The sequence below is a fragment of the Onychostruthus taczanowskii genome, unplaced genomic scaffold (assembly GCF_017590055.1).
Source record: "Onychostruthus taczanowskii isolate IOZ18803 unplaced genomic scaffold, ASM1759005v1 scaffold10, whole genome shotgun sequence".
NCBI lineage: Eukaryota > Metazoa > Chordata > Aves > Passeriformes > Passeridae > Onychostruthus > Onychostruthus taczanowskii.
This window is the reverse complement of record NW_024496526.1, coordinates 4,086,793-4,230,971: the sequence shown is the minus strand read 5'-3', so window position 1 is coordinate 4,230,971 and position 144,179 is coordinate 4,086,793. Positions and strand designations below refer to the sequence as shown.

Here is a 144,179-nt window from a genome sequence, read left to right as displayed (position 1 = left end):
TATAATAGGCCCTAATGAGGATTTTATCATGCTTGTTAAACGGGTCATTTAGTTGTGTGACGGGGCCTCTGAGTGCAATGTAAAAACTGGTTAATAAAAAAAAAAAGTCTTTTAATTGCACACACAGGCAAAGCAGTGTCAAAAGAATCCAGCCAAATGGAGTAGCCTCCAACCAAACATAGGAAAAGCTTTGCAGTTCCTGAAGTGGTGAACATGTACTGTGATTAGGCCACTTAATTTTCCTTGACTGGCATAAAAATTAATGCTTTATGAGTGATTCACACTGGGGAACTTTAATAATCCAGATTTATCAAAATAGAAATTACATTTTTCTTCTTTGTTGTCTTGTTTTGGTTTTTTTTTTTAAACAAAGTGTACAAAAATGAATGTAGATCTGATTGCTGTTGAACCATCTGTACCTGTCCCTTTTGTTAGTGTTTGTAGAAATATCCATAACAGAGTCACTGACTATTCTGACTCCTGCCAGGGATGGGATGAGACAATCTTAGCATTTTGTTTTTAGGCAGCAGACACCACACAGAAAAAATGAGAGTCCTGGAAAATGCACTCCATAGGGAATTCTTCCTTTCCACTTCAATTTTTCATTCAAATACAAAGGTCCTGGATGTCCTGCTTAGTACTGGGCAGAAGAACCCATATATGCCCTGAATTTGCCAAGGGGTGTGAACATACAATAGTCTGTTGGTTTTCTGTTCTCTCGCCCCTGCGACCAACTCGAAAAGATTGACCTTAACCATGCAGACACACTTTGAGGCTATGTTTAATAAACAAGAAGCAAATCTAGACCATCAGCAAAAATGATGAAGGATACCATTTGATCCACCTGCTTGTCAAGGTTCACCAATTCAAAATGAGACTCATGACAGGAGCTTAAAGACCTCCTGTCTCCTGGAAGCCTGTGAATAGCTGCTCACTACAAGCTACTCTCTTGGGTGACATGTGGCTTGCATGTCTTCAGAGGCAGAGTACATCTCATCCCTAGATGGTATTTCAGCCCAAAGCTCATATAAACAATAAGGGAAGATGTTCTAGTCTTTGATTACTCTTCCAATGCTCCCAGAGATGCTCTGATGTGTTCATGACTTCCTTCAGCATTCAGCTCAAGCAGCACAACAACCCCCCAGCTCACTGCCAGCCTGTCGGGGTTGCATCTCTGGCACTTCCTTTCTTGTACTTGAAAAGATCCATTTGTTTTCCCAAATGCAGGAAGGGTTTGATTTATATCAATCTCCATGGCGTGTGGCAGGGACCAGGTGGCGGCTGAGCAGAAGACCATCGTGGCTCCCACCAGTCCCGCGAGTGACAGCCATTACCCTGAGCAGCCCGTGGTGACACGCCAGCTGCTGCGCCTCCAGCACAGCTTGGTGGCACCCCCAGAGGCACCAACACGGGACAGCAGGTCATCCATAAACGCCTCTTCCAGCACCCGGTGCTCTGGTGCCTCAACAACCAAACATCTGCTGGGGAAAATGAAAACAAGAAGTTCAACTCTTCCCTGCTTATTCATTCCGCACTAGCGATTTTTCAGCTTCTTTCGGTTTGCAGGGGTCTAAGCATATTCTAATGGCAGCATGTGAACCCCCCTGCAGTGATTCAAGCCAACTGCTTTATTTTCTTAGTTCCCATTTCAGAAATGTTCTATATGCTCTAGGAGACCCAGAACTAGCTACAGGCAGAATATCGTTGTCCTAATCACTTTCTAATAACATAACAAGTAAAATAAAATTTAAAATACCTGTCCAATAAGACATGACAATACCAGCCCACACATGCTATTGGCATTGTAACTGTACATGTGTCTAAGCTTGTTTAAAATCTAAGTTTTATCTGTGACAAATACAATCCTTATAGATTGTAGATTTGGATTGTATAGATCCTTATACAATCCAGCTACTAGAATTTGCTAAATTTATGGCAGCTGCTTTATCTTCCTTCCTTGAGTCCTTCTTACAACAATCCTGTGCCATAGAAGCTCCCCAAAACTATGTAAACATTAAGTAGCTTTCATTGCTTTGCAAAATATATATCTTCATTGCATTAAGTTCATATTGTCATTACATTATCCTTTCTGTGTGCTTAGTCTGTGATCACTGAATTCCCATCTGTGTTTCTCCAGCACTTGACACAATGGAGCCTGATCTATATCCGGATTTCCTCCCCTCTATGAACATGTGAATGTTAAAATGATGTTATCTTTTAGAAGTAGTTGCATTGCGGGCCAAGCTGGGGTCACAAAGCTCTTACAGATAAAGTGACTCCTGGATAAATAAACTAGCACTGCAGTTTGACTTCCTTGTTTCTTTGAGTTTTCAGGTCTGTGTTCAGCCAGATTACTATGGGCCAATTCTCTGTCCATCAAGACATCTGAACAACCACATCAGTCAACATGTAAAGTGATCCCTGTTTCTCACAGCCAGATTCCAATGTGCAGCCTGTCAGTGATCCTGCAAAAAGCTCCAGCTCCTTCCTGCTCACAGTCGGTTTCCTCAAAGTCACATCAGCAAGCACAGGGATGCTGAAGACCTGGGTGAGATAGCAGGTTAAAATCACACTGGTCTTCAAAGTCACAGCAATGCCAACCAGACAAGTAGGGCAAGGTGCTCTGAAAAGAGACTTGAGAGGCTTATGTTCACCAGGGCCTGCTGAAATGGTTAAAGCCAACCACAGGCTCTGTTGCCATATCAATAACCGTGCTTCATCTGTCATACTACAAGATACAACTGCTTGTAATGGCTGGATACCATTTTGCCTTTAATGTTTCATTGCATTTCACATTGCACAACTCAGTCTGCTACTCCCTGCTTGCAGAATTAAGTTCACTTTACTGAATCATTTTGCCAAGGAAAGACTTCTGGTTTTCTTCATCTACTCATCAAAATTATCTGTCTGTGGGTGCACACACATGTCTATGACAACATCCCTCAGATACACAGCCATGACTAATAACACAGAAAAGACCAGGAAATACAAACTAACAAATGTGACCTGTGAAGAATATTCAAGCAGTGACTGCCAAACTATTTAGAAGACAGAGGAGAAGAATTGATAGTGGTATTCAAATAAGTCACCCAGGGAGAGAAAGCCTCTTGACTTTAGGACTAGCTCTGCTTTGAAAAGGAGGCTGTTCACCCAACAGCTGCCCAACTCTGTGCTATAACATCCCCTTGAACTCATTAGAGCAAAAACAGTGGGTGTAAACTTCAGCAATGGAGATGTAAATTAGATATCAGGAGAATTAAGAACTAGGAAGCTGAGGCAAGTGTGATGACTCTTGCAGAAGGGTTTTATGAACCATATAGAAAAACATCATCCTGGAACAGCCTCTGGGATGGAGGGATGGCATTAGATGATCTATTGACTCTCTGCTATACATCTGATATCTGTGATTTGACACATTTCCTAACAAAAGCTGGACAAGTAGGATGTACATTAAAGGAGTGTATTGCTTCACAGCCGAGCAGACTTCCCTTCCAATCAATGAGGATTCCAGAGTGCAAAGTGCTGAAATAAACTCAAAATATTTTAATTGGCAACTTCCTTTGTTTAAACAATAAAGAAGTCATATGGGTCACTTCTGTTGTGGAGCAGCACAGAATGTCTGTCAGGCACAGGCAAGACTTGTATAAGAACGAGGTGGAAAATGCTGGCTTTATGTTCTCTGCTATTATACTTGTGACCTGGACTTCTCCCTTTTCTTCCTTTTTTTTTCTTTCTCTCTTTCTTTTGTTTTTTTTTTCCTCTTAATGCCAAGCCCTGAAAACATCCCAACCTGCCAAGTTCTCTTCCTACAGACAGCTGAAGCTGCTAATTGCAATCCCATCAGTAAAATGCAGACCTGCCCCTCATCTCTCCTGTACCATTCCTGTCTTTCCCTTGCAGTTAATGAAGTGTCTCACACTGCGGAGGGAGTAGTTTGTAGACCCAGCTTTCACCAAGACACTTACAATGCTATGCTCACAGCAAGGAATTAGAGCCAAAGCTCTCTGAAAATCAAAGGAAGAAAGAACTACCCACTGTTTTATAACCTGGGCAGGTGGGTGGGTTGCAAATAAAAAGTGGCTGGGGATGGCTCTGTTGCATGGATTGCTCTGGACGTTGCTGTCTCCCCTGAGGCTCTTTGTTTGCTCAGTCCCTGATGCAGCACAGCTAGTCCATGCTCCAAGATTCATCTCTTTGCTTTTTGTCAAAAGGTCAAGAACACCCTGTGGATACAGCATGACTTTTTCCTGAGAGGCAGAAGAAATGTGCTTCCTGGGAAAAGCAAAGTGCTTTGGCATGGGAGTGTTGTTGTGCAGGGAGCTGACCTCCCTTTCAGCTCTGTTGCCGGAGGCTGGGGAAGCTACACTTGTGGCACCCAGCAAACTGAGTGAGCTCTCTGATATGGCAGCCTGATGACACTCTTTGCTTCCCCAGACTTCAAGTTCCTGTGGTTTGGGGGTGCAAATGTTATTTTTTCCTCCAGGAAGTCTATTTTTTCCAATAAGAAGTTGTACTGAATTAATCTTAAAACTGTGACCTGAATTAAACTGACTTGGGGTACTCTAAAATTCCCCCCAAAAGTGGTCATCAACATGTAAAGGGAACAACTGCTGTTGGCCTGTCTTGCAAATCCAGTGGTGATGGAGGATGGATGCCTCACAGCAGCATTAGTTTTAGCTACAAGGAACCAGGATTTCTTCCAAAGTCTTTTGCCCACTCAGTCTCACACAGGGAGTCACCTAGGAGAGGAAGAGGAGGAAAAATTCCCAGGAATGCATAAATTTTGGGTATGCCATGACAGCTCCCTATTTTTATGCTTGGTACTGGTTCCCAGGATCCTTGCCTGTCTCTGCTGATCCTGTCTGCCCCTGCATCTTCTGCACAAGTCCAGAGTTTGTACAGTATTTGAGCCCAGGGCACTGCATCTCCTCAATCAGTGTATTTATTTAAATACATAACTGATGAAACTAAAATAAACTAAATACTGAGGCCCCAGGTGCTCTGGAGATTAATACATGGCTATATTTATGTTAGCATCTGATTTCTCCAGAGATGGAAAACTGGCTCTCATCCCTATCACAGCTGCCTCTGCTTTCTGTAGGGAGGATTGAAAGGGCCAAACCTCAAATAGGATTTCTAGATCCAGGCTTGCAAACAAAGCAAAACCAACAAACGTGTGGGATTTGGGGAGAGATCTGGGGGTGTTCAAGCCTGGAGAGGAGGAGGCTCAGGAGAGACATTTTCACTCTCTATTGGGGGGGGGAAGAGAGAGAGGAATACTTCATTGCCATTTGCTTCCTATTGTGAAGGGTTCATTTCTATGTCTTATCTCCAGCTATGAAAGCTGAAAGTTATTCACAGTCATCCCAAGGTTCACAGTTTAGCTACTTCCTAAGCACTGTGAAAGGAGGCAAAGTAAAAGGTCATGTGTGCTGTACAGTAACACACATGCAGAATTTCAAAGCTCCTCTTCAGTCTCCATGGGAAATTCTTGGAAATCAATAAAGTGCAACTGTTTGGAAATGCTTTTTTTTTATACAGCTGTGAGGACTAATCCATCCTTGTGTTCTCACATCCATCTATGTGCATGTTTCTGGCAAACTCTTCTCAGTTTGAAAGTTTTAAAATCTAACTGGTTGAATGCAACAGAACTTTGTGCTGAAAGTGGTCCCAGCCATGGAGAGAAAGAGGCAGAATCCTTAGATGCACCCAGGTTGGTGGGGAAAGTATGAATCTTTGCCTTGTGATCACCAGGTGCTAAATACAGTATAAGAAAAGTGCTCCCAGCCCAAAAAAAGATTTTAATTCTCACTTCTTTCTGTTGGTGTGAATGAGATGTATGTCTCACCTGCCTTAGGCAGACCCTCAGTGCTAAATGTGGGCAGCTATTTCCCCACAAACATTTCTGCCACCATATCTCAGCCAGGGCTCATCTGCTGTCCCAGGTTCAGGGCTGTCCATGTTGCTCAGCTGCATCTGCTGCTTCACACAGCTCCACTCTCCAGAGGTGAACAACTGTTAATATATCCCATTGCTGCAAAAAACATTAATAAGAACACACACATACAGAGAACCCAAGGAATTCATCAAATTAATGGACAGCCCCTGAAGCACTGTAAATTCAAGCATATGAATTTCAACATCTTCAGGGGTTTTAATGGCATTTTTCCCTTCTGGTATCTAAGTGTTATAAAACTCAGGGCAAGTCAGTGGACCAGGGACTGAAACTGATTTGAAATAAAAGCAAAATGACTCAGGGGTTTAATTGTCCAGGCTGGGCAAAGTGAAAAAAAGTAAATAAGCACTTTGTTATACATGATGGAAAACAAATTGGAGCAAGTCCAATGCTGCAAACTTTCTTCGGGCAAAATTTTCATCAGTTTCACTGACAGGGGCAGGTATGAGTTCCCAGAGTGGGACTCAGTGACTGGAAATCATCAAAAGCTTCCAGAGCCACAGGGCATTTCTGAACATCAAACTGGAAACAGCCAGAAGGTGGGTGATTTTCAGAGCATTTCACCTATATAAATCTGGGGTTTTTAGAATATCTCCACCAGGGCAATAAAAAGTCTGATGTTGAAGTTGTGCTCCCTCAAATAACATGTAGAGTGGTGTGTGATGTGAAGAATACTGTATTTAGCACCTACAGTGTGTTGAATTATTTTCATAAAGTACTTCCTTCATGAAAGAAAAGTCTGCCTTTTTTCTTTTAATTACAGGTGATATTTTTCACAGGCAAACTTTGTTTCCACTTGATGATCTATTTTTTTTTAGTCAAGAAGAGTCAAATAAGAGGATTTTAGCTTTGCGCTGACATTTCAAAAATGCCAAGAACATCAACATTTGTTTAGATCATAGGTGTCACTATTCATCAATCTGATAGTTCAGAATTTGGATTTTCCAGAGCAAAAGCATTCAACAAAAATCTGATTTTTATCACAGCCCAAAAACATATTTTTCAAAAACTTCTCCCATTCTCCAGATGAAATGACTGCATCCACCAGTGTCTCTGTGTCTCACAAGTCCCCAGAGTGCCTGGCAGGGGGGCACACTCCTGCCACAGCCCCCTTCTAGGCACTTGCACAGTGCACCTGATCCACCATGTCTGGGAACAACACAACACCCTCTCAAGCGCTCACCTCTCATCTGAGCTGAAGAGCTCTACATCTGCTGAGATAAGAGACTCACTTTGAGGATTCAGAGGCGATGTGCAACATGCCCTGCATTTTATTAGTGTAGATGGAAGAGGCAGCACAGCCCTAGCCATGAGGCTACCCAGCTATCTGCAGCCTTGGCTGCTCCCTGATGCCACCACGCTGCCACCTCTGCTTGCTCCTCCATTCAGCTGAGCACTTCTCCATTCAGCTGCCCATCCACACAAAGGGATGGAGTCAGGAGAAGGCCCCTCCCAGTCTGGCAGGGTTCACCCACCTCTCCAAGGTGTGGGTGTGACAGCAGAGCAGAGACACTACACAACAGCCCATAGCGGTCAAGGAGGGGGTGCCTGGCATAAAGTTCTCCAAAACCACAGGGAAACTGAACAAAGAGCAAGGAAGCAATTCCCAGTGTTAAACTGGGCAGGTAGAGGAGCTGGAAATTCATCTGCTTTTCCCACCCAGCAGCTTCTCTCCCTTCTCCAAGTGGTGACACTAAGGACGAGGGACATGATTTCCCCCAGGCCCCTTCACGTGGTGAGGCTGAAAGCTTCTCTGGAATTGGCAGCACTGCTAAAATCTAATCAGGTGCTTCTGTGCAACAGACCCAGAAGCAATTGTAATCAAGCCAATTGCTGCATCTGATTACACATGAAAACCCTAGTGCCACTAAGTGTTTTGCAGTGCTTAATAAAATGTGCTGGTCTTGTCTCAAATTGCATCAGGCAGGGCTGGCTTGGGGTTTTTTTAATATTAAGGATTATGTGAATAGAAAGAAAGAGGAAGAATAGGGTGGAATTTGAAAAAGCTACCAGTGAAAGCAAGGTAAAAGAGGCCGAAAATACACTCATTCCCTCATATGCCTTCATCATAGTGAAATGAGATCTGCAGGATGAACTTCATAGAAACCCCAGCAATCCCAGGAAAGAATTTGGCCAGGTGCCCATAGCTCCTTTGTTGGCCTCATGAGAGACAGTCACACTGGTTAATCAAAGGCAGTGGTCTAATTCCCCAGAGAGCAGTAGATTTTGGGTTTGACACACAATGGGTTTGGGGGTACACACACAAACACCCCCAAACAAAGGCACTGCACAAGCCAAAACAAACAAAACCCACAGTATTTGTACCCCTTCTGGCTGACTTTCTGCTTTTCCCAATTTTCTAGCAATCTTTACAAAGACGGGATGAAAAATATTAACTCTGAATTTTCCTTGTTAACCCATCACTTAAAAGTCATGGATTTTGGTACATCAGCATAGCCCACACTATATTCCCTAAAGTCTTGATTTAAAGTGGGCCAACTGGAGAACAGAAACTGCAAGCCTGTGATAACTCTGGAGAAGTCTTGCCTGCACTGTGCTTAGTCTAAGTGGAAATTCACCATTTCTCAGGCCCTGTAAGTCACACATCTCCTCCTCCAGCCGGTCCCACCATGTCCCCATCTCCCACACATGCAGTGCAGCACCACCATCATCCCAGTCAGTCTTCTCAGACCTGTTGTGACCTTCAAAGTGCCATCCCTTGGCTCTCTGGGCACCCACTTCCACATCTGTGCAGCTCAGACTTGCTGCCTGGGCCAAGCACCTCCAGCAGTATATGGTTTCTCCCGAGCTCAAAGGAATGTATCTGCCAGACACACACAGCTTCAGCCATCTCCAGAAAGTCCCAGAGTGAGGGAAGCCTCAAAGAGCCTGTTTGAACATTTGAGAGAAACAAAGAGTGATGGAGAAGAGGGATTAATGAGCAAAATGACAACCACATGCATTTTCTTTTATAACATAAATTGTCCCACTGTCAATTATGGTCTAGTCATGGCAGAGGAATTTATATTTCTGCAATAATGAGTAAAAGCTTGAAGCTGCCACAAATCCTGGAGCAAGAGGCCACTCATCCCTGCTGCAGTAATTTTCAGCTATGAAATCCAAGATTTTATAAAGAAGGGATACTCCCCCCTACCACTCCGGCAAAGGCAAAAAGGGAGCAAGGAGTTGCAGTGGGAGAAGAAAGCACCAAGTCAACAGTGATTCCCACTCACACACAGCCTCTGCCAGTTGCAGCAGAGACTTGGCTCTGCTTCCTGGTTTTCAGCAAGGGGGCCATTGGAGCTGATGAGTTAATAACCTCTGAAAGTCAAACCCATTTCTTGCAATCACTGGCCAGGGTTTGGCAGAAATCTCTGGCTTGAAAGGGAACTGCAGCTGCAGGCTGGGACTTACAGACACCAGTGCACATCTTCTTCCCTTGAGGAAAGACAGCTCAGCAGCCAAATTCCAGGGCAGAAAGTTGTATCCTAGCGCAATTGAAGAAATTAAAGTCATAAAATGTTTCATGATACAATAAAGAATACTGACAACAGGGAATCATTAAAAACATTATTATTTTAACATAAGGCCAAGATAACCAATAGTTAGAAGCACTATCTTCCTCTTACAAGGACAGCCTCCAGGAGTGAGAGAAAATCTGAATGCTGTGCTCTTCCATGCAGTTCCATAGGTTCACCATATCCAACTTGTCCCTTTGGATTCCTTGCAAAGGCCCCTGTGCCCTCACTCAAAGTTCACCAAGATACTGAAGGGCAATTCAGTGGTTTTGGAGTCACTGTTGAAGTCCATTCAGAAGCCCAAAGCAAAAGCACCAGGAGGGCTAATGCATCCTGAGTGCTGGAAAAAGCACTGCTTAAAATATTCAGCAGAAGGATGAGGCTGTGCATGCCTGCTCAGAGTCTCACGTCAGGAATTAAGCCAGCAGTGCTCATTAATAATAATGGGAACTAAATGCTGTATTGCATGTGTCGTGATGGGAACCGACTCCTTCTGGTACAGCATGGGGCTGTCCTAAACAGATGATTTAATTAGTATGTTACAAGTATTGATTTTGGGAATAAATATGAATTCAACAAATATTGCTAATGAGCTTCTCAACCCAGCAGTATGTCCTCCACACAAACCAGAAGCAGTTGCTAATTTAATAAATGCCATGTCCCAATACTGACAGGAAATCTTAAAACCACTCTTAATGGCAAGACCAAAAATAATCTCTGCTTCCCTCAAATCTCTGTTTCAAGTCAGCATTTATGACTGGCCTTTCCATATTCTCATTTTACTGTGTAGGTTTCTCTTTTAAAAGATGTTACTTTTTTTAGCAAGCAGAATCTCCATGTGAGGACTGGGAACAGGCTTCCTGAGCGGGTTCCAGGAGGTAGGTCTCTACTAATCATTGGACTAAAACCAAATATCTACATAAAATTCTTTTTGCTCTGGTCTTTTCCTGCATAGAGTTGCTGTGAGCCTGCACAGACCCGTCTCCTAGATATGAGGACCAGTTCAGACCCTACATTAAAATAATGTGTTCAGAGAAGTCCTTCTGCAACTCCTACATTCCATGCTTGCAATTTCTTTCTGTGCTTATTCTCATTCTGCTCCTCATTAAAGTCTTTGGGGGCTGAACTCTCCTGGCTGCTGACTTCTGCTAGTGCAGTGCTAGAGGGATCAGCAGGATTTTAGCCATCATTCTCCAAAATCTGGCAATGAGCCTAGGTGCCCAATAGGACTCCTCGCTGTTCCACAGAATACAAGCAGTACCCAGTCCAACTGCAAGTCATCCCTTGCTGTCCATCAGCAAGCCAGACCTGTCCCAGATAACCCTACATCTCTTGATTCAGATTTCTTCCTCCTGATGACTCATTGCACCACCAGATTATTGCATCCATCATGACTCAGCTGTTTGAGTAGCTCCAAATTGGGAAGAAGGGAAGGATTCTCTCCAATGAATTTGACCTTCACTTAATAGTTACTATTAAGTAGTTAATATACATATATAAGTATATATATGAACAAAAATTTTCACCTGAATTGTCTTCATTTTTGCAAAAGAGAGATACCCAAGCTTTTATATGTGGTCATTAACTGATGCTTTCCCATCTGCTCTTTGCAGGGAATATGCAGGTTTGTTGATAATATTAGCTGTGGTAGTCAAGGGAAAAATCTCTGACTGTTGTGCATTAGCTCAGCTTTTCTCTGTTCTGGCAAGTTTGACTTATCATTAAACATCCCAGAAATGCCAGCTCTAAAAATCATTTCTACTTTGATGTTATTTTCCACCTCTGAGAAATTGCTGCTCTCTTTTGGGGATTTGATTTTTATTAGAAACTTTTTTAAAGGCCAAAAAGCAAGAAATGCATCAACAAAATCAAATGACTCCATCTCCAAATCAAGAAGAGAGCCAAAACCCTTCCACATTTTGGCCACTTTTTTTGATGCACATTTTCCAATCCATCTCGCTCTCTCCCTTCTTTATTACCTAAATGTATGAAAGGAAAATATTTTTTTTTTCCTAGTCAAAATTATTATCTGCTATATTATATGAGAACTTAAGAACAGTCTGTCTGGTTTTAAAAAATTGTCCAGCCTGGTATGCTTCCACAGCACAGGAGGTCAAGTTTACACAAAACTTTCCCCCAGGCACTGCTTTCCTCCATGAGTCATTAGCAGTCATTAGCATTTCCTTTGTGTTCATTAACACTTGCATGTAATATCTAATTACATGTAGTTCATGAAGCTCAAATTCAGTGTTAGTTTATGATAACTAGTTGGTGCTAATCTATACTGGTGTTGAAAGAGCCAAGTGCCCTCTTCCCTGTTCCCATTTAACAAAATGCCGATCCATATGCACTTACACAGAGATCCTGAGCAGATAACATTACTCGCCATTTCCAACCTCCCCAGAGAAGTGTTTTCACTGCAAATGTTCCCAGCCTCGTGTAACACTGAGTTGTTCTTGTCCAGTCATGTCTCCAGAGTGAGCAGCTCACTATCAGCTGTGTGCATCTGTAGGCCAGAATCACTCTCATGAATAAATAAGAAGGCATGATCAGTTATCAGGAGCATCAACATACTGGAGAACAAAGCTCACTAGGAGAGGAAAAAGGCTTTTGTTACTTTTAGATGCCCTTTTGGTCTTATTAGAATGGAAACTGTGGGGCTAGAAGGTGAAGGGAGATAAAGAAGGTCTGGCAACTGTGAATTTTATTGGGAAAAAGAATTATCTATACACATTGTCAAGTTCCTGTTCCCACCTGGAAATCCTGTGTGGCCTTCAAGCGCTGCCCACAGAGCACGGCAGCACCAGTTCCAGAAGGGGCTGTTGGCACAGGAATGTCTTCCCAGCTTGGTTTGTTGAGGGCCTGGAGTACCACCAAGCCTGGGTTTGGGTTCCAGGACTGCAGTCAGTTTGTTTCCTTTTAGCCAGTCCATTACAGAGCTGCTTCTGTCCCTCCTGCCTGCACAGTGCCTGGTTCCACTGCATTTGTCTGGACTCCAGACAGAGAACCTGCTAAATAAGAAGCTGCAAAGGATGTAGAGTCTGGCTTTGCATGTATTTGATATTCCTACCCATAGGCTGGAACAAACCTTCAAATTTCCCTATCGATTCAGATATTCCAATGCAAGGACTTCAGGCTTGATTGTTCTCTGCAAGTCTTTCCCACAGACCTAAATAAAGAATTGAACTATACAACAATTAAGGTGTGGAGACTCTGCAGAGACCAATCCTGGATCATTGCTAAGAGTGCTTAATGATCCTTAAATTCATGAGGAAGGGAGAGGACCTCACTTCTCCCAGGAGCCCATTTTTGCCATTTGGATCAGGTCCAAAGAAAAATATGGCAATTTTCTTTCAGGGAAAGTTCTGCAGGTTTGATACTGCAGAGAAAACACTGAGATGAAAGGCAGTTAAATGTGCTGTTCGGTTGGCTTTGTCTTTGGCTGAATTTTCTGATGTCTAATAGGTTGTGAGTTCTGAAGCCTTTTCCCAAGTCTGGACAATAATAGCAGTGTAGCCTTATGTAGACTCTACTGTCTGTCAAAAGCTGTGGTTATGCACTAACACAGATAATTCTCCTTAATCTCTTTCAAGTCTCTTCTTTTTACAAAATACATAGAACCTATTTGAGATCTCTACCCTCTACCAAATTTGGGGACAATTCAACCCTCTAAAAAAATTCATGCAGGTAGAAGATGAACACACAGGCCTGCATGGACACAGGAAGCATGGTCACATAAGTCAAGGACAGCACAATAGAGGACGAGTTGATCCAAGATTTTCCTTCAGTGCTGATCAATGCCGGCTATTTGAGGAAACACATTAGAACAAGACAAGCATTCAACGATATTTCAAGTATTTTTTCAGCCTCCAGGAAATCCTATTAAAGGTTTTCCCAAACCAAAGGGGATACCTTTTAAAGGATTTTTTTCCCTGATAAATTTGTTCACTTATATTTTACATGCATGGAAACTTCTAGCATCTACAGCGGCTGCAGCAAGGAACTCCACAGCCTAAGGATACGTTTTGTGAAGATAACTTCCTTTTATTTTCTCTGAGACTGCACCATGACAGTTTCATGCCCCCATATTGAAAAAGGCATGGTGTTGTATTTCATTGGATTTAGAAAAAAAATCAAACAAATAACCCCAGTCTGTACAAGAAAGTACTTGGCCTGCAGGCTGCTCCAGAGACCAACATCAGAATCTCACTAGTCTCGTTAGATGTTCAAACACACACAAATCTGAAGGCTGCTAATACTTGGTTTACCCATCCCTCGTGTCAAGACTTCTGAAAAAAAAAAAAAAAAAAAAAAAAACAACAAAAAAACCCTGAAACCCAAAAAGGAAAAAGCATAAGAATAAAAGTTCTCAGTCCAAACTCTCTTTCTACAAGCTATCCATCATACTGTGAAACATCAAAGATATTTGATTCTGGCTTTGGAGACTTTTATAAGCTCTTTTCCTATATAAGTAGCTGGACCATCTTCTCTATGTACAATATATTAATATTATCCAGTGACTACTGCAATCAATGGATGCCCTCCAGTTCAGCTCAAAATAGTTAATCAGGCTCCAAAAGCTGATCTTTGTTAATCTGCTTTGAAAACCTAAAAATCAAGGCTTATTTTCTCTTTTGAGGCCTCTCAACATCTTGAAAAACTACTCAATCAGATGCTCAGATTACATTATTTATTAATCTTCTCTGCAAACCTAAAATAGAGAAAAAAATAAGATTATCAATGTCTCAAAGAATGATGAATGTAATTTTCACTGATCCTCTATGTAGGAAAACTTAGGGCTGCTAATACTGAATATAGGTCAATAAATCATCCTAGTAAGAGTGACCTAATTAACACTCAAGCACTGATTTGAATGCATGAAGCTCATTATCTTTGCTCGAGGTTCACTCTCATAGAAAAGAAAAAAAAAATTAAAACTAAAAAACTCATGGAAAACTTTGTGGAAGCAAAGTTTCTGGACAAGATTAAAGGCAAATATTCCTTCTGGTTCCCAGTCTAAGATTCCTCCAGAACAAGAGGAGACAATAAGAAACACTTTTAATTAGTCTGGTGCAGCACCACCAGTGATGACTCTGTTTGTAAAAGCACTCATTGCCTGTTTGAAAGGATCCCCAGAGCTCAAAGGATATAAAAGCACAGAGTCTGTTGCAGTACCCAAATAGCACCCCTGCAGTGTCCTACCCCCATGGAATACACAAGCCCAGCCTGGCAGGCAGTATTCCAGCCCTCAAGGTCTTTGTCTGGAGGAATCAAAACCATTGCTCTGCCTCCTCAAGGAGAATGAAGGCCAAAGAAATTTGTATGATCCCCATGTACCCAAACCCAAAAATCCTTCCTTAAATAATTGTAATGTCCCAAGACTAAACCTATATAATTTCCTTATACAACCCATTCCTCCCCAGCTCCAATGGAATAAGAATTTTCTCAATGCTTTTGTACTAAGAGTTGAACAGTGAACAAGGGAATATACTATGGCAGATGAACAGTGTAATATTGATTCTGAGTATCACATGTCAATTGAGAAAGATTTGGACCAGAAAGTGACCAAAGCCTGCTCTTTGACAGACAAGGTGGATTCTCTCTGTGGTACGAATGCCCACCAATGTATCCCCAGCTATGCATCAGACACAATAACCCAAGCACAGACACTCAACTTTTGGAAAGAACTGAGTAATTTGGAATAAAAAGTGCAAGGTAGTTTAGACACATTTTGAAAACTAGGAATTATTTCTAGTAGATGAAGGAGACAATTTCTAGATAGATGAACAAGACAAATAGAGATTACTGGTTTTGAAGCTGAATGTTGATGTATGACAGGGATTATATAGTGCAAAAACTTAAGCTTCTGCAGTGGACCAGAGATCTTCTGTGGCCTGCAGTCCTGCCTTCACAATGTACAGCTGTGTATAAACTCATGTACTTGTATTCAGTCTTTGGGAAAGGTGCATGAAATTGGGAAATTGAATCCATTTATCTCATTAACTGGAAAAAAAACCTGAAGTGGAATCCTGTTCCATACAGCTCACTTGACTTAATTAACTAAAGCCTGAATCAGTGGTTGTTTGCAAACACTGTCATTCTAAATCAGGAGCCAGAACCAGCAATTGTTCCTTTTCTATTAGAGTCATTGAGGAGGGTACCATTTGATTAGCCCATACCTTTATTGATTAATTTATCATTTCTTTGTTTGGTATAGATTTTGATTGATTTTCTATGCTCTTTGCAAATGAGTAGGTTGTTATGAATGCAAAAGCACAGTCACTCACCAGTCTGTTGATCTCCTGATTCTCTAGTCACTGAAATTGCCTCTTTTTGATGTCCACCAGTTCTCACCCACAACTGCTGCCTGAATTAATGACTGCACCTGGGCTGCAGATTCCAAAAAAGTATAGTGCCCTTACCAGAGACACAAGAGGACAGAAGAGCAGGTGGTCACAGTGCCCCTTCAGTGTGAAATTAAGGTCTATTTAGACACAGGTCTCATTGTAGCATGACACCAGATTGCTGCAGAGCTATGACATTTTTATAAATTGCTGCTGATAAGCAATAGTTAATATTTTAGGAATAAAGCAGAGATATGATGGCATTATAGGGCAAGACCATACCCATGTGGTCACACCAGCTTGTCCTGTTTGATTTTGGAATGTTAGAAACTCACATTGGTTCTGCAAAGGGGGCCTTGCCTCCTGAGTGGATAACCTGAGATTGTGTTACAGCCCCTCTGTAGGAAATGGATTTGTAGAGAGTTTTTAGGGTTTGATAGAAGGTTTACACCTTCTTAAGATCAAAATATGCTACTCCAAAATCATAGCCAGTAGTATCAGATGGACACACAAAGAGAAATGAGAGGACCTGTTAAGTCTGAATATAGAATTCATGAGGTATTGAAAAGAATTTGATCTTTTTGATAAAGGTTCAACAGCTAAGGGACCTAGGTTTAGTTTGTGACTCTTCCTCCTGTGTCTCTAGGAAGTCAATTAATCGTTTGGGGCATACATTCATCCTCAGCAAAGACAGGTATTGCACTCTCACCTCCTGGAAATCATTGTCTTGAAGACAAGTACCTTGATGCTCTGTTCAGGCCCTGCATGGATCCATTGTCCTGGTACTTTGTGTTTAGTTTTCTGAACCAGCAAGTGTTGTTAAATTACTGTTCTGCCAACAACATTGCAAGAAATCAAATCCCAACTGAGAATAGCTAGTCTTTTGTTATCTCCTGCTGCACTATTGGAAAAATTAGAGGGGCTGTGCTAAGAAAAAATGAAACTGACTGTTGACAAGAAAAAAACTGGAACTACTAAGACCAATTAGAAAAAAAAAAAGAACAAAAAAAAACTGGGGAGAGGAGGGAAAACTGCAGAAATAACCACTGTGCTTTTAGCTGTGTGGCAGAAGCAGTGTTCATTAGAGCAGTACAATTAGGAACTGAAAATGGGAATTCTGATTTTGTATATATGTGCCTATATGTGTATATATGTGCCTACTTACCTATATGTATTCACATTTGTACATTAGTGTCTCTTCAACTGACAGTCAGGAGTTCTTTATCTGTCTCTGAAACATAGTTCACTGAAACAGAATGTACTATAAGATAATTTCTTCCTACCAATGGTTTGAAAATATAGAACAACAGACAGCTTGAAGTGTACCCAATTCATCTGTGATGAAAAGCAGAACAAAGACAGTATTTCCAGGGTACAGAAAGAGAAACCATAAATGTGATGCAGATCAAGTGTCTGAACCTTTTTCCATTTACCCCCATAAAAGTTCAGTATTAAATTGAAAGGGTTACACTGAATTTTAACAGCATGGCATAGCCCTGTTCTATTGTTACTTCACTCAAACCAAATAGTAAGCAAACCACAGAGAAACAGAGAGGAACAACTCAGGGTTTCATCCCTGATTAAAAGACTTTGGAGTGTGATAGAAAGCACAAAAGCTGCTGGGAAGCTGGGTATCCAGATACCATCTTTTAGCATTTGTCGCTTGGCGGGTTTCTGATGTACCCAGGATGATACTTAGAAGCCAGGTGAATCACCCTTCTAGCCCTTTTCAATAAAAGACTGCACAGCAATGAATGTAAGGTACTGGAGAAACAGAGAAAGTGGGATACTCCCCTTTTCACCTCATTAAATAAACTATAATGTTGACAATCCTGAAACATCGATCTGTGCTGCCTTGAATTATAGAAACCCCATCAAAAACTAATTAAGAGTCAAATACCATGCTATCTACTTCAAGATATGTTTCTAAAAGCATTTCATGCTCCTCTTGAGCTAATTCTGTGATCTCATGAAAATAAAGCGTACATCATTGCTCCCATACACACAAAGACAGAGGTAGGACCTAGGCAGCCATTTTTGCCTGACTACTAAAATAGCACTTTGCTTCCAGGTTTAGAACTGATTCACAACAGAAAAAGTCAGAAGGTCAACAAACACAATTAGATTCAAAGCACAGACAAGCAAATCTTCACTTCAGGCCACATCTCCAAACAGCAGCCAGTTGGCAGAGAGAAGCTCAGCAGGTTAGCCTTGTCCTCTCTGCCCATTTGCCAGAACAAATGGTGCTATTTCAGTCTGCCGTGGCTGCAGGCAAGTGATTAACTCTCAGGCTGATGAATTGAGAGCAGGACTAAATGGAGCAACCCAATTTTTCAGTGGGGTTCTCTAATCACAATTCACCACCTAGTAGGAAGAAGTGTAATCTTAGATTTTTGCAGCCTTTCTGCTGGGTAACATGATTATATTGTAAAACCATAATGCAGTATAATGCTGTATACCTTTATGGAGCCTGAGATGCAGCATTTTAGCAGTATTGTAATACAAAACCCAACCCACATTACACACAGAATATATTTAGCCCCTGTTACAGTGAAGTTGAGAAGATAAGGCTAAGCTGATCAATAAAGAGTCTACAAAGCCTCCCTGCAATGAAGCAATATAGGAAAGATGAACTCAGGATTTGACAGAATCCAAAAGTGCAGGAGAGAAATCCTAAAATTAAAGAGAAATAAGGAGGAGTCATCATCTGTGAGGGGAAGAAAATTATATAGGCAGGCTTAAGGTTGACCAGGATATGGGCAAAGTGAAAGAGGATTTCCAACAGACTGAACTGAAGCTAGAAAAAAACAAGTTGTGGGGATGAGAGGAGAAGGCAGGTATTCAAAGACAGGGACAAGAATGGTTGACGTGTAGAGTCAGTAGAGAAAGCCTAAGAAAGCCAATAGAAGAGCAAGAGAAGAAGGATTGAAAAATCTGAAAAGAGACAGAGGAAGTTAATTCCAGTAGAAAGACAGAGAAAGGCTGAAAGAAACAAAGAAATGGGTGCAAAGAAAAGAAATTCATTACATCCCAGGAGATGTGATCCTTTGGGAAAGCCAAGGGAGCATGCTGGGGCATTCACACCTTAGTTCCTTTTTGGTTCTGGATTTTGACAAGAGGTTCTGCCTTGGTTTCATCCATAACCCTAGAGAAAATAAAGTAGAAACAGGCATTAAGATGTTAGACATTTTCCCAGTTCATTTTCTCTGGGACAGAACTGGGACAGGACCATTGCTCCTTGGGAGGAGCATCTGACCATCCAAGTCCTCTGACTCAGAGGTACCTCCTCCTCCTTTCAAGAGCCCCACAGCCCAGGCAGTGCCCTATGATGGGATGCACAGAGCTGGGTAAACCCATGACTCCTCAGACCTGCCTGGTTTGCCTTCTCTGTGATTATATCACTTTGCCTGGCTCAGAGAGGCTGGCAGGAACAAGCCTGGTGGATATGTTCATATTGCTTACCTTTCACCTCACCCCAAACCAAGCTGCTCACACCCATCCATCAACATCCCCCAGCCTGGAGAGAGGGCACAGATTCTTCTGTCTGGCTGTTAATAGCAAACAGCACTGGATGGGAAGCCTGCAGACTCTCTGGTGTTCAAAGGAAAGAATTCTCTCTGGCCTATCTGACCACCTTTCTGCAGGTTGGTTTTCAGTCAGTGTTTTGGCTGCCCTGCTGCACAGAGCTCACAGAATGAATAAGCCTGTTCTTACACACGGGTCTTTCATCTCTATCCAGGCAAGCTGGAAATGAAAGACTGGGCCACAGCATTCAACTAAGGTTTCCAAAGCAATTGGCTTCCCATTCCCCATGGATAGACTGAGTTTACACCTAGAAATGGTAATTGCCACAAGTTTGCTAAGATCAAGCCAAGGGACTACTGAAATATATTCTCCAGCCTCTGCAGTATGTGCAGACTGTGTCTGGAGGCAAACTGCTACCAAATTTAAACCAAGGTCCCCAGACCACACAGCTAAAAGCCTTGTGGTTTTATCATTTGTATTTCATACAGAAGCTCCTGAGGGAACAGAGCTGGTTTAATCCCTCCCACCAGCAGCACTCCCTAAATCATGAATGACCCCCTTGGAAGTACCTCTCACCATCTCACTGCTAAGGGAGGACAAATAAACAGGCTGATGTAGATGTCTGCAGTCTGGGTGGGTAAATGAGCTCCAGCAACTGCAAAATGAACAAAGGAAGCAAACAAACAAAACAAAACACCAGCAACGAAACCAAACAAATACCACAAACAAACTAATAAAATCTCACACAAAACTCTTTGGAATTAACTCTTACGATCATTATAGTGCTGATTCCACTGATCTTCACTGCAAGATTTTATCACAAGCCATTTTATAAAGAGGGGGTGGGAGTACAAGGATTATTTTTGCTTTAATTTCCTTTCCCAAGAAAGGGATCTTTGAGATGATCTAGAGTAAATGTTGAGGGGAGGGAACGTATATACACAGCAGGGAATCTTCCACCTTGAGAACTAATCAAACCTCTGTAGAAGTTCAGAAACTTTCCAAAAGATTCCAGTTTTTTGATCACTCCAGAAATCTTGTTTGCAGAAATACACTGCAAGTCTGATCTTTAAATTGGATTGTTACACAAGCTTTTCACTGCCTCTAAACAAAGAAAAATACAATCCTGTGGCAGTCTGCAATGTACTCAATGTGAAATATCTGAGCATTAGCAGAACTTGCTCTGCAAAGGCAGATCTTTTGGGAGCTCATGGGACCACCTGAACTGTCAGTAACCTGGAGCAGCCTGGCAAAACACAGATTCACAGTTGCTACTAAGATGGTTTATCACAGCTTTCTATTGAAAGTCTTACAAGCTCAACACACCCATTAGTATGAAAATTGGACTCACTCACATCTGCTCAAAAGCAGGCTGGGGCCAAGTTGAAAAAGCATCCTGTGCATTGCACCTCTGCTTAGAAACCAAGGCTTATTGGTAAAGTTCATTTTGCAATAGGAAAGAAATAAAAAGATAAAAATTCCCTCCTCAAAGTCTCTACATGGCCTCTGACAATTACACACACAGCAACTCCTTCAAAGAACAAAGTTCATACCTTCTCATAAGCCAATGCTCAAGAAATGTAGGCTTTAGTTCATATTTGCTTTTCTCTCCTGCATCTTTTTCTACAGTTAACATATTAAAATCAGAACTGGAAATGTAACAAACATCTCTTCTCAAACAGAGCAGAGATTAGAGAATATTGTCAAAGTCAGTTCATAAATTCAAACAAGTCCCTTAAATTTCAGTAGGATTATTTGGGTCTTGTGTGTGCATGTATATCATCACTCTTGAGACACAGGGCCTCACACTTGATCGTAACACTTTTAACATTATTTGTCATGTGACCTGGCAGCAAAAAATTCCTTGTCATGGTAATTTAAACACCCTTTCCTTTGTTCTTATTCCTGTAACAGCTTTATTTCTTACTTCCTACTAAACAGACAACATAGCCCAGAGATGTTATTTTTACGCCAGGACACGGGATTTTCCAATGCCTCTGAAGTGGCCATGGCTGTGGGAAATTGGGAAAGGACTTGAGAGAAAGAGAGACTCATTCTTCTCTTTCAAAAGTGCAGTCTCAAGGCCTGGCACACAGCATGCTGAGATGCTCTGAGATGGGATGCAGTGCTACCAGGGCTTTAGAGGAAGGGGAGGGCTTTGAAATATCTGGGAAATAAGCCCCCCTGCATTACCAGCGTCAAGCAGAGCACTGTTCTCATCAGGCAGGTAATGAGATCACACCACATTGAAAGTCAATGAAGACTTTGAAGTTCTGATTTTACAAAGACAAACAGATTCTTACATTTTTTGCCTTTCCCAAGTAGCAGTTCTGGCAGACACCTGAAAGGAAATGGTAACGAGACGTAAATATAAACAATTACTGTGTTTTACCCCTGTGTTATCCCAGTGGTACTTGGCATTTTAAGAGTTTAAAGTTTAATTACATTTTTGCTTTTGGTACATTGGATAGCCATTCACCTATGAAGAAAAGCATCTGAGAGGGCTTCAAACTAATTTAAAACACTCAGAAGCAAAAACTGCTGAAGTGTGTGAGGCTGGCTCTGTGTTTTGATGTGCTATAGAATAATGTATGGAATTATTTATACATTCCCTAAGTGGTGCATTTTTCATTGTGCTTTCAGCTAACTTGCAAACTCCACTGGTCCCATCTCAGGAAAACTCTCTCTTCACACTTGTTAATGCTTCAAGTAATGTGCTGAATTTTTCCTTGCCCTATAGCACTATTGTGTGGAAGGAGATATTTGAAAGTCTGCTCAGATTACAGTGTTACAAGAAAGGGGAAAAGAGATGATGGAGAACATTTCAGTCACTTCATTGCTCAGAGAATTTCTTATTTATTCAGATTACCCACTCCCAGCTTCCTCCAATCACCTTGGTTTCTGATGCCTTTCCTGCCATTACCTCAGGAGACAGGAGCTGGGGACCCTTCATCTTGGATGTCTTTGATTCGTTCATCAGCAAGAATCCCCCATTACAACATTGAGCTCCAAAGATCATGCCCAGAAGGTCACAATGTGCTCCTCACAAAAAGCCTGTCAGGGCAGGCTGTTTTGAGGGACAGAAATGACCATGTAGAAGGCAGCTTTTGATCTTCATCAGCTGAGCAAGGAGCCGGGGGAATCACCAGAATCACTGCAGAGGTTTCCTACTTGGCTGGTTACATCCTGAGTTCCACCACCCTCATGTGTTTGCCTCCTCCATCTCTCTCACACTGTCCTGAGCATCCTCCTGCTGCCAGGGGCATGGAGCCCCTGCTGTGCTCAGCTCCACCAGCCTGCGCTCCGGAGCGTGGGAATTGATTTTGCTAACACACGTCTGAAAACACAGCTTCTGCTGCTGTGGTAAATCAACAGAGTGCCACAGGATCGGAGCAATAAAACACTGAGCAGGCTGGGGGTCTATTTCCTCTGCCTGAAGGGTGCTCCATCATGCCAAGCTATGATTACTACAGCCCCACACCAGCAATCTCCTCCATTTCTCAGGTCCAGTTTCAGTAGTTTGGTATAGGAGTGCATAGTTGTTTGTTTTAATCTAATCACTATTTATTTTCAGTTATCCAGGAAAATGAGAAAATCTTTCACAATACACAAAGCCCTGGGTTTCTTTACCTCTGGCTCTGAGTGGGCTGGTTGCAGAAAGACAGGATCTGGCCAAGCAGGCTCTGATTTGGGGAAAAGATAGAAAATGTGTTAGTGGGCAACAAAAACATTAAAAACAGCATAAAGAAGCACAGGGAAATATGATATATGATCAAAAAGAAACTGCTAAATAGAAGGCCTAACATTTCTTATACATACATGTATACATATATGACTCTATTTATATATGTAGCCACTGTGTACTTATGTATAAAAATATGCATGCATGTATAGAAAATGCCTCCCTCATCACATGTGGGCTTCAGTAGAAAACCCATTATTTTCATTCTAATCTGTGAGGGAAGTCCATAGCCTGGTGTGATTTTTCAAAGAAAGAAAGGGGAGCATTTGATGACGCTGACTCCTACACTGCCTCCTGCCTCTTTCAGTGAGGCTTTTTTCCTCCCTCAAAGCTGTCCAAGGGATTCACACATGCACACATACACATATGCTTCTGTCTTTGCTCAGATGCTTGAATGATTGTTCTGGCCAGCAGTTACCCTCTCAGTCACAGGGAAAGCTTGTCTTTCACCAGCAAACTTTGTGAGAAGCCTCTGGACTTCCTCACCATTGTTTCAGGTTTTGTTGGTTTTTCTTATTTAGCTTCAGAAAATTGTTAAAGAGAACAAGTCCAGCTCCCCACGGTGCCTTTCAAAATCATTTCAAATGTACCTTACTGGGCTGAGACAGCTGTTTTTATCTTCTTAGGGGAAGAAAAAAAAAGAGAGAGAGAGAGAGAGAGAAAGAGAGAAAGATTTCTTTTGCTCCTTTTTCTCCCCACTCTACAGACTCTCTTTTAAAAGGCACATGTGTTTCCTCTTCTGACCAAGGTTTCACAGCAGGAAAACAGCATCTCTCCTACCACCAGCAGCCTCCAAGCCTCACGCTGCAGCCTTTCCCTTCCACATGGAAAGGCTGCAGAGCTTAAGGTGTTACCTCTGTTTCCCTCTGCAGCAGCTGGGGACAAACCCCAGGGTAGCATCACACCATGTTGCTCCTTGTCACTGAAGAAGAGAGGTTACAAAGACACTTTCATTTCAGGATCATGAAATCCAGTGCACCATGCACCAGGACCAGTTGTTGTTGACTCTTTGGAAACCTCTCTGGGAAATCATGGTCCCTGTATCCTAATCCATACATCCTAAGCCACACCACGACTCCACGTGCTCCTTCAGAGCTGCTCCAGAGGAACACCCAGGGTTAGGGGAGCACAGTGACCACCTGCACTCCCAAGCTGGACAGTCCTCCCAGGTCCTGCCTCAGGCACCCACTAGGTATCAACACAAAGTTTCTCACAGGTTTGCAGAAGGAGTCAGGCTGTCTGCAAGATGGAGTTGTGTGCAGGTCACTAGACAGGGCTGGATTTGACTGTGGCAGTCTGAAACTGAACACATTTACGGAACCAGGAATCTATCACCTCACACAGGGCTACCAGGTCGATGAGCAAGCTATCTCCCTGCTATCCAGCTTTCTTTTCTGAGCACTCACTTATCACTAGCACAGGATGTCCCCAGCTCACACTAGGGAGAAGAAACTCAATAATTATGGTTTAGTCAATTAACCTTTTGGACTCCAGCTCTAATGGGGCTACTGCTGACATCAAGAAAAGGGATAAGGGGTGTTGTGGGATCAAAGCTTGCTAAACCAAGGGCCAGATTAGCAGAATTTTAAGGCACTGGAAAATTATATCAAGTATTATTTATAATCATAGCTGTTACAGAGCAGATCCAATGAAAAAAAGAACAAGTCCTTTGACAAAAATAAAGGCAGCTACAAAATAACCTTTCTGAGGCACTAGCATTCCCATGTAAGAGTCTGAAACCAAATCTGTACTGCAATGAAATAGTTTTCTGCAAAACCATACTGCAGTCCATTGGCTAGGTCATGCTCATGAGCTGAACTGTGACTCTGGGATCTAAAGGCATCAGTCACTTCTGACAGTGCAGTGTTAGTAGTTGTGAAGCAGGAACCAGGATCTGATCTCTGCAAAGGGACATAGACAAGTTCAGTCAATATATTATTTGCTGTGTCTACACTGACAGCTGGATTGGATCCAAGCCCCCTGGCCACCCTCTGATTTACTGGAGCCTTTCAGTAACTGCATTTCTGCTTTAGCTCAGTGGTGAGCCAGAATTAGCAAGTCCTGCTGAGATCCCCAAAGAAGGGTTGTGGTAGGTCAGAACAGCTGGAGCAATGGGGAGAAAAAGCAGGTTTCTGTCAGTGTCCAGTCAGGGATTGTGGCAGCTCTGTGGGAACATTTTCCTAAGATAAACTAGGTAAACACCTCATTAAGACCCTTTCCTATTGGCCATCAGTGGGTACTCACTTTTTTATCTTCTCAGAGAAACTCCTATACTGGATTGCCATAGGACCAACATCAAGTTCAGCCACGCCATTCCTGCTGAGACCTGTCTTGGTTCATCATGTCAAAGCCAGCGTGACTCTCCTGCAGGCTCTCACATCCTCCAGTTTAGAAAAAGACAGCACAGAGTCAGGGCAGCAAGAAAACAGATATGTCTTAGAAAGTCCTCCCCAAGCTTAAGTAAAATAACAGCGAGCTGTGAACCCACCCAGGGGACACTCAGACTGAATCACACTCAAAGCTCAGGCTCAAAATCAGGCTGGAGCAGAACATCATGTTGATGATCAGTACATTATTACACAGCAGCTGGGCTACAATAATTGTACTCCTCTTTAGCCTTGGTAACATCCCAGATAATACAGCATGGCTGATCCCCAGGAAAAAGAAATGTTACATCATGCTGCTCCAGTCTCAGATTAAAACCATGTAAACAGAGGGGCAGTCAGCAGTGCCCAGATGCCTCCCAGTGGCTGAGCCACTTCCATTTGGAAAATTGTCTAAGCCCCATATTTCATGGTATGCATGCTGGAGGCTGTTTGTCATGTTGGGCTGTGCAGCTAATGGCTGTTTTGTGGTCTGTTATAGAGCACAGTTTGTTAAGGTTCCTGTGCAGATGCTGGGGAAGATCACAAGCATTACCCTCCATGACAGGGACACATGCACCACTCCTCTCAGCCCATCTCACCAGCCTCTCCAATTGTACAGGAGTGATCCCTGTGCTGTTTTATACGTTTTGAAGTCCATTAAGGCTGACACTTATGCAAATGTAAGTGTCTCATCCTTATTAAAAGGGACGTTTAGCTTTGAGCTCCTATAAGAATACCTATGTGCTGTAGCCATCCAGGAGCCTCTCACACCTTCTGCCTACTGAGACAAATGAGGCATTTCAAGCAGCCACCCATCTTCTTCCCTGTGAGACCGTGAGGTGTTGGCACAATGAGGAAAGCCAGAGCCATACTGACACTGACTGACTTGTTCTGTGCCTGCACCAAGGAAGGTCACACAGACTTTTTAATCTTCATTAGCACAAAGCCCTGCATCTAAAAAAAAAAAAAAAACACCAAAAAAAAAAAAAGAAATTCAGGCACAAGGAAAGGGCAGAAGAAGCCTGAAAAATTAACACAGGGCCACCTTCCTACCCCTGTCTTTTCAAATGAGGAAAGGATGTTCTATCAGGACTGTAAATGGAGCCCCCACTTGTGAGAGATGCTGAGATGTGCAATTTTCCTTCATGCTCTGCCTCTCACAGATGCCACTAAATGATAGTCATGGAAAGCTAATCTGTCATCCCTTTCCTGGAGTGATTTCCACTTACTTTGCTGACATGTGGCACTTAGGGACATGGTTGGCAGTGTTAGGATAATGACTGGACTTCCAACCTAAACTGTTCTATAGCTGTATTTGGTCACATTAAGTGATCTCAAAAACCTTTTTGAAAGGTGGCTCCTGGCACTGACATCCTTGCAGAGAGGGAAAATGGAAGTGTATTGTGGTGAGGGACCTTGCCTGTGGTCCTAAGGATTAGGAGTAATTGGAGATGGTTTTGAAGCCTCAGATTAATTCAGGCTGCATAATCCAGGCTGGTACTAGGTAGCTGCTGGCACTGTCAGTTCTTGTTCCTGCAAGGAAATAATTATTTGATCAAGAGATTTCTCATACACGTATATCTGGCATGTACACATGGAATTAGTAATAACTGCCTCAATTCTAAGCCACATGAACTCATTAAAATTCATTCCAATTAATGCCAATGAGCTGAAAACAAACCCAACACCTGCAAGCCAGAGAGAAATCACCAGTTACAGTACTTTACATATGTCACCCTACCTTGGAAGTTTTGCTGGAGCTTTAATGTGCAGGCTGTGAATTGAAAATGAGAATTTCTCTGCTTAGACAAATCTTTACAGCTAAGGAGTCGAGAAGGTTGGGGAAGCCAGTGCACAATTAACCTCATTGTGGCACTCTGCATGCAGCTGGTCCAGAACTACCTGCTTGCACAAGTTTGGAAATCTTTCCCTCATATTACAGCCAAGGAAAGTGAAGCACAGGAGGAAAAGCACAATGGCACTAGAATTGTTCTCTTGTGAGTCCCACCTCAAGGAAGAACATGCACACAGGTGTTGACTTGATCAAGGTTGAAGAGGCAGAGTCTGCAATTCCACTACTCCTTCATCAGGGAGCTGGGACAGGAGTATACTAGAAAATTCTCTGCCAAAAGCAGGAACGTGCTGGTAGTAACAGCCTGACAAGCTGCTGAGTCCAGCTGCAGCTGTCAGCCTCTGCCCGAGACCTCTATCAATCAATTACAGCCCTCGGGGTAGGGAAGAGAGCTTGAAAGCACAAGAGCACACAGGTTATTCTCAACAGCCCAAAACATCACAACCTCTCCCAGCTCTGCCTCTGTACTAGAGGAGACAGAGCTGAGTCCCTTCCACAAAACCATTTCCCTTCCAAGGGTGCTCCACAGCTCTAGAAAGGTTTAGTCACAGGCACCTCACTTTAACCTCATGCACCAGAACATGCAAATTGCAATGACAGCACCATTTCCTTGTGTCACACATAATCTGGGCTGATGGAGGTTCTGGGGCAGGACGCAAGAAAACAAAAAGAAAAGATAGAAATTTCTGAAACTGATGTGAACTATTTCCCATGTTTCTGTAATGCAGCAGCACTTCAGAGATCGTGCCTTGCGTTTGTTCCCTCTCCTATCTGCGGTGTTGATATTTGCTTTAATGACTTTTTTTTCATTTCTTCTCTAGGTGTTCACTGGGAATTGCCAGCATCTCTTTTTTCCCTACCAAGAGTGAATGAACCACAAGTGCATTTTATATTCAACTTAACAGACTGATTGGCTTTAGACTAAGTTTCACTATTTCCCACCTGACTTTCATTACCTAGAGTAAGATGGTAAGTCAACCTGAACTGAAAGTAATTAAGGGAGTTTTGGAAGGGGAGGGTAAAAAAATAAAAGAAGAGAAAAAAATCATTCTCTCTTCAAACACATAATTGTACAAAAATAACAGAAAATGCAAATGACTTATAGATGTGCCAATCTGGCTCATTTGTTGTCACTTTGAAGATAGTAACTACAAAGGGCTAATATTTGTAATCTACTGACACAGTAGTACTGCTAACGTGCGCTATTTAGCATCTTCCAAAAACACCTCCTGGGTTGGTCTAAAAGTATCTGAAGGAAGATTAGAAGTCACTTCTCATTCAGACATTCCCCAGAATATCAAATCAGGCAGGATATGGGATAGGCTCACCTAAGTTAACATTCCAGCTCTTGGATTTCACACAAAGTACAGCCCCTTTGTCAGCATGACTGGCTGCAAGCTCAAGGGTATACGGTTTCAAGAGCTCTGTTCAAGGCCAAAATATTCAAGTGTACCTTGTCCAAACTTGGATCTGCACATGAAAAGCAGGATTTCTTGTGTAGCCATGGCCAACCAGTATTAGGAGCTTTCAGTACTGGAAGATAAAAAAGGTAAAATCCCAGAGAGCTATAAGGGACATCACAGAATCATGTTGGAAATAATCTAAATGCATTCCAGTCTGCTTTGAGAAAAAAAAACAAACAGACTCACAGGGACAACCTAGTGTTGAAAATGACACTTTGTAGCTCTAACTACTTCATCCAATAAAACTTCTCTTTTCAACAAGTGCCATTAAAACTCTGATTTGATGGCAAACCAGGAATTATTTTGGATCAAGATCAGGGAGAGGGCAGACAGCAGGGCATGGTACACTTTGGCCTCTAACACAATATAAATTACACGCCTTCAAAAAAAATCACTTAGTGGTGATTTCAGCCTAGAACTTATGCTGCTTGAACCACAGGAAGAGATAACACAGGTTCTATATATGGCCCATCAGTTCCATGAACAGTGAGAGGAAGTAACAAAGACAAGTGTTAATGACAGCAAATCCCCAGGAATGAGGCAAGGACCAGCAGTGTAGGAGGAGGGATACATGGTACCAGCTTGTTCAAGTCCTTACTCCTAACAGTTGATAAATGCCTGCCATTGAATCATCTTTTGGTCACTCATCTAAATAATGCTTCCCACAGAGCAGAAGTCTTCAGTGAAACAAGAACTAATTTCTGACATGAAATACTTTCTTCATCTCAGCAGCACAACAAATGAATTAAAGATAAAAACTGGGCCAGGGCTTTACTTCAGGGCAGGTCAAAAGCACAAAGCACAGAGGTTTTCCTTTCCCCAAAACTTATAGGGCAAACAACAGTGTGGCTGCTGTGCGAGGTCCATGAAGGCAATAGTTTTCTGGCCACTGTGTTTTACTCATGGTGTATGGACTGGAACGACATTGGATGTGTGTCCATAGCCTCTGGGGACTTCTGGATGAATGACCATGAAAAATATTTTCTCTCTTTTCCAGATAACTGTGCACTGCAGGGATTTATCCTCTAAACAAGACATTTATCCTCCAAATAAGCTTCTCTGTCACATTAAAAATAGTGAAACCTCTTAAAACAAAGAATTCAGCTTTGAGTAGTGTGTTTAAGCATCCATCATCATGAAAGGGGATAATTTATGCATCAAATAAGGAGCTGTCACTTTGTTCTGTGATGGTGAACAGTGTGAAATTCATCACTGATGCTGCCTCCCAGCATCAGAAGCTTTAGGGAGCATGGATGTGAGTAGAGTGCCCTGGGTAGCTGGAGTCTGGGACCAACATCCCCTACCAGTTTTCTGTCAGGCTATGAGACTCCAGCATGTCCCTTGGAAATCTACAAGCAAGAATTTCCACAGATGAGAAACAGGCAGGGGATACAGGTGTAGAGCTGTCTGCTCACCTGGCTTGTTTATAGGCTCTGAGTCTGTGTTTGCTGCTGCTACTCACACGTCTTCCTGCCAGGTGAGAAATGTCTGAGGCCCTCCCATGCTGGATCTTTCATGGATGCCTAAGAAAGAAACTTATCCAATGTCTTGTTTCATCAGGAATGTGTTTTCTTCTGAGTTTTAGCAGAAGAGCAAGGTCTGGTTTATCAAAGCTGCTGCAATATGGTAAGAGCCCTTTATCCTCATAGCACATCTGGCCTCCAGTCATATCAAAACTATTTATTAAAATTGAGTCACTCACAATTAAATGGGGGCCATTATTCAACTCTGAGAAAGTAAACAGTAACAGTCTATCCTAAAGACAGACCCATACATACCAAATGTATCTATTTCTCTACCATCCATCATTAAAACTCCTCCTGTCCTCAGGGTCTTTCTAGGGCACAGCTTAAATTTCAGCTCACATGACAAACAGCCTTTGGACAGCATGCCACAACACTGTGTGTCCTCTGTGCATTGACAGTGGCCAGACAACCCTTTCCCATTACCTGCTAATTTCTAATGATGCCAGGTCCAGCTGAGCCAAAAAGACATCAGCTGCTCATATCAGTACTTCTGGAAGCAGTGGGGGTTGAAATTTTTAGCAAAGACTGTCTTTTCCTTCTACCTCTACAGCTGTCCTGTGACCTAAAGGGGAAAAAAAAAAAGCTTAATTCTTTTTTCATTAATTGTTTTTAATTCACTCAGTTCTCTGACCCTGTTCCAGTGCCTTTGCACAGACAGTGCTGTGTGTGCAGCAAAGGTAAGATCAGGAACAGCAAGAGGAAGGAAAGGTTTGAATGCCTGACTCAGTATCATCATGAATGCTTGACTTGGGAAATCAAACCTGAATGTTCCCACCTGTTGCTGAGATTTTAGCAACCCTTTTCACTCTAATTGTTTCACTGATGACTGTAATTAAATCAAAGTACAACAATTGTCCCCAACATTTATTTACCTGGAAGTTGGCTGCTTGTGATTTAGGCCCAAAGAAAGGCTGTTGCGACCCACCAGTTCCTTCAGTATTTAATTTTTTTCTAGATATGGCTCTTGATCTAATAAGAAAATATATTATCCCTGTCTGCCAATTTTATCTCAAATATTTATGGTGATTATGTTACTAAGGGCTGTGGAGTTACTTATCTGTCAATATATGCTCACTAATTTTTATGTTCATAATTTTTTTTAAATTTACCTGCAAGGCTGATTTTTCCTTTTTCTTTTAAGATCTATTTAGCAATAGGTCTTCTTTTATGACAATGTTTCCAAGCACCAGAAACAAGAAAGAAGGCTCACACCATAAAAGCCTTGGTTTTTGGCTGCCTTTATGATGTAAGGCCAGAAGATGGGGGAGATGTTTCTTTTGCTTTTTCTGGTACAGCATTTTTTGTGTGCCTGTGCCCCACTTTCCCTTGCTTCCCTGTGGTGTTCACTGACTGCTGCAACCACCCCCATCTCTCACTGGCCACTCTCCTATGGAGAAATGTGATTTCCTCAGGATTTCAACTTACAACACTTACCAGAGGCTGGGTTAAACATAACTAAATCTAGAAGCCAGGTTTGGGTGCAGAGGCAGAGATTCCTCCTCCTCACTTTCCCTCTAAATTGTGTAAGTGCAAACACAGAACAGCTGCAGAACTACATTTATACAGCAGGTCCCACACACCACTTGGTGGCTTCTACTTTCAGAGAGCTGACCCAAGGTCCAGTGGTGGGGAGAGACCCACCCCAGATCAGATCCTGCACTTCTGAGCAGGACAGACACGGCTGGCAGCCACAGTGGTCTCCTCACAGAGGGTTATCTCCATAAAGGACAACTTCAGAGTTAAATTCTGGGCTAAATAATTAAAAAAAGAAAAAAAAATCAGACTGGAAGCACAGCTGGGGCTAAAGGCCAAGGCAAAATAAGAATTCTATGAGAAGCTGATAGGGACAAACACAAAGCCCTTGGGATAATAATGGAGGATCTCCTATCAGATCTACCAGGAATCACCTATTTGACATTATGCAAATCTTATAGAGTAAAATCCTGAAATATTAGGTTTATCAAGGTGTAGTCAAAAGGCCTTTGTTTTTTTCTTTTTTTTTGCCTTTACTGCTGTCTCTCACGCAAGACACTCATGAGACCATAGACCCTATGCAGGCTTGAGCAGAACCTCTAGCTGGAGTTTTATAGATTAGAAAATGTGTAAGGGAGGGGGATATCACCCTTTAAGGTTGTCTGCATTGTGCTCATGCAGGGAAACAGCTCTTGGCTGCTGGGAGCTTTATTTTCCATTCAGCTCCTTCATGCTCCTGGGGAGCTGGTCACCCTTTTCCCACTGGTCCTATTTTCACACTCTGATGGCCAGTTTGGTCATTTGGGGAATGTTTCAGCACCCTCTGAGGTTATTCCAGTTGAGATAAAGAGAGAGAGACTTTTAGGGAAAAAACCAGCTCAACAAAAACACCGTCCTCTTTATTTTTGTAAACACAAAAGCTACCCAAACCTTTGATGTGGATTTGCTTTTAGAGGACACTTGCATGTCTGCAAGGCACTGCTGGAACACCAGAGCTGAGCAGAACATACCCACATGCCGGGCAATTACCCAACTGCTAATTCCCACAGCCTCTGATGTGGAATGTGCTGGAAGGACAGGAGCTGCCAACCACTCTGGGCTCACGTGGGAGCTTTGCTCCTTTAACTTCAGAGGAGCCATTTTATCTGGGCACCCCAGCAGCGAGCGAGCAGGGCAGCCCTGTCAAATGCAAAATAGAAATGAGCAATGCCTATAAAAGAGAGATATCATGAGAACCTGCCTCTTGGGAATAATGAGAGGCTGGGGCAGGTTGCGCTGATTGTGCAACCTACCCGGGGCCTGTCAGCTCTGATAACAATGGCAGCCATCAATTCCTGCAGAAACGGCAACAGCGACAATTGGAAATTGTGAAGAACCATTTAGGGTCGAAATGAGATTTTCTTCAGAATGCATTTGTCGGCGTGTTCCCATTCATTTGAAAAGCTCTGGACAGATCAGAACGAAGGAGAAGTAGCCAGGGTTGGGAGGGTTTTGGTTTTTTTGTTATTATTACTCCTCCTCCTTACAAAGCAGTTTTAAATGCCAAGAGCTTTCACAAAAACAACAGTGGTTTCAAAGCTGCCAAAGGGCAATTTGAAAGTGAAAGGTATTCTCTTCAAATTACCTTGGAAAATTATACATGTTATGAAAGGGGTTTACTTTTTGGAGTGTTAAAGAGATACCAAAAATCCAATTTTATTGTCAGAATATGGAGGCAGGCAGTAGGGGACTGTGTAAAATTGCCAGATCTCCTCTTTAGATTCCACAGATGTCTATTTGCCTTTCACTGACACCTACAATGAGGTATCAGACAGAACTGAAAGGGACAAAAGAGTTGTGGTTGTTTGGAAAATCTGTTGTGTTAGAATATTAACAAAAAGAGTCAGAGCTTACACAATTGTTACCTGTTAATAGTGAGGAAAGCACAGCTTGAGAAAATGCTGGTCAAACTCCCTGGAGAGACAGGAGCTACAAGAAATTTTTGTATTGGTTAAAGGAAGGTTGAGCCTGAAGAGGAAAATAAGTCTGTGACCCTCTTTATCAGCTTTAGATAACAGTATTTAGAATGCAGGTTTTTAATAGGGTTTTCCCCCCACACCCTTTGGTGCATGGAAAGGGGTTTTTTCCTTTTTACTTTTCTGAACAGCATGACATCTATTATTCCCCAAGGGAAAGAGCAAATCAAGTCAGCTTCCAAAACGTATGTTTTCTAACTTGTAGAATGGATGGATGGAAAATAACAGCACAAGCCTTTGAAAAAGGAAAATTGAGTCTGAAATCTGAATAGGATGAACATAATTGCTGTGTTCAGTGCAGAGGAGAAGGCAAACCTCAGAATTGAATTTTGCCCCAAGATGAGCAGGGAAATGTAAACCTGAGGATGGGTTCAGTCCTGCTACACAATAGACTCCTTTTGCTTATAAGTCCCAGTTCTATTTTCCCTCTTTCGTGTTCTTGAATTGGTTTTTATCCTTTAGAGAAAGATGGATCAGTAAAAAAAGCTACTTTTTGAAGAGCCTAGCACACTTCGTTTCCAGAGAGTAGATATTCCTTTCTCTGAAATCACAGAAGATTTCTTTTCTCTTCTGGTCCAGGCTGACCAGTGACAGCTTTGTCCCTGTGGGCAGAGATGACACTCATCGACCCAAACCCAAACATGACAGTAATGGATGATGCCCTCCGAGAGTTTCTAGGAGACAAATTCGGACTCAGCTAAGTCAGAGCAGTCAAATCCAGCTCCCACTGGAGTCACGTGGTCCACACTGTGGTTTAAGTCCTTCAACAAGCACCTAGCAGTCTGAGGTAAGACTGGTGAGAACTGGGAAGCCTTTTCCATCTCGGTGTTTCTTGAAAGCAGAAAGTGACAAGTTACCATCTTTCAGTGATTCCTTCCTGCTGGAAGCAAAAGGTTTAACCCTTCCTCCTGCCCTTGCTTCCCCACCTGTCACCTGTGGTGGCACAGTGATAAAGAATGCATTAGAGCCTGGAAGATGCTCACAAGCTAGCAGGATGCAGGAGAAGGCTGGCACATTTTATTTTGGCCAACTGGGAAAGGAAAGCCTTAAAAACAGCCTGGGGCTTAGCATGTGCTTCCAGAACAACAAGAGCATGTGTTGCACTATTCACCCATCTTTGATATTCCACTTCTATCATCATCACAAGGCAGTAATCGATTAAAAATTAATATCCCAGTTCTGAGATAGCAGTATTATTTCCTAATAAGTTTCTTGCCAGCCGCTGCAAAGCAGTAAATCTGACGTGGCATGCTCATAAGAGGAAACATATAATACTTCACCCTCTTTTTAAATATCTACTCAAAATTCATCCCCATGCCTGTAGAAGTTTCCAGGTATAGGGAACCTCGTCTTTCCTTCTTAAGCAATGTAAGGAGCAGTAGTTAACAACAGTTAATTGTAGTATTTGTCTTGATGAAACCTTTTGCAGTGTTTGGCATCATCATCGTCATTAGAAACCTCTCTTCCCCTTGGGGTGTTTAAGCATCACCATCTACTCACTGTCCAACAATTATTTTTGTGTCAACTCCTGGCAGTCTGAGAAAGCTAAAGAGTGAGAAAGGTCTCATACCTTGAGTTACTAGTAGTAGGATCTCCATTCAACCACTTTTCTTTAAAATTTCTTGCCCAGAATATTCATAACCCATAACACAGAATTTTATCCCATTATTTACCCTCTCTAATTCTTCCCACAACAAAAAGATCCTGGGAGCTGATACATTCCTGCCCCAAATCCTCATGCTAAGAGCTAGAGCAGGGGTATTATCTCTTATTAACCCAATACCTCCCCCAAATCTAGCTTCTGCAGTGCTCAGACTGAGTCATGTGCCCCAAGGACTCAATGCTCAGCATTCTCAGGCCATTTGCTAAATACATGCAGACTCTGTTCAAAGCAGGGTATTTCTAGGCAGAGAGGAGATTTAACAATCAAAGGAGGAAACAGCAGCAGTCAAAAGAAAAAATATTGACTTGTCCATTGTGAGCTGAAAAGTCTAATAATAACCAATAAAGTTCCTCTTCTTTCCTCCACTCCCCAGCCTAAAATACATCTGCTTTTCAGATTAACTCATTGCTACTCAGGCTCCCTGCCTTCATTCCTTTAATGTTTAACACAATATATTAAAGCAGAAAACAATGCCCTCAGCTCCATTTCAGGAAGCACTATGAAGTAAAGTATATCATAATCTGCTTCTTTATCTTTTCTCCAAGGGAATCTTTGCTCTCCTTCCCTCATAAACCTTCCTAGTAAACTGGTACTGCTGATTATCTCCTGCTCTCTGTTGGACTGGCTCTGCCACTTGTTTCCATTTAATGTGGGTTTTTTTGCTTTGACCTTTTTGCTCTGAGGTTCGGCCCCCAAAGTCCCAGCACCGATAAAAAAACACCAGGGCACTTGAGGTTTGGACTGGGCACACTGTATGAAATCTCTGAAGACAGGTGCTGGAGACCTTCACTGACCTCCAACTTCTGTACAGAGAATGAGATGAGGAACCACACATGGGGACAGAGCTGTCCCTTGCACATGTGTGTGCATACATCTGGTGAAATCCTTTATCAGATTCCCCCAGGTGCTCCAGGCAGCCGCCGGTGTCTGACAGCCCCATGAGAAACTGGATTCTCTTTTACACTGGAAAGTGGCAAAGCTGAAAGCAAAGGTGACCAAGGGCACAGTGAGGATCCAGCCTCCCAAGTGGCAGCCAGGCTGCAGCACAGCAGCACACAGAGCCCAGACCCCCTGTCTCTGAGCCCTCTGCCTAAACCACAAGGCTATTAAGCTAATAGGCATTAGTGTATGATTTTTCCCACAGGAGCATTTATTTCCTTGTGTGGTTAACTGCTTTGTCTTGTATTTCTCACTGTCATTGCTGTGTTGGCATTCTGCAAACCTCCTTATTTGCTGTTCTTTGCCCTTCTCTCGGGGGGTTCTGTCTGCACTGGGATTGAGGTAGACTGAGGCGTCTTTCATCTCACCTGCTAAAGTAATGATGTTTGCCATGAGAGAGAGGGTTTGATCAGTGAGAAGGAGGGGGAGGATTTAGAAGGAGAAAAACAGTGGAAAGAAGATGAAGGAAAAGTAACTCAGGCTGAGAGAAGAGATTGAAAATGTTGGTTGATTTGACATCTGATGCTTTAGAGAAATTCTCGGCCATATCTCCTAAGCAGGAGCCTTTGTGCTCCCTTTCTAGCAGCAGCAGGAGAGACACAGCAGCAGAGACCTATGCTGTAGACAGTCAACAGAATATCTCATCCTTCAAAAAAGCAGCTGCTGTCCCTGTTCTTAGGGATAAATGCCCTGCCTGAGTTTTGTGGGGTTTGCAAATCCTGGAAAACTGTATTTGGCTCCATTTTTACATATTGATACTTCTCTTAATTTTTTGTGCTTTGCCTTTTCCTAGTTTCAGTCAAAGAGTCTCTATGGCCTCAGTAAAACACCTCTGCTGTTTATGCTTAGGGGAAGCAAACACAGGAACAGAAAGCAAGTCTTCATTCTGATGGAGCTGTTTCCCCTTAGGCAGCTCAGGATTTGATTCCACATAGCCATAGAGACACAGAACCCACATCTGGGGACAAGTGGAGATGTGTCCACCACTGTGACCTGTCCTGCCCAAGCACTGCTGACGCTCTGCTGTATCAGCACAACCAGCTCACGTAGGGCTCAGAGTTGCTTCCTCACTGTACAAGGAGCAGATCCAAGGCACAGCATGGGGAAAGGAGCTGGTGAGAGAAGCCTCCAGCTGGATGAGGAGAAGAAATAATGATTCAAAATCTAGCTACCCACCCTGGGCAGTACCAAAGCTCAGGGGAAGCCCTGATGCTGTCTAGAACAAGTGGAGACACTTTGCTTCCCAAATCACCAAATCTTCAGGCATATTTCAGCCCTTAAACCTGCCACTTCACCAGGATGGGATGTTACCTCTGAGGCTGGGATAACCCTGAGTGAGGTATTACAGAGGAGAAGCATAGAGATATACACATGTATACCTGTACGCTGTGCCACCCAGCAGGGTGCCTGTGACAGGACACCTCCCTGCCAGGGCTCCTGAAATTCTCCCCTGCAAAGCTGACGGAAAGACACTGTGAACAGCAGTGGGTGGATTTATGATTCATATATATACACGTAAATGTACTTCTGAATCTCTTTATACATCATGAGGGCTGCCTTGTTTCTGTCTGAGAGCCCCTGGACACATATACATGCTCTTAAGCACATTGGCCACAGGTTTCACATAAAAAGCACAGAGCATCCACACAGCAGATATGTTGTCAGGGAAAAGGTAACAGTACAGCTTAGGTACCTTATGTCAGACTACACTGGAAATCCAGGAAAAACAGGGAAAATTCTTAACATCAAACCGAACAATGATTTTTGTGTATAAAATGCCTAGGAGAAAATGTAATGTCCCATTTCCTTTATATTTATTTATACAGCTATGTCCAATTAGGTAGGTGTGTAGGTTGTATAGGTTAACTAGATTTGACAGATAACAAACTGCACAGGAAAATAAACCAATTGAGTAGGCAGATTTTACATCATAGATCAGCTGCTTGAAGTTCCTCAAACCCATGAAATTCTGTCAATCATCCCCAGGAGACAGGTCAGTGCTAAGAGCACAAATGAAAGAGCAACCAGCACACCACGAGGCTGTGTCTGTTCCAGATTCGTGTGCCACTGCTCCCTCTCAGCCTGATGATGTCAGGATGAAGAGCTGTCACTCAAAGGTGACACTTTGCTTTGGGACTAGACAGTGCTAACAATCAATGATGTGGCATTTTTTAGTGATCCTTTCCAGTACTTCCCACAGAGGTTACACGCTTTTTCTTTCTACCACGTACAGCAGAAATGTGTGTTTGGCATACATGGTCACTTGAAATGCAAAAAATAGAGAAAATAGAAATACCCTTCTCTTTCTACATGGCAGTGATTTAATATTGCCAGATGTGAGCCCAAACTCAGTCTTGCCATAAAGCCACTTGAATTCCAGCACAGTGTGACTGAAGAAAGAGAGATGTTACCAAACAGGGACTTTTCCAGAGTGCCCTTAATTAAACCCAGCATGGCAGGACACAGACGTCTGCAGTTTGCATCTGTGGACTATTTTGTGTGAAACTTCTGGGGATACAACTCCCTGCGTGTCAGCAAGAAAATGAAGTAAGCAGAGGGAACAGTGCAAATCGCAGGGCAACACTGCCACCCTGAGCTGCTCCTGCGGAGCTGCACGACAGCAAGGCAGCAAGACGTTCAGCTGCCTAAGGCAACAGGACCTTTGTGCAGCCTGGATTAGGCAAGAGCTCCCACTGCCATGAAAAAAGCTCTCAAACTGCTTTTGGCTTCAGCCAGACAAGTTACCAAAGTGGAATGGATGTATCTCATTCCTAAAGCCCAAGTAATGTGTTAACCAGGCATGGCACTCATGGCAGTGCTGTCCTGATAAAAGTCTGTCAGGTGTCAGCTGTGACACCAGTCCATCAGTCCAGATTCCCTGCAACAGAGCCACTGCTGAGCCTCCCAGCCTTCCTCACTGGGAGAAATGCCGCAGTTCAAAAAAACCAACAACGTGGAGTGTTTGAAGTACAGAGACTTTGCTTGGCTTCATGATACAAAGTCCCATACCTGGACATTTATCTGCAAACTGTGGCAGTGTTTCAACCCTGACTGTAGGATCTCCTGTCTCTCCCCACAGTGTATTATTCCTCTTCTGCCAGGGCCACCCTTCAAGCATCCTTCCTTGCTCACAACCTGCCTCCTGCAACTTTCCAATGGCTGGGGGGTCATGCTGCTCCCAGGGGACCTGGCCACCTCACAGGGACTCTTTGGCTTTCTCACAGGAGCTGAGCCACCTTGAAGGAAGAAATGTACCCTTTGCACAAGCATGTCAGTAACACACAGCAGTCCCCTGAAGTGTTCGTGGAGATAGCCTGTCTGCAACACTCTGTGCAACACTCAGCACGCTGACTCTTTAACATTAGGCGGAATTTAGGAGAAAAAGGTATGTGGTTCTTTATACTGTACAGGTCAGTGCTATAAATCTGGCCTTTTTAAGTGCCTGGTGTGATCAGTGCTTTCACAACCTTTCAGTGTGCTATAACCAGTCCTGTAGCTTTCACTCACCACAGGGTGTTGCAAATGAAATACTTTGGTCCAGCAGCCCAGGAACTTTTACATCATGAAAATTTGCTTTGTCACAGAGTCCATTAAGGGGAAATGGTGCTGTGCTGCAAAGCAAGTCTTCTGTACCCCTGTAAAATCATATAAATCAGTCTCACTGCTGGGAAGGACTGCAAACAGACTGAGGGAGTTCTGCAGTGAGCCAGGGCTATTAAGTGCTATTGACTGGAATTTAAAAAACACAGGGAGTTGCTGGTTCTTTTAAAGACCATGTTAATAACTATAACACACACACCCCAGCTCCTCATCAGAGAAGCTGGCCTTGTCTTCTATTTGCTGCTGAAAGATCTGCCCAGCTGCTATTATACTCTGCCCTTCTCCATCTGAGGGCTGGGCCACACTCCTGGTGTGATCCAACCTCAAACAACAGAACTTTTTTTCATCTGAAAAGTGGGGGATAAAACTTGCTCCTGATACTAAGAAAGCAGAAAAGAAATAACTCTCACAGCTGTAGGGCTTTATCCTAATTACAAAGCTCGTTTACCCAGTTCAGATGGGGCCTGTTATCCTTCTTCCATCCAATCCCATGGATAAGGGACACCTGCAAGAATATTTCCATCCAGAGCAGCAGACTACAAGAAAATTGAACAGGATTACATGAGGTGCAGTGCAAAGGGCCAAAAGATTCCCAAACTAACCTCACAGATGGTGTAAAATCAGGAGAAAATTCATGGAGGAAAACAAACCTTTGAGGGGAAGATATGAGGGACATGGCAAGAATACTGAAAATAAAAAAAATCTTTGCCAAACTAAAAATCATCAAAAGGCATGAGATGCCGTCAAGTGCAGAGACATGGACCAAAGATTGCCCAATTGATCCCCATTGAAATCGCAATATTTCATTTCCCTTCCCGAAAGGAAATGAAATTTCCTTTCGGGAAGGGAAACGAAATCTTGCGACCCAATAAAGAAAGACTTACAAATGCTCTGGAAAGGAGATACAATCAATGAAATGTGACTGAAAAAAGCCCAAAAACCAGAAAATTGGTATACTTAGTGATTACAAGAAAATGGTCTGGGAGGAAAGGAGGTGCAGTGCAAAGGATCAAAATATGCCAAAACTAAGCTCGCAGACAGGATGCAAGAAGCATGCTTCCTGCTGGGTCTCCAGAGCCTCCATCCCAACTCCAATTGTTTTCACCCTAAACTTAGAGCCAGGCTGCAACACTGCAGGGCTGAGGTCTTTGTGAGCTATTTCTGCTGAAAGAGCAATGCTTTTCCTCAGCAGAAACAGCTGAGGTGGCAGGATCATCCAAAAGCCCCAGATGCCACAGCTGGAAGTCCTGCAAGAGCTGTAAAGAAATTTTTTGCAAGCAAGGACTCACCTCTGTCAAAGCCAGCTCTTGAGCCAGCCAGGACCCTGGCTGTAGTGGAAAAGCAAGATCTGAATGTCATAAGGAAGAATTGAGTCTGGAAGAAGCCATTAGAGTAGAGCATTACTTGTTCTCACACCAAACAGTTGGTAGCCTGTTGCCATGTAGTCTTGAATTTGAAGAAGCAAAATCATACTGTGCTGTCCCTAGTAACTCTGAAAGACACTTTGTCTCTTCTGCAATGGCTGTTGTAAGAGAGACATGTTCCTTCCAGGCTGTCCCAAAAGGAAAATCAACCCCTAGGAGACATATCATGCTAGCCTACCATGATACTGGACTCTTGGGACAGGTTTCCTGCTAAGAAAACATGAATAATATTACTTCTGGAGATGAGAAGTAGTCCATCTCATTCCATAGGAAGCCCAATATGTCAGTGATTTCTGAGAGAAACTTGATACAGTTCAGGGACTAAACAGGATGTGAGGTGAGAGACCTATAAACCAGCCTCAGCTGCTGTGCTCTTAAGAGCCTGGAACTCTGTGATCTCCTGTGATTATGCAGCAAGTCTGGGGCAGGGCAAGAACCAAAGCCAGCTCTCCTGAAGCCCTTCGCAGCTGAGATTTCTTTCCTGATCCACCTACCCTTATTTAGAGATGATCTTCAATGTTCCAGAGGCAATAGTTTATCAATGGCAAGGACACCAAATTATACATTTATCTTGTTTACTCTACCTTGGCATTGGGTATTTCTGTAGCTGCCAGTTCTCTGTGACATGTGACCAACATTCTTGAAAATGGGATTTCTCAGAAGTGTCTTGGCACCTCTGACAGCAAAACACCCATGATTTCAGTAGGATGTAGGCATGGAGGCTTCTCAGTCAGTCCCCACAAGTATTTATGTGAATCCTCCAGCACCTAAACACTGCAGAAAATCCAGCCCAAACATCACACTGTAGCCTCCCACTAGGAATACTGAATAGTTGCAAAATTGACATGAAAACCCAGCAGCCTCCATGCAATTTCCCAGCTGACAGCTGCTTCCACTACAGCAGTGCCTATGTTCGTGTGAGTGAGTATCAAAGGAGGACAGCTCTTGTACATCATCACATTTGGCCAGAAGATAACTAAGCAGATGACAGATAACAGACAGAGACAGGTGAAGCAGAGGTGCTTTAGGAGTGCTGCTGCTGTGAGACATTCCATGTGTCACAAAGACTTGGCCTGGCTGCCTGTCCTGCAGAGAAGGGCCACTGAAACATTGCTCTCTTTGCTACTGTTGTGCCAATCTGTCCCTTCACCTTTAGCCATGGAAAGCCCAATTTTGTTTTCTGCAGCTCAAGATCTTTCTGCTCAGCAAGTGTGATGGTTGGCACCATCCCTTAGCATAAAACCAATGCCTCAGTTTTAAAAACTAAGCTGGGTCTGGTCCTTCCTGGAAGGCTGTCATGGTTTGTTGAAGCATCCATGTCCCTAAGATGCAAAAACTTGGATGAACATTACTGTGCACAGGGAGGGGAGATGCAGGAATGGCTTCAGTGCTGTGCACACATACTCTGTTACACACACACACACACACACACAGAGGCTGCAGCTCAGTGCTACAGACTCTCCAAAGGATGGTGCAGCCACAACAGCAAACACCTTAGGAGGTTAGGTCTTTTTCAAGCTACATTTAATTCCTTCGCTTATAAACTTATACATTAATAAAAAGGGAGTATTGGAAGAACCATTCATCTCCCAGTGCAAGTGTTTCAAAAGAGCATAAATGAGGCCTTGCAGGAGTTAAAGAGCACCAGAACAGCAGAAAGTTCAAGTGGAAATGAAAAAAAGTCATTACAGATTAAACCGGCTGTGTAAAACCCCCAAAGCTTAGAATTAAAAGCTTTTAAAAAGCTTTGCATGGACTCACTGACTCATCAAAATTTAAAGGCAGAATTATTCCAAAGGAGATGCTAACAGACTTTTAACTCAATGATGGAGAAAAAGTGGAGCAGGAAAGGATTTTTAAAAATAAAGAAAAAAAATACCTTTAAAGCCCTGATAGACTTGAGCTGGTCAAGCTCTGATAGCAGCACTGCTGAGTGGCTGCAAATCACATCTTCATTGCGGAGCATGAGGCAAATGCGCAGCTGGGAACTGCATGGGAAGCTGCTGCAAAAGGCTTGAGCACACTGGATCCCTCACACTGCCTTCTTCCGAGCAGTTCACCTCTCCAGAGCTCACAGCCACAATGCCTGAGGCAGAGGTCCCAGAAGGTCTTTAATCCAAAGGAGCTCATGCTGCATCCTGTGCTGTATCCACAGCTGCATCCAGCAGTCACAGCCCCAGGACTGCTGCTGGTCGTGACTCTGAACATTGGCTCTCAGCAATTTTCCCTGACCTTTCGTGCTCTTTAGCCTAATAACCATAAGGAGTGTTGCACTTCTGGCCTGGATACATATTTCCTGAGATTCAGAAACAGAGCTCAGAGAGAAACAGAGGTACAGACAACCCAACTTTAACACCTGAGAAAGCTCCACAGGAAATTTTCTTTTGGGCATCTCAATTCATATTGAAAAACTTGGGATTAAACTCTTTCTTTTTCAGGATGTGTAAAGAAGATCACAGCAATTTCACTGTCTTTCCCCTTGGGTTTCTTAACACACACTAAGATCTACAGGATTCCCTCCTGCTGCTGGAGATAAAAATAGTGCAAGCCAAGGGCTCTGCTTGGGAGTGCTCCATATCTAAGCTAAGCAAAGCTAGTCAACAGCTGCACCACCTTACATCAAAAAAAACCAAAAAGCTTAATTAACAAAATTGTAAAATTTGTACAATATTTGTAGTATGAATATTATGTTCTAATATTTTGATTTTCTACTTTTCAGTTCCACAATAGCAGTGTGTAATTAAAATCAGGAAATAGATGTCTATAATAAAAATTGAAAAATTGAAACAGAAAAATACAGAAAATAGGAGTTTGGCAGACTGGTATTGCACATCCACTCACTGAAACTCAGATTTAACTTTTAATCTCAGTTTGCTTTTAAGGCAAATTTGAAAATCTCAGGCTAGCCCAGAAATAGAAAATTAAACTTTTGTTTAAATCCAATCCACATTCATTCCTAATCACCTTCATCACCCAGAACTTATTGTATCAGAACAATAATGGCAGAGGAAGACTCCATACCTGGCTTTTGCCCCAGTTTCCAGCACTAATAGACAGGTCTTGAGAAAGCTGCAATTTCTACAAAGGGACTTGGAAAATAGACACAGAGCTCTCTGAGTCTGCTGCTATGGCACCTTCGTGTAGTCCAGGTCCTTTAAATTGCACCTAACCCTGCTGCAGATCCCACTAGAAGCCCACATGAGATAATACTGCTTATAAACAGCTTGAGTATCAAAATTAATCACAATCAAGAAACAGGCCACATTTGGAAGGAGGAAGTCAAAAACATAGTCTAATTTCAGGCAGAGAAGACATTCCTGGCTGCCTCACACACTCATCAGGAAGTCATTTGTTTACTCATGATTATTATTATTGATGATAAATGAAGTGTGCTGTAAACCCAAGGCCGGAAGAAGCTGTGCAGCTGGAATAAGATGCTCCTCAGATGGCTGCTCTGGGGAGACTGAAATGTTTTTGCAGAGCTAATTGCCTCATAAATTGGTTTTATTCTCCTGGCTGAGTCTAATGTCTTCTTTTAAAGTTAATAAAAAGAACTCAATTTGCTGATTGTTCTGGACTGGTACTAGCAAAAAGAGCTGCTCAGGGACTCTGGAAGGGCCCAGACAATTCCTCAAAGCCATTGCAGCTTGGATGCTAAGTGGTGACAAGCAAGGTGTTCCCTGTCTGCTATTTAATGTGCTTTCCAGTGATGCTGTCACAGTGCGTGCCTTGGGTATCCCCAAAAACGTTTGACGGGGAGAGATTATAACTGACAGCCTCCTGTAGCAGACTCCAGGGCTTAGGGATTGAGAGAACAGAGCAGGTGTTTATGCCAAAGCGTATGTTATCAGCAGGCACGATGTGAGCTCAGGTCCCAGCAGTGCTGCAGCGCACAGCAGCCCCGGGCAGCCCGGTGCAGCCTCCTCACAGCACACATCCCATGGGTCAGGGCCACCAGCCCACAAACTCACCACTTCCAAGCGCATCCCTCTGCAGATCAGCGTCTGAGCAGCTCTGCAGAGGTTTGTCAAATGGGGCCTGCAGAGTTACACCTAAAGCTGGTGCACACTGACAAGCCCCATCACAGGCAGCGGCTGTGTCCTGCCCCACCAGAGAGCCGCACTGGTGTGGAACTGCACCAGCAGGAACATTTTGGCCCTGGTCAGGTAAGAAATGAGCTATTCCCAGCTGCTGATCCTTACCTACCCCAAGATCCAGAGTGAAGTGTAAGCCCCTCACTACACAGAGTCCCTGCCTTTCCAGTCAGGAAGTAAAGTCTCTATCCATGACCATGCCACGTGCAGTGCCTGGATGCTGCATGCGATCATTGCAGACGCACCAGCTGCAGCCACCACACCTACAGGACCTCTTTGATAACCTGAGATAACTGAGGAGGTCACAAACCTACAGCTTCTTAAATGGACACAAAGTTTTCAGGAGTTAAGTAGGGACTCACTCTGGAAAACTTCAGCTGAAAACTTCAGCAGATATCCAAGGAGGCTGCTTAAAGCTTGGTGCCCCTCAGCCCCTCACACACTGAAAGGATCAAATCCTTTGCTAGTGCTGAGCACAGGAAATTCAGCTCTGATGCTGAGCTTAATTAAATAGAAATATGAAGTAAGAAAGAAGGGCTAATTAGATAGAAATGCAGAGTTAAAGGATGTGAATGCTGATGAACCTAATAATAGACAATAATGCTGTTAAAGGGAGTTAAATGGATTGCTTAATGGATGGAATGATCTATAGTATATAATATATAAAGTACTTAACAGTAAACATTTAATTACCTCTTCAGTTGCATTTTTCTTTACTGTGTGGTGAAAAAGTGCTTCATAAAAGAGTTATTGGATGGAAGTAATTTACAGTCCTGCAAAAACATCTGTATCGTATGGGAAGAGCAACAATTTGTCAGAGCCACAGCAGAAAGCCTGAGACACAGTGAGCAATGCTGGAGCTGTCAGATAGGGCAGAGCAAGGCAAATTAAATACCTGTCCTCCTGGTATGGTACATCACTGCCTCTGTGGGGCAAGAGGCACAGCCTTCCCTGATGTGCCTCCCAGGAGGGAGGGCTTAGGAAGCAGAAGATGGACACGACACTTCACAAGATGGCTCCAGGTGAAACTTGCTGAGGATGTAGGAAGGTGACCACTTGTCACAGAGGAGCAAAGCCAGCTTCTGCTGTGTGTCATGGGGAAAGTTCTTAGAGGGCTGGAAGCATCCCTGGTTAATGTGACCATCAAGTGCAATGCCAAGGCCCAGCCACTAAAACACTGTGACTTCTCCCAGCACAGATGAGCTTTTTTCAGTTTGAGCTTCTCTCAGATTTCCCCAGGGAAGCCAGCCATAAGTCTGGCACACAGAAGGTGTTTTCAGACGTTTGGGATGTTTTGTACTGGAACAGGGAGCTCATGGATGTCACGAGTGCCTCCGTGTGGCCAGCTCACTCCTAAAGCAGCATCGCCCTCAACAGCAAACACAGCACTTTCTGCAAAATCAATAGTCAGGTCTCTCCTGGAGGCCTCTAATAGAGATGTACAGAGGCAATCCTGAACATTAGAGAGGGGAAGTCACTCCAGGAGGCTCTCACAGGTCTCTGAATTGGGGAGAGGAGAAATTAAAATCTGTGGCACAGGGGTTTCTGTACATTCCTCACTTCTGCTGTAATAGGCATCATTGTGACCATCACAGAATGTGCCCTAAAGGGCCCTATGATCATGTCCCTTTGGGACGCAGGACAAGGCTTGCACTCCTTACTGACAACACAGCAGCAGTCTCAGTCCCATCACATTCATTTCACACCCTGGGCTGTATCATGACGCTCAAATTATGAAAATGTGTGCAACTTAATTTCTATACCTTGCACTCCTGCTAGAGCTTTTTCTTTCTCCTATCTTATTGCTAAGCAGCTGGGACAGAGGAAATCCCTTGCACTCAGCCCTCTCCCTGGCAGGGTCACTACTGGAGTGGATTGCTTCCTCATCACTTGGATTTCAAAAAGCAGCCTTGCTTTCATGTCCTTGTTACAGCACGGCTCTGTCATCTCCAGTGCCTTATGCAGCATAGGTGGCACCTGAATTTCTAAATATTAATTCACGAGGAAGTGCTGAGACAAGCAGAGTACATGTGAAGAAGTCAGCCTCAGCAAGAGGGAGCACAAGCAGGACGTGAGGTAACACCAGCACCAGGAAAAGGAAAGCTGATATTAGGCTGGGGCTGCGCCAGAGTTGCCTACCTAACGTTGATAACTAACAAGTTCCCTTACAGATCCATTCCCCCAGCATCTGAAAAAAACAATCTCACCCAAAACCTCTCAGCAGCACATCAGAACAGCTCACAGACTGCCCATTGCTCCTGGCAGGGGGCTATGCCTCATCCAGTGGGAAGCGATAGCTGTTCCATTGCCTGCACCACAGGGCCAAGGGGAGCAGCCTGGCCATTAACTGCCCATGATGAGCTAATTAATCATGGGCACTTGCTGAATTCCTGTTCCCACACCATTATTAATGGCTCTGTGGATTGGGCTGCACAGCAGAGGCTCCTCCACATGCTGAAGCAGCAGTTCTGCTCTGCAAAGGGCACCAGCTTCACCCAGCCAGCAAACAGGAGAAATTGCTGAGCGCTGCCCCAAACTCCCATCTCCTCCTCCTCACCATTGTGGACTGACTCCTAGCTGCCCACTGGGGCTAAAGCTTCCTGTCAGGGGGTCTTCCCAGGTGGCATGGGCTCCTACAGAAGGACAGCCCTGGTACCAACTTGCCCCTTCATGTGGGCATGTCATGAGGACACCAGTCACTCTCAGTCCATTGCAGCACAGAATGCCCTGGCTTCCACCTTGCCACTCCCAGACACTCCAGCCTCACCTGGTGCCACATGTGTCTCCTACATGTTAGAGGCTTCCTTCTTCAGCTGTGGTGCCAGAGGGAAGCTTCCCTCAGCGTGATGAGATCCACTGAGGTTGGACCAGGGCCCCTTGACCCTGATTCTGCTCCAGATGTGCTGCCAGGGCTTATACGGCCACAGCCTGCACACAATGACACCAACTGCTGCTTGTTTGGAGCAACAAAACATCACTGGGAATTAATTATGCAGGTGAGCAGAGACTCTGACAATGAATTATTCACCTCTCCCACTCGTCCATCTTCTCCCCTCCCATTTCCTTCCTATTTCTAGGCGATGGCAATGAAACTCTGTGAGGCAGGACAAGCAGAAGGCATGAACACAGCCTCTGGGTCATGCTCCTACCTTGTGAACTTCTACCTGCAGAAGAGCTGGCCCAGCTCAGCCTCACAGGAGCCACCACACCAAGGCAGAGCCTGAGTCACCAACTGCAGTGCTAGTTCCAGGGGCACAGCTTGCCTCTTGCTCTCCCTCTGCCACAAGATGTGACTCAGGTCCATCCCAACGCCAGAGGTGAGAGGCTAAAAGGCACTAAACCCTCCAGGCTGGCTGGAAGCAAAGGAATGGTGCAACTCAGCCTAGACAGCTCCCTGATCTGGCTCTGGTGCTTGTGGGGTTGCTTCCCAAAGCAGTGGACTCTGGCAGTCCATCCATCAAAGTGCTAGCTAGCACCAATTTACAGCTGTGCCAAGCCTGTCTGGAATCAGGCAGGGAGAGAGTGGCCCCAAAACCAGTCAGCTATGAACTGTGACTCCCTCTAATCTTGTCCCTCAATCCCTGTGGCTGATGGGCACAAACACCCCATTTCTACCTGCAAAAGAAGTGTCCCATTTAAAGAGTAGAACCCGAAGCCAGCCTGGAAACTGAGCTCACACAGGTGTGGCAGCAGGCCAGAGGGAGCTGAGAAAAGATGGGCCAGGTGGCACAGAGTGCCCTTGCAGTGTCATAGTCCCACCAACAGACCTGCCTTAGATGATGAAGGTCACATCATTTTGGGGCCAGTAGCCAATAAAAAGGAAAGATCTCAAATCCTTCCTTACACTACATTCATTTGGCATCACAATCAACTGGAACAGAGATGGCTGCTACAAGAGCTTACCCTGCTGTTGTAAGGACCAGCATCACCTTCTCCATCCCATGTGATTGTAAGAACTCCCCATGTTAAAGGTGCCTGGACACCAAACATCTATGAAGCTACTCACCTCTGTGGGGAGAAAAATGTCCTGAATTGTTTCAGCTTCTTAATATAAAGGTAGGAAAAAAATAGAGAGAGAAACTGACGCAAGATTTAGGATGACACAAATTATATTTCTGAACATCACCAAGAAACAAGATGGGACAAATTTATCTAGTACTTGTGGAACTGGGTATCACAGCTCTAAATACAATGGGAATTGTTCAGCTTTGATTAAACAAAACAAAAATTAATTAAAAAACCACTCAACCCCCAAACACGTTTCAGGTCATTGTGATTAAACTCAGAGACTGAATTAACAGAAGGAAAAGAGATTGCTAATACACTGCCGAAGTCGTTCCCACTTAATTCAGCTAAAGAGAAGCAATAAGCCCAGGACTGCATCTGGCAAGTTTCAAGTAGGGACCTTCTACATGAAATGCAGACTAGGGTCACAATAGCAGAATAAGCTGCAAAAGGAGGTGAAGGAATTATAGCCATAGGACACATGAAAGTACAAGCTTATACAGACCAGTCTTCACAGCTGTAGTTTCTCCATTTAGTTTCATATGCAAAATTTCCAAAAGAGCCTTTTATTCTTAGCCCCCATGTGTGAGCTAAACCTGATGGTTTGTGAGGGCTGGTGAGACAATCCAGCTCTGGGCACCACCCAGGACTCCTTTCCATCAGGAGTTATGCAAAAAGGTGTGAACCAGAGGCATGTAAGCAGAGAGGTGTCTGCACCAGCACCAGGTGAGACAGTACCTGTGTGGCAAGGAGTTGCTTCCCTTTGGTGGCCCAGAGAAGAAAAGCTGTTGCTTGTTTACCTGATATCAGCACTATCAAGCTGCATTGTGTAGGATTTGCTGATGGACACATTTGTGCATCTTCTAGCTTTGCACTTTTTGGCTGGTGGGACGTGCCCAATGCTGCCATCATCCTCAAAGAGCATGGGAGAGGCTGGGAAGTGAGAGGAGCGGGAGAATGGGGCCAGTGCTGAAATCAGAGGTGACTGTGTTAGATGCACACAGGCCTTGTCTGTGGGAGATCCATAAATCTTCCTAGAAAGGGCTGAGAGACACCTCTGCCTCCTTCAGACAAGGACAGTCACTCTTTTGGGGCACTGACTGCACAGCATCCAAAATATCTGTGGCAGAGCATTGCATCTGTCTGGCACAGAGCAGGAAACGGGATGCTCTGAACCCAGTGCCACTGGCAGGCAAGAAGCACCTGTTGTCAGATTGAACATACACACCTTGGCCATTCCTATTTTGTTCTCAGCCCTAGAGAGTTTCTCCCTGGAACTGTGAGGTGAGGGAGTCAGTGTATCAACCCAAAATGAAAAAGATAACAAATCATCCCTCTATCCTCCTCCATCTCGTTAGCCTTGGACCTTTTCCCTCCAAGAGACTACTGCAAAACCTAATTGAATGACATCCCAGTTCCAGGTAGAATTTGGAGTCCTCACTCCTGCTCCAAGTCCCCTTGGTCTTGGGGCTGTCTGCTTTGGCCACAGACTGAGGAAAGCGGGACAGGAAAGGGTTCTGCAACAGTGAACAATGCTTCAAGGATTGTGGCACAATTCACACAAAGCACTACCAGCTTTGAGCAGCTGGAAATGAACCTGCACAACCCCATTTACTGCATCACCACAACAGCCAAGCAAAACAAAGGTGATAAAAGCAGACAGCTGAGGAATTCCCATAGAAAATAGCATAGCGTATGGGGGAATCCCACCTGGAACACCACACTCTTCTTCCCCCTAGGACCTTTCCTTAATTCTATCAAATAGATATCTTAATGACATTGCTAAGATAGAAAAAGGGGTAAGAAACAATATCTTATTTCTTTCTTATCAGTTGGGTAAATATTAATTCCCACACTTCATACTAGGATTAGGCTCAAACTGGAGTAGTATCACAAATCTGTAACCAAACTGAAGACGACAGAGCAAGAATGTCTAAGTCCAGCTACAAAACCAGTCAATGGCACGGGATGAGAGATGCTTTTATTTTTCACCCAGTAGAACAATCAAGTGGAAGATTATTAAATGGGGAAAACAGCAGCTTTGATGGGCCAGATACCAAGTAATCCCTGAAATGTGTCCAGTGTATCTGTCAGCGGAGCAGAACTGGGCTTCTTTGGGTTCTCTTCAGTGGATAATGTATTTGCAAAAAAATGCAGCTTAGAGTTAACTGAAACCAGTCATCAGATTAAGAAAAAAGGCAAAGGCAAAAATACTATTAACATTAAAACATTTTCTTTCAGCATTTTCAAAACAGAAGGTTTCACATTTTTGCTTCAAAGCAACTTGTTACAGCCCAAGACATAACGTTTGTTAAAATGCAAGCCTAGAAATTACTGTTTCATTTTGGTATGAAAGTATGTTTGTTTGTTTCAATTTTTCCCTTTTTCATTCCACTGAGAAAATGGAAAAAAAATTGTTTCAGGTCACCCCTACATTTTTTCTCAGATTTTTCAGTTCAGCCTGCAAACTGAAAAACCAGAAGGGCACAGCCTTGGGAGTTTACTGTCCCTCTTTCTATTTGAATCAGATCTAAACCAAAGAAAAGGGGAAGTTCATTTCACCAGGTAATACCAACCAGAATCAAGGTATTTAGGAGATGTAAAAACACTGAAAATGGGAGGAGCCATGGCTGTTTACAAGGGGCTGAACAACCCAGGAGACAGATCTCCTGGCTCTGAAGAACACTGCCATCTACAAGTTTCCTGCTCTGCCATCCTACTTTCACATAAGGCAATTTATAAACTGTGGGTCTGATCCTGCATTTTCAGAACCTGACTGAGATGTGCTGACACCACTTATCTGTGAGCAATGCAAGATCCAGGTAACCCACCCTAACCTGCTCTAAGCCAGGGGGCTTGGGGGTTTTGGGGTTGGGGGAAGCAAATGGAGAGAGACACAACACTCTCCCCGCCACCAGCAACACTGGAGCATCGCTCGTGTGACCTGAAAACAACATCCCTTTTTTGCAAAGTGCTACCACTTCTGCAGGGACAATACAGTACTGGATAGTTGCTCTGCAAGCTCAATAAAATCAAAAGGCCTTACAAGGATCTTTGTTGGGACAGTCATCTGGTTCAAGCACAGCAGAGGACAACAACAGCAAAAAAAAACCCCACAATAAATTAGGTATCAGCACAGCTTTCTAAATGGTCTAGAACAGTTACTACAAGACAAAAATCACAGCTCTGGTAACTTAGAATCTTGTCCTTTTTTAAAAAAAAACAAAGCTATTATCCACAGGTTTTGCATAAAAATAAACATTTTAAGCTGACAGCATTATGTTAATTGGATCAACCCGCTTTTTTATATATATATATTTCTATGTATATTTAAATGTGTATTTTTATATGAATAATCTTTAAAGGAGTAATGGGAGTCACAAATGCATAAAAATAGATATTTTGAAAAACAAAAAAGAGTAATAATAAAGACAACCCTGATGAAAAAGGAAAAAAAAGTCAAACAGGGCAGTATTCTAAAGCAACAGCTCACCATACCATAATTTGTGGAGTCCAGTCCTTCTGTATTGTGAGCAGTTACTCCTAAATACTATTGGGGTTTCTAACAGTGATGCAAAATAAATTCCTGCACATTTTTTCTTTTAAAAAGAAAATGGATTTGGGTATATAGGACAGATTTAATGCCTGTTACATTGCTGTAAATAACTAGCATGGATCATCTCCCAAGCTGAAAGCATGAGGAACTCCAACAATGCTTGCATCCATAAGAATATATTTTCTAATCAAAATCAGATCTGTTCCTCCAAACAGAGGAGGAACAAAAAAAAAGCTATTTTTTTTTTTTAACACAATTTCTGCCCTACAATGCTTTTCTGCTGTTCTACATATAATCCAAAGAGACTGGGAAAGGTGAGATTTTCAGTACTCTGTCAGCATTTTGTGCAGCTTTGACAAAAGCCAACTCCTACCAGTTTGGAAGATAATTTCAGAGTGATCCTGAGCATGGCATAACCTCACTGTTAAAAATCCCTTCAGGGCAAAACAATCATGGGGGAGGAGGGGAAGCTGTAAAAAATTAAAATAGCCTGACTTGCTTGCCAGCTGCATCAGTATTCAAGTAAAGTTTATAAAGTACCTTTGTGGGACTTTAGAGTCTTGGAGAGCCAGACCGGCTTATATTAACAAGTGTAATATGCACTTAGAATATGCCTTGTCATCTGCTTGTCTAAACTTAAAAAAAAACAAAACAAAACAACAAAAAAAATTCAAAAACAAACAGAAGCAAAGGAAAGGTAAAGGAAAGGACTCAGCATCAGTATTAGACTGCAGAGTGTCTTCTTGACACTGACAACTTTGATATTCTTGCCTTCCTTTCTGATGCATTACAATAGCATGAAGTCACACAGCCATTTTAAACGAGCATTTCAAGAGTCCAGTTTTCATAGAGGTTAACTTGATCATCAGCACAGCACTGAGAAAGCTGATCTAATGATATTTCACTTACAGAACTCTTACAAGGAAAATAAGAAATGCAATTCCACAAAAAACAATGCCAATGAAAAGCACAGAAAGTAACTTGTTTTTTATCAGTGTTTTCTCTTTGATATTCTTACAGAAAAAAAAAATTCTTCCCTTATCTCTGTCTTTAAAAGCAAATTTTCTAACCAGTAGATTTTACAGCTATTTTCCACCTACATGAATCTAAATTTTCTGAAACCACTAATAGGTTTCGGGTTTTTTGGGGGGTAGGGGATGGGGATGTGTGTACTAGAGGATTTCCTTGCCTAAATTTCAGACATCCAAACGGCATCTGTTTGTTTCGTCTTGTTTTTCCTCTTGAATTTGTCCATTCCCCTTAGGATTTCAAAGGCCAACACTACTGTGAGAATTTAGATCTCTGCATTTGAAAGAACTTTGGACTGAGCACAGCTTCACACATTTCACCTTCTTCATGCCCTTTCCATGTAGTTTCTTCTACCTTTACATGTATAAAATCACAGTTTATGTAACATTGTTTTAAAGGAAGAAAATAAAACACACACACACACACACATACATTGTAGTGGTGAACACTATACACTAAATTTTTTTTTTTCAACAGCATAACAGAAAGTTTGGCCTACTGTAGGTTGAAGATGTAGGGAAGGCTGAATTTTTATGGTTGCCATGCAAGCCACCTTCAAGACAGAACAGATTAACCCACCCAAGAGCAAATGCAGCTTTCTACTTTCAAGCCGTTTGACAAATACTGCCTTTCCAGGAACCAGACTGACATATGACAATTCAGTCAATGCAGTACTTGGAGAACCTCACTGAGTTGCTTCTGCATCAGTCCTTTGAATCCAAATGCTGTTTAAACCAAAGGGGAAGAGGGTATCTGAATTGCCTTATTATTAATAATATGTATATATTTCAATAACACTTGGAATTTCAGTTAACTTCTGAAACCTTGCCCTTAGAGAAGAACACACCCTTTAAATTGACTTTTTTTTCAGGCTTCTATTCCTTCATAATTCTCTCTTCATTTCCTTTTGTTGTTCTTTTTCAGTTATCTACCAGAAAACTTGCTTTCTTCCAGCAGAAACGCAGCTGGTGGGCTTGGACTTTCACTGCACCCGTTCTGTGAAATTCTCAGGGAAAACCCCTCGGCATTGGTCAAGTTCCTTATGCTGGATCCAGTCAGACTCCTTCACACCCATCAGCCATCCTTCGTCCTGGAGGAGAAGACAGAGATCAGATGCTAAGGGACAGATGTGAGCAGGGATTTTTCTTACACAGTGCAGGCCAAGGAGGTGTCAAGACATTACCAAAGCCATGCTCTTATTTGGCTTGGAGACAATCCAGGAGGAGTATCAGGGAGAAGGAAAAAATGCTTTTGTTTCCTTTTAAACAGAGAAAAGGCTACATCCCACCAGAGTTCATACCAAAGCTCCCATCTGACCCAGACTGTGCAGACACAGTAAAAAATAACCAAGCGTAACAGAAACCTGTTATAATTTACAACCACTGAAACAGGAGAAATTCTGCCAAAAGAGACTTCAGAGCTAGAGGATGGGAATCACCTATCTCACCCTTCGCAATGCAAACATGAGGGGTCTAGCATTCTCCATAGCCATAAAAGAGACAGGCACCTCCAGCATGTAATTCACCCCATCTATCTCAGGCACAAGTCTTTGGAAAGGATGAATCAGCCCCAGGAGGTGCTCATCCCTGCTCCAGTCAGGGCACCCAGATGATTGGCATTTTAGAGGTGGTACAGGCAAAATGAGTCTTATTAGCTACAATGAAATCCTAATCTATGGGAATTGGGAGCTGAGGAACCCAACACATCTTCCCAAAACTCAGCAATCTGTTTGGTTTGATGCAAGGTGAGGTTAGCAAAACTCCCGAATTTTGGCTACATGTGATTTAGGTCTCTCAATAAGGTCTTTCCTAGCCTCCAACATCTATAAACACAGGTGAATTTTGACTCAGGCAAAAGGAACCCTGCTTGGTAGAATCTGCTCATGAGCAGAACCAGACTTCCCACTCTGCCTGCAGACTGGCATTGAGATTTCTGCTCCATCCTAGACACATGAGGGAGATATTCAAGATATTCAAGGTGGGAGGGCTGCACTGAGCTTGCAGCTCAGTCTACAACCCTCTACTCTCTGCATGCCTTGGAGCTGCCATAATGGAAGCTCCCTTCCATGCACACACCCCACTCATTTGCAGTGGGGCAGCCCATGGGTTTAGAGTGCAGCATGACCCATGAGAGCTGCACAGCTCCCAGAGCCTGCAGGCTCACTTAGCCCTGGCTGCTGCCTTAGATTGGAATGTTCAGGAGATGTCATGGGAATGACACAAGATGGGAGCCCATCTGCAGCAGCCAGCTGCAGAGGCTGTGGAAGGATGGAAATGCCATAAATCAGGAAGACAAACAATGAGGCAGAAGACACTGGGCCCAAGCGTCTGGGAGGCAACTTCCAGCTCACAGCATGTCAGGCACAAAAGCTCATCCATTTGCACATAGTGCTGTGTCAAAGAGCACACATGCATCACTCCCACCACATCCTGCTATGAAGGGTCTCCTTGGCTGTAGGGATCAGACATGAGGATCCAGATAGGACCTTAACAATTTTAAACCAGATCACTTGAAGTGCCAGATTAGAAGTGTTGCTGCCTTCAACCCTTTCTTCTATTGAGAGAGATGAATCCAGGCCTGGGCATACCCACAAACTGAGACCTAAGCTGCAAGGTAGGGATGGGAATCAGTCTAGTATCCTAAGCTCCCTCCACTCACGTGCACAGTTCATGCACATGTTAACAGCCAGAAAATCCTGGCTGGGTGTGGTTGAGGTTAGGGAAATGAGTTGTAGCATAAGATACACTGTAGAAGGGTTAGAGGGCTTCAGTGCAGCTACAGAGTCATGTTAGCAACACTCAGAGCTCACCCTCTGCAGCTTGGAGAGTCTTGAGTTCATGGCTGTTGCACCCACATCCAGCTAAAGTGCAAACACAGGGCGTTGAAAAACTCTGATCCAAAAACGCCATCTGCTCCACAAATGCCATCTCCTACCACAGAAACTGGGGGAGCTGAAACTCATTTCCCATCCAGAAAGCTTTCTGAGAAAGAAATGTTCACAAACGCTTGTGCAGGGCAGTCCCACCCAGTGGGGACTCTCATCTCCAGAAGGAATCAGTGCCTGTTCCCCAAAAACCTCTCCTCCTGTAGCTGTGTGGGAACTGTTGGCATTTTATAGCTCCATCTCACAAGCATCAGCATGATCTGCCTCCACAATTCACAAAGCCAACAGCTGGGCCACAAAGAGGATCCACATTTTCTGAGTTAGTGAACTGCATCACCTTCCCTTTACCCCTTGTGAAATCCAGATCTTATCTGAACTTGGCCAAACCCAAAGACCCGATGACTGGACAATTTGGAGAATTCTCTTTCTTTTCCAAACAGAAACCTAGAGATGTGAGCATCAATTTTACAAACTCACCACCTCTCTCAGTCAAAGTAGTAAAACTGCTGCAGATTGTCAGCTGGGTGCCCTCAAACACAGAAAGTGGGGAGGACTTACTCAAGGCTTCTAGCTCAAATTAAAGAAAAACATGACCAAGTAAATTCAGGTAGAAGATGAGCAGCAAGACTTGTTCTCTGGAGCTGAGACCTGCTCTAGCCTTTGATTCTGCTGCCATCTCCTGACCAAACACAGTCATTTGGAAACAGCCACTGCTGTGCTGAAGTGCAAGACATCATCCACCACCAGCTGCTTTCTCAGAGCTCCAATATTTCTCAAAAGAGAGGAAAACATCATAAGCTATGAGTCACTTCTTTCAATGCCACAGTCTGCTGTAATGGTCATAGGGAATGCATCAAGTTTAGGGGCAGCAAGGAGGCAAAGCATGGGCCCTGATCAAGAGAGCCACTGTATGGGCTCAAATGTTTTGATGGGGACAAGAACCCATGGCTACTCCACATGCTTTATGCAGGATAATGTCTCCACTTTCCAGTGACAAGCAGAGTCCTCCCCTCTGTTGCAAGAAGCCAATCTCAAGCTCAAGGCCAACCGGCTCTCTTGCCAGCTCCCAGCCACAAACTAAGGGCTCAGCATTCAGCCAGCCAACTGTTAGTGAAGAAAGAAGCAGCTCAGGAAAGCCCCTTGGCTCCACCTGGCCCATGCTCACACCCTGCCTCCCCCACTCACCTGCTCCTCAGGGTTCTCAAATGGAATCACAAGCACCACGTCCCCAGCCTTCAGCTGCAGCTCGTCAGTGTCAGTGGCTGTGTAATCGTGCATGGCCTGGACCTGCAGGGACAGGAGAGCAGCACTTTGAGCACTACAGCCTAAAATGCCACCTGAAACCACACTAAATGTTATGAGCCTCCTGTCATTCTTCAGGGCTTTGCCATTCTTCTGCTTTCAGCAGAACTCACAGAAACAAATGGGAATGACAAAAGCAGAGAAGTGTTCCTATAGTAAGATGCTGTAAATTCTCACTTTCAGGGCATGATACAGCTGTGCTTTCTGGCTACCACACTCCCCTACAGACACTACATTTGTGGCTTATCCTCACCCAAAATCACACCTTCCTCCACACCTTTGCTGCAAGTGATCTTTGGCATATTCAGAATACCCACCCAACTTCCATGTCTAGTCCTATACTCTTCTCTGTTAATTCTGACTTTCTCACTTCCCTGAACAGAGTCCTCTGTTCTTGCTGGTGTTCCCAACTCTTCTCAATTTGTCAACTTGCATCAAAGTTTAACTTTTCCTGTCAGGAGCACATTTTATCCACTATCCAGAGTCTGTGACCAACACCACCACACCACCATGACAGAAACCACTCCAGCAGAGAGAACGGATTTTGCTGCACAGTACAGCAAGACCCTTAGATGCTGATGCTCTTACACAATCCTTTGAAACATCTGGAACTGCATGAAGCTGCACTGCTGGAGAGGAAGGTTTATCTCTCCTTCAACTTCTGTTCTGCTTTTCAATGTGGCCTAGGCCATGGCCATGCTGAGTAAAAGCAGCCAATGCCTTATAGGGGAGAAAAAACCCTCACCAGGAACTCAATGCTGCACAGCCACACACTCACCTTGAACAGAAATCCTGGGGGCATGTCAGCTCTCTCAGATGAAGCCCCTCCTTCCACAGTGCCATTGACGGTTGCAGGGAAAGTTTCCACAACAACAGCAGGCAAAGAGCTCTGACAGGCAGTGGCAGCCAAGGAAGGGAAAAACAGATATTGAGAAAAGAGAACCCAAAACTGAAGCTCCAAGTTCACCCTGGAGCATCCAGAGCCCAACCATCCCATGGCTTCAGTGGGTTTTCCAAGCACACCAGTCAGCAGCAAAACACCCCAAGGGACAGCAGAGGCAGCAGCAAGAAGGCAGGATTGGTGACGGCTGTCTTTCTCTGCTTAAGGCTGCAGAAAGGCAGGGATGAGCTGTAGGTTTTCTGAGACCATAATGCCTGGCATTTCCCAGTTGCTGTGGTCACAATGCAATCTCATAGAGCCCTCCTGGAACAGACAACTCAAATGTGACAGCCTGTAGGAACAAAGCTGCCATGAGTGGGACCTACCCGTCCCCTAAAAGGGCAGTAGTGTCACCAAAAAGAGAGGAGGCCTGGATATCCAGGAGACACAGCCAGAGCCCAGAGGAGAGGGTAGGTAAAGTAAATGGCAAGCAAGGGGAATCCAGCTGACAGCACAGCTTAGGATAGCATGGGCTGTGGGCTGACTTCATAACATGGGTGAAGGAACAATTATTTTACTGACTTTTCCAGCAGAACTTCTCCCTAAGCATTACACAGATAAAATGCAACAACTAAGTTTGGTTCCTGAATAAGAGCATTGTAACTCCTCTGGTGGCAGGGATGTGTTTTTCCAAGAAGCTACACAGCTCTTTTCCCAGTCCAGCCTCCCACATGTGCTGTGTAACAAAGGGATGGAGAAAAGGGATTGCAGTCCCTTGAGTGTTTACCGATCCTGAGTCAGCTTCAGTTTTAGATGCTTCAGCTCCAGCTGCTGCTTCTGATCCAGCTGCTTCAGCTCCTGCACGGGCTGCTTCTGCAGGCTGCAATACAAAAGTCATCCCAATGGGAAGTTACTCTCATTCCAGCCACACAAGTGTGCAGCAAAGTGCAGCCCAGCCTGCCAAGTGCTCTGTGCCACTGCCTGAGCCATCTGCTGACTAACAGGTGAGACACTGCAGGGTCTGGCTGCATTTCTGTCTTCCCCATTCTCTCCAACTCATGGAAATCACAACGAAGTCAGAAACCCTCAACTCCAGCCATGCAGTAGGCAATAATTCAGGGGAAATCAATGAAACACCAAAAATTCTGAGTGCCTCTTTCTCTCCATGATCCAAACTGCAGACCTACATCACACACAAACACAGTATCTATTATTAGATCTAGATTGCCCACTTGTAAGAGAATACAAGTTCTCTTGCATGCCAAAGAACAAGGATCTCTCCTTAGTCTACTTCCAAGAATAACAATCACAGAATATTTAAGTACTCGCCTACTCCCAGAAACAAAAGAGCGCGGTAATAATGTGTCCAGATATGAAATTTAGTCCAGACCCAGCATCAACATGACATTAGGACTGAATCAAACTGAGCTAACTTTCACTCCCTTCAATTTTGGACCAAAGAGTTGTGAATTTGGATTCTTTTGTGAATATTCTATTACTAAGAATTTTCTATGAATATTCCAGATGGGGTGTGTAACACATTTGCATTGATGCAAAGTTTCTACTGCACAAAAGCTGCCACTACCAAGGAGATTCAGTACCACCCACAAATCACTGCCTGACAATGACTGTTCTAAAAAGCCTGGGGACAGGGCTTTCTGTGCACAAAAAAAGACCAACCAAACATCTATGATAGACTTCCAGCGGTTCAAGTTTTTGTTTGCATTTATCTGGAGTCACATTAACTCTTTTTAAGACAAAATTAAAGATATTCATTTGCCCTTCCCAGAAATTGCAATAATGCAGGAAGTACATTGGATCTGGTAGCACCAAGGCTGCAAATCATCCCCTCGGGAGACTGGCCAGGCAGCATCTGGGAAGACTCCCAAGATTTGCCATTTTTAATACATGGGAATACCCAGCTTTAGCACACTACATGCCTCATACATTTGATAAACACATGTTGTCCTGTTTCAGCTGGGATAGTTAATTTTCTTCCTAATAGCTGGTACAGGGCTATGTTTTGGATTTAGGATGAGAATAATGTTGCCAACATTATTGACGATGTAGTTGTTGTTGAGCAGTGCTTACACCAAGTCAAGGACTTTTCAGGTTCTCACGCTGCCCTGCCAGCAAGGAGGCTGGGAAGGCAGAAGGACGGGGGGGGACACAGCCAGGACAGCTGACCCCAACTGACCACAGGGATATTCCAAATGCCATCATGCTCAGTATAAACTATGGGAAAAGCTGATCAGGCACCACTGCTCAGGAATGAGCTGGGCGTCAGTCAGCTGGTGTTGAGCAACTGTTTTTCATTTGCCTCACTTGGGTTTATTTTGGGTTTCATTTATCTCTTATTTTTCTTTTCATTACAATTATTTTGTTTGAATTAAGATGGTCTCATCTCAATCCACAAGCTTTATTACTTTTAACCTTCCAACTTTCTCCTCCATCCCACCAATGGGAGAGAAATGAGTGAGGGGGTGTGTGGTGTTTCACTGCCAGTTGGAGTTAAATCAAGACACGTGCACCCCTGCATACAACCACATTCAAAACAAAGCATTGTCCAGATTCCTTGATGTTGCATTTCTCATAGTTCCAACCTTACAAAACCCCAGAGTAAAACAATCACCATGGTAAACCTTAAATGTACATCCATCTGGCTACTAGCCATGCACTAGCACAATGCCCCAAGCAGCTTTCTAGTAACAGCAGCAATAACAAAGAAATAAATCCTTGATTTAATAAAAATCCATTACTTTACCTTCAGCTGCTCCAGTGGTGCCATTTAACACATGCTTTCCTCCCCTATCACATCCTTCCTCACGTCTCCCAATCACCATGTCCACAGGCCTATACTGCCAGAAGACATTACAGAGAGCAGAGCTGTTCCCATCCTACAGAGGATTCTCTCAGCAGCTTTGGTAGAGCTAAGGTAAATATATGCATATGAAATGCTACAAAGGATTCTTCTGTTTAATTGGATTCACTCCCAGGTTTTCATTTAGGTTCAGTGAAACTGGAACTGGGCCAAATGCCAGGCCAGCTCTATCTGACCAAGCATGCATTTTATATGGACAAGTGAAAAGGACCTCAAGGTGACAGTTTGGGGTTTGTTTTTTTTTAAAGCAGCTAATTTGCAAAAGTAGTATGGAATAATCAGAGAAACTGGATCTAAATTAATCCCCTGGATTTCAACAAAGGGCATTTTCATGTCAACTATTAATTTTTCTATTTATATACCTGTGGGGCATCCTGAGGCCTATAAAAGCATTTACAGTCATGAAAAGATAGTACAGGGAGAGGAAGAATTGCTCACTGCTGTTACCAGGTTCACAGGTTTTGCTTCTTTCAGCAGCAGCATCATGCACACCAAATGCACATTTCCCAGTCTGCAGAACTAAGCCAGCTCTGCTGCACTGAAGTTTCTATGCAGTTGTTAACCTCATGGCCTATGGGACTAAAGAATCCCAAAAAGTCTCCTCTCATCAACAGCTAAGAACATTTATAACAAAAACACCTCAGAAGACTTGAAGAGGAAGATTCCCCAGCTTTAGGAAGTTCTGCTCTTTGTGTATGGTATGCAAGGTGAAACTTGGTACAGTGAGAACACCTTGAATAGTAGCATTTCCTGGTTGAACAGATTCTCTTTTGGATAAAATCAGTTTGCAGGATGAGAGAAGTGGTCAAAAAAACCTTGACCAATCAGATCAGTCATACCTGACCCCTGCCCATTCACCCGAAAGGAATGAGATTTTTTTCCTAGCTAAACCAGTCTCTTCTTCCCTATGACAGATTGACAATGCACATACAGGGCAACAACAGATGTTAAACACTGATGGCTGATAAAACACACAGGGGAAACCTTCTTCCTTGACATCACCCAAGCTCATGTGAAGGAGAGTAGGGCCACAGTGAGTCCTTAGGCCAGGGCTAAGTCGTGTCCTTCCAAGCACACGCATTCTAGGGAAGTACACTCATCTGGCCCTCGGGAATGGGAAAGTTGGCAGGACTCAATTCCTCTGCATGAGCCAAGGCCAGGAGCTCTCTCAGTGAATACAGCCAGTTCCAGCAGTAGGTCTGAGTACCCAAATCAAGCATTTTCTGTCCACACTGCTGGCTGCCAATTCAGAGGGACTCAAAAGTAGTTGTGCTTGCACTATCTCTCAGAGGCTACTGTGCAGCAACCTGAGACCTGCCCAGGCCACGTATGTGGAGAGGGCATAAATGAGGGTCAGGTTTTGGTTCAGATGCAGGGCACGTGCAGGGTCTCCCTGTCAGCAAGCTCCAAAGCTGAGGCTGAGGCAGATGCCAGGCAAGTCTTGGGCCTGCAGTTAACTTCCAGTGGAGACAAAGGGTGAACAAATTCACATCACTGACAACGATGGCTGAGGAACAGCAAACACCACAGACAATTCCAGATGTGTACATATCTATGGGTACAGGCAGTAATGATGATATATTAATGATAGCTGAGATATTTATTCATTGCACAAAAGACCAACAGGACGTAAAGAATTTAGGAAATGCTCGGTTGCAGAGAGTGAGGATGATGCCACAGTAGTATTAAGTATGAGGTGAAAGTCATAGCATTATGCCAAGGGAAGGATGAGTGGGTTAGCAGGGAAAGGCAATGGGCATGTGCACTGGTAGAATTGTAAGTCTCAGAGTGCCAGACTGACTTGCAAACATGTGGTTGGCCCTGGGGCTTCATACAAGGTGCATAAGTGGGTCCAGCAGCACACAGAGCAACTCTGGCCTGGGGTATGCAGGAAGGGGAAGCAGTGAAGGAAAGGAGACAGGCATGTGAACAGTACATGATGAGAGACAAAAGCTGTATGAATTTCTTACCTCCCATAAATCCCAAGGTAAAGACTAAGCATGTCAAAGAGCAACAAAAATAAAACATGTTTATACATGATTATTTCAGCGAGCACAAACATTACAGACACTGATCAGACTGAAGCAGACATACACATTCAACAGCACTTATCTCTGCATGTTTTGAAAATATCTGTTGGTGCATGAATTTATACATCCCTGGGAACAGAAGATCTTTAAGGTCCCTTCCAAGCCCTTAACATTCTAGGATTCTGTGGTGTCTTTGGATCAGTAGTAAAATACCTTAACCACTCTGCCATACTGCCCACCATATAGGAAATAAATCTGACTGTTTTGATACCTAGGTGGTTTTCACTATTTTTGTACTCTGCTTACCAGTAGAAATTATTGATTTTTGACTCTTTTAATGACTTCTGAAGGTACTAATAATTAGATTAGAACACTAAACATGCTATTGCTGAGCACTTTTGAAAAACCCACTTAGTGTAATATTTGTTGCTTGCTGGAAGGATAATTCCATTTTAAATCAAATTTATACTTGTATCCTATGTCAGTATAACCAATTATCTGAGTTCTAGCTGGTAATTCAGAAAAAAAAAAGTTAATTTTTTTTTTGTTTCAAAAGCTTATCCTTATATGCAGCTTGTCCTGGAGGCAAGTAGACACAAAATGCCAATGTACCCACATAAAGTTCCAAAAAAGGATATATTTGCCATATTGGTGTGTATCCAATTATGATAATAACTAGTATCTTGCAGATACAGTATTTTAATTTAGGGGAATCAAATGCCAAATGTTTGATTGCTCTGAAAAAAGAAGTCTTATTCCTACAAAAATCTGTGCCATACAGACCTACTTAACATGATGATACTGGAGATGTACTATAAACAACCCAATTATGTCAATTACAAATTTTAGTGGCATCCACAGGCAAAGAATAGCCAGTTCACACATACAAAATGGAAAATCTCAGTGAGGACAACAACCATATTCAGGATGCACTTCAAAGCCTCCAGTCATGTAGATGTAAAATGAGGCACAGTCCACCTGCCTCTGACAGAGGACAGGACCAGGTACAGGCCAGAACAGAATTAGGCATCTTCCTTTTTGATACCACACTGTGACAGGCAGGAAGCTGCTTCTCAACTATGAGTGCAAGCTGTGTCATACAGATAAAAAAGGGCTTCACATCACTTGAATTATCCATTTACAGCCTTATTCACCTTAAGTAACTGCAGATTATCAAAGTCTCTGTTCATTAAAAACCCTTTTGAGAGCAATTTATAGCAGGAGCACAGAGCTCAGGCTGAATTCCCATCCACAGAGTAACAACTTAAATACATACAGCATACAGAGGATGCTGCTCTAGGGAGGGACATACATTAAGTGGATCATCAGAGCAAAGTCCAAGCACCCCACAAACACCTAGTCTCTGACTGTGGCCAGGCCAGCAGCCACCTGATTCTTCCTGGACTTGCACATCCAGCAGAGAAGACCAAGGTTCCCATTCTGGGCACCCACCCAAGCCCAGCCACCCACAGCTCAGGTCCATGTTATCGTTCAGGTGGGTGCAAGTCAGTTATGAAGGGAGAAGGAACGGCGATATGAACCAACCTGGGAGGCGGGTGTGGGGGTCTTCCCCACAGTGGCATCTGGTTTAATGGGATCAAAATCCAGATCCAACAGGCTGGCTCCCTCCTGGAAGGGCCCAGGGGCATCAAACTTGGCAGCAGTGAGGGAGAAAAGTAGTATGAGCGTTAGACACGCGCGTGTGCACGGTGGAGGGAGAGCGCGTGATATCCCGGAGCTGAGGCTGCAAGCGCAGAAGAAATGGTGGCAGAGCAAACACTGGATGTGAGTCCCGACTGCCTGGTGCCCACAATCCCAGGCAGCTCACATGGGGGCCCTGCAAACCAAACCTGAGCCTTTTCCACAGCACTCATTCGTCTTCCCACCTGGCCAAATGAGCTGACAAGGTGCGAGCACCTGATCTGCTGTGGTCAAAGAGATCACGGCCACTGATGAGTGAGAAAGGTTACTCCTTTGAGTGGATCTGTTCCCCACAGCTCATCCAGCTGCCTTTACACTGACAGACCAACTTCCTCACCTACACATAAAAGAGCTCCCCATCCATACAACCCATCTCAGCAACAAAATCCAGGCAGAATACCACTCAAACTGCTGGAAGGGAAGGCTGAGAGACCTCAGAGCTAACTCCCAAAGCTGCTAATTTCTTCCTGCCTTCTGAGTCAGAAACACAAAATATGGCAGCTCACCCTAGCTAAGGGATCTGAATCCCCCCCACCCCCAACTCAAAAATGCTGCTTTCAATAGTTTTCCTTTCTAGGCATCCCATAAACTTACACATGTAAGCCTTCTAAAAAGCATACATTTGAGAAGCTTTGCTACTTTCTTCAACATCATCAGAATAACTCCTTTTGAGTGAATAATGTTCTACCTAGAGACAACTATCCCACACTTGCTGATTACCATTAATAAGAAATAACTACAAAGGACACAAATCATTAGCATTTAAGACTGGACTATCACTTTGGTGGTTTAGATTTAATCTCACCACAAGATACTGCTTTTACTCAGCTTCAGAGGAAGCTGCTGTCTCTGGCAAGTCAAAAGACTTGCTCCTGTTTCCTATGACCCCCAGCTCACCGGCCCTACTGCTTCAGCTATCTTTTCAATAACACAAAATTTGGCAGGTTGGTCTCCACAGTTATATGAAAATCCCACAATGGAAAAGCTTCTGGAAAGTAGTAAGTGACACCATTTGAGGTGAGTCCTCTGAATACCACTCGACGTCACCATCATTTTCACCTCTTCTAATTTTCTCTTACCCCAATTTTCTTACAGATTTTTCTCTGCCTTATGAACATGACTTTTTGAGATCCACAAGGATGAGGATAAGGAACCAAGCTCTAATCTCACAATAATGAGCCCTGACCAGCATGCAAAAACCCATTAGCATTCTAGTATGCTCTTCCAGCACATCCAAGCCACCCATCAGAGAGGTTACAACCCCAATCTTTAACTTTGTTTAGTAGTGAGACCTCAAAGGCTGCAGCCATGGAATAGTCTTACCTGTCATTCAATACTTGAATGCAAGGGCTAACACTCCTTGCCTTTATCCAAATCTCCCACAAGACAGTTCACTGGAACTAAAACATCTGACAGGAACAGCCCTGGGCAACACACTGAGTGCCAGGGGCTGCTGGGCCCTTGAAGAGAAGATTGTTCTGGAAACCAGAGTCCTCCCTCAGAATTCCCATCTGGTCAAAAGTCACAGCAGATCCCATCCTGGCTCAGAGCACTGATCAGGTGCAGAAGAATATTTCTAAGGGCTGGCATTCATATGGAAATACATGACAGAGACCAAGGGGCAGACAGAGCTGTCCATTACAATACAGGAGAAGGAAACACAGATGATGATAAAGAGTTGCTCAGCTGCCTGCAGTCCCCGCCTTCCAGCAGTGATGTCAAATCATCTCTCGACTCTGCAAGTTTTATCTATTGCAAAGCCAAATTTAACATGAACTTCCTTCCCTCCCCACTTCATCTCTGCCCTCAGCAACTGGGTGGAAGGTGGCAAACCAGAGGCAATGGAGCAGCGTGACGCAAAGAGAAATAAGAGAATGAGTGAGTCACAGATGAGCACTGATAGAGATATGATTTGTGCTTTAACAAGCATTTAGGGAATATATATATGCACATGTGTATATATATATTTAAATAAAGTAGATGCAGGCATCTCATGATACAGCCAGAAATCTGGTCAGGCTCCTGTATACTCCTGTAAGGACTGCCATTCTCCTAGACCCAACAGAGAACTTCCCACCTGGACAGCCTCTCTGGTAGTGACATAAATCAAAGAGAAAGTGAAGAGGAAAATCCATAAAATCCATAATTTGAAAACTTTTTCCTTCTTCAGGGCTTCAGAAGGCCACTTGACAATAGTGACAGACTGTGTCAGCAGACTTAACTACAGGCACAGTCCTGCCCATCTAACTGCATCTGCTACTCTTTGCAAAGAGAACTTTGAAAATTTCAATCTTTTTGGCCTTTCCTGTGCAGACCTGGGCTTTAAGCCCACAGGTGAAGGCACAGAGAGCACAAAACTGTGTTCTCCAAGAACTGGCAGAGATGCCAAGATCAGCAGTTAGGGACGCACATGAGCAGAAAAAAAATGTTTCATCCACACTCAGGATCAGTGGGTTTGGAGAAAGCATAGTACACCACAGGATATGAAGAGGGTCATAACCCATGTGCACTGCTGCTGAACAAATGCAGCGATTACTTTCTGGTAGCTTGACCAGGTGCATTTCTTCTGTTTCTTCTGTGAATGAAAGCTCTCAAAATGCAACCTCTTACTGCCTTTTAGGTACTCTCCCCTTTAAGTCAGCTCTTAAGTAATCCTTTGCCTTCTGAGGTCCAATGCTGAGCTTGCCTTCCTCCTTCACCTGACCAGGTTTCATGGCTTGACACCTCCAAAGAGAAGAATGGTCTGAAGGAAGAGTTCAGAGGCAGAGAAGAATTAGGCAGGGCAGAGCAGCTAACCTGCGAAGGGGTTGTCACACTTATCTCGGGGACAAAATTGTCATCAAACAGACTGATGATGTTCTCCTGCTTGATCTCCTTGGAGGGGGTGACTTTTGGAGGCGGAGGCACCGGAGGCCCTTTCCTCAACTGCATGCAAGTGAGCACATGGCCACAGCACAGACGGCGACACCCAAAAAAACCAAAGACAGGAACCAGGTTAGTCACAAAAACTGAAGGTGAGGAAAATCACAACCACTGGCACAGAGCAGGTTCCAATCAACTCCATCTGAAGAGAGAGGGGAAGGGGTGAAGGGTTGAACTGAAACAAAACAAAATAAATAACCACACGCCTCCAGAGAAGGTTTGGCATCATTAGTTACACTTCAGCCGTGGGCAAGTTTCCCTCTGCAGAGGAGAAGCGTAACACAATTAATATGCATTGACAGGACATGCATACATAATTAAAGCATGTGCAACCTTCAAAAGAACCACTGGGAAGGGAGCAGATCAATTACTGAGAACATGGTCCAACAGAACAGGCCAGCACTGCCTTCCTCTGCCATACTCACCATACCTAAGGGAATGAGAAAACAGACTCCATTTGTCCTACAGTGGGCACAGGGCCATGCAGACTCATCTGCCCTGTACTGGCTCCCTGGGGCACTGGCTTCCAGTGTGCTGTAAGAAAGGTCTGCAGGAGCTCTTGATAGCATCTCAGCTTTAGGCAAGAACAACTCAAACTCCTCAGAAGCCATAACTGCTGTGAGCCCAACTCTGCTCTCAGTTTCACCAGTGAGCATTGACAGTAATGAAGTCATGTCTCCCAAATGGAGATCCCAGTGAATACATAAACCACCTCACTCTGTAACTCTAACCCATTCTATTACCCCTCGTCATGCTAAAGATTCAGCCTGACACTGCATCCACACCCCATGGAAGTTGTGGTAGACCCCACCTAGACCAACCCATCCACAACTTTTCATATTTTGCTGTGCACTAAGCTTAATTATAATTTCTAGATCAAATCAGACTTCGAGGAGCTGCTGCTGTGTTGGAATAAATCTGCCATACAAGTTCCCAGCACCACAGCAATGCTCAGCAATGACAGTGTTTCCCACTTAGAATGAAGCTCTAAAGCTACTTGATCTAGGTACTGCATCCAAGGCAGCAAGACCCACAGACCTGACAATGTGCACACAGTGTATGAGTGTCAAACCCAGATCTGAAACACAGAAATCCCTTACTCCTAGGTCTGTGCTCACACTCCTCCAGCACATAATTGAGTTCTACACAGCCTTTATTCAGATTTTTAAGGACATGCCCAGTTTTCTACTGGATTAACCTACTTTTGAGAGAATGACTGTATATGAAGATACACTTTTTCCCCCAAGAATAGCTAGCTAGGAGAAATAATGGAAGCAAGTGTGTTCACTTCCAACTTTTTGTTTGCAGAAGGTAGTGTGTCCATATTCCCCGAGAACAATTGCTTCCTGAAAATCCCCTATCTTCCAGTTGCAACTGGAGACCAGAAGTTTCAGGGAAATGCTGTTCTCAGAACAGACCCACCCTCTGCAGAAATGGAAGGCTCCAATTACTAACTCTCAAGTCAAAAATATCACAACTCTTCTACTATTTATTCCTCTAATATGAATAGTCAGTCTCCTTCATTCCAATGCAATAGTGTCCTGGAAATCACTACTTCCACACTATCCAGCATAACTTCCAACAGCAGTCTAAAACCACTTTTCAAAGACAAGATGACTGCATATTGATGTTGGTTATACCCATCAATTCATCCTGCACTAACAACTTTGTTGCCTAGAATAGAATAAATCCTCTAAAATCCTTCTGCTGACTTGGATCTCACAGAGCTTTATCTGCACAAATTCCACACAGCTGAACTGATTTCAAAAGTCTCATTACAGAGTTTCAGTGGTGTAACTGAGAGCAGAAGTCTGACCTTTTAAGTTTCAGAGATCCCCTGAAGTCTAGTGTCATCATCAAAATATTCTGCTGAGAGCTGAGAGCATTCACTTCTTCCAAAAGACAGAAATAAACTGGTTTTAAAAATTAAATGGCAATAAAAGAGTTTGAAGTTAATTTGGGTTGTATAGGGAACAGTTCAAAATTTAGTTAGCATTTATTTGATCACTCCTGGTCTTGTCTTTCTCTCCACAGCCTTGCTTACATTCTGCATTGGTATTTCAGACACAAAGAGGCCAGGGAATTGTTCTTGCTTGTTGCTTTGTGCTCCATCCTCCCAAAGACAGTGAGGCCCCTCAGCCTCCCTGAGAGGACCACTGCACAAATCACTTACCCACTGGTCAAAAGTAATGACACCTGTGAAGATTTCAGTGTTAAGGTGAGGCACTGTTGAGAGAGCAGACACTTGTGCTCCCAGCTGCCTGGCAAGCTGACACACACTCGGTTTCTAGATTTTATCCACACAGACACCAGGTTCGGCTCTGAGTGTGAAACTCGTGCCTTTGTCTGCCCTGCCTCTGGAGCCAGCTCCAACTCTTAGCAGCTACCGTGAATACGGAGTGGAGCTCTCCACGACGCCTGGGGGATGAATTAAACACAAACTGGGAAAGGGCTGCCGGGCGGTGGCAGCATTGGCTGCAAATGTCATTTCAGTCTTGCCTGTGGCCCATCCAAGCCAGGGCTGTGCTGGAATATCTCCTGCTTGTTCCTCAAGGGGTGCCTCCGGCCCCATTCCTGCGGGCAGACAGGCAGCAAGTGAAGGAGAAAGCACTTGCAGGCTGGCAAAAACAAGGGTTATGTGTGCTATTTAAAGGAAAGGGAAGAAACCAAACTCAGCAAGCTGAGTCCACAGGCGGGCTGAGTGAAGTCTGTCGTGAACAGCTTAATAATCTCTATATGATTTCTTGTTCCAAATATTAGTCAAGTTCTGGAAATCTCTGGGGGAAAAAGAAAAAAAAAAAGAAACCTGCAACAGAAGGGCAATTTTGGATATCCTGTCTTCTCTCCCCCACACACACAGCCTACTCCAAAGGTCCTAACCAGGTTAGTGGTGAAGTCATGGGTAGGCTCTGCATTGCCAAGCTGTTCAGAGACCCTGGAGAAGTCCTGAAAAGACACTGCCAGGCATCCACACATGCCCTACCTGTCCTTCAATAATCCTAAAAATCAAATATGCAGTGGAGAGAACAATATAGTGAGAGACTATCTAGAAACAGTAGAAAAACTACCCCACAGGCTTGGATTTGGAATCACACTGCTATGCATGGGAACAGCAAGGAAGTTCTGGGGTTTACCCATCTCTTTTCACAGGCAATGGGTTTTCTTACCAGTTTGGCCAGAAACCCTCTTAGCTTTAATTCTTCCTGGAAGACCTCTCCCAGTGTCCCATCTACTGAGATACAAGGATTGGAACCCAATGTAAATTTGGCCTAGCTACTGCTTTTCCCCACTAGGCTTTTCCCCCACTCAGCAACAGAGGGACAAGGAGATGAAGTAAATGTTTTATCTTTCCAAAGTAAAACACACAGATGATATGCTGAGTAGCTGTATCTACTATTTTGAACATGATGCTGGATATTTCCTATGTAAGGAAAGGCCTAATGAAGGCCATATGGAAGGTATCAGACTTCTTACAATGGACTATCTTCTTCCTGGAACTCAACTAATTTCTTCCTAACATAAAAATATAATCTCTTTTTTTTTTTTTTTTAGCATAATATTGTATCTTGATAGTAAGGTGAAACATCATCCAATGTACAGATGTTCTTCTTATAATATTAAGCTTTTTTATTTCAACCTTTCTCAGCTACAGAAGTTCTTAAAAAGAAACTGGACCACTGAATTCCACTGGTTAATTCAAACGTAAAGAACAAAACTCCTCGCCTAATTACAACTCCATCCTCCCTGGATCTTCTTGGCCATCCTACCAGACAGCAAGAAGTATTTCTGGCCTTCTCCCTGTGAAACCATTCAAAGACACTCAGTTCTTATAATACAAAAATGGCAAATAAGCAACTTCAATTCTTAGGAACTTTCTCAGGAACCAGTGGAAGAGAACAACCATCATGTGATACTCTGTGTGCTTAGTGGCAGGATGAGGTCTAAAACAACAACTGATGGATGTCTTTGACTCACAGAGCTTGTGCCATCAGCAGAGATGTGGTCAATGTCATGGGGACACTACCTGAGATGGTGACTTCGGGATGCTTGCCCCAGGTGCTTCCAAAGTGGACGGTTCCAGCTCGTGGTTGACAGTCTTGGTCTCAGGGCTGGTGATGGGAGATCCATCTGGTGGAGGCGAGGGGCTTTTATTTGCTTTCGCTGGGGTGCTGTCACTGAAGGAAGTGGAGAGAGAAAGAGGGACACAGGGGGAGAGAGAGGGGAAGAAAAAGAGAGAGAAGTCTGAGCCAGGCCTAGGAGGAGCTGTGCTAACCAGCACAGATCAGTGGCCTCCATTATCTCTTTGCTTCACTGCCCAGATATGCAATGAGGACATTTGGAGCTCCTGAGAAGCATCTTTGCTGAGTCACTCACAGTCCAACACACTGCAGCAGCACAACTTTGCAGCAAGCTACTCACTAAATGCCTACAGAACTTATATACTTGCCTCAAACACAGAGAAACAAAAACAAAACAACCAGGCATCCTTAAATTTGCTAGATTTTTATACAAATGCCTGACGTTAAATTATAGTCTTTAATACTGGGGAAGCAGAAGGGGAAAGGAGTTCAGTGCTGCTCATTTAGTTTTAAATTCCACAGATTGGAATTTTTCTTCTATGGACCTCTGCATGGGTTATGACTAATATATTCACAACACCTGAACACAGAATATCTTATTCCTTGATGTGGTATGAACTGACTAAGCCAGTAGAGAGGCAAAGTAGCCAGAGGTTTCACATATCATTCCAGACAGCAAAGGAACAGTGAGGTTCTGGCTACTAATAGAGATTTCTCTATTGTGAAAAGTCTTCCTAGCTGGTCTCTATTCCAAGACTGTTTCTGACACACAGGCAAGAGGGATTCTTCAGGAAATTAAGATGCAAGAAGCATATGCCAATGGCATTTGTTGGTTCACAGCTTGGACAGATTTGAGCAGATTTTTCAAAGGAATGGCAAGAGGCACATGCCTTTCCCTACAGGCATGCCCTGGCTGGGTGTCAAGTCTCTGCTTCAAAATATAGAATCATGAGAGATTTAGTAAAAAGTTGGTTACCAGAGAATTTCAACAGGGAAAACTCACTACTGGGGGATATTTTAGCAGAAGTAGTTACAGTTTGGCAAAACCATACACAGATGAAAATATAATATCACAGCATATTATAAAAAGGGCTGTGCAACCTCATCTACAGGGAGTGATATTTGACTCCACTAAAACTCTCAGTTCCTGTGAAATTCAAGGCCTTGAGAAAAGCTGAAAGAAACAGACCCTTTCCTACAACTTCAGACACTAAATCCTGGCATAGAGCCAGCACTAAAGCAAGATCTGATTCTGCAGGGAGATCAAGTAATTTATTACTTTGCTCTGTCCCAAGAGAGCCCAGAGCCTCAGACATGTACATCCACTCACACTTGTATGCCTGAGTTGTGGTGGCCACTGGCCAACATGCATGATGGCCTCATTCCTAAACATTTGTTTGCAAGTGGGGAATAGCAAGAGGAAGAAGGGATAGCAAGGCATTTCAACAAACCTCCTCTTACAAGCAAAGCATCTCACCCCGCTCAGCATTCCAGCTTTCAAGCTCCCCATCCCATTCCCTCTTCATTCACTTTGCCCTCACCCATCCCCATCAACTTTCTCCCCATATCCACACCCCACACACACATTTCCCCACAAAGCACTTTTTCTCAGGTCCACATGCAGGTTGGATACTTCTGATGACACTGATGCCAACAGCACACCAACATGATGCAACAAACCCAATGACATTCTCTGCCAGCAGCTCTCAACCAGGGGCACACACACCAAGGGAGAAAGAGGGACATGAAGAAGGAAAAGGGAGGAGGAGAGACTAAAGAACACATATGCCAACATGTATGGAAACCCCTGCAGCTCTTCAGTCTGTTTGAACAGCATCCTTTCTCAAAAGTTCCCAGAAATCACTTCAATACCTGCGGTTTGTAAAGAATTCTGAAAAAATTGACAACAGTTGTGCTACAGATTAAAAGTAGTAACGGCTGGAGGGTGAAGGTAAAGTCCTGATCTAAACAGGAGCCACCAGTAAATGTCAAAGAACATCCTCTAATGCCAGAGTTGGGGAAAAAACAAGTACATGTACTACCTCCCTTGGAGTTGAAAGCACTTGAGAAAATGGGGGACACAGTGATTTACATCTAGAGTGCCAGGACTTCCCAAATGCCCAGACTACACTGGGAATACTGGGACTATCAGCTGGCCTACCAAGATAAGGGTAGACTTTTCCTTCTACGGACCTCAAAAGGCCAATTCTCCCAGTGAGAAAGGACTTACTTCAGGCTTATTTTCTAAAGGCCATGGAACAATTTTGTAGTGACTTATTTCCAGTGCCTGGCAGTGACTTAATTTGGAGATATATTGGTAAAAGGCTCCCATGTGAGTCAGCCCCTGAAGGATGAGGGGAAGAATTGGGCTGTGAGGGCCCAACACTAAAGCCTTCATTAAGTCACTACTATTTATAGCTTGTTTGATGTGTTGGCCAGTCCCCCTAGGAAAATGCCACTGCTAATTTTGGCTGAGCCTTTTTCAGCCCCCTGAGCGGCACCTTCATTCCTGCACTTGTTGCTCTGTAACTTTGCTGAATTTAGCCAGTGCAACCAGCATCAAGTGAGATGGTCACCAGGATCCTCTGTCCTTCACATGTCCCCAGGGAGCACACACTGCCCACACAGAGCGAAGTCTTGTCTCCAGCTAACTGCTTGCTCCAGAAAACACAGGAAAAAGCAAGAGTGCAGGGACTCTACCTACTGACCAAACATGAGCACCACAGTAAAAGCAAGCCAAAACAACAAGGTCACTGCTCTTTTTCCTTCCCATGAGCAAATGGGAAGTGATGCCAATTCCAGGAATATCAGGCAAGGAAAGGAAAGGGGTGTCAACTTTCTTCTGCAAACAGAGAGCTGGAAAAAGAACTGGGTCTAATACAGCTGAAAGGAAAGTCAAAATCCCCCAGCCTCTTTTAGTGCTGCTGAGCACCCAGACACTCCAAGGTGCTGCCTCATTTGTTCTGGAAGGGAAGAGTGACATCTGCAGATGAATTTCCCTTGCACTTGTAACAATCCTACATCAGAAGATAAAACCTACTTTCCAATATGGTAAAAACAGAGCAGTCATGTCCTGCCAAGTTCTCAAGTTAAAAAAGGAAAAAAGGTTGGCATCTCAGTTAAGGTTCACACTGGGCCTTTTAGCCAAAGGTAATGAATTTTTTACCACCACAGCATGCTGGAGAATTATTTAGAAATAAAATAATAATTTTTTAAAAAATTAAAATGAGTGGGTGGGAGAAAGAAGGAAAAAAGAACCTACATGCCCAAACATATGGTGGCACAAACGTACATTCTTGCTGCAGATCAAAGACTGACCGAGTTCCACATCCTCCCTGTCTGCACTAGGGACTGCACATTTCTCTGTGACCCCAGCAGCTGCAATGACAGCACAAACCCCCAGCAGAGCCCAGGTCAGGCACCTCCATGGCTGGGTCAGCTGGACTTTACCAAGGCAGAGCAGGAGCCCATGGTGAGTAGAGCTCATCAAGGGGAGGTTTACTAGCTCTCCTTCTGTTGTATAATCCATCCACTCTCTGTGACTGGAAATATTAGACCTCCTGCCTGGTACAGATAACAACACCAGTCCAACCAATACTAGAGACAGACATCCAGAGAAGTAGTCCAGTTCCTACAGCAGAAAACCTCAAAACAGTGACAACACAATATATTGCTTTCCTGCTTGCATTTGAAGATCTAAACATCTAAATTTGCCCATCAGCTTCCTTGTGAAATTACCACTCTTCACTCTCCAACCTCCCACTTCACAAAGAATGCACAGCAGACACAAAGAGAAGGGCTGCATGACTTGCCCTAGTCTGTGGGAAGCCAGATCAGGAAAAACAAGGATCCCAATCCACCAGCACTTTCTTTTATTGCTGGCAGGACACCATCTTGATGATTATAATTTTTTTTCCCTCTCTGTAAAGATCCCATGGAGGCAGTACCAACACAAAAAGTAAAAACAAAAAACAGAGGAATTTTCCATGCCATTATGCAGCAGTTCCCACTTTGCTCCAGAGCATGTTCTTGTCAGGGTCCTTGACCTATGGTAACTCCAGGCATTGTAGCAATCCAGATAAGCAATGCCATCACTGTTTTAAAGGCAAGATGCAGACATTTGTTGTTATACAAGACAAGAGACTTCCTTTTCCTCCAGTCCTGCACAAAATTTTAAATGGACGGAGCAAGATAGTGAGGATCCTCAAGAATAGAGCAAGTAAGGAGCAAAGCTGGAAGTATTCTTGTCCCACCTCATCATTCTCCCAATGGCAACAAGTAGATAGGATAGGACTTCTGAGTGTGAAAGACCTGCCTACTGGTCCTCCCTGGCTAGGCAGGGGATGAGAATGCAGCATTTCAGACCTGTTCAAAAGGACAAGCGCACTAGGCAAAACTAGAAGCTGTTAAACACCAAAATTGATTATACTTCCCATGGAAAACCCAGCACTGCATTTTCCATCACACAAAAACAACTGGACAGACAATGCCTGAGTTTTCACACTGCCTTCTTAGATAGGAAAAGAAGCAAGGATTCAAACCAGGCACACAAGCAGTTAATGGGATTATCCAGACACAGAGAGATCTCAGCAGGACCCAGCAGGCCACAAACACATCTTATCATGCAAAGGACCCCTCTCCCACCACAGGGTTAACACGTGCCAGGCTGTTAGAGTCCAGCAACAGCCTCTCCAGTTTTAGGAACTAAATGAAACACGTATCGAAATGCTGCTCTCCATACCGGTACCTGCTCATCTTTTTCCTCAGCCTGGCGAACAGTTTAGTTTTCTTTCTGTTGAGGATGGCACGCAAATCATTTCAGTTACAGGATGGCACAGTCAAACCAGGGAGGAAAAGTTAAGCTTCCAAGTACCCATTTAGTTGGTGCCACAAAACTCGCTGTAATTAAGATGATAGGATCTCCTCTCTCTCTCTCACACACACACACACGAATACATACATACACACTTCCCTTCATTACCAGAAAGCTATGGCCTGGTTTGGAGAAAGTAAAAGAAGGATCTTTATGCCTGTCAAAAACATACATACATATCTATATATATAAGCAAACTAGAACTTTCCCTGCACTTTGGAATATGGGGCCAGGGTGCAAATGGAGAAGAAGAAAAAGGAAACTGTACAGACCACCAGAGTACTGTAAATGTCCTTTCACAGCTCCTCACTCTCTCCTGTAAATATTGCTGCAAAAGAAACAAGCTCCCCATTCTTCTTTTCTTATGTTGTCTGTGCAGTCTTACACATGGAACCTACTCAGCAGCTTTCCTACCATGTCTTTTTCCAGTTTGCCCAATCATACCAGGATAATCCCACAGATCTCCTCAGTCTTCTAGGCATCTGAGCCCTGAACATTCCTAACTCTCTCAGAAGCAAATCCCAAACACAGGTCTGAGGTTCCCAGAAATGCACCAGCTGTTCTGTGCTACTCTGCCAGCTCCAGATACATCAGCCACAATAGTATTTCTGGAGGGCCTCACATGAATGCTATAACGAGGTGTACAGATAACTGCCTCTCTTCTCACACCTCCTCATTCATTTCCTGCCATTGTATCAATCTCCAGTCCTCTTCCCAGTGGAAAAGGCTTAGGGAAGCATCTGCTCCTACTGCAGACCCTATGAGATGAGTGAGGGCCATTTCCTCCTGCACACTCTCACCCCAGCCCTGCACCACAATGAGAGGCCAGATGTGCAGCAGACACAGAAGAGCCTCACAGCATTTTCTGGTCGCTGCAGAGCTACCCTGGCAAATCTTTGCTATATCCTCCTACAACACCCCGCTCCAGTGTGCTCAGGAGGAAGAGATTCACTCTGGGGCAGGTCTGGCACCTCAGCTGAGATGCAGACAGCAGGTGATGAAGCAGCAGCACTCAGACTGCTGCCCACACAGGAAGTCCTGTGCATGCTTTGGGTTTTAGGGCCATGTGGTCTCCTAGCCAGCCAAAGGGCACAGAACTGCATCAGAGACACCTGTTACAGCCCCAGAGCAAGCTAGCAGGCTGGGGGAGGAACAGGGCAGAAGCTGTACAGAGATGGGGCAGGAATTGTAAAACCAGGTAATATGTTCAATGAAAGCTCTTTAAGGACAGAAACTTTCTGCCACAACAGCAATGGACATCTCTGGTCCATGTTGCCACTACTGCCTACAATCAGTTCCTCGAGGAATAGAGAAAGGAGGAAAAAGAAGCTGGGCAAAGCAATAGCTACAGCCTTCATCTGTCCTGTTACCTCGTTCTCCTCCAAGGACCCTGCAGGATGCTGCTAACAGACACAACACAGCCCATGGCAGCAAGAGGATGGGCACCACAACCTCCTGGTGTTGGAAGGGAAGAAGACATTATTTTCACAAGTAGCATTCCAACTAACATCACTGAAATCTGCTGTCAGCAATCCAGAATTCAGGGGCCAAAATTCAACTCAAACCATCTCTTTCTTTAGACTTGGCAACCACCACACTGGAAGAATTGCTGGGAGAAGTCATGCAAGTCATCTATGCATGACTGCAACAGGTTAAACTGGGAGGAGAGACTAGGGAGCACAGAGGTCTCAACAGCTGATCTACCCCTTCTAAACCAATGCACTCAGACCACAACTTGCCCTTACTTCATGCTGACTTCACCACCTCCCTCCATCAACACACCAGTTGAGGACCTGGGCTGTGCTCCTGCTCACCCAGCATGTGGGATTAGCAGCAGCTGGAAGCCAGAGCCCAACACTATTTCATCACTCGTGCACTTGGATGGGAGCCAGTCAGCCCAATCCAGAGCCCAGCCCCTCCCTCCCTTCTCAGTGCTAGGGAATGTGCAGACTTGCACTTAAACATACAGGACAGGAGCCAGCTGAGGAAAGAAAACTGAAGGCCCAGAGGACACTCACTCCTCACACACACACACAGATTGGAAGTGCTCTGAGTTCAGGAGGCCTCATATTAGTGATGCTGCACCTACTCCCACAACACACAGGAAGGAGAAACACTGCAGCTGGGTACACAAGAAGGGCATAAGGCTCTGGCAAAATGGTGATTCCACGTTTGGAGGGCCAAAGAAGGGGCTGTGGAAATGGGCTCATGGTGCTCAAGCTGACAAGCTGCAGGTACATGGTGGGAGCTTTTGAGGGAAAGAACAGGACAGGTGCTGGGCAACTGGACCCAGAAGGAAGGGCAGCTCAGCAGCTGGAATTAGATTTTAAAAGCAGAGCTGAGAGTCAGTTGCCTAAATATCAGGACCTAGTGAACATTCAGGCCTGCAGATGCTATCCTAGAAAGGTAAGAGGTACTGGACTGTATCATGCAGTGCCAAGTGCAATCTTGGACATGGCTCTAGGAAGCCTCAGGAGGGCACTGGCAGGTGGGCAAATCACCTACAACTGACAGCTTGGAGGTTTCAATACCCCTGGGTAGGTAGAGATATCCCTGTCCCACCTCCCCTGCTGAGGGAAAGACACTACCCACAGTTACTGACCTGGGCTGTGCTTTAACAGGGAAGGCATTGCCTGCGTACTGCTTGTCTAGACCCAGCAGGACATCGTGAAGATTTTGGTTCAACTGCAAAATACAAAAACAAAAGACAGAAAAAGAATGAGAAAGGAGCTCAGATGCCAGAAGAGAGCCTGGGCTGACCCAACACAAGCTTGTGGCAGGACATGCACAGTTCCTCAGCTATCACAAGAGAGGACAACCCTAAATGTGTTTCCACTTCTCTGTGGGCTACACAGTGCTACAGCACTTGAGCTGTCAAAGAGCTGCTGGCATCTCTGGGAATGCTCTGTCTTCCTTAGAGATCCTCCTCTTTGCTTCCCCATCACCGGGGCCCACCAGTGTGCTGCCAGGTACCACTGCAGAAGCAGGCTGATTGTTTCCCTAAGATCTGTGTGCTGCAGCTGCAGCTTCACTCAGGATTCGTAGCCAAAAGCTGTTTCTCAGGCCTGCTTACCAAGGCTTGGGACATGGCCGTTTCCACTGTGGAGCCAAAGGCAGCTGGCCTTCAGGTGAACAACCCTCAACTTCACCAGCTGCCTGGGCCATCCAGGCTTGGGCAGAACCTGGATGTCTTTGCAGAAATGTAATATTAGGGGTTAAACTCTCCCTGGCACTGAAGGCTGCAACTCCAGACACTCCTATTCTGAAACAGCCAATCCAGGAATGAGACAAGATGCTGGATTTATCACTGACAGGAGGAGGGATCCTATGAAATCAAGGTTGGAGGCATTGTGCAGGCAACACCAGCAATTAATTGGATGCTGTAGCAGTAATAAGAAACAGATGGTTCTTATGGAGCAAAGCAAAGGCCCTGCCCTCATACAAAATTCCTGAAGAAAGAAAAAATCCTGGCAAGAAAAATCATAGAAGAAGAGAATTCCTGTCTAACAAGCATCTTTCCCATGTTTTGTTGAATGTGAGTTAGCAGCAACAAACTAGTAATTCTAACAATCCTCCTTATTCTTAACACTTAGTTCATCCCTCAGTGGAGAAGAGCAGGCTATTAACTGGAAAAGACCCCATAAAACGTCAGCAGAGCTCAAAATTGATGTGTTGCACCAAGGCAGAGGGCCCCTGGCTGCTGGGAATTGAAGGACTATAATGTTTCCTGTTGCTTAGTGGCTGTTTTGTTGTCAGGATGACATGAGGGAGCACAGGGAATTTAAGGGTTTTCCAGCTGGGCTCTCAGTCCCGCCTCAAGATTAGTGCAATATTTACATTTTCAAGCAGCATACAGACCTAAGGATTCAGGATTTCTCTAGCTCTTAACTGAAAGAACAAGAACATATCTGTAAATGACAGCGGCAATGGGGGACTTTCCCACAGCCTGGTCCTCAGGTCTCCTGTGGGTGCTGCCACACAGCACCAGGATCTGCCTTGCCAACACTGCTTTCTCCTGTGATTCCCAACTCAAGGCACACTGGGAGCCCACATAAAGCCCACACTAAGTACTTAAATGCCTTCTTTTGGGTCACAGGGCAGGAAAGAAGCCAAAGCAGAGAAGATCCTGTGGGGGAGAGCCTTTTTGAGGCACTGGAGTGAGGCTTGTCTCAGTCTTCAGCCAACTTGCAGACTCCCTGCTGGTTTTAACCCCACACCTGGGTACAGTGAGGGTACACAGCAACTGGCTGCCAGGCAGCAGAGGGGGACGAAAACAGATACCATACCATTATCAGGTTATAGGTTACAGATCCATAACGCAGATGAACTAAAAATGGCAGCAAGAGAAAGATCTAAGAGTGGCTTGCCTTTCCTCTGTGGATCTGGAAATAAGTGCTGTCAAGTGACATGAACTCCCCACTGCTGCCCATAGCTCTGTGTTCTCTTCCCTGTGCTCCAACCCTTTACATTACTGTGTCAGACTGCCTTTGTCCCACGTGGCTCAGAAAAATACTAAGGGTTGGTATTATGCTTCAACATAGGCCATTTTCTCCAACTGGTTCTTAGCTTGAGATTTTGGGTTTTTTGGTTGTTGTTGTTTGGTTGGTTTTTTTTCTTTTGTTTTGTTTGAGTTTTGTTTGTTTGCTGGATCTTGGGTTTTGTTATTCTTTCATTAACAGTGAAGAGACAGTAAGTAGGATAAGCTGTTGGTTGCCTTACCTTGCTCATTTCTTTATGGAAGTTCTCTTCTAGGCCAGCTATACTCTGGAATGTGTTGACATAGAAACCAACACGACTGCCAAATGAAAAACAAGACAGAAGAACTTAATGGACACAATGCTCTCTCAAAATCTTTCAATCCTGCCCTTTCTGCTACCTCCCACCCACAATTCCCATGCAAACTCGACTCTGTCAGATATGGTACATGTGAGAAGAGAGGGTGGCAAGGAAATGGAACAATGAGCAAAGGCCAGACATGTCCAGGGGGAAGAAGAGACTGAGTAGAACAGGATCTAAATTTATGCTGGCTAAAGGGAGAGGGAGGTATAGGGTAGGGAGGAACAAAAGAAAAAAATCCAAAAGAAAGGGAGGGGGAAAAAAGCACCAGCAGTAGAAAGAAAAATGGATAGATGCTGTGATGCAGACAGTGCTGGGAGAGCTGAGGGAATTAGCAGGGGGACAGATATTAATTCATCCAGAAGTCCCTTAGCACCATGGAATCAAAAAAAGCATGAACTGTTTGCTTCAGGGGCAGAAAGAGTAAGAAAGCAAAGGATAGCACAGAGAGCAACAGGGAAGCAGAAGGATCAGCTGGAAAGCAGGAGCCCGTGAAAAACCTGTAGCACTTTAAAATGCCAGCAGCAGCCTGTCACCCGCCCGCCAGCTGCCAGCAGGGAGTGCTCTACCAGCACCCAGGCAAAGGAGCAACAGTAAGAGGGAGAGGAGAGGCTGCCCAAGGCCAGCAGCATCAGAGCTCTGCATAGGGAACCACCCAGACGCCTCTGTCCCTCCCAGCTCCTTCCCCAGCCAGGCTGCTGCGAGCAGGGAGTCCTGACTCGGGCTGGTGCAAAGGGGAGTGAAGGCAGACATCAGCACTTGGCTTTGCCACCCCGCTGCTGCCCACTTTCTCAATCCTCACAGACCAGCACTGTCAACCTGGACATGACCACTGCATTTAAAAATAAGAAACTGGGACACTGCTAGAAAGTGTTTGCCAGTTTTCCACTGTGCTGTCCCCATAAATCAGCTTCTGCTGCCCTGCAGTTCATCCCCCAAGCTAAGCGTTGGTCTTTGCTTCACCTCCCTTTTCATCACCACAATCACTGGTATGGCAAACCCATGGTCACTCAAGTCTTTCAAGAAAGTTGAGCAGAGCTGGTGAGGCAAAGGGATTAAGCAGACAAAGCAAACACAGTTTCTCTTTGTAGTAAAATCACGTTTTTCAGGAAAATCATGAAGTAAAGCACAAGAGTGAACCTGTGGCTGGGGGGAATACTAGGACAGACAGAGACAATGCAGAAAAAAAAAAGAGCAGGCACCCAGTCTAGGCTAAGAAGAATTGCGATCCAAGAGCTTGGATATTTGTTTCCTTCCAACCAGCCCTTGGGAAAACTTCCAGCACTCACCTATTCCATAGTGAAGGCAGTTCCTCCTGCAGATCAACATTCATCTCTTCAAACACCTTCTGAGCCTTCACCAACTCTTCTTCAGCCTTAGCAACAGACAAGGGAGATGGTCAGCTCCAGCACAGACAAGTACCCTGCAGGGCTGGAACAACTGTGACTCTTTTGACTTCTTTTGGAGACCAGGCAAAATTCTGGCATGAGGTAACCAGCATCCCAAATGAGTCTCCCAGGAACCAGGGCTGCACCACAGGTGACCCTTTAGGTTGAATGTGCTCCTCTCAAGTTCTCTCAATGGATTTCCCCATTTATACACTCAGCAAGTAATTCAAACAACCACTAATGTGTTTCAAGTTCTTTAAATTTCCCTGACTTCAAAAACTGAAAGGAGTTGGTCAGGCAGTTCAGCCTTCAGCTTGGATACAGATGAAGGTAATAGGGGCCTCTGTCCCTTGCCAGATCTCAGAAAGAGTTGAAATCCATCCCAAATAGCATTAGAGAAGAATCCTCCCTCTTGGGGACTCTCTGCTGAGGTAAGGTCATGCCAAAGCCCCATCTCCTGTGAGGAAGAGAGGAGGCCTGCATCCTTGGCCAATACAGCACTCCCACAAAGCTGACTGGAGAAGCAAGGAAGGGTATGCAAAGCATGAGTTGTGCCAGAGGGAGGCCAGGCTGCAGGGCTTCAGCAGCACATCTTGGTTTCCCCGGTCTCATATAAGCGCAATCCCAGGCTGACCATCGGCCCCAACTCCAGAACTGATCTCCTTCTCCCAGATGACAATTTAAATTTGATCTGTTAATTGAACCTAGACACTGACAGATCCCAACACTGATGGATGGATTCTGTCAGGTTTCAGCAACAAAAAGGATGCTCCTGGTTTCTGTTGCTGACAGCAGAAACCAGCAACAAGCACATGCCCTTTCCTACATCTGTCCTAAGTCACCTCTTTCTCTTTTCAGTGCCCTGACTTAAAGTTCTCTAATTAAAATGTTTGTATCCTGTAATCTATAGCAGCACAGCATTCTGCCACACACTGAGATGTATAATGGAAAAAAACTCTTCATGAGCAATTTGGAAGGTCAGCACAAGTGCTTGTATTTGTGACAACAGCAGGAATTTCACAACACCACAGGCCTCTGCAAAGAGCCCACAAGCTATGGAAGCTGGATCTCCCTACCAGCCTGTAGTCATATTCCTACACCTTCTATGAAATCAAATTTTATCTTCTTTGTGTCAGCTTAATTTAAAAAAATCCAGCTTACTGCTCCTTAGTAGCAGTTATATATGGGAGAAAGGGCTTAAAAATATTTTGCTCTGAATCCTGCTCCTCACAGGAATCACTCTCCATTATAAAGAGTAGGATCCCTTCACTCTCCATTACATAGAGTAGGATCCCTTCACTCTCCATTTCTCTCCTTCACTCTCCATTTCTCTCCTGACTCAAGAGCAAACCACAGGAGCTCCTACTTTGCAGCTAGCTTCACCTGTCAAAGGGTTGCTCATTGCTGCCATAGGCAAGGCTAAGGCTCTCTACTCAAGAGCAGGGGAAAAAGATTCCTCTGTAAAAAGACACATCTGAGAGGTATTCAGAAATTAAGACCTGGTGAGGAACAGGCAAGGGGAGAAGGGGTCATGATGCTTCCACCCAGAAACCCCTGTTTCGCTGCTACACTCACTGAAAAACTCAACATTTCAAGAGGGTTTGCACAAAACAAACAAAAAGTCTTTTAAACAGAGACACAGCTGAATAAGAGACAATGATCACAAAGACTCGTTCTACCGCAAAACACCTTTATGAATGAATGTTTCTAATGCAACCTTTTTAAAGGGAGTAAAAAAATAAAAAACCCAACAAGTCCACCCCTTGGCTTTATCTTATTCTAACTTCTAAACAACTCAAACCAGAATCAACCCAGGAGATGATGTGGCATCATTGAATGCTGTTAGTTTTTCAGATGTGGTGAATATCATGAACATTCTTTCCCTCCCTCATTTACTTGTTTATAAGGTCAAAAAACCTAGAAAGCAATGCGTGAATATTGCAACATCCCGAGGCAAAGGCAAAACTAGTAACAGGCAACGTTCACTCTAAAGCAGTTGTAGGAATCAGGGATCCATGCAGCAGGGCCTGTGACTCAGCTAGTGCTCTCATCCCCAGGTAGAGGATTGAAATAATTCTTCAGTCCTTAGTCTGCCCAGGGATCTTCTCACCAGTGGGATTTATTTTGCTCGGAAGCTGGAATCCTGGCACTTGATAGCCCTGACTGCTTCCATCCAGAGCCAAAGCCAGACATCAACCTGGTCACAAGCCCTTCCAGAGAAAAAGCCAGCTCAGGGAGTGAGGTGGGGACAGGCAGAGACAGATTCCAGGGCAGATCCTACTGCCACATTTGTGCACTTTCTGTTTCAGCTGCCATCCCTGCCACCCTGAGGGGAAATCAAGGCTGAAGGACTTAATGCCCACACCCATGAAATAGGATCTCAGAAAATCTTTCTCTCCTCTCCGTGACTGAAAGGGGGAAGGTTTGAACAGGAGATGGACAACCAATACTTTCCTGACCTTCCACCAGGCCTAAGCTCAGAGCGCCATGCACAACCAGTTCAGCTGTAGCAGGGGACAATTTTTCCACACTGTTTCTGCTAGTACCAATCTCAGCCCCCCTGAGTGCCTGGTTATGTCCAGCCTGGTGCTTTCAGGCAGTCTGGTGACCATTTAACTTCAAAGACCATGTTGTGAATTGCAGTAATTAGGCACTGCTCAGTAAATAGTTTAGCTATCCAAGAGAAAGGGATAAGGAAGAGAGCAGGAAGACTCCCTCCAGACCCAATCCCCACCAGTCCCAGCCAGACTGCCTCTCAGAAGGACTCAACTTGCTCACCTTTTCCTACAGACAGAGATATTGTTCTGTTATCACTGCAGCATCAAGGATGTTGCTTTTTAGTCTGCATTAAACATGTCAGCAGAGCTTAGTCAAAAGACAAGAATTTGCTGTTCTAAGCCATTTTCCTCTTTGTTTCAAAAAGCAGTCACTGACATTTTAACTGGGAGTGTGCAATAGCAACTCCCACAGCAGACGTCACAAAAAATCCCCACTGTGTTGTTTTTGTTTTTATCTGCTAAAGGCCAGAAGTTTGCACACTGGAGGGAAGGACTTTGCTTTACAGTAGAAACACCAGATCTCACTGACCCCATTTTTGCATGGAGACTGTAAAAATATCAGGCAAGAAGAGACAGCAACACAGCTGCTGGTAAAAGGAGACTTTTTTTTAGGCTTAACATTCTGAAGCTTCTCAATAAATCCAGCATCATCAGCCCTCCTGGTTTTATCAAGAGGTTAATGAGATTTAGGGCTGTCATTAACACCTTCAGTCTTGAAATCACACAAATGTAAAAACTGAAGCCTTTTTTTCCTACCTACTAATGCTTGTGAAGCCAAGCTGGAAAACCTACAGGTTGAGAACAAACTGATGTTCTTTGTTAAGGGGGTTTTTTTGTTAGTCTCCAATCTCCAAATCTCCAAAGTAAAATTAAAATAAAGAAAAAAGCAAAGAAAAAAACCCCAAATACTTACACAAACAGAAACAAAAAATTAGGGTCAGCAATAGCATTACTTAACAGAGGAATAAAAGGGAGTGTTTTGAAAATATTTGTGGTCACTGAATATATTAATGCCATGTACTGGGAGATTAACACCCCTGCACCACAGTGGGTGGAAAGATTACACAGTGCTTTGCACATGCTGTAGGGCAAAGTGACCCAGTACAGTGAAATTATGGAGAGACTCTTGGTAGCTTAAGTTCCATGGGCAATGGATGAGGAGGCACTCACAGGTACTGCCTCTCTGGGCAGTCTGTGCATGCTGCTATTATAGCAGTCACCACAGCCAAGCCTGAGAAGAGGAAAAATGCCCAAGAGCTGATAGATTTATACATGTATTTGTGACTTAAGGAACTTCCCATACCTGTTTTCTAGTCCTCCAAAAAAACCACCAGTCAAACAGACCAGTCAAAAACCACAACTGTGCAGGTAGCTCCCAGCTGGGCCAGCAGAGGCGCAGGAAAAGCCCCCAGGAGGCTGCCATGTGTGCTTCTCCCTTCAGTCTAGAATGAATACATATTTCATCCCTTTGCTCTGCATCTTAAGCAGGGCTGCTAACAGCTGTTCTTTCCCCAAGCTCTACTGATGTGGTAATGGAGTCTTTTCCCTGATCCAAAGTCATAAAGTGACTGTGAAAAACGCAGGGGCTTCATAAGGTGAGAGGCATTTCTGAAGTGCAATTCATTACCTGAACAAGGAGTATGAAGACATAGGAGCATTTGAATGAGAACACATGAGCTCACCAGGAACCTGTGAGCAGGTAACTGGTGCTCTCCCAGTATGGGTAAGGATTTATTATCCCTTGCTCATTGAAAGCATTTTCTCCTCACTGACTGTCTTGTGACAACTCCCTCTTATCCCTTAAGGTGCTCCAGCTGAAACACTGACAGAGATTTCATCAGAAAGTCACACTTCTATGCAAGTAGGATTGAAAGTTTTATTCCATGCAGTTCCTCTGAGCTGCTGATGTCTCTCATGATATTATAACCTAAGTTCTCCTGATGATGCCACCTTGATGTCAGCCTGTTCAAATATGTCACACAGGGTACAAATTGCCTGATCTGGGCCCATCTCTTCTCCTTTGCAGATCAAAATTGTATCTAAAATTGGTTCTTGTAAAACACAACAGCCAGGACAGTGCTCATCGGGGAATATCACAGGAGAATGTTGCAAGCTAACTCAGCAGCCACAGAAATCACAATGTTATTTTTTTTGTGGCTTCACTCAATGACACAAATCCATATGCCAATTTTGCAGCATTTCCCTTTCTTCTTTTTTTTTTTTTTTTGAAACAACAATAAAAATTGACTGCTTCTCTTAGAGCAAAATGGAAGCAGTAATTGGAGGAACTGTGTACTACATCACCCTCTGCCTCAGAGTTATTCTATTCCACAGCCTTTCTTCAGCCACATTTCATCTTGGGGGAGAAAACAACAGTATTAACACACCTGACTAGAAATCAGTCGGGCAGGCACAGATTCACTTGCTGGTCAGCAACTTCCACATGCCCACTGTGGCTAAGGAGTGTCAAGGACACACTTATCAGAGAGGACTAGAGTGAACGTTGCCTAGAGATTACTGGCAGGGTACAACCTAGAGCCCAAAATAGCGCATGCAGGGTTAGAGCCAGGTAGATCAGCAGTCACCTGATTTCGGAGCAGATTAGTTTGTGCAACGAGGTGAGCTTGTAGCTTCCCTTGACACCACTGAGGCGCAGCTTTCTCAAGCAGCGAAACAGGCTGGGGGAGGGAGCATGTTTGAGTGGGAAAAAAAAGAAAAACAAATAAACAGAGAACAAGAGAGACACAAACATATATCTTTTAGGATAAAAAAAATTAAAATCACAACAGAGAGTGTATTTAGAGGCTGGGCCAAACCAGTATCACCAAGGCGAGAGAAAAAAAACAAACATCCCGGGACTGATCAGTTATGAATCCTTTGAAGCATGCCAAGTTTAGCAGTAATTAATGTTCCCATGTGGGCTGGATACTGCAGACCAGCCAGGCAGCTGTAAGAGCAACAGATACAGTTGTTAGTGACCTAGCACATAGACAACCCTACTCCAAGGCATGGCTGTGAAGTTGGAGCTCCTTAAAGAGAGGTCAGGATTAATTAACCATCATAATTATTTGCATGCAACAGGTGAAAGTCCACAGTGATTTATTTTAATAGCAGGATGTAAGTTTAGCAATAAGTGGCAGGGGTCCTGGGTGGGAAAAGAACATCAATATATTAGAGAAGAATAAAAGATGTAGTGCCAAAGAGTATTTACACTGCTGTTTCTGTTACTATGCCATGAAACCTTAATCAAGTCAGTTCCCACTTGTATCCTGTGTCAGAAACATGATTTCTCTCTCCTAGGGGTCTGTCATCACATTCCAAAGTAACTTACACTGGAACAACCCTACTTCAAAGGTCACAGGAGCAAAACTCCAGGCACAGAAACAGAGAGGTGAACTACCTCCAGCAGCTGAGTGCACGCTGAGCCCTGGCTGCTGCCCACAGCCCTGCAGAGCTGCGTGACTGAAAATTCCAGATCCCAGGCTGGGCAGGGAGAACTGCCCACTTGGGAAGGCCATACATACATAACTCCCCGGGACTTGCTGCTCCCATCTTGGCAGGATCAGGACAGTGAAATGTGTCACGTATTACCCTGTGTGTGAGCTTATGGCCTGAATTCCAGAGGGTGGAAAGATCCAATCCAGTGCACACTTTGGCTAACAAGAAGAGTTTGATCAGGTCCTGAGAGACCCTTTCACAGGCTAAATCATTAATAGAGCACCATCTCCTAACTCTCAATATTTCACTCTTCAAACTGCACTTTTTTCCATACCTGTTGTATCATCTTGGGGCAACAGTGAGTGCAGCAGTGATAAAGGCAGCCAACCTCTGCTGCAGAGCACCAGGCACCAACCTGGGTAGATCAAGTCCTACAAAACCATTTCCACTGCAGCAAAGATCCTATTGGCATGCACCAATAAAATAACATGCCCCAGGGAAATTCTGCTCCTACCCCACACGCAATGAATTACTGCTTTGAACTGAAGGCACAACCAGCTGGGCCTCATGCCTTGCATACAGAATCAAGACTTGCTTTGCCACACGAGTAATGCAATGACACTTGGGCCAGCAGTCTCTCTCCCCTTTTGTCTGTCAAGGCTAATCACAGTGCATGCAGTGCACTGTGGATGACTGAAGACTTGCAGCTTAACAATAAAAGTAGTGTGGCCACTAAACGCACATCTTTCACTCAGGGTAGGGATGCATATTAATTTCTTTTATGCAGGAAAAACACCAGCATCTCTTACATAGCTCATATTCCCCCCTACCAGAAATAACCCTAAGCAAAGGATGACAACTCTTGTCAACCTGGTTAAAAGATGCAAATCCAGGGTCTTTCTTTCCTGTACTGCTTCTACTCTGAAGAGTCACAATTTGTCATGGCCCACATTGAAGAGAACAAAAGCTGTCTCCCCTGCCCTGGACTATTAAAGTGTCAAGAACTGTCCAGTGAAGGGAAGCACATGGATTCAAATACACTTAGGGTACAAGAGGATTCCATAGCTCATTTTAGGGACAGTATTCGATCCATGCACCTACTCTAGAACAAAATTAGCACTACTACCTTTCTTCTGCTACATTAAAAAAATGCAAACTTCATTTTTAAACAAAATAAATCTCATTAAAAATAAAATTCTTCACTTGACTATTGGGCAAGCCCTGGATCAAGCTATTCAGAGGCAGAAAAGAAACCTGACATAAAAAACTCTTATTTTTCTGCTTTCAGCCATATTTATTATCGGTAATTGTAACCAACAGACAACAGAGTACATTCACCAAGTGTGCACAGAGTGCATTTCCATCAATGCACTCACACTCCTAAGGGTATCTCTTCTAGGACATCAGAAGGCTTCACAAACACAACCAACTTGAAGTAATACTGAAATATTCTTACCACTGCTCTGGGATGTGGAGAAAGTCCCAAGAAGCAGATAAACTAACATTTTTCTGGAGCACTGCAAGATTTTGCTTCCCCAAGGGCACACAGGCTTTTTGCCAGAGGTTACTGATCCTGTGCACATGACAAAACCATGCCCAAGCATTTGGCACCAAGACATGCAGACTGATGATGGTGGGTCTGAACCAACCCAAAAGAGGCCATCCTGCCTTCCAGGAAAACTAAACAAATGAGAAGGAAATACCTAGCAAAACCTCACCAGTTCACAACACCCTGATGATCTTAAACGTCCTTTCCAATATGAATGAATTCTATGAAAACACAGTGAAGAGGTACAGGGGAACTTAAAAGCAGCTCAGTTGGCAAATGCAGAGCTCCCAAAAAGAAAGAAAGGCTGCATATCCTCCTGATTCCTTTACCTTTGCAATTTTGGTTTCATCCTTCTTCTTCGCAGTTTGCAGGGCTTCAAAGTGGTGTCTGGCACTGTCATAATCCACAAGCTTCCTTCCTCGCTTTGCAATACGAGACTAGAAAGATGGAGAAAAGAGTCACACCAATCTTCCCCAGCAGCCAAAACTCCAAACCTCTCAGGAAAAAAACCCTCCCAACTTCCAGAATACCCCACACTCTGCCCACGCAAGGACTCTCCCTGCATCCTCCACACAGGAGGTGGCCCTGGGAGCCACCTGTGGCAAGCACCATTTCAGAGGGAGCACCTCAGGAGGAGAGAGAAGCCATCAAGGGAAGGTGAAGGGATCCAGCCAACAGGCCCCACCTCTGGGTAATGTGTATTTTCAGAACTTTAGCTGCACTGCTTCCTAAGCCCCACAGTGTGCCTGCATCCTACATCCTTCATTATTTTCAGGGCTTCCTGAGGGCTGCAGCCAGTCTCTAACTAACCAGCTCACTAGTTTGTGTGGAAGCCTGAGAGATTAAATTCAACAAAAGAAGGCATTTCTGCTGCCAGCACAGCAAAAGCACTCGTCCACGTGCCGTGGACAGCCTTTTGGACCCTGTGACAGAAGCTGCAGACAGTAGTGACTGCCAAAGGCAGAGGTCTGCTGTCACCAGCATTCAAGCAAGGGAAAACCTGCAGCACTGGGTCACCAACACACAAGACTAAAGCCAAAACAAATACAAGGAGGGAACTGAGTGTGTACCAGACTTGTGGCCTGATCCTGTGTTATCCTTCTTGAACTGAGGAGCCTAAGGCTCTCTCTCTCAGCAGAGTTGCACTTTGTTGAGGCTCTGGCCCACTGGGTTTCCCTGTTTTAGGAACCATCCATCCCCTCTGCCCCCTGCCTCCCACACTGCAAACACCCCAGACTATCTGGGCTGGAGCACACACCTTCCCAGCCTTACCATAACTCTTCCCCCCAGATCAGAGAGCCTGGACCAGCGTCAGTAATCAGCCCAGAGACAGGCTGGGTAACAGAGCAAAAATGCATGGCAAAGAGCCAGGAGGATTGTTAATTAACCACAAAACCCAGGGACATAGTGCAGAATGAGGAATCAGCACTGGGATTTACTTGCAAAAGCAGAATCCCCTTCTCTCCTGCCTTGGAAGGGAGCTGTGGTTTCCTCTCCCCAGGCTCCTGCAGATCCGCTGCAGAACCGCGCTCAGGGCTGATCCCTGCCAGACCAGCTGGAGCAGCTCACACATCTCCCACACATGCTCCTCTGCTCCTCCAGCAAACTCTGCTGCAGCTCTGGGTGAGTCACAGCAGATCTGCAGGATCTCAGCCACATGCACACCCAAACTCTCCTCTAAATGCTCAGCTCCAAGAGAGGAGTCACGAAGAAGCTGAGCCACCCCACAGTCAAGGTCACTAGAAGACACCTCCCCAACTCCACACTGCCAGCCAGGAGACAAGGTATTGGAGGGGGCTTCCAGCAGCACAGCAATCTGAGATGCAACTTAATGCGTCTTACAAACACACTAGAGGAAACACAGCCCCATCTGGGATTGAAGAGATACCACTTTGCCCCCAGGTCAGCCTGGTAAAGACAGCTGGAGTTTCCCCACCTCTGACACGGCCACACAGCCACTACAGTTTTCTGGGCTACCCCACCAGGAAGTTTGATTCAATGTCACCCATCTTTCAAATAAAGTCACTCCTCCACGTTTATGCAGCTCTCAGGTTTCTAATACCCACCCCTGTGTTTCTGCTGGAGTACAGGGAAATGCTGCAAGGTACAGACACCACAGGGTGTGAGCCCTCCTGCAGTAACCACTGCGTGCACTGCTGCTGGTGATGGCGCTAACAGGATTTTTAGGAATGCTCAAGGCTCCCTTGTATGATTCCAGGATAACTGCAGGGATCCACCATCACCCAAATTTAACAGCTGAACTCCAACAGACTTCACTACTTTGCAACAAATCCATCTTAATTTGAGCCTCCTTAAAAAAAAAAAAAAAAAAAAAAAAACAAACAAACCCAAGGCATCACAAATAAACTTCTGCCCTCCACACCCTTCTTTACTGATGTTTGGTTTTACAGCTAGTAGAGCACCAGTTTTAGTGCTAGACAGAAAATCCCCAATTCAATAGCTTTTCAGAACTTGGGCTGTAGTTTACCTTCCCTGGCCTCACTGCAGAGACCTGTACTATTATTGCACATTGAGCAAAACCAACCAAAAACTCACCCAGAAATATCAAAAATTATGCAACAAGAGTCCTACTCCAAGAAGTACAGACACTCACCTGAAAAGAAAGTTAAAAGTACTTTTTGCATTCCCATTTTTCAAGTTAGAGAAGATGGAGAGGCCTTGTTCAGAGGTGAACATCCAACACTGGATAAATAATTTTCTTGAACACATAAAAATTCCTTACTAAAAGCATGCCCTGTTTTCAAATTCCTGCTGTGGATCCCTTTTCAAGTTCAAAAAATCCAAGGGAATTTTTATAGCCCCTCAAGTAAAGATGGATGGAGAACACATTAGAACGTAACAAAAAAATAGCACATGCATGATCTAACTCATTGCACATTTTAATTACTAGGCCATTAATAAAAACAGGCCTTTTCACAAAAAAATTAAAATCATCTTCTCTCCGTAAATCAACTTCTTTTACCAGGGTAGTGCCAGAATTCCAGAAAAAGCAGAAAAATTCATTTTGTGGAAAACAAAAACCAGAAAACTAATACCGCAACAACAAAAACCAACTCGTGTTTGGCCACCACGTGTTTGGCATCAATAGTCCGTAAATGACATAAGTCCGGAGCTTTTTTTTTTTTTTTGCCTGCAAATATCAAGAACTCCAATTCCTTATGTGAGACCTAGCTATACTTCTGTACAGACTTAGCAATGTTTGACAACTGGTAAAATGTGATTCGGACCAAAGCAAAGTGCCAAAGCCTGAGTGTACAGCAAGCCCAAAGTAAGGCATCCTGCTGAGGAAGCAGCACAGGCTGCACTTCTGACTGAGGCCCATGGCATCACACCCAGAGAGACCAGCCCTACAGCCTCCAGAGGGTGGAAAGCCACAGCCCTTCCCCACACCAGACTTCCAGGGGCAGAAGAGGCTGGAAAAATGAAGCAAAAACAGGGAGTCCCAGGAGACAAGGACACTGCTGTTCAGGGCTCATTTCACAAGCCTGTGACCTGCCCCCATCTGACAGAGCATAACCCTCCTGAAGCAATAAATATTGACAAAGGTTTTAAGAGACATGTGTTGGGGAAAGGGCTGCTTTCACTGGAAAGTAGCCAAGCTGATAGTTCCCATATGGTGATATCATTACTAGTGCTTCCATATGGTGAAGACATTTCCTGCATAACCTCAAAATGAATAGAGAGGAGATAACTGTGGGGGAAAGGAAGGTCACAGGCCAGAACTCAAACCCAGGCCCCTGGATACAATCTCTCCCAAAAAAAGACACCTATCCAGCACTCTCCCTTCCCTGAAAAAAGCTGGGCACACACACAGCAGGACTTCAAGGACTCACAGAAATCTGCCTTCCACACCAGCCTCTGCTCATAAAGTAGATTTGCCACTAACTGCTTCCTCAATGCCTTCTACTTACAAGGAAGTTATAAGACAAAAGGACCAAAAAGAGATCAAGGCCTTCTGAGCTATTGCTGACACTGCCCCCCTGCACTCTGATGCAATAGGGAACTTCATGGATCCTCCTGTTTCACACATATTTTATCCTCAGCGTCTTTCCCCTGGATTCTTCACTCTTGTTTTAAGCCCAGAAACAGAACAAGACATTTTCAAATTAACCCAGAGCTGCAGAGATCTTGGCTGCTTTTAAGGAAGACCTTGGAGAAGCAGAGCACACATTCTCCTAAAGCAGATGGGGATATAAGAAATTGATCTTCAGAGCTGTTATCTGCTGTGACTTTCTAGATCAAATAGTTCCAAGAGAATCTTACTTTAATATCTGGAAATTGGCCAAGGTATGTATCCATGGTCAGAAGTGCTTGATCCACCAACTTCTGATGGAAATCTGTCCATAGGAGATCATTGTTCTGAAAAACAAAAGTCATGAGTTAACTATTAAGAACACAGGGCTCCACATTTCTGTTATCCTCTGTGAATGCTACAGCAAACAATCCTGGGCATTCAGAGCTCTTAAGAAACAGTAAATTCTTTGGAAAACTAATGATAAAGGATCTTGGCAGAAATGAGAAAGCCTGATGCTGCTAATTCAGGTGACCTCTCCAAGGACAAAATGCCTTTGAAACTCTTTCCCCTGCAATGTTAAACTCAAGTCTGTACAGCGGAAGGTGATTGTCAGGCTGGTTTTGCCTCCTTCTCCCAGCAGCTACAAAAGAGGGACACCTGACACCACAAGGCACCATTTTCTAGTTTTTGTTACAGTACAGCTTCCTGGAGAATCATGAACAACAGAAAGCCACACTAGCAGTGTTCAGCCCTCACACCACCTGCCTCCACAGCCCAGTGCAGGACAAGGCATGCACCATGAGCTGTGCCCACTTTATCCTTGACCTTAGCTCAGGCACAGCAATTTCCTATCAACACCTTGGATTAGGTGAAAATTACCCCTCTCTCCTGTTTTTCCACTTGAACAAAGGGTTTTGGCTAAAACATCCAGGAAAAATTCCCACTTCACGCTTTTTATTTGGCAGGAATAACACTTCTCTCTCACCTGTCCTTTCACAAGCAAAATATGAACAAGGAATTAAAGGGGAAGGTGGAAAGCTGGAAATATTCTTGTAGACCCAAAGGGTAGCTACAGTTAGTTCTCAGGATTCATGTCCCCTTTGATCATTCTGACTCAAATTTTCTAAAGGCTCAATCTCTCAAGGGGCACCACAGTGGCTCAGGAAAAAAACAAGGCCAACAGAGACTGTCAAGTCAAACCAGCTGAAATACAACTCCATTATTTACTGCAACAGCACTTCCTAATGCAAAGTTTCCATGTTAATGAAAAAATTGACCTGGAAATGTTCAGATTTTGTTTGAATTATCTGCTTTGAAGTCATTATTTCCTGGGCAAGATACAGATGTTATTTCAGGTGAGATTTTCTGCAGGGGAATGGAGGAGAAGGAAAGAATCCTCCTTCTGCTCTCCTGTCTATTCCTTCACCGCTTCTCCAATGGCACAGACAGCTGCAGATAAGCCCAGTCCTGCAGCCTCATAGCAAATGAACGCAGAGAGCTGAACTGCCACAGCTGCTGCTCAGCAGAACAGCTGAGCAAGAGAGCAGAGGGTGCTGCCTCCAGCTGGACCCACCCCAGGCACAGGGATCCACACTGCCAAATGACAGGCTGTGCCCTGAGCTCACAGAAAACACCTGGGCAAGCTGCACAGACATCACCTCGCCAGGGATGACAACACCAGCAGTTTGGGGTGACACATGGCTCAGCCAAACATGGGAACAACTGGAACAAGGCAGCTGGTGGCACTGCCATGAGGGGTTGTGGCAGCTACACAAATGTCTGCTCTGACTGCTTTAGCCATAGTTTTATCTGCCTCTTTCTCTTATATAGAACATAAGCAGTACACCCAGCTGGCCCTACTGAGTTTCTGTTGGAATCTTCTGTCCCCATTTAGCCACTCAGGGGAAACAAACAGCCTCTGGGCATAAGTTCTGTGTAATGTACAAGCACCTGGCAACAATCTCCTACAAAAATACTGGCCACATCCTTCCAGTCTTCCTTTCTTCATAGTGCTGAGTTTGTCTCCAATTCTTCTGCAAAGTCATATGCCTGAAGAAATGTGGTGCACAGACATAGCTTCCAAAGCTCATCTCTGCTGACAGAGCAAGTGTGGACATCTCCACATCCTGGACAAAGTCTTACCTCTGCTATTTTATTTGTGTCATCTCTCCCAGGCCAATCTGGCTCATAAACTTCCTGCAAACACTCTGTCAGCTTCTTGGAGGCCTCGTGCATAGCTAGGAAAGAAGAGGGAACTGTTCAGACAAAGAAGAAAATAATGTGTTCCTCACAATTTAACCTTTATCCTGAGGAATGGAGGCACAGGAGCATTAAAACAGATGCTGAGCTCTTCCTTACTAAATGTCTGACCCTTGATGACACAGAGATGGAAGGAGGGAGAAAGGAAGTAAGGGTGCAATTGCATCAAGCCTTTTGTGTTCATCCTCCCCTAGAAGAACAGTGAAGGTCCACCTGCTAAGACACCACCACGTGCTTGGCATCAAAGCACAGCTCCATTCCCAGCTGGTCCCAAGGGATTCTGAAAGCTTCCCCACCTGACAAAGCTGCAACTCTGGGGAAACACCAGGGAGGGGAAGGCTGCAGAAATCTCACTGTGGAGGTAAGCACTAGAGGGAAACAAACCTCTGCTCGTGCAGACCTTACCTTTGACAGAAGCCAGGTAAGTTCGGAGGTCCTTCTGCAGCCTCGTGCCTTCAGACTGCGAACGGAAAGAGATCATCAGTTATTCTCTCAGCTAAAGAGAGGGTCTAAGAAGCACTCAAGGAATTCTAACTAAAGAAAACTGGTCTTGCAGACAGGCTACACACCGGTCCTATGATCACATAGAACTTCAAGATATCACATTTTTTGTATTTTTTTGCTCTGTGTCCTAGGAACTTCTAGGACTTTTGCAGCAAATGTAATCATAACTCCTCTCCTCCTGTACTCTCTTTGGGTCAGTTCCCAATACTTCTCCAGACCAGAAGACTTTGTTTGTAAAACTGGCCAGCTTTTTCCAATCCCTCATTTCCTTTGCTGATGGCAGTAGGAAAAGAACAAATGTGAACTCATCCAGAACTTTCGAGGCATGGAAAATAATTTGGGCCATGCTGCTGGAAGCAGATGGATTTCTCACAAAGCTGTGCTATCACTGCCACTTCAACAGCTGGGCAGACTTAGCCACTGCTTAGAGAGCACAGCTGCACTGGGAGCACAAAGGATCTCAGCATGAGCTCAGTTGAGACAAGAGGTGCCTGAGTGGTGGGGAGAGCTGATGGGAAACATCTGCTTTTGAAGTCAGTAGCTCTGAGGCAGCTGTTGAAGATGTCCTGTGAGTTCCCTGTCTCTGGAGTTGGCTTCAGCTGTCAAAATTCATTATGCTGGGGTGCCCCCCCAATGGGGCACAAACTGGGAAGGAGGAAGAATGACAGCAGGCTGTGAGGTGCAGTGGTCTCTTTTCTGCATTCTTGTTTTGCAAAAGATATGCAAAGTTCCACCAATGGATACATTATCATTCTGCAGTTGTATCATTTTTAAGAATAACTAAATTTCAACTCACAATTAAAAAACTATCAGCAGGGAAGGTCCTCTGCAGAACTTGCCCCCTACACACTTGGGCACTGCAATATCTGGAGCAGTAACATTCAAAACTGTAGCATCTAAAATCAGAAGCCACTTCTAAAATTGTGTCCATGCTTGCCCTAATCCTGCCACAGCAGCAAATGACACAAGCCAAACTCAGAACTCTTCAAGTCTCAATACCCAGTTCCAAAGCCATGGAGACAAAAGTATCCTCTGAGCAGAAAACCAGCACCACTATTAAATGTCTAATATCAATATTTTTAGATAGACCACCTGAAAAACCTACAAGTCAGGGCTGAAAACTGGAGCATGCAATTGCAGCAATGCAGAACCAGCCTTCTGTGTTCTCCAGGATCCTCACCAGTGGTGCTGCATCCTGCAGGTGCAGTGGTCTCAGTCACCTCTTGCTGATGTTTAAACTCAGCAGATCCCTGTCATTATAGAGTTACCTAAGTCTCCTAAAAGTACTCAGCCTGACAGAGAGAGCAAACAGACTTGACAGCCTGTAAGATCTGCAAGCAGAAAGATTTTCAATGAGAGACCCGTGTTCAGAGTTTTGCTCTGAATTCTGTTTTCCCAGCTCCCTAGCTACCTGTGGTTCCTGTCCAGCTCCCTCTCTGGCATTTCTGTAGATTTTTTCTTGTCCACCAGTAAAACAGCTCCCTTGCCACAAAGGCTTTTTAAAAATTATTGTAAGCATTAATGCTTTCCCATAAAACTTTGGGGTAACTTAAAAGATCATTGCTTTCTCTCTATGCATGCAGCACCTGCTTTCTTCAAGCAGCCTACAGTGAGCTGTCAGGTAATGCCACAATTCTGTATAAATCATAGAATCATTAAGGCTGGAAAAGACTTCCAAGATCCCCAAGGCCAAACTTGGACTGAATATCACCATGCCCACTAAACCAGTGCCACGTAAATGTGTTTTCCCAATACTTCCAGGGATGGCTTCCCTGAGGAGCCTGTTCCATGCTCCCTCCAAAATACCTCTCACAATGCAGCTAGAAACTGTCAAGTACTATACAAAACAAACTTTCAACATTTAAAAGATGCTTCTTAAACCAAACAGTAAAAAAAGTAGGGTAAAGAGTCAAATGGAATCAGAAAAACAAATCCACTTGCCAGTAAGAGTCAAATGGAATCAGAAAAACAAATCCACTTGCCAGTTATCAAAGAGTTGAAAGGTGTACAGAGGGAAGTTACAGAGGTATGGCTCAATATGAAGATGTTTAAACACACTAGTGCCATCTTGTTTGAGCAGACACCGCCACACTTGCAATCACAGTGCAATTCAAGCCCATGAGCCTACAACACAACAAAGTACAACATGAAGGACAGATGGATATTTAAAAATAAAAGTGCTGTGATTGGAAGGCTGGAAGACCTCTCTCTCTTCCCAAAGACCTAATGAACCACCTATTACTTACAGCTCTGTGAAACAAAACCACAAAAGTGGTTTGATACCTTTCTGTGCTTTCTTATCTTGAAACCAAGCCCTAGCTAAATATGTGATTTTCTGTAGAACTGCTTCTTGGTAATAGACAGGTTTCCTAAAACCCTTTTTCCCCATTCTTAAAAAGGAATTATTTCATCCTAATATTAGACAGCAACCCCTTTACATAACCTCTCTGGTTTTGCAGTTCTAGTGGGAAGGATTACCAGCAGGGATGTTTGACATCTGAGGGGGCAGGAGGTAATGTCCTGTTCCAGATTAGATTAATGCAGGGCTGGAAGAACAGACTGTGTAATTACAGGGAGGAGAAGCTCTGAAACAACAGCTCCAGGTAAGCCCCCACTCAGCAAAGCTTTAGAACTGTTAAGACAGAGCATGAACAACTGGGGGAGAAGTTCCACCCTGGGGTACCAGAGAGAGGCTGTTAAGCTTGTTTTGCCACACAGGGCTGAAATGGAAACTGCTTGGTATGAAAGGTTCTTGTCGGGAAGAAACTCTCTCTGAGCTACTGACTTGCAATGGGATCCTACTTGTGACAGCAAAGGTGCAGTCCCCACTGCCTGCCCTGCAGCAGGGGCTGTGCCCAACACAGCGTGGTGCAGGCAGAGGTGGGTGCAGCCTGTGCAAGCAGCAGCTTCCCTCTCTGTGTGCTTGGTGTGACAGGCCAGAAACCAGCCCAGAACTTCCACACAAGTGGCAGCTCATGAAGGGTATCAAAAGCCAGCAGCTCTGCCAGGCAGAAATACACACAGTGCCAGGGGTAAGAGCTGCCACCAGCCTCACACTGTCCCTCCAGTGAGTACTTCAGCACAGGGCAAGAGAAGCCAAAGCCTGGCACACCTCAGGCAGCAGCTGAGCTGCACCTTTACAGGAGGACTTCTGCTCTCAGGTCAGCAAGGACAGTATCTGGGACAGATCCTTGTGCCAGTGACTGAACACAAGTGACACTGGGAAAGGGAAGGAGGAGGGAACCTTCAAATGGCTATTTGGGAAGGTTAGTAGCCAAAGAATCTCCATGAGGGAGTAATGAGGGGCAGTTCTGCTGCCTGTCAAGCCTTCAGGAGACACAGGCAAGCCCTGCACCTGCATGGCTGTGTCCAGCTCTTTTGCCACAAAGCAAATCCATCCGAGCCAAACAGTTCATACCATCCAGGGACCTCAGAGAGGTGCTCTTACATGAGCCTAATGGACAGAGAGTTAGAGAGTGCAATGCCCTCCCTTATGTACACTCAACCACTATTTGAGAGAACCACAAATATCTTGGTTGAAAATGATTGCTTTTTAGACCTGCACTCCATTCCTCAACAGACCACACACAGAAACACGTGTCAAAGTGGTCCAACACAGTCATTAGAGTCAGAGGAGCCTCCAATCAGCCAGTGAACAAGGTCACTGCCTGCTCACACCCTAGCCAGTTCCACAAGAGAGCAGTGCTGCTCTGTCACCAGCCTGCAGCAAAAGGTCAGCTTCCCTCCAGACTTCCATTCCCCACTGGAGCAGAGTTTGTAATGAAAGTTCATAGAACTCTCAAAGATAACTATGCTACACACACCTTATACATATAAAAATAAAAAGAAGTGTGTATATACGTATATATAGCTGATTTTTTATTCTCCTAGCCCTCAGCTCTGGATATCCTAAGAATCCAGCTAACTCACACTCATGGTTTGCCCTGTAAAACAGGCACTGTCTACATTTATTTTAGTAATAGGGAAACTGAAGGTCTAAGCAAAGCCAGCAGACCTCAAGCAGCAAATGCAGAGCAGCCTCCAGCTTCTTTGATTAATTATTTGGGGAATTTAGTTCATGGTCTGCTCCACAAAACAGGGAAAAAGAATTCAGATGTGAGGAATGCAAGATGCAGTGCTTCTTTAACAGGCTCCTCACTGCACCACTGGAACTTATGGCTTTGGAAACTGAAAAAGCCACCCCAGAGAGTCACATCTAGCAATCTGGATTTGAGGGGTTTTTTATTTCTCATTTATAAAGGTTATTTCTTAATTGCTTTAAAATTATACCCAAAAAGTCACATCTGGTAATGTCATGTTGTCAGAAAGCAGTTAAAATGTATTCTGCTGTGTACAAGAGAATATCATTGCTGGACATGCTACACGAACTTCTGGAGCAATAGCCACTATTGCTGCCAAGAGAACGAGCATTAGTGTCCAGGAATCTGCAATCACCTCTGGTTACACATAAGTCAAAGCCAGACTGAAGGATTTTCATTACATTCAGCTGTGGCAAATCCCTACTCAGCTGGTTTTGCGACACAACCACATCTGCTGAGTCTCCACAGACATGATGCAGCTGCCACTAACAGCTCTAGAAAAAGGTCCTAAATGTGTCAAGCCACAAAAGAGTAATATTTCTTCAGCACCACCTGAGCTAGGCTGTGGCACACACTTCCTGCCACAAAACAGAAGCAATGCTTCCCCAGACAACAAGCACCAACAAAATCCACAAGGTAACTGTGTTTTCCGTTCTGGGAGGCTGAAGGTTCTAGATAAAAAGTAAAACAAAGCACACCCAGTTGAAGATTGAAACCTACTGCTGTGGAAGTAGGAGGGTGGGGGAAAATTGCTACACTGTTGAAATATTTCTGCGCCCTAAAATATTGGGATGAGGCAGACATGCAGAAGAATAATGACTCAGGCCTGACACAGTGATTGTGCAAGTATGGGGAAGAAGTCAGATTAAGGTCTTAGCCATGGAAAGACGTTCCTTTTTCACCATTTGCTTTCTTTTTCTCTTCTGCCCTACACTGTGCTTAGGAAACTGAAACTGCCTTGTTCCATTTCATTTTTTTATTTCTAATCTGTTTCCCAACCTATCCTTCATTCAGGGACACAATGTTGCTCTTGTATCTCCGCTTCCAGCAGGGCAGCAAAAATTACATTACAAAGCAGCTGCTAACTGAAGAAAGTGTCCACCTTGAGCTATTTTTTTTTTCCTAAAACTGGGTCTAGAACAACTATTATTTTTACTGATCTCTTCACTCTCGTGCCCAGTGACAGGACTGAGGAAACAGGACAAAGCTGAGGCAGAGGAGATTCAGGTTGGTTATCAAGAAAAGGTCCTTCACTCAGAGTGTGGCTGGGCACTGGGACAGGCTCCTCAGGGAAGTGCTCACAGCACCAGCCTGGCAGAGTTCAGGAAGCGTTTGGACACTGCTCTCAGACACATGGTGTGACTCTTGGGGTGTCCTGCACAGGACCAGGAGTTGGACTTCGGATCCTGATGGGCCCCTTCCACCTCAGCATGATCTATGATTGCCTCATTCATTCCATGAAAGGGACCCTGGAAGTCACAATGTCATTTCTTGTAAGAGAGAAGTTACGAGTTACGGGTCACCTCAATAGGCCTATGTCACTGTTTAATTTAATTTAATGGCCTTTAATCACACTGCAGCAGATGACTGCTTAATTAATTTCGGAGGCTAACACCGAAACCCAGGGTGCGTTTACATATTGACAATTATCTTACCAGCTGTTTGTTGAAGTTTTGCACACACTGTTCAAACTGCTCATCTTTTGTTTCATCTGCTTTACCAAGCTTCTGAAGGACCTGCAGAGAGAGGAGAAAGGAGACTTCAAACACAGATACAGCAAAGCAGAGAAAGAAACAGTTGCACGTTTTTGGTCCTGAGGCCAAAGTTAAAAAGTCACCCTTATTGTTCTGCTCAAGATTTTCAGAATGTTTTTCCACATAGTCATAGCTTGAAAACAGATTTACAAGTCAGTAAGAACTCAGACCTCTTACATTCTGCTGTACTGAAGAGCATGGCTGAGGCTTCTCTTCCACTGATCTAATGTTTTTTGCAGACAAGGCAACAGCAATCCAGTTATCTCCTGAACCAGCAAGACACAAACCACATCCCTAATATGCCCTGTGTTGTGCAGCTACACTTCTCCTGATCTAACACTCATGTCTAGTACAGACAGGGTGGGGCTCTGCTCCCAGAAGCGCAGGATTGGCCTCAAACACAGAGCTGTGCAGAGATCTCAGAGAGAGAGAGTGGCTGGAGCAGTGAAACTCCCACCTTCTTTCCACCTTTTCTCACTATGCACACGTTTGGCAAGAGCTGGCTGCTGAGAGACACTGGGGACCTCACACCATTAATCTGTGTGACACTCAGTCCAAGTGTCACTTCTGAGAGTGTCAGCTGCCACCCCCCTGCACAGCACAGCTCCACACAGCCTGTAAAAAAATCCTTATCAGACTACTTCTCTTATCACCCTTCTCTCCTAGTTCCCTCTCCATGCAGCTAAGTGGATTGCTCCCAGGCTTGGAACAAAACAGCATTTCATGTTCTGGGCTGGCAGGTACATCCATCACAAGAAGTCTGGGCAAACCTGTGGAGGAGGGCAGCAGCTATTTGCCATGCCCCAAGAAACTCCAGCTGCAGGGAGACTGGGATATACCCTGTAATTGGTAAGGCTGATTATATCATCTCTCTGAATCAAAACTAAAACCTAACCTTGCCAAAAAAAAAAAAAAAAAAAAAAAAAAAAAAAAAACCAGCCTTGTCTCACAGGGACAGTGAAACCAAAGAAAAGCCCACCCTGTCCTCAGCCACAGGAGGTTTTGGTGAGCCAGAGGTGAGCTACAAAGGAAGCACCTCAACAAGCAAGGCAGCCCTGTCTGGGAAGGGCATGAGTGCCCAAGGGGCAGAAAGCACTGGAAAGCTGGAGTCCCCCTTGCTCTGCTGGGCACAGCAGAACAGCCCTTTTCCCACAGACCCCAGCTATAAGTTTCTCCCTTTTGGGGAAAAGGGCATTAAGGCAAAAAAAGCAGGTCCCTGTTACTGACACCAGGTCTTCAGGCAGACCATCAGTAACTATTCCCAGACTGAGGGACTGCCAGAGAGCCACGACAGTCACCCAAACCAGATTCTTCCAGCTTCTAAGAACACAGAGAGAATTTTTCCCCTGCAAGGCAGGGATCAGTCTTTCATGATTAGTCCCCAAAATGAAATTGAAAAGAATCATGCAACACAATGTAGAATAGAGTATTTTCAATTTGAAGTGACCTAGAACAATAATTTAGTTCAACTGGCCATTCACCTACTGGCCCACTCTCATGGCTTTTTATACTGTTGAGGTGGAGAACACCTGTTATGCCTATTTGGCTAATCTCAGTTTCTCTCTTCCTCATACATGAATGGATATTCCCATCTCACCCCTGACCACAGTAACTGTAGTGGAACATGGGAAAAATCAGTGCAGTCATTCAGCATCCAGCTCCTAAATCCCCTTATTTAAGCTGGGATTAAATGTCTAGGAGGGAATCACTGTTTTTCATTCTCCCTCTGTTCAACAGCTTCTCTTTACCTCTGGAAATTGCTGAGGTATTCCAGTGTCAGCAAGAGGAGGGAAAAGGACACACAAAGAGTGTCCCCTTTGTCACAAAGAGTTGAATCAAGGACCACCAGATTTTTGAGTACAACTCTCTACAGCTCAAATGCCAACAGCAAACACTGCAGCCACAAATGCCTAATGTGCTTGGTAAATCTGTCCACACAGCAGGACATACATAGCATGAATATTCCCTTTTTCCTCACAAGCCCTTGGCACACAAGAGCTTGCTGGAGAGAGAAGCAGCAATGTTGTTTGTACTGGCAGAGTCCTGTACACCAGACACAGGTGTCTCCTGTGCCCACCCACTCTAGCAAAGGGGAGCACATCCCATAGCAGCACTGCTGCTGAGGTCGCACGTTCCTCTGCCATGCCAGCAAGAGACAAGGATTCAGTATGGCCTCATCCTTCTCATCTAGTGGTATCTCCTCCAGATTTTGTTCAGCTGCACTCCCCCAAGCTGTCAGATCTATGGAACAGGGGTTTCCCACATTCTGGGTGACTTTCTAGGCATCCTAAGAGCAGGCACACCAATAGCACCCATGACTGATAACAAAGTATGCAAGCTGTAAATTCCAAAGCAGAATTTCCTTTTCACTCAATGTGCAGATCAATAGAATTACTGGAGATACAAAGGAGATTTTTACAGGGCAATGCATCTGTCTGGCTATTCAAAAGATGTGATGCTTTCAGGCCTGGAGGGGAGGGAAGGAGAGCATTTAACTGGGAGGAATTTGGAGTATGTCACCAGGGTCAAAGACTCAGAACAGCCTCAGAGCTTCCTGGTGTAAAACACTGAGCAGCACTCACAGACTATTCATTATGGAGCCACATGCCTGCTTCCATCATATCCAAGGAGTTAATTTCCAGTTCTACACCCCCTTGAGGAACATGCACACTTAGTCTGGGATCATCTGGCCAGCTGGGAAAATCTTGTTCCACTGTGCTGAGGTGCTCTGCACAATTCCTGTAAAACAATGCACACTGCAAAGAGCTCTAACTCCCAGCCTATCTCTAATGAAAAAGCTCCTGCTTTAAGAGGAAAGCTCAGGTGAGGAGCAGCTCTGAATGGGGAGAGAGGAAGTAAGAAGAAACCCTGTGTGATTCCACAGTGGTGACAAGGGGTGGGTGAAACAGATGACTTGGGGATGCCTGCAGAGAAACAAAGCAAGGAAAACAAAATCTGGTACAAGAGAAAGCCTGTGAGAAGCGAATCCCTGGCTACACAAAAAAAAAAAAAAAAAAAAAAAAAAAACAAAAAAAAAAAAAGCCATTCTTGCTTCCCACACTACTCCCCATGTGGTAGATGAAGGCTTGTGCCCCATGTCTGCTGGCCCTATGGGCAAGCCCCGCCATACAATGATCTCTTTTTTTACCTCCTATGATGCAGCAGAGAGACAACAGCCCTGGGCTGCAGCAGGACAGTGGTTATCTCCTCACAATGCTCTCCCTCATAACCAGATCTGCCCTACACTAAGAGCCCAGAGGTCAAACCCCAAGTCATCTGAGCAGCAGAGAGGACGGCGCCTCAATGCTGGCCCCCAAGCCTACTCCCAGCTCCCTCATCAAAGAGCTGTGCTGGCAAGTCATAATAACAAATCCCTCTGGACTCCCTGAACCAGGCAGGATGGAGCAGCTGGCCCGGGGTGTGCTGCTGACTGCAGACATGTCTGTGCTCCCTGCTAATAACCCGTGAGCTCAGAGGACAACTCCCCTCCCCAGGCTGGTGGGTGCCGTCATAGGTCAGGCTATTCCGGGTGAGCCGCGGCTGCTCCCTCCCTTCCCCTGCGACAGGTTTTAATCCTCCAGCTCACTGCAAAGCCAGATAAAGTTCGGATGGAAACTTCAGGCTCTTTGATAGCTATTAATGGAGCAGATTTACCAGGGTAGGAGACAGGACTCCAGCACAGCTCCCAAATCTCGGGGTGGATCAGAGATGGTGTGATGTGTCAGCTGCTGTCTGGCGGCAAACCACACCAGAAGCGGGCATGGATCTGGCATTTAAAAGATTAAGGAGCAACCATGGCTTGGCTCCTTGGTCTGCCCTTGACCTCAGGAGTCCTGGCCGTGCAGAAGGATAGGGACCAATTCAAGATGGTGCAAGATAGGGTGAAGGAGGGAATACTTTGTCCGAATCCCACAGAACACCTTGTGAAACGGATTTCAGAGGAGGCTCTAGTGTTGCTGTGGGTTTCAGTCTTGATTTACTATGGTAGTAGTAAATTGGTTTACTATAATTTATTGATTTACAGTCTTGATTTACTGTGACAGGATGGGGCTGTCATCCCAGACAGTGTTTTTGGCCTCAGGCACCAGGTATCTTTTCCAGTGTTTCTCAGAAACCAGGTCTCTTCTAATAATTATAGCTATAGATGCTCTGCATACACTAAGACCAACAGGCACAGACCAGCTACTGTAGAATCTCCAAAGAGAGCCAAATTCTACCCATGGAGCCTCAGTCTTTCCTGCATTTGAATAAAAGCAACAAACAAAACAAGGAAACTCAGAGTTGCAGGTTCTCCCCAAAGACCATTAGATTCACACAGTGACTGATCATTACCTAAATATCACAACTTTGTACAACTCAAAAGAAAGCATCTTATCTGGCTGCAGTTTATCCTTTTTTTCTCAGGTTTGTACAGGTGGAACCGTTCCTGAAGGGCAAGGCCCCACACTCATGGGCACAGAGTCTCTGCTTCAAGCACTGGGTGGGAAGGGAATGGAGATCTGGACATCAGCCCTGTGACCACCAAGTTCTGATATAGAGCAGCAGTCCCCAGTAAGGACAAACACTTGCTGGCAGTGCAGCAGCTGTCAGCATCAAGAAGTATCAGACCCAACTAAAATGCAATTCTGCTTTGCTCAAAAAAGCAACTGCAACCACATTTATGCTTTCTAATAAGTATATGCCAGCTGCTTAATGCAGCCACAGTCCTCAGTCAGCACTTTCCCTCGCTCCCTTTTGAAATATCAATGCCACAACACAACAAAAGCCCTGAAACCCCAAATATTCTCAACAAACCCCATGTAGACTCATTATGTGAACCAACAAGCTAGAAAAAGTCTACTTTCCATGGCATATGGGTCACCCAGGCCAAATACCAGTTTAGGGAATGCAAGTGATGAGCACTAAAGCAATAAGATAAATGCATTTATTTTGTGGATCTCAAACAAAGCTAAATCTGGCTCTGAAAAATCTGAATTTAGAGTGGTCCAGCCTTGATGAAGGGGAAGTCACTAAGCCCACAGCCGGGGAACTTGAGCCCTACAAGTCCACATCTTACTCCCCCCACAGTATAGAGAGGGGCTGCACTTACATCTTAGTGACATAGGCCCACTGCCCCTAAATCATTCCATCTCTTGACCTCTCCACCCCTTATCAACAACACCTCTGACTGTTGCTGTATCTGCCAACTCCAGTGCACAATCTCCAAGTACCAAATGGGCACTGAGCCACTAACTACTGTGACTAATTTTGAATTGCAATAAATTGGCATGTGTCAATGGGTCAACTAGCAACAGAACAAATAGACCTTTGATCTCGGGCTGCTGCCTGTTATCCCATGGAAGACATTCTACTCGAAAGAGGAGGAGAAGAAAATAGTGTCCAAGTCAGATGGAAAGCACAAAGCCATGTAACTTAATAAGGTACAAACAAAGGAAGTTTCATAAGCTTTTTTAAGCCTTGTTGCTTCTGTGCCCAGATGCAAAGTGACTTGTTCACTGAAGTAGATTTGTGCTCATGGAATACTTTTGTTATTGCATTCAGATTTGGAGAGAAAAGCATGAGCAGCAGTGGGAATCTGCTCCCCCTCCAGCCCTCCCCAGGAAAAGGGCATGTCCTCCTGCCCTCCATGCCTGACTCCAGGCTGGTTTTAGGGACAGCCTGGCTTTCCTCATGCAAGCCTGACACAATTAAGTCTTTGAAAGAAAGAACTGGACAAAAGAAGATGGGGGTGGAGAGGAAGAAACTCCAAACATATTAATGCTTAATTTTAAATTGAGGAAATTATTCCCATAGCTGAGCAGTCACCAAGGCCCTTGGATCACCGGAAGATGGGAAAGGGCAATGTCAAACTTGGCACAGAGCAGTTCTTGTTTGCTTCTTACTTGCTAACAAGGTTCAATAGGTCCCTCAAAGACAGGACATTGCCTCTGCTACAGAGCCAAGTGTTGAGAAATGAGGGTCCAATACTGCATTTTGTTAGCAACTTCCTGAATGACCTGGAAAAGCCATGTCTAATGTCACACCCATCCAGCTGTAAGGAGGTGTTTGGTCAGCATGTCACAGTCACCAAATTTATCTCTGGCATTTCCAGCTGGCAAATAGGAAAGAGGAACAGAGAGATGAGGTGTCCAGTTTTCAGTGCTCAGCTCAAGGCACACCGAGGTTGATTTTCACAGGTGTCCCTATAGTTAAACTAGTGAGAATTTGCATGCTTAGAGCCACATTCTAAAACACAAATGACTAAAAAGATGATTTTCTGTACAAATCCCCCAAAAATATGTTACCAGTAAGGAACTGAAATCATTAGGATAGATTGCATGAAAGTCCTTTGCTAATGAAAGACTTTAAGACAAGCATCTCAATTGTGATTTAAGCCAGAATCTCACTGTGCAAAGGGGTCAGACCTTGTAAGGCCTTTCCAAAGCTATTCTTTCCCAAATTCAGAAGATGACAGCTTCAATGAAGGCCAATCACTTCATCTCCAAACAAAGAGATCAAAAAGATCTCATTCCTTTTTCCCTACAATACAAAGTGTAACATAAACCCAAGTGTGACTAAATACTAACAACATGCACAGCCAAAGAAACAGCATACATGTGTCAAAAAACCAGCACCTTCCCTAAATAGCACTATATTTAAAAATTTCTGTAGGAGCCAGTCATGCTGCATTGCCTTGTAGGCTCATCTCAAGTATTCACCTCTGACAGCTGTTAAACAGCAGCCGCACCATGACCTGCTCCTTCAGGACACACCTCTCAAGTTTAACATGACTCAGTGCGGTCATATTACGATGCCTTTCATGCTTCATCCTTCTCTCTCAGTCTGTAGTCAATACAGAAAAAAAAAAAAAAAATAAAGTTCCAGTTCTCTCACTTAAAATTATTTCTTGGAAATCCTGCTTCCCTGTAATGGACTCAAGAGAAAGTTCATGGCAACAGGTTTCACCAGGCTGAAGTCAGTATCTTAAAATACACAGGACTTTGAGTGTCCTAAGACCATAGGTGACCAAAATGAGAAGAATCAGGTAAAATCCCAGTTTTTGGACACTCCTCCCACAGCTACCTCTCTGGCTGTTCCTGCACCCTGGAGCTCAAGATGCTGTCCTCCATGCTATTGCTGGAAAACTCCTGACCTGCCAGGCTGGTCAAAATTGCTATACCCATAGGTAGAACCCTGTGCCCAAGATAAAAAGCCCTCTTGGACATGGGGCTAGAAGCCCAGTTAATCGTCTACCCTAGGAAAATGGCCAGGATTATTTTAATTTCCCTGGTTACCTCTTCTCCTCTTTCTACTACTCTCAGAACCTGCTGACCCCATTCTCTGTCTCAACATGACTTACATCCCTGAGGACCCACATTAAAAGCATCTTTGTTTTTGGAGTAGAACCTAGGACACTTTCTCCCCAGGCCATTCCCACCCTACTGACAGTACTCAGCTTTTCCCAAAGCAGGTACCAAACACTTTACCTTCAACCTCCATGCTATGATCAAATCACTTATCTAAAATGGGCTTTGACATTTCCCTGCCTTAATGCCACTCCCACTCTGGGAAGCCTTTGGTATCTGCTAACACTGTTTCTAACTGTGCAATGCTTTAAAAAAAATGTTCATAGTCCTTTACATTATTGCAAGGCTCACTGCTACTTCCCACAGAACGAGGCCACAATATCTAAGTGGGATGCCTTGAGCCTTGGCTTCCCGGAACACAGCAGTGGCACTTGTGCAGGTCAGAACTCCAAACCAAAAGGCACAGTAAGTTCTGTACAGCTAATCTGTGCTGATTCTAGTCTCATAAAGACTCATTAAGGAAAAAGATAAAGATGACATTCAAGTGTACACAAAGCCCAGGGCCTCAGTCAATTTTTCACAGCATCAGCTTTGGCAACAAGCCTATAAATAATCAGCTCTTTGAAGAAATGTGCAAGCTCTATATGCACTCCCTTGCTTTTACTTCAGACAAGCACTTTCAGTGGGGAAAAAAAATGTTCATATTTCTCTTGAATGGCTCCAGTTGAGTTCTAAAGAAAAAAAAACACAACAAACAAAAAAAGTACAAAGTTCAAAAACCAAAACCACAAACTCAAGAGCTCCCCAATATCACTGAGATATATTTAAAAGCTCCACCCCAAGCTCATTATTCCATCTAAAGTGTTAATCAAAGTAATTTTTTTAATAAAAGAGAAAAGCCAGAAATAGAACTGTTCCCTCAACAATAGTATGTCCTGCATTTTTTATTAGCTGTCCTAGGAAGAGCTTAAAATTTGCTTGCAAGGATTTTAAAACTGACAGCATAGGAGCCTTCTTTTATTCAAGACCCTAAAGTAACACTGTCTCAGTGGTCAATAGTGAAAAGACATTTCTGAACAAATTAGCAGGTTTTTCAAGTCATATGACCAGTCCCCAGATGTTCTTCCATCTAAGAACAGGTTGCCAAGCACAAGCTTTCTCCTTCCAGCAACAACTCTTGCGAACACATCTGCATCAAGCAGATTTACTCTGTTAGATGGACCCTGAACTTGGAGATCTTTAGAAGGAAGATACCATGAAGAGATTAAGTCAAGACCACATGGTTGGCCGGACAGCAAATGCTTTCATCTTGGCAAAGACAAGATCCAGAATTCTTCACCGTTTTCTTCTAAATGCACAAGGTGAAGAACATTCACCACACCTGTATCAGGTACAATACAAATGACATTTCTTGATTGCACCATTTGAGAAGAGGGCCCTTCCACATTTCACTGCCTACATCAGGTATGGATTTCCCACCAGTGTGAAAGGAGATGCTCTCCCCATGCTACCAGTCACGTATGTTCCCACAGCAGGCAATGACAGGAGTTCAGCTGCCCCTCTTCCCAAAGGATCACAACTATGTCCTCCACATAAAGTTGTACAGACTTCTCAAGTATCTTTTTCTTTCGTGGAAGAAGATGCCAAGAGCTGCTGAGAGCCCAGCTCAGCTGACATTAGCACAGGGCAGCAAGGGTGCTGCGCTGAGGTTCTATCACACCAGCACCAGACAGCAGGGACTGCTGAGTGTCTGCATCTTGTGAGTTTGGCAAATGAAGCCAAAGTGGGAGAGGCACCTCAGGGTGCTTCTGCTTTTTTTGTTTTGCTGTTTTTTAAAGAGAGAGGGCTCTTTCATATGCTAAAGCAGCAGCAATTGTTTGCTAAATCCTTAAACACTGTACATGGCAAAGCATGCTGTGCTCTGGTTATCAACTCAGCCACTTCTGTCCTTCACAGTTTGCAGTTCTCAGATATCCAGATCTGGTTCAAGCTCAGCAGCTTTTATTTTTGACTGCAGTCTCAGAGCTCAGTTACCAGCCTTGGACAAGATGGCTCTGCTCAGCTTCATGCTGGAAGGGTGTCGACAGATGCTGAATATATTATGAACAAGTGGACATGAGCTGTCACTCCCTAAGGAGAAGAAAATGGCACACTGAGGAAATTTGGTCACTATAAATCAATTTGAGGGGGGTCTGTTAAAAGATCCTCAGATTGTTTTTATTCCTGCTGTGTACCATACATTCATCAACATTAAAACAGGTCCATGAAACAACACAGGAACAACAACTTAAAGCTACTGCAAAGTACTTCAAGGAAAGCATTCTGCAGCTAGAAATGGCTCAAAACATGGCTCTTTATTTGATGGAGTGTGGTGGAAAGAAAAAGTATATCCTCTTTTTTTGTCCAAGCAAAGCAGTAACAATCGTAGATATCTTTATAGATAGATATCACAGATATCTGTATCTATAGATGTGATATCACGCATATCTATAAAGATATGCGTGAAAATATATCTACATTTTCACGCATATCTTTATAGATGTCACATGAAATGTCTAGGGATTTGAGTACTATCCCATACATAGGTACTGAAATAACAAGATTCATCAACTAGCAGAACTCAGTACCTTTCATTCACAGGAGTGTTCATGGACCAACTCTTCCCTCTCACCCTGGTACTCCATGCCCCAAAAAATCCCAAACCCAGGCAAACAGGATTGCTGATTACAGCATGAGAACAGCTGCAAAAGCTTGGTCTGCTGAGTATCATCATTCATCTTATGCAACCTCAAGGCAGAAGGCCTTTCTTGTTCCAGATTTGTTTATAGGGGGATCCCAACCCTGGAGCTTTACTCTTCAGAAGTGCAGCAGTACTAACAGATCATCACACTAACAAGAATGAAAGTGGACCATGTGTCCAGCTTAGCAAAGGGCAGAAGGGCTGCAAAGCACACATAACTGAAAATCCTCAAGTCTCCTACAGACAAAAGATGCAGCTCACGCCACAAATATCAAGTGACAATGGATAACACTGCTAGCACTGCTTACATAGGTGTAGTTTTGCAAACTTGAAGAGCAAGGACTGAAAGAAGTGGAAACAAAGGGTCAAGCTGTGCATTAGCTGAGGACATTTCTGGCTCAGCCATCACTGGACAAGGATCTGCTCCTCTCTTCCTGTGCTACCAGTTGCTTGAGGATCCAAATAGACCACACTTCCCCTGGTAGTCCTCATCCTTCAAGGCCACCTCTGTTCTTTTGGTCTAGCCTGCTGTGGGAGGCAGGAGAATTTCTGTCTTGCAACAAGATTCATTAACAGGGACTCTTCTGAAAGAGTAACAGGGATGCAAGGCAAGAAATGAAATCTCAGCAGCCAGCTAAGACCACATGCTATTTCCAGATGGCTTATGGACATACACCCACAAAACATGTTATTAGCTGCGCACAGGTGGGGCTAAGGCTACCAGCCAACTCTAAGTTCAGCTTGTCCAGAAAACCCAAAACCACAGTCATACTGACAGCCCCAGAGTTATGAATATTTACCACACACTTCAGGAGAGCAAACTCAAAGTGCCAAAATAGGTAATAACCTTTCAACACTCTGGTATCTTAAATGAGAATCTACAGCAACTAGTCCATGAAAATCCATGAAGGTTTAACACCTCCCTCTTTCACATTCAGCCATGGTTTGGAATTCCTGTTACATTTTCATTTGCAGGCAGCCTCCCCTGTTTTTGTATCTTATTAAGCACACACATACAGACAAATGCAAAATCACCACCTAAACTTAGACGGAGAAGTTAACTCTGCTGTAAATGTCACTGTGTTTAAGCCTTGGCTGGGTGGAGAACAAGTTTGTGTTACTGTCAATCAAAACCAGGCAGAGACATATTGCTGTACCAAACACCATTGTCAGCTGTCTCCCCCAAAGCAAACACAGAGTCTATTCTCAGAATCTGAGAGCCTTTGCTGTGGCCATTAATAACCAGGGAACTGTCAACAACCTGCAGCTCTCCCAAAGCCCAGCTCCACATGCCTGCACTTCATGTTACAGCCTCACTTGGAAAAGCCTGAAATTTCAAGTGGATTCACAGAAAACAAGAATGTTTTATATATTAATCAATGCAGTTGCCCCTGGTTAGCAGAGCAGCACACATGAGTGGCCTGAGCCAAGCACGGGCTCAGTTCACCTGCATCATCACTCAGGGAGTGTCACAAAGAGCCAGCACTTGCTCTGCACCACCCCAGCCACATCCTATTACAGAGTGACACAGAGGCAGCCTGGCACTCACAATCTCATCTCTCCAAAAGGGCTCACTGAGAATCTAAGATCCTCTAGGAAAGTGGTGGATACTCAGTAACCAGGGAGCAAACCCCTTTGCTTTTATTTGATTCCAGCTTTGTGACAGTGCTTGTGGACAAAACCAGGCCCATTCACTTTGTTTTGCATCTAGGATATGAAAGAGTGTAAAGAAGGGGATGTCTTATTATACACTGCAGACTTGAAATTTCCCATACAGACCTTTTAAAGCAGAGCAGACACGGTACCTACAGAAAAAGTACAGTAACCAGAAGGAATATATGATTTATGGCTTTCTGCACAGAGCAAAATGGGGCAATACCTAAAGGAGGAGAGTTACACCATCCCTCACTTTGGTCCTTAGGCTGGAACTATAACCACCAGTGCCTGAGCACTCCCTGCTCACCACATTACTTATATTTCTGTTTATCCACTAAAAAGCAGCTGTATGTCTAAAAAGATCATCATTCTGTTCTTTCTTTCTTCTCCGTCATAATTAAAATGATACAAATATCAGGCAGAATCATAATGGTTGCTGAGACACCCACGTGCCCATTGATGTCCCCCTGCTACTCTGTCCTGGCCTCCCTCTTGTTTGTGTTCTTCTGTTCACCATCTTCACATGCTTTTTGTATACATCTGGGGCCACAGCTCTAAATAGCACCAGCTCCTGCAAGAGGAGCCAAGCACACAGTTCTCACCTTCCCTGCACAGCTGACTTCAACCTCAGCACACTTTCGGAAGGTGTTTAAGGGGCCTTTTGGAAATTCAGGGGTCAGTCTGGAGTTCTCTGTTCACTCCCACAAAAAATGTGCAAATCCAAGTCCTTTGCAAACCTCTTGAGTTGTTACAACGAAGATCCATAAAGTTCCTGTGCCCAGATAATAAGCAAAAGGGGAAAGATGTAAAGTTACAAGGAGGACAAGTTACCTTGCCACAAATTATTAACTCCAATTGCATTTTCAATATCAACCTAGGATCCCAGCTTTTAAAACACAACTCCAATCACAGTACCTGACAAGCAAAAGACACCCAGTATTTACATAGGTGTTTCTCATTTTAAAAAGATGGGATTAGCTTCATTTCAACATAAGGAAAACTCCAGAACCGTTTCAAGAAAAACAATCAAACAGAAACAAAACAAAAAACAAATAAACCCACCACTCTTTAAATGTTTATATTTATTAAAGTTGAGGGTTCCCACAGAAAACACTTGTCACTGAAGACCTGATTTTGTCACAGTTTTCAGCCACAACATTTATCATGGTAATGAAAATGTCTTCATACCAACCCAGATACAGAAGATTAAAGACCACCTGGCTTGTTCTGTGAGTCATTTGGTGCTAATCTTGTTATACAGGCTAACAATAAAATCAATGTCTGTCTGGAGCCCGGAGGCCTCGCTGACCTTCTGTGGTTAAAGCACACTTATTCCATTGCTAGCAGCACTCTCAAAAGGAAGGCTGGAACTGCCTCTAGTTGCTTTTATCTCCTCTTGCCCAAGAGTTTATTTGTAAAGGGTTACCAAGAGCCAGCAAGTCCAGATACAACTCCAGCTGTCTCTGGATCACAGCGAGCCTATTTAACCACATCACTCCTGTTCAGACCTCATGCACATTCACTGCTGCCCACCTTTGGCTATGCCACCACCAACTGCACAGCTTTGTAAAGTCCCCTCTAACATTCAACACGGCCTGCAAGAACACCATCAGGACATCTTTATGTCTAAAGTCACTTTATGGCATCTTTATGTCTAAATCTTCTATGCCAAGATTTCTGTATTTCACAAATTTTTTCTGGATTGCCTTTGAAGTACCAAGAGCCAGTCCCTTGAGATCCTACCTTACACATCTTAAGTCACAAACACAGAACAGAGAAGCCCCTGCCTGTATCTAAGAACATTCACATCCTCTTACATGACATTTCATACTCAACATGTCGAAATGACAAGCAATAGACACCCTTGCATTACCCTGGATGACCTGTAAGCATTCAAGTGCACCATCTGCTTAAGAAGTGGGACCAAAGAACCTCCTAACACATCTCTAGCCCTGGACTGACTGCAGCAGTACAAACACGTACATCCCAGCCTTGCAGCAACTCTGCCCTCACAGGAAAGCGGCCAGGCTCCTTTTCTGTTCAGTGCTGGCTGTGCAGTGCTGCTGCAAGACTCAATGGCACTGTGAAAAAGACAAAGAGCTGCCTGCACGCACTGGAACAAGAGCAAACTTGGCATAGTATACTTTCTAACTCACACTTTGATGCATTACAACCCTGACCAGTAACCAGGCAGTCTGTGTTCTGAGTTACTGCCAGTACAGGTCACCACCATAGTGACAAAAGCACCAAGCTGTGACCTTCAGGTAGATTCTTCACTGGAGGAGCACTTACATGCCAGCATTCCATTCAACTCATTCTGCTGCACAAAATTTACCATAAAAGCCAAATAAAAAGAAGGGACCAAACAAGCTTTTGTCCTTCTATCCCACAGGATACATTTAAATGCTTTGTTACAACAAGCAGGACAAGTTATCTGTTCTAAAACCTGCCTCATTTAAACATTAACTGTCCCCAGACAGTCACGTACAACTTTGTATAATGATCAGTCTCTCAAGCAGCTTTTTGAAAAGTTTGTCTCTGGAACACAGCCATGTTTGAATCTTTACTATAAAGTCAACATCTAAAGCATTTTTATTCCAGATAATTACATGCAAGTGATTTTGCCCTTATTAATCCCACACGAGAAATACAACAGAGTCCTTTTCCATTTGCCCAGTTCCTCACAATAGATTCTTTCCATAGATAATGTAGGATGAACTTTTGTTTTGACACAGACCCTTTATCCAGGTGGTTCCCAAGCCTGCTTCTATTCTTGCTGCTGCTGAAGTCAGGGAAGAGCAAGAACCAGCAAAAGAAGGGAACTAAGATTTCAGTGACTAGAGTGATTGAAGGTTTTGTTCATCTACTCAGAAAATGAAATTCCCAGAGAACGAACCCTGCAGAGGAGAGTCTAAATGTATGCTCAAGGGGAACAGGAAGGGCAAGGGGTCAATACATAAAATAAGGCAGAAACCACAACAGATTATCTGGCACTGTAGGAAGCATCAGAAAGCAGCCACATGGGAGTTGGTGTAGAAGTTACTCCTACTCTGATTGTCCATGAAGGCAATTGTCAGTCAGGAGATGAGAGGAACAGCCAGGCAAACACAGGCATCAGCCAAACAACCTCTACCATATATTACCAAAAATCATCCTTCTCAGAAGAGACAAGGGGACCAGCAAGGGAGCACTCAGTGCAAAGCCATCTCACCACTCCGGGAGCCAGATCTGAGCAATTTTGCTTTGCTCATGTTTGGATGGGAGTGTCCAGCTCTCACCAACATACTGTGCACCAACACAGTGATTCAGCACAGCATGGGTAGGGGTTGCCAGGGTTTACTTTAAAAGTACCTCAAGAATACAAGGGACACATGAAAGGTACACTGTCATTCATCCAACTTCTGCAGAATGGGGAGAAAACCCCACTGAGTTTGCAGATCATTGCCACAAACAAATCTGTTACATCAGCCCAGGATTCCAGATACAGGAGACCATGTTAGGAAAAAAATAAATGTCTGAGCTCGCTCTGTAACAGTCATGCTAGATTGTGGGATGATGGTTCAAATTTTTTTTTCCCAACTGTAAACAGCATAGGAAGTTAGACAGCAAGGCCAGAAGATACTGGGTTGAAATTACAGATCTGGCAATAAACACAAAAGAATGTCGCGTGATTTTCAGCATGTGGTCTGCAGACTGCAAGGCCAATGAAGAACAACTACAGAAAGTGAGCTGTATATCTGGCACTTACAGAGAAGGCCAAATCCCTGGAAAAGGAAATTAAGGTCCCATGACCCAAGAAAAGGTTTGAAGCCCTGCTCTAGTTCATCTAGAACATGGATGAGACTTTTTTCCTTAAGTACATTCCTCTCCATGGTTTTAAGGGAACCTCCTTCAATACCACGGGCACATTCACATACAACTCAGTTATGGGGAGCCAGTACCTGGTGTGTCTGAAAAACGAACAAGCACCTCATTAAGACTAACACAACACAATCTGCTCCAATTATGAATAAAGACTTAAACCTGAAGTGAGTGGGGTAAGAAACAAAATAACCACAGTGACAAGATACCTTGCTAAAAACCTTATAAAAGCTTTTCTGTTTTCTGTAATTCCCAAGCAGAAGGGGAACTAAGTAGTATCTCTTTCTTGGTCTTAAAACACAGAGCCTGCCAGTACAGCTGTCCAAGTCATGTACCCAGCAAGGCTCCTGCCCCAGCCACATGCAGCCACAGCGGTGTCACGGCTGTGGTCACTGCCCTTCAGCCCTGGTGCTGCAGCGCGAGCCGCATGCTGGCTCACACGGGTGTCCTTCCAGCACAGTCACACCAGCCTCCCGGGCAGCTCCTACACACTAATTTTGGCTCAGCGTGGTTTTAATAAAAATGAGTCATGACAGCAACCAGCAAGCGTTCCATGGCTGCGGCTACCCACACTGGTAGCTCAGGAAAACAACAATGGCATGTGCACACATCTCTGTGCCTTCGTTCCCGTGAGGCAGGTGCCATCACCTAAACACTTCTGCTGTCACCTGCAAGAATCAGGGTAGGCATAGAGGCTGCTGTCAGCAGCTGCTCTATCCATTCCCCACCACACTGGACAATGCTGCAGATACCTGATGGGCACGGGACACTGTTACAAAACCTCCCTGCTGGATCCTATCCTGCCACAGGTTTCGCTTCCCGCTCCTGAAACAGCTCTGCGTGACAACAGCCAAGCAAGCACAGGAACTGCAGTGCTCCCATGGAGGGGAACAGAAACCTGAGAAGGGAGGAGAACTTGTCTTAACAGGTGGGATCTCCAGCTCATTCCCAAGTCCCAAACTGCTCCTCCAACACCTCTCCCCACCAACCATCACACTTCAGTTTCAATCATGTGCAGCCTGCAGAGTTTCAACGGTGCTAAATGCTACTACTGAACAAAGACAGGGCTTAGGAAAAACAAAACCAAACCCCAAAACAAACACACAACTGAGACTAGCTGCATAAACTATCTTTAAGAGCAAAGGCAGAAGAGAACAGGGACGTCTGCTTGTCACTGTTGAGTCACTGTTTGCTACCTGCACCTGGCCACAAAGGGCCACATCCACCCAATACTGAGCTTCCTCCTGTGCAAACCTCGACCTCACTCACGCCTTTTCTCCTCTCACAGAGCATGACAATAGGAGACACTCTCTGGTCAGTGTGGAGACTCCAAGACACATACACACACATCCCAGGAGGCTCTGAGATCCCACTGGAATCGCTGCCCCAGCAAGAGGCAAGTGCTGGGAAGCACGTCCATACCCTGTGCTGCAGCTCCCAACAAAAGGAGCCTTTGTTCCCTGGTGGCTTTTGCAGGACTGTGCCAGAATCAACAGGGATCGATTCCAGCAGCGCTAGGAAACAGGATGGGGCAGGAAAAAACAGGCTGGGCTGTTCCTACCTTCTGCTCACCTCTGACTTGCACTGGGGGGGCTGCTTATCAAAGTAACCTGGCTTTGAAGAAGAGTACCATCCTAAAAACCTCCAGGCACTTAATAAAACACATGGGATCCATTCTTCTGTAGACAGCTTAAATATACAAATAATTCAAAAGTACTGCCACCTAATCACTTCCAGGCAAGACACCTGATGGTAGCAGTTTCCAGAGTCAAAGTTCTGCTTTCATTCATCTTCTGCAAGAAACAATAGGACCTTCCTTTGAAGCTCACTCCCCAGCACAGATGGATACAGCATCCCCTCCACTCATTTCCAGAATGGAACTATCCTGCTCAGGGGATAGAGAGAAAATCTGCTTTGGACTGGAAAAATTCCCAAAGCACAGGAATCTTTGCAGAGGCCACAGTTTCATGAATACTTAAAAAGTTTTCCTAAGAAGGCCACTGAAAAAGCATCATTTCCCACTCTCTCTCCTGCCTCTGTATCACTGTCCCTCCTTGTGCTTCCCCAAGAATGCAAGAGCTAAATGCTGAAACAGGATTGACAAGCAAACCTCAACTCAAAATAGCACTACAGGTTGGGTTGAAAGTAACCAATGGTTTCTGATGTCCCAGCCTGTCTCACAAGGCGTGAGATTGATTTTCCAAGCAGCACTTATGCCCTCTTGTAAACCATTGGCACAGTGTTTTTACTAAGTCACACCAGTGAGGGTGCATTTTGGGCTAAAGGACTAGAAAGGCTGGGCTGTTTCAGCAGAATGTCCCCTGTTTCTAGCAGCCTGGAAAGCACCAAGCTTTAGACTTGCTAAACTTGTATTTCAACACTAACAATTTCCCACTCATTCCTAAAGAGGGAGAATCACTGCCAAGCCTTTTTCTTTTTCAAGATAAGATGCTGAATTCCAGTCTCAGCATTTCAAGTTTTTTTAAACTCTTAATTATACAGGGGAGATGCAGATAAGTCAGACACAATTGGAGACAAACCCATTCAAATTCAGTGGTTTAGGAACTAGTTTCTTGACTGAAAACTTTGGCTTTGCTCACCAAGAGTAATTTCCAAACCTCAATATTTACATACCTTCTATAACACTTGAAGTTCTCACTGAGATTCAAGTGTTCAGGGAGAAAAAAAAAAGTGTGAATCTACTGTTCTAAGCAACCTAGAGTATGACCCAATATTATGGAGACAAAACTGCAATGGCAAAGCTCCAAACCAACTTTACCACATATCTTCACAGTTCACATAACTTCTGGGGTAGGTTTTGCTGTCCACTCAGGACAAACCTCCCAAGAAAATGAGTGCTAGGTTTCTGAGACTTCATGACTATCAGATTTTTAAAGAGACACCATCTAAACTATTACAAAATTATTTTTATATCTAAACTGGTTTCAAAATTATGTAGCTTTTTGAGACAGTTTCTCAGGCTGATGAGACCACTCTGCCATTGTGGTAGCTACTCTCAGCATGAACTTCAGAAAGCAGTTAAGAGCTTAAAATGACTGTATATTGCCCAAATCACTAATTAAAATTCTGAATTAAAGAAGGGCCAATGTACCTTGTAATGTTATTTCCTCAGTAAGAACCAGAGCCCTATTATTAAATGCAGGCTAGGATCAAAGAGGCAGCCCCATCTGGGTTCTGGTCTGATTGCACAGCTGCCACAGGCAAAGGTTGAGGATGATGGGAAGAGAAAGAAAAAACAGAACAAGGTGGATCTAGATCAACAACTAAATAGATGTTACTGTGGAACACCTAAGACAGAAGTCTTAACTTGGAAGAAGAAGGGTCACCTGTGTTTTGGCTGGTCCATGATTAGAGGACAGAAAGCTCTGAGGAGTTGTTTGATGCGACAGCTTCAGGTTTTCCAAGAGCAGGAAAACACAGTCAAAGCAGGGCACACTTTCTGACACCAAAAGGAAGCTGGGAGCACAGACAGGCTCCCAGGGCTTCCCTTGGAGCTCTCTGGGGAAAGCCCTCCTCAGTAGCTGAGGAGGGTATCCCCTCCTTAAGCACTTGGCTGCCTGCCACCTGTGGACATGGCTGGGGATTACCATGAGGGATTGGAAGGAAGGTGGAATTGCAAGTAGGAACTTGAACGATGCACAGCTGATGCTACCTAGGCCTTAGGTGCTTTGCTAAGTAGATGAAAAGAAGAAATAAACGCAGAATCAGAGCTGATCACCAGTTTCTTGTGAAGGGGAGTATCCAGCTGCAGCTATTTTTTCCGCATGCACCTGCAGGCAAGTGTAAAATGCTTGGACATCTTCCTGTGAAACAAACACAGAACCTTCTTCTGTATCAAAAGAAACAAGCACATCACACAACAGCACTGGTACTGCCCCAGTGCAGGCACAAAATACTTTCTTTCTCATCTCTGACTTCAGAACAGGGACACAAATAAACCAAAGATGCTCGCTGAAAGCAGGGAGTCTGTCTCTGCCAATCTTCACCAGCACAGACAACACAAACCCAGAACACTTCTGCTGCAGAGAGCAGGGCAGTGTCCCCCACACCACAGCAGCACTGCCAGGAGGAGAGCAGGCTATGTGCAAAGGCTCGGCACACACGTGTGTTCAAAGAGTTTTTTCACCCCAACACAGAAACACTTCCTCTTCATTGTTTGAAGATGTCAGAATGAGACTTCTAGAGAAAAAGTTAACTTGGCTACAGCTGTACAAGGAGTACACAACAGCGCTACAAAATAACCCTAAATTACGTGTAGGTCAATAATAAACAGTAACATTTATTACAGAAGGAATGGAGAAACTGTCACAGTTCCCTTCAAACACAAAAATCTGAACTGAAAGACTGCCTCTGTCAGATGCACTGTTCAGTTTTGTACTAACCATGGTGCCCTCATGCATCATTACCTTTCCTTTCTGTCACAGTGGGGCCAGTACTCTCACACAGCGTCTGGAGAAAGTGTATAAAAAAAATCAGGTGCTTAATTTAAGAATTCCAAGCATTTTCCCTTACCACTGCTGGGGCCATTGTGTATGGTAACACTACGTTCTTGCAAGATAAGATTTCTGTCGGGTAGACAAGTCCAGCTGGCTTCTTCAGCTACTGCTGAAGGAGATAAAGATGTTGATTACGTCCCTGGCTCTCTTTCAGCCTTCCGGCTTTTAAACACTGGGTAATGGTGAGGGCGGGACAAAAAACTGTTTACTTCTACAACCTTGAGTCAGCTTTGCATGGGCTACAGCTCAGCCACAGAGGAGTTTTCCTTCTAAAAACCAAGGGCATCAAGTAAAAAAAAAAAGTGAAAACCAGTCTAAAGGGTTCAAAAGAACATTCTCAGGTGGTCATTCTCAAAGTGAGATTTCCTGCTTGGGCAAGACAGGATTGAAGGATCCAGGACGCACAGATATTGGTCCCAAGATATACTAACACAGATAAATAAACACAGCTACTCCAACCCTTCTCCTTTTTTTCCTGCACCCACGTGTTACTAGCCAGAACTAGTTCTGAAACCCAAAGAAACGAGTTGCACTGGTGCAACATGCCCCAAGGACTAAGCACAAGGACAGGGGAACTGCCTGACCTCACATCATCTCCTCCTCCTTCCCCCCTGCAAGACCCTCCCAGAGCAGTCACAGCTGACTGAACAAAGGATATCCTGACTTGTACTTTTCTTTTCTTTATAAAAATGGCAAAACCAATCCAAGCACGACTGATGACTAGAAGGAACACTAGAGAGAATGATAGCAACAAACAGAAAGGAGATCAATGGGTTTTAGTAAGGAAGCTGTAGAGCCAGACAGCAAAGGCAGCAGAAAGCACTACATATGAATTTTCATCTCTCAGCCTGCTACCACGAGAACAGATTCTGTTTTCATACATTTTCATCATGTTTCCAACCACTTGTTAACATCCCTGCTTATCCTGGCCACAGTTTCAGGATAACCCACTAAAAATCTGTCTGGGTTGGTCCAGGCACATGGGGTTAGAGTAGAGGGGCTACCATCACTACTAGAGACAATATTCTGTGAATAAAAATATCTTCAGAAGGTCACTATAGTCAGAAGACTAAGGGAGGCAGCAGCAGGAGGAAGAAATTAAAGAGTTTGTCTCAACACACACCCTTCTTTTCCACAATTTAATCTTCCATCATCTAGAGACTCCATACAAGTGAGTGCTTTAAGCAGGGCACAGGAGTCTGCACATCTTTCAGACCTCAGGTTTTCCCTTTTTGCATCTTCCCCAATAGCTTCACCAAAGAAAAAATCTTAGGGATGGGAGGAAGGCATGGGGTGAGGGGGCACAGGTCAGGGAGGGAACAGGAAGGACTTAGGATCTATGAACAGCCCATCACTGATAACCAACCCGACAGCAACAGACCAGAGCAAATGAACAATGCTCTCTGCTTGAACAGCCTTCCCTCCAACTACAACCCTACTTTTAAAAAAAAAAAAAAAAAAGAAAGGGATATCGCTCGAGTATTTTGATTTTCCATGTGGGAGGGAGCTGATTTTTACATTACAAAGTCATGTCTTCATCCCACAGATCCATCAACAGCTCAAGCAAGAACACAGGAGGAAGCTCCAAAGGCAGCAGGTTCCAAACATGACAATTTCACCTCCAAAAACAAGTACCTGTTTCATCTGATGAGGAAAAATAAAGCCTTTTTTTTCTGTTCTCCGTTGCATGAAACAAGCAATTAGTCATCCCTTAAAAAGGACACCTGGTTCCTTCTTCAGCACCAGGAGACAAAAAAACACAGGAATCATTCTTTTTTTCCCTGGCCTCTTCAACCCTTGCCCCTACTCGTTCTGGCTAAAACTATCCTTTCAAGGCTTTTGATACCCTTCCATACCTACAGCATGACTGGCTTTGGGCCCACGCCATCCCTGGGCTCCAAGAATGCCCTGCAGGGCTCCTCCCTGAACACAGAGGCCAGCTGTCCCTTTCCTTCCCACTGCCACCACTGCAGCCTGGCAGGCACACACTGCAGGCTCTCAAGGAGCGCTTTCTTTCCAAGGCCTGCCACTCCACTGTCCCATCCTGGTTTTCGTTAACAGCTCCATTCATGATGGTGAAACCTTAACTCCCCCGGGCAGCCAAGCTGTGCTGCTGTTCCCTGCAGCCTGTGGGGCCCAGGTGTGTGTCTGCAGGGCTGTGCGGCCAGGCACAGGGCACGGGGCACAGGCAGCCTCTGCCAAGGGCAGCAGTGGGGTCAAGAACCTGTTCAAGAGAGGACTCAGCCCCCACCACCACCTGCTGCAGAAAAACAAGGCAGACCATCACACTCTAGGGATTTCTTTGGCAATCCCTTTCTTTCCTGTCCTTCTGAAGTAGCACTTGTTTTAGATACCAGCTGGCACTAGGGCCATTTCCCCTAAAGCAAAAAGCCTCATTTCCTCCCCTGGAAGCCCCACTCCAGCCCTCACTCTCTCCTGTTCTTCATTACGCCTGGTGCAGCTGGACCCTGTATTTCTATTCAGCTCCCTCAAACACATTTGTTCCTTTCACACAATCACATCTCCTGTGACAAGGAGAACATATCCATTCCCTTCCTCAAGCAGCCTGTGCAACTCCCAACAGTGCGCTGCTCTCAGACACTGAACATTAAAAGGTTTCTGATGGCCAGCTCACTCCTTCATCCCCTTCTGCCCATCCTCCTCCTGAGCCCACCACAGACACAGACAGCTCCTCACCAAGCCTGCCCACTCACGGATGGCAGAGCATCCAACTTCCTCCCATTTGAGATCCTGCCATCCCACCAGGAAGGACTCTGCTCCTTACTCCATGGGAGAGGGCTGGAGCTAGGAAAGAGGTTTCAGAGCAATTCCAGCTTAGTTTCCAAGATCTGGCAGGGCAGAAGGACCTTTTATTTTTCCCTGGTTTATTCCAGAAGACTTTACTGGGTGCCTCAAACATCACCACAACTCACTGGAGACAGTTTTAATGACACAACTTCCCAAACCTTACTATCCGTCTCCTCAAGTTCTTCAGGGCAGAGCTGCTTTTTGATTGACTTTTTTCCCAAGCAGACTGCACTGTTCTGCTGACAAGTCTGCCAGCTCAAATTCACCTCCTGAACACCTCTCCCTTCCTTCCTTCCCCAAGTATCCATTAACTCCCATTAATCCACCCTCCTGGATAATCAGAGTAATGCTCTTTAAACACAGGGGAAAGCCACTCTCTGTCTGCAGGTTGTGTTAGAGGGCATGGTGACCCTGCAGGTACCATGACTGAGAATATTATGTTCCAGAGCCTCCAAATAATCCATTTATGGAGAGGGATTCCCAGAACAGGACATGAGTACTGCAGAAAAGGCACTTTTGCTGAGTCTCCTGGCATACTCAAATACATCTGCCTAAAGAGCAACTTACTACAGTCCTAAAACAAAGTGTTCCCTCCCCTCCTCCAACCCCCCTGGACAACATCTCATCTAATTTAAGAGTGGCACTGGATGAATCATTTCTGTCTGCATGAAAGAAAATCATCTTGAGAAGACCTGGCAGCACAATTTTCCCCTCCTTTTCTGATAAATTGTTCATGTCATTAGCATCCACACTATACAGAATTGTCAGAAAGTCAGGGCATAGGAACACCAAAGGAGAAGACACTGTGACTCTTCACCATCATAATAATCTGCTTTTCTGACTCCCTGACCTTGGAGCAGGAACTGAAAAGGAGGCTTTGGCACCCATTGCAGGAGAAACCAAACTGGCGCACCACGAAGCAGCAGAACTGGAAAGCTGCTGTTAGCACCTATCAAATACCTTGGAATTAAGGTGGCAGGGAACTGTAACATGATTTAATTCTCTCTTCTGTCCCATGAAAAGAGCCAGTTAGATTTCATTAGTTGGTGAGCTGTGTCCTCATCCCTCATTCCCCCTTCTGTGCAGTCACAGTCAGCTCAGCACGTGCATGAACTGGCTGGAAGGAGGGCAGGTTTCTCACCCATTCCTGCCAGCCTGAGGAGCTCAGACTCAGTGAATTCATCAAACAAGGATAAAGGCAAAGTTTTTCATCCAACAGTAAAAATTGATTTTTTGCTGCCACTTAATATTACAAACAAACCAAAACAAAGGTTATGACATTAACATTAAGGATGTGGCTTCTTACATAAAAAACCCTCAAGTGACTTTCAGAAGCGACTGAGATGTAGCACTAACCTCTGAAACTGCTCCAACAATAACAAAAATGCCAGTGCAAGTGGGAAACTGGCCCAACAGCACTGCAGCAAAAAGACAGCCTTGGAAATAGGTGAGCAGTAGTTGTTTGACCTAAACTGAAATCTGACTAGAAGCAAAGATCTATCCTAAAAGTCTGTATGTGCTGTTGTAAGAGAAAATTAATGCACCTTCTAGATGTCCAATATCAGCCTTTATGAGGATCACTCTTTCTCTAGAAAACAGCCATACTGACAGTTTAGGAAAACACAAGAACTGACCTCCAGGATTCAAGAGTTATTTTCCCCAAAGCAATCTACAGCATGTTTACAGAAAGATACAAACAAACCCCCCGGTTCTCCGGATGTTTTGCAAGCACTCTTTGCACATGGCCAGCCAGTTAAGAAGAAAGGTTCTTCTACCTACATAACCACAGGCTCAAATCAAGCATCTTCTCTCCACAGAGGGCATTTAGAAACAAGACAAAGCCTCGAGATGCTGAACTGGCTGGGGCCCCTGGTTTGCATCTAGTACTGACACAAATCCTGACATTCCAGGATTTTTTTATATTAAAATTTTAGTCCCTTCACGATGTTCAACATTTTAGGTTGTTTCTCCCTCCCCCTTCACCCACAGTGTTTGCAGTTTAGCTCCATTCGTCAGTCAGGTCTAAATTAAGTGATGCTACAGCAGGAGCGGGGCTGTGACAGACAGCATGGAAATGCAGTTCCCTGTCTCCCTGGCAGGATGCTCGGTCTCTGCAGTCACACTGTGCTTACACTCACACACTTGCAATGCAGTTCAGCGTCTGCCTAGCCCGAGGCCACCCAAGCACCTTCAAAAGCAGGCTCCTTTTCAAGGCTCCTCCTGCATTAGTTGATTTATCTTGTTACTCCTCTCTCTCTCATTTCTTTAGGTCATTTTGCATTATGCCTGCCCTGCAGGTACAGCCCAAGCACTGGGTTCATACTCAAGCATGAATTTAAGGGTTGGTTCTCTGTTATAACCAACATTATATAACAAACTGAAAAAGGAATTATTTCCCCCTTCTTTCTTTCTTAAATATATCAAGTTCCCAGCTCCCCATCCATCCCCAAATATTTGAATGATATGTCATGTTCCCTCCAGGTCTGACTCACTGTGTTATTTAGTGGACTTTTTTTTCCCCTTTCTATAAATGTACAAGCTTGCCTTGCTAAATAAAAGCTTCTTAGGAAAAAAAGTATTGGGTTTTATTTATTTATCTTTTCCTGTTCTTTACAGATTTTAATAGTTAAAAAGAAAGCACAGATAGTTCCCTCTTCCATCCTTTATTCTTCACACACACACACACCCCATTTATCTTTAAAGACATGAAAATGTCCTGCTTTTTCACCACCCAAGCTTTTGAGAATAAAAACAAATCCTGGCAAACGTGATTTAAACTCCACTTCCAATTTTTTCCTCATCTATTTTACAGCCTTCAGTCAGGAGTTTCAGAGAGTCAAAAGATAAGCTAAAGAGAGCATAAAATTAAGAAGTTGGGTGCTAGCTACAGGTCTAGTTGACCTGAGCTGTGACAGAGGCAAAGCTCAGGCACCATCCCACTGCCCTGTGGATTGCTTGTCTTTTCTCTGTTCCCACACTTTTTGCTGCCCTCTAGTCCCCCATCCAGAACTTACCATCAAATGTACCTATGAGAGAAGAGATTTGAAAGAAAAACAGGTAAAGCAGCACAACCAGAGGGTTGATAATGGAGCAGCAGAATGCAGAATAGAGGAGGAAAAGGTGCAGCTAGAGATGACACATCTCAGTGGCAGAGGTGGTTTAACAGTGATGTGAAACAGCTGCCCCAGCAGGAGTAGCTGGGTCAGTTTAAACTCCAGTCTGTAAAGGCAAGACTTGATTTAAGGCAGGCAGATGGAGACACATGGAAAGTGCTCCAGCAGCAGAAGACAGGGCAGCAAGATAACTACTCAGAAGTGGTCACTTCTCCCACCAGAACAAACCCAACGCCAGAAGCAGACACCTGCCTCAAGAAGTGTGGGAGATTAAGAATCTTAAAAGCTTAAGCCAGAGTTTTCAGACTTTGAATGCTTTAGTCTTGACACCTTAAGCAGATGGCCCAATTCCTGAGGGGCTGAAAACACAGCTCCAGCAGGAGACACAGGTTCTGTCAGGGTCAGCCTCAGTCTGTCATGTCTGGGGTGCCAAACTGCACACAGGCACCACTCTGCCATCACTCTGCCACAGAGACAGACCACCGACCCCTCAGGTCCTGGGTGTGCTGGTGACACCACCACGTGCAGTCAAATTCGTAACTTTGGGGGCAATTTTTTTCTCCTTGGTTTGCTCTTATTCAAAGCAGGCAGCTAAAAACACTGCACTCCCAAGTTCATGCTATTCAACAAAGCAGAAACTGGAGAGAATATGTATTTATCAATGCCCTGAAAATAAAGGAGGAAGACCTTTCAGTCTCGAGAAAGCAGGTAAATTTCCACCCTCCCTTCTGTCTGCCCCAGCTTTAAACAGACACCCAACAGAGGCCAAAAAAGTGGCACAACTGTGGAGCTAGATAGTCACTACATCATAGCTCTGCAGTTAATAAAGCCAAATGGCATCATTTAATTCAGCTGGCATCAATGTGACATTCCAGACAACAGGACTTCAGCAACATCAATGTCTATTACTTGAGCAGGCATTTAATGTAGCTTAATTAAGCCCTATCTATAGCCAACAGTAACACTAGCAAGAGGAATAGATAGTATAAATAGCGTTGTTTGCACAAATTCCCCTTCTCAATTCCTCTGCCTCCTCCTCTGCAACACTCATTTTAAATGCTGATACTTTTGCAAGAAGTATTTTTATTTTTACACAGGCCCTGATGCAAAATGAAGCAACCAAATCAGGAAAAAACATAAAAGGCATTTGAGGCCATGACTGAGCTGGAGAAAGAGATAAAGGAGCAGGTGCATGCTAGGAGGGTGGGGGCCAAAGAGCTCTTACAAGGCAAAACAATGCTAGAGGGGGACTCCAGAAGGGACAGGCTGGATGCAGAGCCCTTGAGAGGCCAGTAAAGCTCCTCCACAGGTTCACAACCACCTTGCTGAAGAACAATGAGAGTTTCTCAAGCGAAGGACAGATTTGGAACACGTGGCACACACAGTGGGGCACAGGAAAGACATGGGCATCTGGATCAGCTACTGCAATTCCCTGAGCTGGAAGCTGATAGCTGCAAGGGATAAGCCATGGGGAATTTAGGAACAGTGCCCTCCAGAGCCAGGCTGAGCTACAGAATGTGGTTTGTCCCATCAAAGTGTGAACATGTGGATCAACAGAAGATCAACTCTTGGCTCTTCCCTAGCAGCTTTTGAACAACTCCTCTCCTTTTCACCCAAGAGGACTGCCTTTCCTCCAGCAGAGATGAAGGACAAGGAACAGCAAGTTAGAGAGCCAGGCTTGATGAGGCAAGGCAAGGCAAGTCCTCTGGCTGTGAATGAGTGTTAAGTCCATCAGCTTCTTTGCCAGAGCACTTGTTAAGAATCTGCACCACGCTGGTTTTGGAGAGGAAAATCACCATGAAGTGCTCCCCAAAGAGCCTCCTCAAAAATGAAGGCCTCAGCTGGAGACTCAGGACTGCAGCTCAGGAGACATTCCAGCTAAAACACCCCAGCTCCAAGCCACCTTCACCCAGCATGACAAAGCAGCTCTTCTAACCTACTACATCCACAGCCTCGTGGTAAGGGCATCCAGCCCTGATAACACACACTTCCTCCCTGAATTATTTATGGCCACCAAGGGTCATGGAATAAGGAGAGCAAAAGCCTCCAGCTTGGCAAAAAGTTCTAGTCTGGCAACTGACTCGGATATCCATTCAGAAAGCAGTCCCAGACCTTGAGCAATTGGGTGCAGCACACCATTCCAGAGCTCTGTGATTGATGGATCACGTCACCCCCCTGACCCCCACCACAGTCAGGCGTCCAAACCCCACTGTCCCAGCCCTGCACATAAACTGCTCTTCCTCACCAAAGAAAGAATCTCTTTTTCCACTTTCTTCAGCTATTTTCACAAAAATTTTACTGCTTGAAAACCGTCCTGAACCTTTGCCTACAAAACCATCCATATCAAACTTCTTCAAAAATATCTAAAACCCCTTTTATATCTTTTGGAATACACTTTTACTGAAACAAACCAGAATCATCTTTACTAACTGAGACTGTCCAATATTCATATTGGAACTGTTTCAGAATAAGAAGAAATGGCCTTTTTTGGCAATACATAATGCAATCACACTGCAGATACTAACAAATAATCATACTGACTGCATGCACGATGTAGGAAACATTATCAGAGTGACTACATCCTTTTAATAGCTCAAGTTTGTTAACACACAATTAAGCTTGGCCTTTCACAATGGCTGTCCAGTCTAAACAGACCAAAAGAAAGAAAAATCCCTAGTATACTTCTACTACAGAGGTCAGTGCAATGCACTGAATAATGGCCATTTCACTCCTCTGCTGAGGAAACTGTACCTTAAGGAATGTTTCAGTCAGAACCCAAGCGTATTTCTCCACCTGAATGATTTTACACTCTCCTTGAGCAATGTTCCTCTTATGGAAGCTGCCATCTCTCTCAACAGAATTTTGCCAAAAACATATTTTCAAGCAACCTTTGAAATATGCCGTCCCTCAGTACAATAACTCAAACCGCTTTTGTGCCTCGTGTGTCAGACTCAACACTTGGACCAAGAGGTCATGTTGCACCCACAGTGGGGAAAGACAGTAGCTCTCCAAGACAACACTTTACTGCCAGAAAATTCAAAATTAATGAGCTGAGCGTTCAAATTCCAGGAAAGGAATTTCCTGCATTTTTTAAAGCATACTCTTTTTTTCCCCTCAAGATTTTGCCCATTTTTTCCCCACAATGACTGTAGAAGTAGGAATAAGGAAATAAGGTTGGTCCTTCCACGCTCAAGACTCATAGAGCTGGCAGGATCAAGATTTAAGTAGCTACAACAGTTTAGAGGAATTGTTAACTTCACCTACAAGGGTACTGAAGAGCTACAAGACCAGCATATCTGTTCAATAAAAAGATGTGGAGATCTACATTTTCTTCAGATGTCATTCTTCATACCTCCTCAGTATAAGTTTGCATCTGTTGCTGGCACCATTCCAAGTAAATCCAATGGGAAGAATTGCTATTTCACTCTGCAAATACCATCCAACTCAGTTCTGAGTCGGTTAAGTCACACATTATTGTTCCTGGCCTGATAAAATGTACAATCAAGCCAAGTAGTACACAGGGAAAAAAACCCCAAGGCGTAAACACTTTTAGCTGTGTTTGCAAATACTGTAGTTTCTGTACCATTTAAGTTCCTTTTCCATCCCTGCTGGCAAACAAGCATTCAGCTCTGTCTAATACAGTTCCAAAGCAGAGTATTAGCAATCACCCAGTGAAAAATATTTGCACTTCAGCTGTATCAACCTCTAATCTCCCTCCTGAAGAGCTAACTTTGAGAAGAACTGAGAAACTAATGTGGCTCTTAAACCAAGTTCAAAAAAAAGTTCTAAACCTGTTTGAAATAAACAAACCAAATACGATCAATGCAGAATTACCAGGAAAAAAAAATTCCAGAACAGGTTACCAGCTTTCTGAAACTGCCTGTCAAATCCTTGCAGAGAGGGCAGCACTTCTGCATGTCAAGAGATTAAATACAGCCCATGGTTTTCACATGGGGATTAGCTGCTGTTAAGTGCTGCTTTCTCCTTACTGGTGAAGTTTGCACTCTCCATCCTGCCTGGCAGCCTATATTAAGAACACACTGCCACCCAGACTTCTTCTTTCTTGTAAAGAATGGGACAGAAAGAAAGGCAACACTGTCTGGCTTTCAGGACTCTCCCAACAGCACTTCTGTGGAACTGCTGACTTTCAGAAACTTCACCCTCCCAGCCACAGGTTTGAGTAAAGCTCACTCCAGCCCAGCCTAAACAGCAGAAAATTCTATGTTGCACATGTGTACTAGCAGAGATCTGAGCAAACACAGTACCTATTTCTCATTTCGTAAAGTTGCTTCACAGCGATTCTGTGAGACCTCCATCTGCGCCTGTGAATGCCCCAAACTCTGGGTTCTACATTTGTCACAAAATGCAATTCCCTTCTCTGGCAAACCCTTCCTGAATGCATGCTCCCAACATAACAAAGGAGAAACCCAGAAGAAAAAAAAAAATTGGAGAGAAAAAGGGAGAATAAATTAAACAACTGGCACAACTTCAGCAGGTTGAAGAATTTCTATTCCCTTCTGTTCCTTCACATCACAAATATAAAGAGAACTACAGATCTACAGAGAGGTACTTTCTGAGTAGCAGCTAAGAAACAAAACCGTGCAAGCAAGTCGGCATGATGAAAATATAACCAAAAAAAAAAAAAAAAACACAACAACCCACCACATCAATCCTATCTTCTGCTAATAAATACACTTCAAGTTTTTCTCCAGGAATGTGGCACAGGACCTACCCTGCAGTACTTGCCAGCTTCGTGAAGATCAAACAGCTTCAGAGGCTAGGAGAGTGCCCAGGGAAACCTGAACAGTCTGAGGTCTACCAGCCACTTGGATGCACCTGCTGAGAAGACACCTGACAAGATTTATTCATCCCCTGTGCCACTGCCAAGAGCTCAGGCAAATTTGCAGGGGTTCCCCTCTCCTGTTCTGACAGTATTAAGTACTCAACTAATACCATATTTAAAATTGATTTTGACTAGCAAGAAAATGGAAATTACTTTATTCTCTCTCCCAACCCCTTCCTGTGAGAGATGTCCCCTTTTAGCTCAGCAGTAGGGATGCCAGAATGATACAGGTTTGGTGGCACTCATGCATTCAATATTGAAGTTGCTGGAGAAACCCAAATACACAGTCCCTCAAGAGAAGGCTAAAACACAGCCTGAAGTCAGAATGGACCTTTTTGCAGTATTCTACCTGTCAGCAGTGCTTTATTCATATTTTAATGTTTGTTCCCATCTCACTGCTCTGGGGTAGAGAATGCACAGTCTCCTGGTCAACATGAACACAGTCTTACCCCCATTAGAAGCTGCTGGTCTGCACACCCTAAATGGGCCAGCCCACATAGGGGGCTGAGCTGTGGCCAGCTCAAGGGTGACAGACCTGCCTGTTCCACTTGGCAAATTGAAGCTGGCTTTGTGATCACGTCAGGGTGCCAGCACAGAACTTCTGGGAAGACAGGCTGACCCCTCTGTGCACAGGTAGGCAGCCAGGACTGGAAGATGATACTTGCAAAGCTGCAGAACTTGCACCACGGGCAGCTCAGGTGTCTGGTGAGCATTGCAACAGCAGAAAAAAAAATAGCCACTCTAATACCTGTTAACCTGAGGGACCCTCTTGTCATTCCAAATGTTTCTAGATCCAGAGCTTTATTATACATTTGATCACAAGCAACAGGGTCTTGTGTCTCTGTCTAAAGAGCCATGAACAAAGGAAAACTTGTGTTACTCCCAAAGGCCCTAGTCCAGTGAGATGCTGAACATCCCAGGCTGCATCCAGCTTTCCCCAATGGCTTGGCTACAGCCACATCATTTGCTAATCACGTGTGAAGAGCAATCATGATGTTGGAAAGAAAACAAACATCTGTGCCTGGAAATACAAACCTTGCCTAACAGCATGCAGGATGGAGGGAGAGGCCAGACAAGCTTTGATCTCCCCCCCTAAGAGATGAGGTCTGTAACACGCTGTATGGCCTGGAGCCTCTTTAAAATCCACAGAGAAAAGAGATCTTCCAGATCCTGCCTCATAAACCTGATCTCACAAGAACTGTACTGAAGATGACTGTTTGCAAGACTAGAACTTAAAGGGAAGATAAAGTGACAAGGAACAGGGTTGGGCCTTCTCCAATCAGAAAATTCATCCATCCATGAGATTCTGCTTCATATAACAAATCTGTTGCAAATAGGGCAGGCAGAAGGGCACCTTCAGCACAGCACTGTAAGTGCCCTGCCAATCAAACCATTCCATGAGCAAGGGGACATGTGGAACCCGGTTTCCTATTTCACCTCCTCCCTGTACCATGCAGATTATCTGATACCAGTAATACAGTCTGAGCTCATACTGGAATCATCTGAACGTTAGGAGCATTAATTCAGATCTCCCTGCTGTATCCAGTGCCTGTTTTCCAGCAACCTTTAGGCACAAAGTACCTTTGAGATCTACCCATCCCCTAAGCCCTGCATTCTTAAGAAAGCAGGCTAAGAGACAAAGTAAAAAGCCCTGCCTTTGTCATCTGGGGAGTCCCCCAGAAAAAAAAACAAAACCTCAATTCTCCTGCCAGATCAGTAGACAAACAATACTTGTAGCTCTTCAGGCTATTTGTTCTTCACTGGCACAACGAGGCAGACTGCCACCAAACCATCCTACCAAGGCAAGAAAAACCTATAGAAGTTTTGCAGAGACAGAAGCATCCTGAAAGGAAACCAACAAGGAACTTCTCTCAGGTAGGTAGATAGATTACTTCCCAATAAGAGAGCTTTCTGCATCTACGATTTTTATAGAAAGGCTCCCTCCCCACCTGCAGAGTTTCTACAGAGCACAGAGCCTCTGACAGGTGAATCCTGATCCTTAAATCTGCTTTAAGGTTCTTGGGTATTGCCCATTAGTACGGACTCTGACCTACTTCAAGAGGGCTGAAATTTTATTCCAGGTGTTCCTTCCTGCAATGCTCCACCTATTGGAGCTTGACTTAGAAGGAGAAAAAATGTCTTATCAGGGCAAATTCAAAATGCAAACCATGCCTCCTGCAAACCCAGTTCCACCCAAACCACAACCGGTGAGACCAAGACTACAGCCCAGCCTCCTGGTCTGTGCAGCCAGAGGCGAGCACGACTTTGTTCTGACAGATGGTTTAACCGGGAAAACTTCAAACACGTGTGGGCAAACATGAGTGGAATTAACAAAGCCAAGAACAGGAAAACAAAGTGACGTTTCATGGCAACACTGCAAACCACAGTCTGACTATACACAGCAGCCTATGACCTAAATGTGACCCCCTAACAAAAGGGAGTTTGGATGTCCAAACTAAACTCTGCCAGGTCCTGCGTGGAAAACAAATCTTCCCCTTTGGTTAGGGATGGAGAGGGAGAAAAGGGGATGCCTTGGTTTGTTGGCACATCAGATGAAAGTCATGACAAAATACAACAGTCTGTTCCTGTCACAGAACACAGACTCCTCATTTTGTCTAGTTTTATAACAAAAAGAGAGTGAGAGACCACCGCTAATATAGGATAACAACTTCCCACACTCAGTCTAAGTAAAAATAAGTTCACTCCTTTCTACTCCTCTCCACACAAAAAAAGCTCCCAAGGGGGAAAAAAAAATTAAATCAATCTTTCTTTCTGATGTCAACTTTAAAGTTCATCTCCTCAGATAAAGCTATTAATCTGCATGCAACTTAAATCAACAGTTGGTGCCCATACAGCCAATACCATCTTTCCACACTGATCCTCCACCTAACACACATAAGGAAATCAAAGAGCCTATCCTGTGACAAGGACCCTGCCAGCCAAGCTACTGAACCCCAACTCATTTGCTCCCCAAGCTCAGCTCCCTGCTGGAGCCCCACAGAGGAGTTACCATCACCCCAGGACTGCATCAAGTCACCAAGATGCTGTTTGGATGTGTTCAAAGCAGATGCAGGTAGACACATCCAGAAACAGGACATTATTAGAGGAAAATGGGAATTGTGGAAACTGGGGAGATTTTTAACATTAAGAAGTGTTAATATAAAACACAAACTTGAACCAAGATAATGGATTACAGACATAAAGAAAAAAAAAAAACTTCATAGCCACACTGGAAAAGTTTAAAAGAGCTGCAAACACCAGCCTCCCTCTGAGACACCACGACATTGGGGGCATTACATTTTTACTCATATTTAAGAAATTGAGCATTATGAAAAGTCCAGAGCTCAACATGTCAGTCTGAAAATCCTTCAGCTAAATTTAGGAGGAATAGATCATGATTTCCAGTCTAAATATCTTAATTACTTGAAAAAGGTGATAAGAGTTAAAAACAGTTGCATGAGTTCCCTCTGCAAGGTGTGTTGCTCTGGATAGCAGCATCAACTTATTTGATACATTTCACTGGGCAACTGGCAAATTATTGCCCAGAATTATACTTGAGGCTACCTCTGAGTAGAGATGGAGGTTAAATGTGTGTCCATCCCCTTTGTAAAAAGCAGTCGACCATTCCATCGTATATTTCCTGTGGGATTGCTCAAGTGTCTTCCAAAAATAGCCAACAGTTTTGCTGAAAAGCTCAAAACAAATAGCACTTCTGAAGGAATATCTTACATAGTTTACATAATAGGCATCTCAGAAGGGAAAAAAGGATGTATACAGTGTTTCAGCGTGAATTCTGCACTGAACAAAAAGACATCATTCTTTGCTCAGCACAAGGATGAAATTCACCAGGAAGAAAACTGCTGAGGTCAAAGCCTCAGGGCTCAAGTTAAGAGGGAGATATTCTCAAGGGAAGAACTTTTTTATCCTTGATTAAAAACAAAATGCAATATGGAAAAGGAAAAGTCAGCTTGTTTAAGCTTCAAAAAGGAAAAGTTCAACCCTAGCCAAATTATATTCACAAAAAATCTAACACATTTTTAAGTTGTTACCAGATCCACCTCTGCACACTTCTGCTTACCTTTTTTTTTAAATTAACACCTGGTCCTTATCTCCTAACCCACAGTTGACCCTTCCTGCTAAACACAGTATCTCAGTTTATAACTAAATACCACAAGTGTAGAGTGTCATAAGCACTGGTGCTTCCACATCACTTCATATTCAGCTGTATCTCTCCTCACAACCTGAAAGTTAACACTGACATATATTCCTCAGTGAAAGTCTGTCCTTTATGGGTAAAATACTGAATGCTTCACAAAAGATGCTACAGAGAATCCTGTAGCAGTATGAAGAGGCAAGTCAGATGATGAAGCAAACAATACCATTTTTTTTCTTTTTTGAGAGCCCAGAGATTAAAGTTGTACTGTTTGCATCAGGATAACAACAGCTGAAGGGTCTAAAATTTGTGTTAGCAAGTGCTTTGGGGTTGTTTTCCTTTTCTCCTTAGAGGAGAATAAGCTGTGCTTTTCTCTTCCCAAAAAGACAAACAACTGTTTTCAGATCGTGCAAATCACCTGCAATACCCAGCTAACTCTCGATTATTATTGTCATTCCCAGGTCCCCAAACACCACCAGGGCGTGAGCAAGGAAGTGAACTAGATCAACAGTTGACAGAAATTTGTGGAAAATCCTCCCTAGGAAAAGAACCTGTGTATGTTCGATAAGAGACAGGGCAGGGCCTGGCAGGACACACTTGGTTCCAGGCTGCACCACTAAATATAACAACTCCATCAGCAGGCCCAGGAGCTCAGCCTCTACCACCTACCCTAACACTAGCTACAAATATGGTTGCCATCTGGTGGCTAACACCGAATGAAGTTCAGCATCTGTGATGAGTTCAAGGTGGACCAGATTCCCTGTCCTGTCCCCTCTGGAACAACAGCAGGATAAAGAAAACCACAGATGTGGCCAAGCTCACTCTGTGAAGCCAGGACCTTGCTGCTGCACTTCCATTCTGGATCTGGTAGTCACTGGGGCTTTTTACAAGCAGTCAGACAAGTTCAAGGGATGCTCCTAGTCTCAGCAAGCGAGCTATAAGTAGTGGATGCAACATTAAATAAAAGTGGTTTGGGCTGCCATTCTGACCCAGCAGCGTTTTTGAGCAGTGTCAGAGATTGGTACAAGGCTCAGGCCAGCACTGCATTTAATCCCAACCCTCCTAGATTAAACCTAGCTGCTAAAGATAACTCCCAGGGAACACGAGCAGCAGTGGGCAGATCTGCTCGCCGCCCTCCCTCAAAGATGCACCAGTCCTTATTCAGTCAATGTCATCTCACAGCAAACCACTGAAAACCAAGACGAGCGTGCCTGCAATAAAAGCAGCTGATCAATGTCCCTGCGTAAAACGCCCGATAATCCCTACACAGGGCAGGCAGCTGGCATCAGATGCAGCATGCCAGAGAGATGAACAGGAAAAGTATCCATTGCATATTCCTGGCACCTTCTGCTGGCACTGGGTGGGCGGAGAGCAGCGAAAGGGCTCCCGGGATTCAAAAATGCCCCCCCTCTCCCAGCAGATCGGCACAATCTTTAAAGGCCGTATGGCTGAACCACCATTCCAAAGTGAGGAGCTCAAGGTCAGTCCGGCCAGCAGCGACCATCAGCGATGCTGCTGGAAGATAAGGGGGCAGCGTCCGTCTCCTTTCCCTCACCGTCTTTGAGGTTACTCATTTAGCGCTACAAAACGCAGAACCGCTCTCGAAAACGCTGCATAAAGCGCTAAAGCCTAGATGCCACATCCAAAGGTCTCCTCCTGCAGAGACAATAAGCATCTGCGGCTGCAAGCCAGGCGTGCGGCGCTCCGCGCTCCCCGCCGCTGCCGGCCGGAGCCGATGCCATGTTTCCGCAGGCGGACGGTGATCCCGCACCGCTCCAGCGGGGATACTCGGCATTCTCAGGATGCACAGGGGCCCCAGTTCCGCAGGCAGGGAAGGCAGCTGCCACCCCCCCGCTAGCACCCACTGCCACACGCATCCCCGCTCCGGGCAGGGCTGTCATCCCCGCTAGCCGCGGCCCCCGCTCCCAGCCCCGCATCCCGGGGATGCCCCCCTTCCTCCCTACCTTCTCCTGCGCCCGGGTCAGCTTCTTCTGGACGTTGCTGGCGATTTTCCCGGCCGTGACCCCCTTGCTGCCCAGCTCGGCCATCTTGCCTCCTCTTTTTAACGGGCTGCGAGCGACGGACCGGCAGGAAGGGGGGGAAAACCCGGCGGGCAGGCGATGGCCCCGGCCGTCACCGCCGCCTCCCGCCCGCCGGCCGCCTTTTAAAGGGAAAGCGCTGCCTTACAGGGACAGCGACGGGGGCCGGTGCTGGACGGATTTCCCCCACCCTGCCCTCTCCAGGTCCCCGCCGCTGCCCGTCCCAGAGGAAGGCAGCAGGGTGGGAAAGTCTGGGAAGCGTCGCAAGGGATTAGTTTTAGGTGGTGGGATGAGTTTGCTGCCGTCTCTCACCCCGCAGCAAAACGCCGCTCTTGTTTTAAGAGATCTGTGCCACTAATTGTGATCGCTGATTGTCCAAATTCATAGGGCAAGGGTACTTCCCAAATTATTCCTGGATCTTCACAAGCATAAAGGGGAAATTTAACTCCTTAAGGAAGGGGGCCTGGAAGTGAATCAAACACCTAATTTTTAAAAGGTGACATGAAATTTCAGAAGATTCCATCCTTTAATCATGGAATTATTAAGGTTGGAAAAGACTTCTCATGTAATGGAGTCCAACCATTACCCCAGCATCATTGTGTTCACCACTAAACTATACCCCAAAGTGCCAATTCCCCCACTCTTTGAATGCTGCCAGGCATGGTGATTTTACCATATCCCTAGACAGCATATTTCAATGCCTGACCACCCTTTCAGTAAAGAAATTTTTCCCAGTATCCAATCTAAACCTCCCACAGCGCATCCTGAAGCCATTTCTGCTAGTTCTCTGACTTGTTACCGGGGAAAAGAGAACAACCTCCACCTTGCTACAATGTCTTTTCAGGCAAGTACAGGGAGTGATAATATCATAGTTCAGACAGCCACAATACGCAGAGTATCACCATATAATTTCAGAAAGCTTCAACCCATACAGAGTAACATACCTCATCAAAAGGCTTCAAGCATCTGCCCTACTTGTTCTTTAGCCCAAGCTTTTAAATTCTTCATCTTACACGCTTTACACCCGTGTGCCCTCTGTTCCCTTGGGTGGTTGGTCAGTGCCCTGGGCACCCCATGGCTCATTGCTGTCAGTGCTGCTCACCTGCTGCTCACAGCTGGGCCCACTGGGGATGAGGCTGGGCCACAGCCCCACTGCAATCACCACCAACCGTGTGCCTACATGATGAGGTCTCCCCTGAGACTCCTTTCCTCCAGGCTGAATCCTCCCAGCTCCCTCAGCTGTTCCTCATGGCACTTGTGCTCCAGACCTTTCACCAGCCTTGTTACCTTCTGTGGACATGCTCCAGCACCTCAGTGTCTTTCCTGATAAAATGCAATACTACACTGAATTGCACAGCCATGAAGCTGAACACAGGGTTTGGGGTGTGGCCTCACAAGTGACAGGTACAGGGAGATGATCACACTGATTCCATTTCTGATGCTTTTAGCCACGATGCCATTTGCCTTCCTGGCCTCCTGGCTTTGGTTTTGCTTTGCTAGACCTACTGGGCAAATACCTTTTGTGAAACTTTATTCCTTTACATGTCAGGACAGAGTTCTGCTTCCTGGAATACAGGAAGCCACCTCAGTGCTGTTACTCACATCCTAACACTCAGCCCCCAAGCTTCCCTCAGTACCACACACCAGGGTTTGGGCGAGTGGTGGGGAAGCTTCCTTCCTTCCTCTCCTGCCTCTGCACACTCATCCCAGATCTTTGTGGGAGCCTGGGACTCCGTGCACTCAGTACCCAGTACAGCACCAACCAATCCAGTGCTCTGCAGAAAGCTGAGATATGTAACAAACTTGCATTTACCTTTGTTTAAGATGGAAACACCTGTTTTCATTCAATGATGGGAACAAAACCTCCGTCTGTCTGCGGAGCATTTCACACAGTCATCATTTTTCCCGATGAAGACTCTTATCTCCAGTTTCACACATGCAGGGAACAGTGTAGCAGGCACTACTGCAATGTAAAGCTACAGATAAATGTTGAAGGTGATAACTTAAGAGGGCTAAGCCAGGTCTTCCAACATATTTCTCATTTATTGCTTCCCATTTCTGCTTCAGTACTATTTCTGTTCATTCAGATCAGAAAATAAAAATAAAAACAATTAGAATAAAAACAATTATCTTGCCAGAGCCCTTAGAAACTGTGAGCAGAGAAGCTGTCAACATCTCTTCATAAGGCTTCATGAGACAGTGCCTCTGCATGTTGATGATTCTTCTCCGTGTGTGGAGACACGAGGCTTGACTCTATTTCAGAAGGCTGATTTATTATGTTAGATATTATATTAAAATGCTACATTAAGACTATACTAAAAGAACAGAGAGATCAGAAGGCTCAACAAGAACGAACAGAACAGAACAGAATAACAAAAATCCTGTGACTGCTCACAGCCTTGGCACAGGTGGCTGTGATTGGTCATCAATGGAAAACAATCCACATGGACCAATCATGGATGCACCTGTTGCATTCCACAGCAGCAGATAGTAATTGTTTACATTTCTCTCCTGAGGCTCCTCAGCTTCTCAGGAGAGGAAAAATCCCAGCAAGGATTTTCCATAATATCATAGCTACATCTGCATTTCCTGCCTGTTTTGACAATGGCTTTTTAATGACAAAACCTTCATTCAGAATCTAGTTTAAATCCATGGTATACTTCAATTGTGTTAGCAGACATACTATTCCCATTTAATAAATTACTAGGGCACGTGTTCCAGTTGTGTATGAGACAAGTGCAGTGATACTGGACTGACTCAGTGATGCCAATCTGTATTGCATACTGCAAATTTACTAAATATAAAACCAGGAAGGAATTGAATATCCATCCATCTGTATGATTAGCCTTTAGTATTAATTTAGTATTCATTTTCTGTAGTATTTGTCCCAAATGCATCTGATTTCTTCCATAATTTCAGCCTTAGTAGTTATTTTCATATTACCTTTCTTCTTGGGTATCATCCATCATTTTTCTCCCACCCCCACCTCCGCCGCCTTAGCTGAGTTTTTAAGGTTGAAAGATGCACATGTGGTTAAACATTTGCAGTATCACGTTAAAAAGAGCAGATGTTTCAGGGTCAGAACACATTCCTCTCCAC

General features: G+C 44.4%; 1 protein-coding gene across 13 annotated transcripts; it reads right to left on the bottom strand.

The window, feature by feature from the left end:
- Positions 1–49,591: 49,591 nt before the first annotated feature.
- On the bottom strand, positions 49,592–141,188 carry BIN1 (bridging integrator 1). 13 transcript variants are annotated; one of them, XM_041408263.1, is made up of 19 exons: positions 141,006–141,188; positions 103,966–104,046; positions 98,112–98,166; positions 97,590–97,684; positions 95,696–95,791; positions 91,741–91,848; positions 83,768–83,853; positions 82,362–82,437; positions 80,245–80,327; positions 77,511–77,561; positions 72,715–72,865; positions 68,565–68,693; positions 65,613–65,720; positions 64,008–64,031; positions 59,944–60,036; positions 59,055–59,165; positions 58,160–58,261; positions 56,900–56,950; positions 49,592–55,180 (listed from the first exon to the last, which is right to left on the bottom strand). In XM_041408263.1, the coding sequence occupies exons 1-19, from the start codon at positions 141,087–141,089 to the stop codon at positions 55,073–55,075; spliced, it is 1,692 nt and encodes a 563-aa protein (XP_041264197.1). In that variant the 5' UTR covers positions 141,090–141,188; the 3' UTR covers positions 49,592–55,072. The 13 variants fall into 13 exon arrangements, with proteins under 13 accessions (XP_041264197.1, XP_041264206.1, XP_041264216.1 ...); XM_041408272.1 differs by having other exon boundaries at positions 77,517–77,561; positions 141,006–141,187; XM_041408282.1 differs by lacking the exon at positions 77,511–77,561.
- Positions 141,189–144,179: the final 2,991 nt, after the last annotated feature.

Excerpts from the sequence above, each read along its gene's own strand:
- BIN1 (XM_041408263.1), bottom strand. The coding sequence starts at position 141,089 with ATGGCCGAGCTGGGCAGCAAGGGGGTCACGGCCGGGAAAATCGCCAGC. Across the intron at positions 97,685-98,111 it reads TTACCTGGCTTCTGTCAAAG|CTATGCACGAGGCCTCCAAG; the intron begins GTAAGGTCTGCA and ends CTTCTTTCCTAG. Across the intron at positions 77,562-80,244 it reads CCTGTTAAAGCACAGCCCAG|AAAGAAAACTAAACTGTTCG; the intron begins GTCAGTAACTGT and ends CATCCTCAACAG.